Source organism: Pseudopipra pipra, chromosome 7 (assembly GCF_036250125.1).
Source record: "Pseudopipra pipra isolate bDixPip1 chromosome 7, bDixPip1.hap1, whole genome shotgun sequence".
NCBI classification, from domain to species: domain Eukaryota; kingdom Metazoa; phylum Chordata; class Aves; order Passeriformes; family Pipridae; genus Pseudopipra; species Pseudopipra pipra.
In genome coordinates, this window is record NC_087555.1 from 20,645,879 (window position 1) to 20,790,057 (window position 144,179).

Below are 144,179 nucleotides of genomic sequence, written 5' to 3' on the forward strand. Positions count from 1 at the left end.
CGCTACCAGGATGTTGATTTGGGGTTGATGTGTCAGACTATGGTTTTATGCTATGCTTTAGCATAATGCAACACCAAAAGCAGCACTTGGAATCCCCTCCCAGCCCACCACTGATAGATTTGCAAACAGGGCATTGTCCTATGGAGTTGCTTGACCATGGTCCAGGATGAAGAACCCTGCCACAAGAACTAAATCCAAATTCTTGCCCCCACCCCCTGAGTAATATAGGCATTTCAAAGACTTGAAAAGAGATTAAAACCTAATAAAGGCTAAATACAGTTTCTTTGACCAGTCTAGGTCCATATCAACTAAAGAAAGACAAAAACAAGCTACTTGAATCCAGAATGAAATTGAAGCGATGACTTTATGCCTTTTAGCTAAAAGTCAGTGCTGATTGTATCTTCATGTATTGCTAGAGGGGATTACCAGTCTCGCAAATTTATTCATTGCAGTAGGTCTTTCAGGATTTTTTGTTAGCCAGTTCTGCATCTGTGTTAAATCAATATCACAAATGATGTATGCTGTGAGCTACTTAGGAGGGGTTTGGGGGGGGGGGGGAAGAAAAAAAAGGCACCTTATTGCTTTTAGTGCTAATGGTACATTCATTATGCTGAACCATAAATCTGTTTTGCCTGATACTGTTCTTAGGCATCAATAACCCATGGCTTGCAGTTCAAGGTACTACCACTACAATTTCTAGAAATATTCTGCTGGATGACTTATGATTTTATCTCCAGAACTAAGTGCGGTTTGTTTCTTGCCCGTCAGCTCATAAGAGCTAGTTTAGCAAGATGCTGAAAATAATTAAACTCTAAATTCAACATTCTGGGATCATTGACAGATGAAAATTCAACAGTAAAGCCTGCCAGTACTAATTATTTTCAGTTGATAAAGATCATTCATTTACTCAAAATAAATAGACATATTTATCAAATGCTTAATTAACTGCTTTTTCATCTTAACTTTTTTCTTTCCTCTATTTTTGCCATTCTCTTTTAGTATTAATATGCAAAACAGCAGATGTTTTCTTATGAGATAAGTACAAAAATAGTGGCTTGGCACTCTTAGAGGTATAATAGACAACCCTCTAAATCTTACAAAAAAACTGGGAAAGAAATTAAAAGGACTATTGTAGCTAGTTTTATTGTAGAGGAAAAGATGTCAAAGAGAAGTGAAAGACCAGTCCATGAATATTAAGATTACTGTGACCTTGACCTATTCAATGTTCATAGTTCAATTGTAGAAAGATTTTATGCTTACTGGATTATAATTTTTCAGTTATTTTTTAGGATAATGTATATTGCTATATGTCAGGAACTCCATGTGAGTACAAAATCAGTGATACTTATCTGAGGAGTATCCACTGAATTTGAGAGTTCAGTGTTCATCTATCATTGCTGGAATAAGTCATCATTTGGAGGAAAATCAGGGACCTTCTTGCAAATATGTAGAATACTAAATATTGTGAAATACTAAGGAAAGGAGACTTGAAAACACTGACACATCTTAACCATACATCTAAACCATATGATTTCAGATGTTTGGAAATATAAATACTTTTAGAATGCTCTTTAATTCAGTTGCAACTTTGATAAGGTATCATCTAAGAGTAAAAGAATATTTAGAAATATACTTCTGCCTATTTGAATATTGGCATCAATCAGAAGCCAGGAAGTTTAGTCAACTAAGGGAGAAGAATATTCTTCTTTGACTAGTCATCCAGTGATCTTCATTGTGATATGACTGAGTCAAATAATAAAAAAGTATATGTAAACTGAGGTCTTGAGCTGTCAGACAATACTTAAAAATCAAAACGTTTTGCTACTTGTTTCAAAAAGGAGTTATGTGGTATGAATTTATTGGTTTTGCTTACAGAAGTACCATGTGCAGTCTTCAGAGGGAGTAAAGGACTCCTGTATGGAATCCCTCTCCTTCCCCATTTATATGAGTATGTGTTATCAGGTCTGAATACAAGGATTTATTTTTTGAAGACTTTGAGCCACTGTTTACACATTTCAGCATGAATCACTTGTGCAGGTTGTTCAAGAACACAAGGGATAAATTATTTTGAGAAAAGAAAGCAAGGTCAGAAAAGGATGGAAAAAAAACAAAAACCTGCACCTCAAGATATTGTAGTTCTCTCTCCAGTCAGTGATACCAGAACATTTTAATGTTTTAGCAGATCCAAATGGAATTTAGCTTAGTACGAGCTAACCTCAAGTAATGATTTATTTATGTGCAAGGCATCTTAAGAGCAAGGTGTCTAAAAAAAATTGTCCTGTTTACTCAAGGTTGTTGGCAAGAGTAGTGTCTATGAGATACTGCTTCCTTCATTTCACCATGGAATAGAAAAGACCTTATTGAAATAAACTCAGCCAGTAAGGATAATTTAGTGATAAACATTGTAAACTTCTACTGCCAGATTTTCCATAAAAGAAAAATTCGAAAACTTTTTTCATAGGCTTACAGTCTTCCATAAAAAAATGATTGGCATTAACTTCATAACACATGTGTAGGAGAAGAACTCCTCATTAAACCCCCAAATATGCCTATTTTCATCTCCCTCCTTGTGCAAAGGGGTCATCTAGTCCATTCTTCTTTTCCAATCAGCAGCTTTGTTCTACAGTCGTTTGCAAAAAAACACAATTTTTAAAAGACATTTTTTCAAACTGCATTTACTTTTTTTACTTTGACAGAAATCTTTCTATCTGCTGGGGTATCAGAATAATTAATTTGCTAGTTGAGTGTGATATAAACTTGACTTACTTTCTTACCGCTGTCAAGCAGTCAACATTACTACTCGCATTACCAGTGCAGCTGGCTCAGAAATGATCTTTTGCTGAGAGTCCTACACGTCAGCAATTTCTGTATCAATTTGTGTTAAGATAGTCTTGAGTTGCCAGGAGATCAGGCCAAGTTCATGTACAGGAAAAATGCTTATAAGATTTATTGTAAACTGAAAAGCTCTGTGGCTCAATGGAAGAGCAAGGTGGCTAGTACCTAAGAGAAGTAAACAGTTTTTATACTCCAGACAAAAGTTATGGCTCTCAGGTGTATTTTGAACAACAATAGCTTAATGTTTGTAAATTATTACATTGTATTTATGTATCCTCATGACAACAGACTTTGATGAGGCAGTCATTGTTCTGCAATTGGGTATACAGTTTATAGGGAGTATCATAGAAAAGAAGACTGGAAAAGCTTTGAAGGAATATCTAGTTCATCATTTTGCCCAAAGATGGAATCAGCTGCATCAAACTTAGACAAATTTGCCTGAACCGTAACATCAAGCAAACTGTATATTGCCTTTGCAGTGCTGACAGTCAAGTTTGCTAAAATGTCAAGGTGACATTTTCTGCCCAATCTCTGTGTTGGGTTGGTTTACCTGTACTTTACTTATGAATTTTCTCTATTTTTCTATCTGATGCAGTCAACTTTTAGTTACCTATAGGCAGATTGCCCTGGTGATGTATTAACAGTGCCATGGCTGTTGAGGCATCTGAGCTTGCTTTAGGTGAGTTGTTTGGCTGCTTTGCTGTTTGAAGTGCCGTGATCAACAGAATTGCTAAGTTTTTGCAACTTAATTAAACTTTTGTCGTATGCTTTCATAGCCTAATAGAGGTCATGATATTTTCAACTCTTGATTAACCCGGGTCAAGTATGTAAAAAGATTTTTTCTAAAGTAAGTAATCTCATTTAACTCTTGAAACACCAAAGGTAGAGGTTGGTACATATAGATTAGTTTTAATAGGCATTTCTCATTAACAGTCCACACCAATATATGAAAAAAATAAATGCACTGAGGTATTTTTAACGTTATTTTTTGAAGTGGTATAAATAGTGAAGATTGGGGAAAAAAAGTTACTGGTTTCAAATACAGCAATAATTGTTTTAAAAAATCATTCTCAAATTATATTTCCTTTACACTTGTTTTGTTTCTATGTTATACTTAACTTAGGATATGCTAGCTGTGGGTCTTATTAGGTATCTAGCTTTTATATCAAATGCTTCTGATATTTTTCTTTTTTTTTCGCCTTTTTTTTTAAATACTCAAAAAAGCAAAAAGGAAAGCATTTAATAAGGGACAAGGACAATATATATTTCAAAAACTAGTGACAATAAAGCATTTTTTTAACTGATCAAATTTGATAGAAAATTCATTGTATGCTTACCTTTAAAAGAAAACTAATAGTTTAAATGGATTTTGTAAACAAGAAATTGGATTATTTCTATCCCTTTCACATTCACCTTGATTTTCCCATTTAAGATCAGAGCACGAGTCATGTTTACTCAACTAAGTACGTAACTAAGAATAATAGTCCCTGTACCTAACCTGACTCCTGTAAAATCCCGTCAGTGTTCCACCTTGAGACTAAAACTTTTCGTGACCTGTCTTTTAATTTTGCCACAGGATTTTGTGTCCAGTTTCATTTCCTCTTGATTATGCCTGATCAAGCTGTGTCAAACAGAACTAGAAAACTTCACATGCCCCATCTTAGTGAAACCTTTGCCTTCTTTTGTAAGGAGAAACTCTATCAAACTATTCATTCAAGAATAGTTTGTATATGCATTATCAGTATTTAAGGCTCTTTACTTACTATCGAAGTATTAAAATTAAACAAAATATGGAATACAAGTAATATGAAGTAATTTTAATTAATATAAAGTGCTTTTTGTAAACAAAGTCGTGTAGGTTTCTAATAGCTGGCTAAGCCTGCATTCTTGTTTCTCCTGTTGTGCCCTACACAGAGGAAGTGCTGATATGACCCAAACAATAATAAGTTAAGAAATGTACCAATGCTTCTCAAAAAAAAAAAAGGCAAAGAAATATCAGAAATGACTGTAAACATCTTCACAACCAGGAATATATCTTACCCATCATTTTCTTGAAAAATAAAATCTCTGTAATACAAGCACCTTAACCTCTGTAACACCATGTAAAGCAGGTAAAAATTGGTTATTTTCCAGAAACTAACCTTCATGCAGTAAGATTTATTTGAGGAAATGACACTTTCCTTTGGAAATTAATCCCAGATTTTATCTTATACCATTGCTTTTCTTCTACTCACCACAGTAAGTAAGACATAGACAAACGTATGCAGGAGCAGTCTGTCTCTCCTTCCTTGCTTTGCCTTGCTGTTGCTCTCCTATCAGCTGTGGCTGTGCAGTCCTGCAGACACAGTGTGACAGGAACTCTGCTGCCTGGAGAGCAGGTACAGCTGCAGCTTTGGTGCTTGCTGTCTGCCTCACATTTGTAACACCCTCGCTCCTTCCGGTCATTCATTCCAGGGGAGGAATGACACCAGCATTTCTGAGCTGTTCTTGTGTTTTCTCCCAGAACAGTCAGGGAAAGCAGACTTCGTGATCTCCATGCTAACTACCAGCCTGCTTGCTGCCAGTTCTCCCTACTTCTGCCAGTGATGACATTCAGCTTGCTCCTCCACACAGGATACAGCACTGATTCCTCATTATGTAAGGCAGTCTAGGTCAAGTGTAGGAGAGACACTGCTGGCCTGAGCAAGCTAGTGGATTGCTCCCTCAGCTTCATGGGGTCTGGAAGCTGGATCCTGATCTTTGCTACATCATCTTGGGTGAGTGTTTTTGCATGATTTAAATGGTTACTGTGCTGTTTTTCTATGCAGATAGCTGTCAGCCATGCTGTGAACTGCAGAGATAATTTGCTAGGTGAAACCAGCCCTGTCAGCATGATTGAATTAACAGAGTAGAACTTCTTCTAGGCATCTTAGCTTTAAGACACTTTCTAAATAAATAAATCATAAATTGGGTTTGTTTAACAAACATCTTTTCTAACCATAGTGGGATTAGTGTTAATTTGACTGATTAAGCAGTGAATTAAATCCATTTACTTGAAGATGGTGTGGGAAAACATTATTGGATATTGCTATTAGCTCTGAGAGGTTTACTGCAGTTCTTGGCTGTTGCATTGTTTTAGTCTTGCAAATTACAAATATGCTTCTATTATTAAACTAAACAAAATAAACAAAAAGGTATTTAATTTTCTTCTAGTCTATGGTTATTTTCTGAAGTAGCCATTAAATTCAGGATGCTATTTGCTATTTACTGCATGAATTTGTGAATCAAATGCTTCTGAGATATGTAAGGTGAATACTGCAGATAAAATTACATTTAGTGACTGCTCTGCAGAATGCCGGAACAGTGCATGTGAGCTAGATTTGTATGAGAGGGTAGCTTTTTTTCATACACCATGTAGAATTCAAAGACATTTTTTGGATTTAAACCCTTCTGCAAATCAGTCTGTGACAAAGTATAGAACAGGTTTGTCCTTAAACGAATTATACATGGTGGGTATTGCCAGGTGCTGGAATGCCTGATTATACTGGAATGCTGCAGAAAAGGCCCTGGAAAGTAGCAGCATAACACCAATACTGCAGTATCATGTAGGGGATTTCAACAAGGCTAGCTTCCTTGCTAAGGAAAATTACTGCCTAATAAATCTGAAAATACTTTTAATGCATCTGCGAGATTAATTGGAACACTTGTCTTTATGTGCAGTACCTTGGACAGCAACTTTTTTGGTCTGTGGTACTATGACTCTCCTTCATGGGAGTCAGCAATTTGTAAAAATTAAATAACACAAATTTAAGATACATTAATAAATTCAAAAACACAGAGAAACTTAAAAAAAAAAGGGGGAGAGAAACTTTGGACAGCATTGTATTTAACAGCTTACTACCATTTAATTTACTTTCATTTAATATTAACTTAAAAATAGTGGTGTTTGTATTGAATTATGTTAATGAGTGTCAAAACAGAAAATTAAAAATGCAAAATTATTTTCTATTTACAATATAGCATTAATAGAATTTTCATGTCCAATAGGTAACTGCTCGCTTTAAGAGTAAGTACCAGGGTCCCTTCCTTAGGTCAAAATAAGATTGGATATTAATATATGTTTATGTATTAATATCAGATTAAAACTAATTTTGATGGAAAGAATGGAAGCCTTTTAAATGTGTTTTTCCACCCCACAGGAAACTAGCTGTTCTTCACATTGTTCTAGAAATAACTGATAGAATTTAATTTCAGCACTTGTTCTGAAGTGAGATGTTTTATCATTTTCTTATAATCTTCGAAAACTCTCTTTCTCTGGAAAAGAACTGCCAAGCAGTCAATTGGCCTTACCTTACCAGTTACTAATTTACTCTTTTTTTTCAAATGACAGTCATATAAACCTGTGCTGTGATTCAGGAGAAATACTAGGCTGGTGCCTTCATTAATTGCATTGTGAAAGTTAGGTTCAAGAAAATGTAACTGATTTTTGGTATCTCGATAACACCTCTGTTGCAATGCAGTACATTACATTGTATAACATTTTATAGATACCTTTTCATGTTTCAAAATACAAAAGTATGTCTTTCAAACAAATAATAGAATAATATAGAACTTAGAACAAAACTGCTAGGTACCATGCATTATTGTAATGATGTACTTCACATTCTTTGTTTCTTGCTGCATGAAGTGTTCTAAAATAGTTATGCTATTATGTATGAGTACACTGTGTTCCATCCCATCTCAAATGTGGGTGCTTGAGGTATTTTCTTACAGACTCAAGGAGTATTAATAACCTATCTATTCAATTAGAAGAAAAAAAATACTGTCTTTAAGTGTATAGTGATTTTCTGGAAGTGTTATTTTTATTTGTTGCATCATGGTTCACAGCAGGGCATGCACAGTACTTCTGAGCACAGCAAGCTGCAGATACTACAGTAGGATAGAAAGTGTTAGAAAATGGTGTTTCCTATGTGTATTTATATATCCTATATTCTGGTGTATCACTTTGGGTCTGAGAAATTGAATCTGAGCAGTAAAGTATGTTTTGAACCCACTACAATGTAGAATGACCCTTAATGGTCAGTGCCTCCTCCTGCTATTTTTCTGTGATTTAGTGCAATTGTCCAATCCACTACATCATTAGCTTGCTTTCAATGTTCTGTATATTTCCTCAAATCACAGTATGCAGCTTGAGTTTCTGACAAACTTTTCACTTTTCCTCACAGCACTAGAGTTTTCTGTACTGCAAGGGGGTTACTTTGTTCCCTTCATAGTTATGGAAATGACACTAAAACTGAGGAGCGTGGAAGCAATATGAAAGTGTGTGAAATAGGTTATTTTTGAAGAATTTTTCTAGCATAAACAATGCTAGACCAGTTTTTTGTAATCCATAATGTAAAAAGTATAGCAGTATACAGTAGACTGTTATTTTCTATAAAGGTATTTATATCTCAGATTTTATCTGCCTATTTTGAGTAGTTGAGTGATGATAATCATATGCTAAGTTAGTGCTAAATTGGAAGACTACAAAGATCTGTGTTTTAGTTTATCTCATGTAGCATCTGAATGTAAGACTGTAATAGTAAAATTGTCAAGCTTTCCAGGTAGGTTTGGGCTCACAAATGCAGATCTTACCTTGTCCAGAACAGCTAATTTTTATTTGCATCTAGTACACAAAAACATTCGAAATGTGATAAAAATCTATTCCTGTAGAAATGGGCTTTGTCTGTTCTGAAGATATCTGTTTAGAAGCTGGCAGATGGGCTCTGTTCCCTGTGCAGAAAGTTACTATTCTTTTTATTCAGAGGTTTACCTTGCTTTTCCTTGAGACTGGTTGGATGAAGTCTTCTGTTCTGTGTTGCTACAGTTCATCTCATTTTTACAGGTTCTGGTTTTCCATTATTGTGTTTTTCCACCCTTAGCTGCCTGTATAGCACTTCTGTGACTGCAGTACAATTGGTCCACAAGTTTAGAAAGAGAAAATGTCCCCTGGATTATCACGTTTACCTGCTTGTCGATGGAGGAACTTGGTTGGCTCATCCCTTATATATTAGATGAAGTACTCCATTAGCTGTTTTCCACACCCACTGTAATTCATAAAATTCATTCCTAGAACACTAGAAAGAGATACTGTAAAGAATCAAGGGAGATAAATAAAATATATCTCAGACACTACCATTAAATATATATATATTTATTGCTGTTGACACTTTAATAATTGTGTATGTAGAACATACTATTCTGCATTGTTGCTTATGTGGTTTACTGCCGCATATGAACATCTCAGCTTCTAAAGTCAATTTTAAAGGTTTCTCTAGATTGTACACAACTTTCTTTGCACCAAAAATGCTGAAACAGGACAATGACAAAAAGGACTACATTCTCTTTTTTCTCCAGTTGCAGTTCATTATAGGTTCCATTCAGAAAGGGAATTGTGCTGCAGAGGGTCACCAGAGAAGAACTTCCAGATGAATCCTTTCATGTGCTTTAGAAAAACAGTATCTCACAATGCCTGGTGATCACTAAGGCTCTTGAGCAAAAAACTTAGTGGGATGTTCTTCACCAGTGCTCTTAAACATTTACACAGTATTCCTGAGGTAGAGCCAAGAGTAGGACTGGTCAAAATTTATATGAGTGCAAGTGAACCACCAATCTCCATTAATGCAAAGTTACCAGGTCTGCAGAATCTGAAATCTGCAAGATTGCAAGCTCATGGCTGCAATGGAAAGTTTGCCTGGCAACTGTGTCCTTGCTCTGCAGGGCATAGAGGGGTTCTCCTTTGGGCCTGTTGGATGGTTGCTTCAGCCCTTGCCCATTAAGAGGATTTATGCTTGGGCACTCAGGGAGGGAGTTGTCACCACACTTGCAGGAAGAAGTGCTCAAAAATTTCCAAACTAAATGCAATTTAATTTGCCAACTAAATGCTGTTTATTTAGAGACAATAAAAAAAGCAAGTTGGATTTTGGGGAGGGGAGGGAGATGACTCATTAAACAGTGTTTTATTTACTAACTTTCCCTGTATCTTAGAATTGGAGAAATTGTGATTGAGAAACCTTTTTTGTTTTATTCAGCTGTGGTGCAATGTATAAGTTTAAAATATTAAATATATAAGAACTCATGAGATATAGCTCTTTAGCAGTTGGAAAGAAGTTGCTGTTGTGTTAATGAAGTCTTCTCTCTGAAAACCCCCCATATGAGATGACAGTCCGGTTCAAGAAGCCACAAGAGGAGCTTGTTAAGATAACCAGAGACCCTATCCATTTTCTTGACAATATAAGCTGCTGGAGTGAATTTGAGCACCTGGTTATACCACTATGACCAGTGAAATCTGAGACATGAGAAATGCTGCTCAAAAAAAAAAAAGCTTTTGTATTCTGTTTATTATACTTGGAGATTTCTCAAAGTCAGTGGCCATATTAAGCATCCTATGCTGAACCTCTACTGATGCTTATCTTAGTTCATTCGTGCCTGGTTTACTGTTTAATTTTGTGTTCTTTGTTTCATTTCAAAGTGCAGTGTTTTAAAGGAGCTATGGCTGTAACATGTCACACATGCCCAGATTATAGCAGACTGGAGGAACTCATATTAAAACTTCAAGCTGAGAAGCAAGTATTCTACCTTTTATCTGAGTCTGTGTTTATAAACACCAGAAAATGCAGCATTTCCAGAAACATCCTCCATTAACAGACAAATTTCTGTGAATGATCAATTGGCATCAACCATTGTATCTGAACATCCGTTTAGTATTTAAAGTTTTTAGGATGATTCTGAGTCAGGTGTGTTACTAGTGCTACAAGATAATTTCTCACCTGCAAATGCTCTTCATGACCCCAAAGAATTTTGCGAATATATGGAAAAAGGACAAATCATCCTTTAGAATTATTCCTAAGAAAGCATGAAACAGTTGAAGAGTGTGTTACCAGCTGATAATAACAAGGTAATGGTTTAAAGAAAGCTCTTTCTACCTGAAGGTCATAGACTTGAACTGCATTGGGCTAATGGGGACCTGTCTGAGCAGCCTACCAGTAGTGCCATCAGAAAAGCTAAATTCAAAACTGGTGATCATGACAGCAGTGAAAGGTGAAAGCATGGAAAGCCGTTCTAAATCAGACCTCAGGTGTATTCAAAGGAGACAGGTTGCATGATTGTGTCCAGTTTGGTCTTGCCCTTTGTATGTCAGCATTTGAGTACAAGTATTATGGTATATTTTATTATGGTTTATACTATTATGGTGTGTTTTAACTAAATATTTAGTGTCATAAGCTTACTTGCTGTGTCCTTTTAATCACTGCAATATTTGAAGAGAAAATATTTAAAATTTTGTGAGATTAGATTTCATTGTTAGAACAATTGTTCATAGCATTCTGTATTGATAAATGCATGAATATTAGGTGTTATACCGAGAGATTCTAAGTGCTTCTTGTGAAGGGACAAGCATGTCAGGTCACCACTGGGAGGTGGAGAAATTCACATTCACATAGTTTGGATTCAAGGAAAATTTAAGCAGTCAAAATCTCATGATGTAAAAATGTTAGAAAAAATCTGTATCAGAACAAAACTGGAATTGACTCTAAGTCATTAAAGCTGCCTGGGGTCACTGAATCAGAGGCTAATGATAAGTATATTTTATATCATAGATTGTAGCCTTATTGCATGCAGGTATGAATTAGGTTTGTTTTCTTCTATCTTTACATGCAGAAATGCTATTAAGCAATGAAATAAATGCAGTATTACTTTTAACCCTTCCTCTGTGCATCTCTTACCTTCTCAGTCACTGTCCCCTTCCTTCCTTTCTTACCATACTGCACCCACCCCCCTCCAGCATGGTGGACACTGGGGTTTTCAGAAGTGTTTACTCATGGTCATCCCGACTTTTTTGTTTGTGGTTGGTTTGGGGTTTTTTTGCCACAAAACAAAATGAGAAATATATAATGCCATCTGATTTTGCTCAAACTGAGGCTGAGCCAATGCAGATGGAGTTCATTGTGTTAGCAGTTACTGTTACTTAGCAGGCTGAATTTTAAAAAGGAGCATTTTTTTGTCTAGGTTCCAGATTTGGCTGCGCAGCTGCCATCTGAATACAGGGAATGTATAGAGCTGACGTGGCAGTCGTGTACCAGGCGCCGTGATTAGCAGCGCAGTCTGTAATAGATGGACACGTCACGGGACTCGGGCACAGCAACCCTTTTTCTTTTCTTGTGATTGAACCCGTGACTGATGGTGTTGAATCTACCACCAGTACTCAGTGGGGAGGTGTAAAATGAGACAGAGGACAGGTAACATTTAGCTGTGGCGTGCCAGGGGCTGACCTGGAAAGGTGTCTAGTGCTTTTGTAATGGCCGGCACTTACCCAAAGTATTTCCTTTGCACGATTCAGAGACAAGTAATTAACAGAAAAGAAATGAAAATTACTGAAATCTCTAGCTTATTTAACGCTGGATAAAGAAATCTACTTCTCAGTGCAACCCCTGCCCTTTGTTCCTCGCTGAAGGAAAACGAGGTTGCAGATTTTCAGACTCGTTTAAGTCAGAAAATCACCTAAAAACCGATCTTTTACAGCCAGTTCTTTGCTTTTGCCGATAGATGGGGCTGTCCTTTAAGGTGATGGCTTGGTATCTTCCCCCCCCTTTTTTTTTCTTTCTTCACCCTCCTCTCTCTCTCTCTTCACCCTCCTCCCATCCCCCCCCTTTTTTTTTCCTGCAATTTGCTGATTTGTATTAGGTGCCACAGAATGAGCCTTAGAACAGGAAGCCAAGAATGAAACAGAGAGGATACTGCAGAGGTCTTTTTTTTTTCCCCCCTTTCTCGATGAGAATGCAGCACTTCATAAACACTTTGTAATCTTTTGCAACTGAGAATCTGAACAAGTTTATTAGTATTTCAAGCTTTTCATTATGATTATCTCCTGGTGTTTCTTTAATTTTTGTTTTCTTCATGATGCTTTTGAAATTCCCATTTTATCAGGTAAACCAGCAGGATGTGAAATCCTAGACCTTAGTGCATTGATGTGAGCTGTTGACATGGATGCCCCCCCCTTTTTTTTCTTTTCTAAAAAATTTCTGAATGCTTCCTTTATAGTTCTTGTTAAGCATATAATTAAGGAGAAAATAAAATTTTGGTGTTTTTTAAAATTTTTCAAAAGCTACAGTCAGTTCTTTTTGGCATCACAGCATTTTGTTACATTTGTAGGATTTCAGCAGCCTTGTATTTTGGGGTGTTTGCCAGTTTGTTGGGGGGTGATTTTGTTTGAATTATTATTAAATATTTTACCTGAACTGTTTAGAAGGTAAAAGGGTCATGTTATTCCTTCACATGGAAAACACATTAAGGGCTAAAGCAAACATTCCAGGAGTGTACAGTTTTCCTTCCTGTAGAGAAGCTCTGCTTTAAGGCTAAATGCTTCACAGGAATGTTTTACCAAAGGAAGAAAGGCATCCCTCTCCTTTATCTCACTTGCCCTCTGACCTTAGTCTTTCTGATCAGGTACATTGCTAGAAGCTCTTATTTTCATTTACATACCGACCAGAACTGGTTGTAATGCTGTAGATATAACTCGGTTCATAATCTGAACCGTTTTGCTTTTTCAAACAGCACAAGAAATTTGCCAGGTGGACATCAACCTATTTCAGCGTCTTTTCTAAAATGGATTTCTCTGCTGCTTGTCTGAGGTATGTGCTTAAAAGCATCCCACTGAAATAATTTACCTGGGATTGGGCTGTTTGTTCAAGCCACCTATGTTTCATCTTCACTTTGAAAAAGGTGTTGTTACTCATTCAGCAATATTTGAAAATGGATTGGTGTTTTCTATTCCTATTGAAAACCTGTTCAATTGTACTTTTATTGGCTGATGTTAGTGTTGCATGCTTGAAGTGCACCTACTTTTCTATTGTGTTTTTCAGGCTTGACCGAGGTGTTAATATAAAGTATAAAGGAAAAAAGACTGTTCTAAAAATGAATCTGAGATCTAAAGTGAAACAATAACAGGATGATTGCTGTCAAGACTGACACCCTGATAGTTTATTCTGTTGAGCCTGGTTTGTGTGATCTTGAATATTTGCTGAAGTATTTAGGCACAGGAAAGGAAGTTAGAGACAAGCAGCCTCAAACTGATTGTCCTCAGTTTGCCAGAAAGTTTTCATTATTTTAAGGGAAGTATCAAGAGCGAGAAGGGGGGGAGCAACACAGGAAATTAAGGGAATTAAGAGCTTGCATAAAGCATAGTCTAATCAGTACAATTCTAGTGAGATTCTAGGAAAACAACAACAATTTGTATATCATCTTGTACCAGAAATAATAGTCTGGCTATGATGACTTACAGGAAGATTATATAGATAAATGTATATCATGAAATCATGTGTCCTGTCAGCTGTTTGAAACAATACTTTATATTGGGGCAAGGGTAGTTTATTATCAATCACTGAAATCTATGTTAAAATTATTATTATATTAGAACCTAAACTTGCTTTGAAGTTTCAGAAATTGTGAATGTCAACAACTGAGATAACTGGGAAGCTAAAATTAATTACATATTATTTCATTCTTAAAATGAAGGTGGCCTTGAGCTAGAAAATCTTCAGGATGTCTGTGAATATGACTCTTCAATGCACTACCCCAATGCCAAACAGTTTAAAGGACAGCTGGTTGTTGACATAAAGGATGGCATCACTGCTGTTATCCATATTACACTACATCCTTCCAACATGTGAATTCTACTGTTAGAGTTTTGTACATTAATGAGAGAACCCAAAATATTTGAGAGACAAACCCACAAAGCTTAGCACTGAATTTTATCCCTCAAATTATATTTTATAAATCCTTCTCTCTGATTTTTGGCTACCTGAAACTGAAGAACTAAGAACGAAGTTCTCCTGCTTTTGGTTATGAGAAATATTCCGGTAGTAATCAGGAGAAGTGGGTAATTCTTTGCAATTTTTTTTTTTTTTTAAGGGGCAGAAAGCTTGAGCTTATTTGTGTGTGTGCATTTAGAACTGTGATACTCTTCTGGATAAATGTCTTTCCTTTCATCTTATTAAGTTCCTGAACTCCAGTGCCAGCTCACCTGTGGAAAAACTTATTGGCTCTTTTGGGCTAAATATCATTAAGAGAATTGATGATTGTTTTCCAGTAACAGGAACATATTCTACCTTCTTTTTCTCCGTTGATAACGGTTGATATATGTAGGAGGCAGTGGGATTCCACAAGCCAAAATGACTACAGCAGAAGACAAACCAAATTAAAAATTGAACAATAGATATTCCCACTTGTAAACTGAGACAACCAATGTTATGGCGACAGTTTGACATACTAGACAAGGAATACCATGAGGCTTTTTTTAGCATAATATTTTAGAGCACTTAAGAGATCACATTGCTCCAGGAGAAAATAAGTCATGAAGCTGAAATATTCTAAAATGTGAAAAAAGCAACCTTTGAGTAAATTTTAACAATTAAAACCTATGACCGATGTTTCTGACTGAATGTAATTTTGTAGGGAGGTGGGGAATATCATGCAAGGTCTCCATATTTTTTTCCCAAATCTCAGTAGTTCTGGTACATGTTACTTCAATTTTTCTAGTTGTAGGTTTATGCTTTGTAGATTCTTATCCATAAAAACATATAGAAGTTGGATGGAAACAACTGAAAGTTTGGTATGGAGTGACGTAATTAGTTAAATGACAAATGTGAACTTCAAAATCACCTCCCTTTTCATACTAGGGTTAGTCCAACTTCTGTAAAATGTACTGATTTCTTTTTATTCAATATTAGTAATATTCATTGAAAGAATCACTGTGATGTCTTACTGAATACACGGGTGTTCAGTGTTTTTAAGCTTGCTGTCTTTTATTTATTATTGTGTCATCATTTCTGTCTCTTCTGTTTCCATCAGTGTGTGTGGTTCCAGGTCCCTTTTCATGCTCTTATGAAATGCTATTTAGCTTTGGCAAGAATAATTGATTTAAAAAAAAATCAATTGTTAAAAATTAGATTGTTAAAAAAATTGTTAAAAAAATTCTGGGTAGCAACCTTCTTGCCATGTTAAATATCACTTGAAAATCCACCATTCTAATTCAGCCACCATGCTATTTATTGTACTCGTTTATCAGCCTCAGAAACTCTCTCTCTTCTTCTTGTTTCTGCCAGGAAATTCTCCTTACATTGCATTTTCAGAAGGCAAGTATCCAGTGGATCTCTAACCTTCCAGTGCTCTATTTTAAAGTGTTTCCATCCTTCTTTTTATTAATTTCCTCTTTTTTCACAAGGGAAAAAAAGGACATAACCTAGTTTTGGTGTGAGAAACATCCAGCTCAGTTCAAGCTTTCAAGATCTATCCCATTTCATTCCCTCTATTCTGGTAATCAGTACCTTGTAACCATGCAGACCAATCTTCATCTTTCTCTTACTCCTTAAACAGATCCTTTAATTTGGTTCCAGCACTGGCTTTTTTAAATTACTTCATAATACAGTTCAAAACACTGAAGATCATTCTCCTGGTAAAACAAAACAAAACCCAACTAAAACCCAAATCCTGTCAAGGTCAGAATAAATTTAGAAATAAATGAAGAGTGTGTGACTCAATTAGGCTTTATTTAATAGTGGCATTGATCAAAGATGAAAGCACTAAATAGCAACTACAGTATTGTTTAACTGAAGTAATATGTCTGGAGGAAGCTGTCAAATACTTCGTTATTTAAGTGCATTTTAAGCCAGTAACAAGACTGTGTTCTAGATGTACATGCCTGCAATTCTTCCATCCTCTCATCCCTCCCCATACTCCATTTTCTACTTACTCTTTAATGGTGTTTCATTCAGAGCAAGATCTTTCATTTTCTTTAATTATTTAAAGTGTCTAAACTGTTTAAAATTATTGTTGCATTTGTTTGCTAAGAGGAAATTGTGATGAAGGTATTACTGAATGCAGATGATAGGTGCTCCTGTTAGGAATGTCTCAGCAGGGCTCTTTCAGTAGCTTTGCAGGATTCCTGGAGTAGTTCTACACCTGAAAACAGAAGTGAAGTGACTGGTGGATCATTAGGAGCCGAATACTGTTCTAGATGTCCATCTGGGTGGGATAGGAAGTGAAGGCAGAAGAAATGGGCTCACCCAGATGAGATATGGGGGCAAACATTCTGCTAGAGAGGATAGTGAAGAGCTGCAATAGTGTCAGAGGAATCTGTGAAATTTGTCCTGAAGGTCTGTAGGAAGAGGTTAGATGAAACATCTGTTGGGAAATAGGTATGGCAATCTTGCCTTGGGCAGCGAGATGAACTACGTGGCCTCTGATCTTTTTTTTCCAATCCGATTTTTCTCTGAGTCTACAAAAAGAAGTAGATATCTGTTGTGTAACAGACTTTAAAAAAAAAAAGTGTATAAGAAATTATATAGGGTCCAAAATAGACCTAGTAATAGCTATCTTTATTAGGATTGCCTAAAAGTATATAAACATCCCCTGAAAATATTTATCCTATGATATATACACTTTGCAAGACTTCAAATATATCTAGAAAAACCAGAATATAGATCCTGAGAAGTTACTTAATTTCTTAGTGTTTCTCTTAGATGAAATAGTCTTTACTGGTTAATGATAGCGAGTGTGCGAATAAAAGGGGCAGAAAAAGGTTATTTGGCAAATCTGACCAAATTTGCTTATTGTCAGGAGAATACTATACATTTAATTAAAAAGATTTTTAAGTTGATAGTTTTTCTTCTAGAGAACTAGGACACTTCAGAATCTGATTAAAGTGAGTGTACCAGAGCCATTTCAAAGTTTTATTTTCAATGTTTATATTCAGTATTTTTCACAGCTGTAAATCTGATACATTTATTTTCTAAAATGAAACCCTAAATAATGACAAATATACCACCTGGAATGTTCAGTGATGGATAAAGACAGAGAACTATTCAGAGTTCCATACTGGCTACCTTAACAATGCTTAATTGAAAAAAAAGTTATCCAACAATTTAATTTTTTTCCTTAAATATTAACTATGTAATCCAAGTATAATGTAGAAACCTTGCATCTGAGTATTTTTGCCTTCAGTTCAACTTATTTTCTTTTTACTCACACAGGGAGAGATAAATCATAAAGAATGATCCTTTATTATGTTTTCAGGACTTCATATTTTCTCAAAAAAATTTATTGTAAATCAAGTACTGTTAATTAATAAAATGTTTTATCTGAAACAAAAATTTTCACTTCAAGGAAAATAATACATATATTACAATATAATTTTTTCTTACTCATTTTGGCTCAATCTAAAACTGAGACTGGCATTAAGATACCCTGTGTCTGCAGAGGATCTTGTCTTTACCAACGTGGTGGCTGTTTGCACCCTGTCAACAGGCTATGCCTTCTGCTGTGAGCTAACTCTTGAGTCTTGTTCTCAACCTCTTTGGGAAACTACTAACTAAAACGAGTGAAAATTGCACCAAGATCAGCTCTTTTTAGCAAGAGAGGTGATTTTGTCCCTGGATCCAGAAATATTTCTCTCCACTGATTAATGCATTGGCCTCTTAGCTACAGAGCAAACAAAATAAATATTTTTCATATAAATATAGATAATGAAAAATATTTATAGTTAACCTAGGAAGAAATACTAACACTTTATTGATCAGATTTTTTTTAGAATATGGTTTTAGAATTAGCTAAATAAATCCACAAACTAGTATAACATGTTAATCAACTACATACAAAAGACCCTGAGATTAGCTCAGTTGATTGGAGCATGGTGCTGTCACCAAGGTTGTGGGTTCATATGACTGTATGGGCCATTCACTTAAGAGTTGGACTCAATGATCCTTGTGGGTTTCTTACAACTCAGAATATTCTGTAAAAATATTGCAATTTTTGAAATAAAAATTGCAAATGAAACAGCACAATACTGTTCAAAGTGTCCCTTAGGAACATTTTATAGCTGGAAAAAAATAAATTTGAAATCTATAGCTTCATTGTCTTCCATGAAAGCCAATATTATGGAGGGACACATCTTCAGATAGATTGTTTAACGTTAATGCTAATTAGAAAGTGTTAGTTATAGTGTAGAAGATTGTTATTAAATACTTACAAGAAGTGCAAAACCAATTTAGAAAGTATCTTGCTAAATCAGATGCCAGACTGGACTTAATTCACATAAAAAATTGTTTTATTTCTTTTTAATAATCCTGAATGCTTACATGAAAACCAGTTTACATGAATCATTAAAAATACATCACTATGTAGTGGCAGATTAAACTGATTTTGCTTTAACAAGTGATGGTTAAGATATATACATAGGGTCTGAGAAAAGAAAGATATATAGAATATACTAAAAATCTACTGCAAAATAGTATACTCTGTAGCACTGTTTTCTGGGACTGTGGAGCTTTGTAAAACTGTAGTTATTGGCACACCTAGATGAAGAAGGCTTGCCAGATGTTATTTCAAGATGCTGGTGTCTGCTTTTTGATGGGCAAATATAAAATTGCCTGCAACATTTTATAGCAGCAGAATGTACACCCACCTGGGCTACTTATCTGTGAGAAAATTTAGCAGAATTTCTTTATTCTAGCAGAACAGCCAATCTCCAGAGGTGCCTTCCCACTTCAGCCAGTCTATGAGTCTGTAATAGAAAACCACATCCTAGGAGTGCAGGTGAAGGGTGTCACCAGCTTGTTCATCTCTAATAAGGAACAACTAAGCACCAAAAAACGAAAATGAGAAAATAAATTATAAAATATAAATATATATATTAAATATATAAATTATAAACCTATTTCTATTAATATAAATATAAATTAGAAAATGTGGACATGCTAATGTAGATGTAGTGTTGCATCACCAGGTATGAGGAGTGTACCTGGTCTGAAGTCAAAACATTGTCATATTTCATGAGTGAGACATATAGTAGACAGAAGTTTTCAGTTTTATTTATGTGCAATGAGATTAGGGGAAAAAAATCTTAATTACTGTAAGTGTCTTTCAAATAGAATTCTAATTGAAGATTACTTTTATTCAAACAATATTTTAATTTTTTAGTTTTTATTTTGCAATCATTTTTTGAAACTGTTTTCTTGCAACACTAGGAACAGTGGTGCTACCACTTTATTTCACACACAAACTTCAGCTCAACCTAGAAAGAGCCATTGTCTCTTTTGCTTTGCTATCAACCACATCTGCTGAGGGTGTCACTATAATGAGTTTAAAATGAGCAGCGGCTCAGAAGGGCACATACATTCTCTGTTCAGTTTTTTAAAAAATGATCAGTGTTATATGTAATGCCAATCCCATGTATTCTTACAGTTTATGGGAACTCTGGGGCTACAGCCTGGTAAAAAGAAATTCTCATATCTTTTAGACAGTGCATCTGGTAGTTTTGCTGTAGGTTGTGTGCTGTCCAGCTGCTGCACAGGCTGCCTAGGAGTCTGTCCCTGGTGGGCATTGACCTCAGACTTGCTCTCTGCTTTCCCCTCAAGACAGGTTTCTATACATCTGTGAAATCTAAGTTCAGACTATTCCTGAACCAGCACTAAATAATATCTAATGTCTGCACTGGGAGAAACAAAAATGCTTACTGACCAAGAGTAGAGAATGATAAATTATGAGACATGCTAACAAGAGAAAGCAAAGTAGCTGATACAGTACCCCCTCTCTTATGTCTGCATGCCTGATTCCTAGATGATATCTAACACTGAGTTTGGGGGGGGGGGGGAACACCTGGGGAAATATGAATTAATTAATTTTTTTAAGTGCAGGGGAGTAGTAAACATTAAATTTTATTTTGAAAAACTATTTCTTTGTTTCAAAACAAATCAGTTTTCAGGACATTAAGTTCCATTTAACTCTCTTATAGTATTAATAGTGTTTTCTTCCCTTTTTCTTTGACCTCCTTGCACATAATATTTCTCTGTTTGTCTCAGCAGTGGCATTTAGTTCTCAGGGTTATATGCTTTGTAGAATTCTGAAATGCAGGAAATTGGTTGGTTTTGGCAGTAGTTTTTTTTCTCTTGTGATTAAAGTAAGCTTGACTATGATATAAGGCTGAAATTTCATGCAAAAGGTATAAGCTTATGTATATAAGTCTATATTTTGGTGTTAAGGTAAAAAATACGTCTCCAAGCAGTGACAAGAATTTCATATTGATTTTTGTGTGAATTCTTGATTACTTAGCACTTTAGAAAAGGATGGCTTATGCCTTTAGCTGTCTGTTCAGATAAGTTTCAGATAGGAAATACAAGCCATTTGCTCTCTTTCATGTGAGAAAAGATGGTGAAGATGGCTGAATAATGGCTGAGGGTAGTGAAACTGTGATTAGCAGTATACTGAAGACCACAAAGTAAGCAGTTTTCTCCTCTCTTTGGAGGTCTGCAGGTCTGTGTTTGTGTAATGTTTCCAATTCAAGTGGCTTTGCTGAAGCAGTAATTGTTAACAGTTTTAGGGGTTTAAAACAAGATGGATTTCAGGTTTTTTTGAGGCATTCATGTGTCATCCCAGTTAAAATACCATATTGCAGTGTTGTGGACTGTATTTTTACTTCTGAAAATTTCAGGAACTTTATTAAAATCCACCTCGGGCTGAAATTCTGAATGCATTCCTTCATACTACTCCTCTGAAGTACACAGTCTTGAATTTTAACACCTCTTAATATCCAGATTCTTACCTGCTAATTACTCTATTTCAATTTGTGGCCTACATTACAAGTTAGCTTGGTGTGGCATATGGATACTTTTGTATGCCTACAGTAGGCAGGGATTCAGATATGGAATCTAGGACCCCAATCTGTATGTGCTATTCAAATACAGAGAGAAAGGAAATCCCTGCTCCAACCAGGATGCAATCTAGCATAAGGAAAAATGCTTAGATATCACAGAGGGAAAGAAGACCTTTATGGTGATGGAGTTGTTTTGGTAGCTGAGCAGCACAACCACTGAAGTGTTTTAGAAGGTGTCGTGAAAAAGAAAAGGTTAAAAGGAGAATAATGAGGAATCTTTGCAGATATTAGTATCTCCTAAATGGAACTGGAAGTCTTCAAAGGACAGTGTTGATGTAAATTGAAAATTTAAACAACAGAGTTAACATCTAAAAAATGAAATTCAAGATAATGAAGAAAGGCTGCAAAGACCCTCTGAGAGGAAACCAGTCATCTGTTTTCTGAGAACTTATAGAGCAGGATAACATAGCTTAAGCAACTAGTTAGAAATTTATTCTGAGTAAGGGCAGGTCTTGTTAGATAAGAAGAAAGAAACTTGTTTCTTTGTAAGCATGATGGAAAAGAGACCTTAGATATAGGAGAGGTGTTAAAAGTACAATAAGATTTAAATATAGTTTGCCTCCAAAACTTGGACAAGGACATTTGACATATATAATATAAGAGTCAGATTCATTATGACTGCCAGTAGCACAGGCACCACTGACCTCAGCAGCCCTTAGGCTTGGTTGCCTTTCATGTGCCAAACTGCTGTGTTAAGCACTCATACTCTGGGATGAATCACTCCATCTAGAAATTGAAGACATTTACACCAGCAATGGCAGCAGAAGGAAGTCTGAAATAATTAAAACCTAGGTCAATCGAACTACATATAGGATAAACAGGATGTTTCTGAAGGGAGCTTGGAGACTAAAATAGCTACAGCCATCCATTCTGCCTGCTTTCAGCAGGGCCCCTGTGGTTTCGGCAGCTCTGATGCTATTCTGAAAAGATAAACTTCACAGGTGTGTAAACCCATTTACCTGCAATGTGAACATGTCTGGTGTTCAGGGGACAAAACCAAAAGTAACTCAAGAGAGACTTTCCAAGAAAAGCTCAGGTATCTGCAGACCTGGAGATTTGAAAGCAATCTGTTTCCCAGGTCCAGAAGGACTACCTATTAAAGCCAGTATCACCACAAATACGCCAGAAATATGGGCAGGTTCATGTTGCCTCAGAAGCTGCTTATGACAGAATAAAGTTTTGGCTGCACACTCTCAAATATAGTACAGATGTAGCCTGAGAAAAATAGGTAATAAAACAGAATATTAAAATTCCATATTGCTGCTGATAAATCTATGTACTCTTGTTTAAAAACAAATGTCTTAAGATTTGATACTGTAAAATATATTGCAGTTTTTCATTGAGATCCTCTCCTCTTAGGGGACATAGTCACTAAGGGGACAGGCTGTGTAAAGTGCCTAATCACAGTCTTATGCTTTCTCCATCTGTTATGCATCAGGTCATTGTGTTCTCACTGAAAAAATGCCTCTTGCTCTGCATCCTCACCTGGCTTTAACTCTTTTACAGTGGTAACAATTTTGATCTTGACCTTATTTGGTTTTCGAATATTTTAGGTACATTCACCTCTTCCTGCTTGTTGGCTTGCTACAAGCTTCTGTGGTCAACATGCAGTTCACCCAAGAATTCCCTTGTCACTGAGCCAACAGAAAGCCCAACTTCACAACCACGTACCTGAAAACCCAGCCTTGATCCAATCTAGCCCAAAACACTCCCAAAGCACTCACTTCCAGCAAGCCCTGCTGCCTGGAAAGGCTCAAACAGACATGGAGGGAGACAGCCCACTTGCATCTTGCTCCCTAGGACCCACTTACCTAAGGATAATGTTAAGTTCACGTTCTCCATGGGCTTGCCAGAAAGATGAAAAGATTTCATGGAGGAAAAAGTCTGAGCAAAAAAAGTAAGAAGAAAGGAAGGGAGAGCAAGAATTTTCATACCTTTTTTTTGAGGACTTTCCTCAGGCTAAATCCCTGCCCCCTATCCTCAACCTTTCCCACCCTGAGAATTGCTATGTAATTGATTCCAATTACATTAGATTTTGTATGACATTACATATTGTAGTATAAAAAACATTTTATCATCCCACAATTTAAAGTATGAGAAGTATTTTGCACTATAAGTGACAAAAGAAGACTTCCATCATAATGAATTTATAAATACTCTGCAAAAATTTAATTATTAAATGATGGATGATATGTATATTTACATGATTGCAATAGTACTTATATTAATTTATCAATAAAAATATATATCACTCATATTTCTTTTTTAGGCATTAGTCATACAGCATTGAAATATCAATTTCAATTGATATTTCAATTGAAAATTGAAATAGAAACTGCATCTATTTAGCATATGTGAAATTCAGCTCATAAAACTTCAGTCTGTATAAGAAAACTAGAGGGAAGTATTCTTCTGGGTTAATGTGCCTCTATTTTAAGATAAGACAAAAGGATTTTTAGTTGAAATTACATTTTTACCTAGCACAAATCAGAATTCTTCAAGAACTCTTCAAGAATTCTTCATATAACTCAAATATATCAATTAGGTAACAAAACTTACCTGCATGAATGAGGTCAATGATGTGTTCTGAGAACAACTTTAATAGGATCAAGACTTCATCTGTTAGATTACAAACATAAATCTTGATGCAATTTTAAATTGTAGAGAAAACCAAGAATTTTAAGAGTGATAAATATGGAAAACTACATAAACAGGTGTAACAAACCAACTCCTACTCAAAATTGCTAAGCCCTGAAAATTATTCTATATTTATACTTTTCATAAGCTTTTTCCTCAAAAACAAATTAAGGTCTATTTGATATCATTTTCACTTATGATATTAAGTCTCTAATTTGTCCTTGACTCACAGTGAATGTGACACGAACATTTTTAAGCTTTTTAACTGTGCATGTTTCCCTCAGACTTAAATGTCCTTTGATTCCTTAGAGCCATGACCCTACAAATTGCATTGATCTTTTCTCTGACAGTGTTCACTGTTGACATACTTACTTTTTATAAGTGGATATTCCCATCTTTATGTAGTGCTCTTACTTTCATTGTTGTACCCCCACTCAAGTGCATTGAAAAACGGTTTTAAAAAATGGAGTTTCCTGCTTTGGCTTCTCCCTGTAAGCTTGTTTATACAAATGCACCTGAGCTGTATATATAATGCCTGCAGAAACATTATTCAGCTCTCAGAGTCTGGTGGAAAATGGTGCCTTGTCTTCAGATGCATTGATCAGACAAGAAGCATGACATGCTGAGGAATGCCTCTCCTCCTTTTTCTCATCTGGGTGTGTTGTAAATCAATACCTGACTCTGGGAGGTTGAGTGGCTGAAGCTTTCTCTCATCTAGCAGGGCTAGAACTAGCTTTCACACTGGTCTGCTAGTACTAAACAGTTATGGAACAACAACAATGACTAATCTTATAATTTAAGATACTGCCCTTGACACCTGATGCCAAAATACCAGAAGGCATTAAAACTCACTATTATAAACTAAAAATTACTATTTAGAAACAGCATTCCAAAACACTTTAGTCTCTAATACATTAAAAATGACAATTTAGAACGGCAATAAATAGTTTCAATCACAAATGCAAGAGTACTTTCAGTCAATGAAAAGACAAAAGTATGGGTTTGAACCATACTTTAATCCCCAATCCCAAATCCTATAAAATGGGCAAACTCTTATGTTTTGATCAGAAAAGCTGAGATCAAAAGAAATGTGATTTGCTGTTAGTCAGATCTGACATTGTTTGCTGTCGTCTTTACTGTACCATGTTGATTCTCCTATTTGAGCTTTCATCTTACAGGTGGAGCCACATGAACAGAGTCACATGATACATACCTAGTAATCTATGAGTTTCAATTTAAGATAGAATGAAAGGTAGAAAACTTTAAAATTATTAAATATTTTATTACTTCATTAGCCTCATTAATATAGTTTGTGTATATTTGATGCGTGATATTTATAAGAACTACAGATCTCAAACCTCTTTCCTTTTTTCATATTTCTGTACCTAGATTTGAGAATAATTTCTTTGCAAAATCATCACTAAATGTGCACTACAATTCTATGTTTAACCACATAGCTCAGTACTATATTTGATAAAGTAAATGTTGCTTGCTTTTTAGCAGATTATCTGATCTTCAGGGTGGTAACAGAAAGTGGCTCAGAATTTGAATGACTGAATGTTTTTCTGCAAAATTTGTTATTGTTTATGCTATTTTTAAGTATATATCAATCTTTCAGAAATTTCTGATTAATGGTTTTCCATTTTTAAATAACACATAGTAGCTGGTGTTAATGTCCAAGTTTTACATTTTTTCTGTTTTCTCAGTACACTTCATAGCATTAAGTTCATCAGTTTTCAAATGTTCTGGGCTGCTAAACATTTAAAGTCCCTGCACATAACATATTCTTATTTATTTTAAGAAGCACATTTCTCTAATTGTTCTTCTTGACCAGTCATAGAATTAAAAAAAACTCCCAAAGTCCCAATATCACCAGATTTCATAATCTATAATATTATTGCTCTTGGCTTTTGACTGGATTATTTATTATATCTTTACATTCCCATCAAAAATCAACTTAACATCCTGAACATTTATTGTAAGGTTAGAATAGAAAATATTAAATGACTGGAAAGTCACCAGCACCTCAAAAGGAAAAAAAACGTGAAATCTTTACTTTTAAATGAAAGTCAGTGTGGCTAACAATCTTCACTCAGTGGCTTTCAAAACACTGCTTCTGTGGAAATACTAATTCCTAGGCTCTACCTTTCTTTGCAAATGCAGAACTTTTTTCCGATAAGGCATTGCTCAAAGGGTGGGGCAGAGACAGCAGGTCCTGTTGCTGCAACTTGTAGTTAACCATTTAATAGCGAGAACCATTTAGGAATGGTTTCTAGAAATTTTCAAGATTGTTTTCCTCTCTATGCAACTGAAAATACTGAGAGCCATGTAGGAGTTTTTAGATCTCAAAACAACCCAAATATCTAATATTCGATAGAGGAAATGAACTATGCAACTGTACTACCTCTAGGGCACAAGGTGTCAGGGCTTGAGCACTGTCATGTCTCAAGACCATGTCATGTATAGACATGCCTGGACATAAAACTGAAACACGGTGGCCTCATGAGTGTCCACTGAACAAGAATTTTGGAAAATTACATTGGACTGTCATTGTTAATTCAAAATTTTGTTGAAAATCAGTTTAAACTTAATCAGGAAATAGGTGAGAGTTGCTTACATGTTTATTTTTGACCAGGTCTGTGTTTTGGAAGTTTCTTTACAGTAGTGATGTGACTTTTTTTAAAGATATATGTATATATAAAATAGTTTTTAAAGTTAAATGTGTATCTGCAAGAAGAGATGCTAGTTATGCTACTGTAAAGAGAAATTGTTAATCTCCTGGTAATAAGCCATTTCTCACATATTGTTAGGAAATTATTAAGTTCAAAGCAGCATACTAAGAAATAGAAGAATCCTCTTACTGTTGGTAAAAATGGTTGCTCATTTTTGTGTTCAGAATCACAAAACTGCTGAGGGCCATGTGGAGAGAGCTGCAGATGAGTTCCTATCCTTAGGATCAGGAGTGGCCAGTGAACAAGGATACATTGCCTTGCCCACATAAACAGCAATACAAATGCCATGTTAGATGAAATTAACATACAGCGTACAAATTACTCTGAAAAACACTTGTCACATGTAGCCCATGTATTTGTTACATGTCGTAACACCTAAGATAGGCTGAGGGCTGCAGAAGGGGCTGATGACCACAGGAGCATTTCCAAAGTCATGCAGTGGCAGTAGTGCTTCCTAGGCTGTGGAGCTGGTTTGTGGTTTGAACATCTCCCATTCCTTGTGCACTTGCTCCTTTCGAAGACAGTCTGTGAGATGAATCCCTCACTTTGGGTGCTGCACTGCAGTGACTTAGCATATGATACCCTCCTTCTAAAACAGAGCAGTGAAGCTGTTACTGCCTCCTCTCTGCACGGTGCACAAGCATGTGCTGAGGCATGCCTTGAGTGTACAGTGACTTAAAAGCAAGGGGATAAAGTTTCAAAAGTTCTACCTTTCATATGTGTCTGAATTTCCTGTGCAGTATAAAAAGGTATTTACAAGTTTCTACAGTTTGGGGGGAGGTTACCACTTCATAGCAGCCCCATCACTGTGCACGCAAACGGGAAATTCTTTTGGTTTACTTAATTACAGTTGATTTTTTTTCCCCATTATCTTGTATGTTAGACATGTTCCTGATGTTCCTGCATCTGCTTTCATTGATTCAGGGGAATCTCAAGAGTGAAATCAGTGCTTGCTGTTCTATCTGTTTAGAAAAAAACTCCACAGAAACAAGCATAAGTAAAACTGTTCAAAAGTAAATACTTTTGTCATTGTGTCTTTCAGGCTTCTGGCCTTTCCACTGACCACATGAGATAGCAAGTACCTGAATGCTATTAATGGGGTTAGGCAACCCACAAAACTAATAATTTGAGTATGGTGACATCTTTGGTTTTCTTAGCTCTGCAAATTTGGCATCATCACAGGGTATGGTGCAATCTGTTTTCCATCAGCTTTTATTTTTTCTTTCCCAAGTGTGGTAATAGGCCAAGACCAGAACTTAAATCTTGTCTTAAATTCAATTTTACCTTAATGTAAAATGAATCAGTAGCATTATGTAATGTACACTGCATAGCCTACATGGCCTTGTTTATTGTTTTAACTGAAAAGAGGTGCTATTATGCTTGCTAAGGCAAATGGAAACAGATGTTTTGGAAACAGATATTTAAGAAAATTAATCTTGAGTTTGTAATGTAGAATGTCAGTAGAAGGGGTCAGTGCTCTACTCAAAGGAAAGAAAGCAGAAAGATTGCTGCTCTGTACTGCAGTCATTTGCTGCACAAGATACACTGCAGGAACAGGGTAAGCATGGAATTCATTCAGCTTGGTAGCAGTCCAGTAGTTCTACGCTATTAAATATATTTGCTTAGATGGAGTAGTAATGCAGCTGCATTGTGACTTGTCCCATTAAAATATTTTTTTCCTTTCTATGGAACTGCATAAATAATTTGGGGTTTTTTTTCAGTTTTCTAAAATAGAAATGACTTGCTTGAAGTTAATAGAATTAAACTAGCAAAGCAGTAAGCAGAAGCAAGCTTTTTTTTTTAACCTAAAGCAAAGCCTATTGCCTATGTTTTGACTTAGAGAGACATTAGTTAAATTTAAAAATGTAATGAGAATAACAATTTCAACAATGCATACATATATGTAACTATTAGAGATGGATAATATACTGTGTCTGCATCATGTGGCTTTCTGATTTCCTCTAAACAAGACACAAGGACAGAACTGAGAATCTAGGTGTTAAATCTAGGGGAAAAAAGCTTGCAGTGGACAACAGTTCCCCATACAGATAGCTCACAGGGCGTATTCTGGTTTTACCAACATGGGGGTTTTGCTTGGCTAGTTATCTTATTTGGGGCAGGCTGGCTTATTTTATTTTGTTTTATTTTCAAAACTGAGGCTTGTATTTTCTTCCTAAATTAAAGAAATTAATAATGAGTGAAAACTAGAACTAAACCCTGTTTTCCCATAGGTAGTGCTAATTTTTTTCTTGTCAGCTATGAATATGTCTCTAGTGACTTTCAACTGCCTTTTCTCAAGTGAATTTACTAGATGTAATAGAGAAATAGCTCTAGGAGCAGGGATCAGAAACCATGACTGCCTTTCCAAATGAAAGATTACCATTAAGTTGCCAAGTTCATGTTTTCTTACAGGCTTCTATCCCACTAATCTTGATTTCATTCCTGCATAGTGATGGCAGAGAACTGCAAAGAGAGATCAGATCGTCTGTTGCCTGTGGCCATGTACGAGTTTTGCTGACTGATGGAAAATGTGGCTTTGAAATCCCTGGAGCTGATGAGGGAGTTTAGCAGAAATACGTAATGAAATGTAAGCTAAGCAATTGTACAACAGTGTGGATATCATAGACATGAGCTGCATTTCCTACCCCTGTCTGTTCTGTTTTCTGGCTGTTGGGTAGCCTAGGCTGAGCACTAAACTGCGTTCCTAAATCACATAGCTATCCCCTGGCTATTTGCAACTCTGTGGCAAACTAAATAGTCAACCTCTCCCTCATCACTTCCCTTCTGTGACTCTTTCATTGCACCAATAACCTTGTTGTATGTCATGTTAAGTAATGGAAATACCCAGCTGCAAAGCATAGATTTTCACTTGAGCTGGTACATACTATTTGATTACTTCCAATATTTCAGATAATTTATTTATGGCTCAGTGCATATCTATGTACCCTATTCTGATGTCTGCAGTATTATTGTACCTACCCTTTATTTAAAATTAATACGCGTTAAATGAATACAGTTAGCCAAGTCCAAGTAATCTAATGCAAGCAAGTCCTTGTGCCCAGATCTGCATTTTCCATGCTGAGAGGAAATATCAAGAAGATGGTAAAAAAAAATATGGGAGAATCCTACTGAAATTCTAGTAATACGCATGTTTCCCTTATAAAGCGGTCCATTACATTTAATTTTATATAGGAGCTACAGAGAGTCATAAAAAGTTGTATAGTCCCAGTATTCTACACTGATTTCTGCCCTTCTGCCAAATGGATATCCTTTGGATATCCTACTTACCTTTGCTACCTGCAGTAGCCCTAAAATAGAGACAAACAGGCCAGACTCTGGCTTGGGAATCCTGCTTAGCTAAGGCCACAGATATAAAACTGCAGTGGTTTCCCATACTTTCCTTCCTCTCCTCTCAGAAGTCCACACTTTGAGGAAGCTAATTTATATTTATTCTTTATGTTGAAGACAAGAATCATAATGACTAGTTGATAATGAAAAGTAATGAGAAATTGTTCCAATAAACAATGCAAAATGTTATAACACAGAGATCTGGACTCTGTGAGTTTACATGTAGATTCACTAATTTATCTTTGTTTTGTAGCAGCTAAATTTTATTTCATGGGTGTTGTACCAGGAGATCAAACATTGAAGCATGTTGCAGTTATAGATTTAAACATATAGAGAATATAAAGAAGTTCACTTGCCAGAGTTTAGGTGTTTGCAGTCCTGTAGTTCTACATGTGTGCTAAGGTTCTCCTGACCAAACTCTCCATAAACTCACATCACTATTTGTTATGAAGGCATGAAGAACATGTAAATTACCAGTAAACTAGATGTTTACCAGGTTAGGAAATTATCTTCTTGTTCAAGCTTGTCTCTTTTTCAGAGAGTTATATATCATTTAGTTGACTTCTTCAAGGGGAAGTGTGTAACTGATTTGGAAGCATTGTTTGACAAGGCACCATCTCTTCATCTATTTGCTAATATGTTCCTCTACTTTGCCTATAAAAATCATTTAGGTGAAATCTAAATAGAAGACTATAAAAATTTGCAGATGCTCTGTGGATATTTGATAGTTTAAGTTATTTTTGACATATGTATAGATCTGAAATTACGCAAGGCATACAGTAGTCCACATCCATCAGGGAAGTGCTGAACCAACTGTATGTATATTGTCCAGATGGTCTGTGTGTGCATAGCTAATCCAGTGTAGTTCTGGGTACTTTGGGCTTAATATGCATGGGCAGATCAACTGTGCTTTGTGCAATTACACAGATGCAGCTGAACAACTTGTGGCTTATTCTGCTTGTGGTCTACAGATGGTTCGATCCATGCACACTGAGTGCACTAAGTGTGCTCTGCAGTTATCTGGCTTACAGCAATGTATACTACAAAGTAGGTATGAATATACTTTGCTTGGGAAATATCAGAAGAAACACAATGATTCTATTCTCAAATATTCTGAGTATCTTATTTTCCAAAATTTGAAATGTTTTACCTACTGATAAACTGCTCATAAGAAAGTGGCTCAGACTTGGAAATGTAGAAGGAAAAAAAAAAATCTCTTTCCCTCAAGGAGAGTAGGAAAGAACTTAATAAGATATCTGTATTTTGTGTATTCTTATATTCTTTTTTTTGTAGAATTACTAGTGTAAATAAAAAAAATCCATTTGAATCATGTAAGCAATCTGTAGTTATTCAATTAATATTTAATAAATCACTTGGTAGAAATCAGAAGGATATAATTTGATTATTTTGTCAGGTATCAAGTTTTATCCATCCCCGTAACAGATAAGTGAGAATAAATTCATTGACTATAGTAAAGGAAATACAAAACCTATTAGTGATATGACAGATTAAAGTGCTTTGGGACTGACTATAGTGAAATCTGTATGTATTTAGTATTGACTTTTAAATTTATAGAAGATTTCTATTTGCAATTCTAAATACTTAAAATCATGGAAATGCATGAAGAAATGGAAAATGTATCTATATGTATCTATAGTATCATCCTCTATTCTGCTAAGAGGATAAAAAGTAGGTAATCTTCATAAAGCCTCCCGAAACATTTTAAGTACAGCCTACTTAGATTTAGTTACATCTAAAGGTGTAGCTACTTAGCTCTGTGTGCATTTGACAGACCTGTGAACATTCTAGGATGAATTATAGAAAAACAATATAGAATTCCTTTCTATAGAAAAAAATACATGTATTATTAGAAAAGCCCACAGCATTTGCCATTTTTAAACTCAGTGTGTAAGCACAGGAGCTGAATCAAATGTTTTTGCAATATAACTAATGGCTATGAACGAGCTTGTTTCTGTGCATCTGCGGGCAAATCCTGCGGGTTTACCTCCTTATCCTGCATCCCAGGTGCGGACACTCTCTGAACTAAAAGGTGATCCTGACACAGCACCCTATGGTTTCAGAGCTCTTCTCTGCTGACTGCTCACATTTCCTTCCTCCTCAACACATGAGATTGCCCTTGCTACTGTCAAGCACCTCCTTCCCACTGTGCCAGGACTCCTTTGGCTTGCTGTGCCCTCACTGGCCACTGTGGCAGGGAACACTGAGTGCTGTGTACAGTGATGGTTTTGCACAGTGAATGAAATTTTCAAAGGAAAAATGGCAAAGGGGAAAGCCACCCTCCTGGGTCTCACTAGGAGAAGGAGGAGAGAGAAAGGCAGACATGTCTGTGTAGACTCATTTGCTGATATCCATGGGGATTGGAGAAGAGGAAGAGGAAGAGAAAAAGAGAAAGAGAGAAGGAGAAAGAGAGAAGGTCTTAGTCCCTTTCTTTGCCCAAGAAGCTAAGTAGAAAGGAGAGCCTGACTGTCTCTTCTCTCTTAAGTCTCTGAAGCCCACAGAACAAGTAGTATCCACCTACAGCTGTGTCTTCTGTAATATCTGAATAACAGCTTAACATGAGATATGTTTTCTAAATTCTGGTGCCACTTACGGGGATCAGTTTGGGATCGGAAAGTTCAGTGATGTGGCAGGTAGTTTTTTCTCCTTCTTTCCCAGTATCCACAAGGTGTGATTGAATAGTAAGAAACTCACACTCCGAGTGTTCAGTAGTTAAGTGACTGAAGTTTCAATTCCTTGAAGTAACTAAAACCAGGAAATAGGGAGCTGAGGACTGTCTGGAGGATGCTGTCTATGTAGAGGAAGGCAAGATCTTAAATCCTTTTTGGTTGAGATACATTTTCTTGTATCCTTTCACCCCCTAATGGAGACAGAACAGGATCATTCCTTTTCCCTTAGAAAGAAGGGAAGGCTGTACAGAACGGGGTTTGGCTTGAGTCTGTACTCTGCATGAGTGAATACTTTGTGTTTTGATAAGGGATTAGCTCTCTTTAATTTTTTTTACAGTGAGAAATTTGTCACCTTGATTCTTTAGAAGTCATTTCTCTGTTTTGGGGTAATGATCATATACATCTGTGTGAAATATAGGGGAGTTTAACTTTCTTGAGAAATCAAGAAAATTGAGTTTGTAGAGCCCATAAGCACTTTGACCCCTCTTTCTTGTGTTATCCACTGTAATCCGTTACTCAGGACATACATGTCATTAAGATATTTGTGCTCACCCTGGCATTAATGATCTACAGAATTTGGCGTTTATTGCCTAAGATAATTGGGTGACCTTCTCTTTAATTTCCCAGCTATGTTTTTCTTTTTTTCTGCCTTTGTCATCTAATTTCCTATTCTCCTTTTTGACTTTTCCTAAGTTTAACCCTATCTGCATTTGCTTCTCATCCCACTCCTTTCCCAGTAATCTGTTCTTCCACCTATGTTTTAGTTTTCTTTATTTTCATCTCTGCATTTTTATACCGCTAATCTTCCAGTCTTCCTATTTTTTCCTTTTTGCATTTTTCATTTTCTCCCCTAATTCTTTCTGCATTCATTTACAGTCTACTCTTGAGCCATTTATTTTCCACAATTTCTGGGGTTGTTTGTCACCTTTTAATTTATTTTAATATATTTTCCCTCAACCATCTCTTGTATTCTTTCTCATTCCATATATCTAGCTTATTTCAATGGCTACTGACCTGCATTGATTTTTGAGTCTCCTGAGAGGCTGAATGATCATTTCATAAGGAGCCCTGCAATGAGTGGAGACTGCATATTTCTCTTTACATTCAGGCATGAGGGATATATACACCATTGTGAGCCCACATATACATTTCCTCTATATGTCTGATGTCATCAGAAATCTATTCAGCAGCATGAAAGATGCCAGATCAGTAGTCTTAACAGGATTTCTTTTTTTTTTTTTCCTCCCCCAACAGGTTTATTTTCTCAGTTGCAATATATAAATAAGTATGTATATTAAAATACGTCCAGAATTTTCCAGTTACAGCTATTGAATAAAGACCCAGGTACATAGTAACAGCTAATTGGAAATAAAAAAAACTGCTCTTCTTCTTTTGTAGAATAACTACCCATACAAAAACTTACTTGGAACCACTATTTTAATATTTCATAATACACAGGCTTGGTTTTCATTTGTTTAATAGAAATTCTGATTCTACAGTGCTTGTTTTTTTATGAACTCACTGAAAATTTCTGTGTTACCTCTGAGGAACTGTGCTATTTATAGCTACCAATGTAATCCCGCTTGAGTCCAGTGGAGTATAAGGTGGCCATAATATAACTAAGAGTTATGAGGAAAGAATGTATTTATTTATTCCTAAGTATCATGCTTTTGCTTATTTGGAGTAAAAGGCTATTATAATCCCGGAGTTGAGAAATTTTTGCTGTTTCAATAACTAGCATAAGAATCAAAGTGCCTCTTACAAAGGTCAAATCACCAACTAAGCTTCTTACTTTATCTTTCTTTACATAATTTCGATATTGTGTATTTTAACATTTCAACGTAGCATAAACAAAAGCATTTAAAAATAAATGTTATATCTTTCTTACTTGATGATTTCAACACGTTTGTTTGATTTTATTTTCTGCTTTCTTTTAGTATTTTCCTATGCAGAAGAATAAATGTTAATTAAAATGTGCAGGATGAAAAGATGGAGCAGTCAGTGCTTGTACCACCAGGACCAGACAGCTTCCAATACTTCACTAGAGAGTCTCTTGCAGCTATTGAACAACGCATTGCTGCAGAGAAAGCTAAGAATCCTAAACAAGATCGTAAAGACGATGATGAAAATGGGCCAAAACCAAACAGTGATTTGGAGGCAGGAAAAACACTCCCGTTTATATACGGCGACATACCTCCAGGAATGGTGTCTGAGCCCTTGGAAGACATGGACCCATACTACATCAACAAAAAAGTGAGTCTAATATCAATCCTGTTCATATGCCAGTGTTTGGAGTGCTTTATCATGTTCATTTCATTTTCATGAAGCAGATCGTGTAGTTACTTCAGTAATTAACACAGTTAATTTGCAGCCAGAATCCATCCACCTTAATGATTACTAATTTTTCACCCTTTTCTTTTAATTTACATCAAAATTTATTCCTTTGATACAACTGAATTTATATAAAAGGAACATTTATATCAAAGCTGAAACATAGCGTGTGGTCTTTGATTATAAGCAATATGTAATACCTGTGGAGCACATGTATACCTAACATGTATATATTTTGCAAACTTTACAAACATGAATATACATTGGAACTGAGTACACTAGCATTCTGTAGGGTTCTTCAAGTTTAAAACTGACAGCATGAACCAATTCATAGAACATTTTGTTCACAGAAATCTGCTCTGATAGCATATTCCTAAGCAATTTATGAAATCAATAGAGAAACAAACGGATAAGCAGAAAATATAATAAAAAGAGTGTAAAATTATTTTAAAGTTTCTAGTGGAGCTGGCCTTGGACAGGCCTGGAATCCTTTCAGGATGATTCTGTTGTACAACCCATATGCAGCAGAAAAAGTTCATGTTTTATAACAATAGCTAGATCAGGTGATACTTGATTTATTGGATTCTGTGATTATAAAAACTCTATCAATATCAAGATAGGAGTTATTTTGACTTTAACAAACTACTGTGTTCTAGGTGTCTCAGCTAGCTAAATTTCATGTGATTTATGAGTCCTGTTTTGACAAGAGAGAAAATACTATATGAAAGAACAGTATTTTTATCTGTATTATTTGATGCCTCTGAAAGAGCCTTTATCTGCCATTCACAGCATATGAAGATTTATCTTGAAATCACAGTTCTACTTTTACAAAGATAAAAGATGTGTTTCTATAAAAGCAGGCTTTGTAGAGTTCTGTACTAATTGTGTCTGTTTATGATACAATATCTGATATAGTTTTATCCCCACCTGCCCACAGCTCATCCTGGACCTTTATAGCCAAATCAGTCTTGTGGCTCTTACAGTGAAAACGGATACAATAGGTATGACTATGATAGATATGCTTCTAGAGCCCTTAGGAATGGAAGACCCTTCCAATCCCTTCACAAATGGAGCTGAAAACTTACCATATCAGCCAGATCTGATGATAAATTTGCAAGAAATGGTGACAAACCAGCTGAACATATTGAATCAAGTTTCTGTACTATTTAAATGGAAGAATCTTTTTATTTGCACACTAAATAACTTTTATGGGCCAGTCACATACCCTCTGGGATTCTCTTCTTTCTGCTGAAGTCCACACATGCTCTCTGTGCAAATGCTTTAATCTTCTAGAGGACAGAAATAGAAACAGCTCTGTCAGTCTAAGACAAGACAAAAATTTCTCACATGCTGCAATTCTCTCTGTTTTTTCTTCCTTCAGTAAGAAGAAAATGGACTTTCCTAACAGAAATTCAACAATCTGTTTCAATTTTACATCACTACTTTAACTTTAAAATATCAAATTTCTAGATTTTCTTATCTAGCTGTATGTGAATTCTGAAAATACTTTTATCTTGTTTCACTTGTATTTTGAAAGTATTGGCAGCAGTTGATGCTCCTGCAAGTCTCAGAAGGAGAAATACTTTGAGAAAAGCCTGAAGCAGAAATAAGCATCTCCAGGAAGTTGCATAGGACTCTTAACACTCTTTAACATTTAACATTCAGCTTCTTGTTTACTCCTCTCTGAATTCCATCTTGTAAAGCCAAGTCCATCAGCACACACTCTTCTGATGTAACAGTCCGATAACCACTGCACAATCATTAGAGATTTTATGTTTCTGCCTGGAGAAACATCTATCTAAAATATCATGGATCTAATGAAAAACACCAAAATGAAGGAAAATATTTATTTGCAAGAAAGGATAGGACAAGTATTATCAGATACCACTGTTGCTTCAGACCCCTCTTGAGATCTCTGCGTAAACTAAAGCTGTTTTTATCGACAGAAACTGCATCAGTTTAACTTCCAAACTTTCAAATAGGGAATAGAAATGGTTGCCCACAGCACTGATCAGATGACACTAATGAACATCGTCATGGGTTTTATTTGGGAAACCTGTATAGAGTTTTTAGGAATATCTTTTTTATTACAAATTAGGGTCATGAATGAAATCACCCATCATTTGCCTCATATGCAAGTATTGCATCCCACTTCCTGGTGTTTTGGGTTTTTTTTCCTATTTTGGTCAAGGAAAGGTTGGTCGAGCTCACTGTATTTTTGCATGCACTGAATACTGAAAGATCATCTAGAGTGTTTTACATTTCATCTTTGGGACTCCTTTTTCTAAGCAAAAGATTTGTGTGTGCCATGATTTGATACAGTTGAATACAAAAAAGGACAGGAATAAATAAATGTGTTGAACTGATTTGAGAGCCCTAATTTATGCCTAAGGTAGCCCTGAGATGAAAAGTTAAAATGTGAAAACCTGTTAAGAGAAAAAAAAGCAAATAGTTATACTGGATTTATGTTTTTATAACTGTGCTTCTATGCAAAATCTACCACCAAAGAGGACATACTCATGCTCAATATTAATCTGAAGTTGAAGGGAAAAGGAAAAAATTAACAACTGTTTGACAACAGAATAGCCCATTAGAGCAGTTTTACACACCTGACAGTATTTTTGATTTACACTGTATCACAGATAGGCCAAATGCCAGCAACAGTACCCTTGAAACATAATTATTTTATTATAATAGAATACAATACTGTTCTCATATCCTTCTGATTTCATTATAATGAAATGCTGCTGACTGTGGTGGCCAATACTGCTGGTCTTTAGAACTGTGAAGTTTAACATCCTAAAGGGTTGCATCACCTTTTTTTTTTTTTTAAATCCATAATTGCTTAAATTGAATTGGAACTTTGTTCATTTTTTGTGTTCTGCTTCTGTGCAAGTGCAAATCAGTGTGTTCCCAGTATAATAGTGACTGCCTGTTCATGCTCAAGCTGACATCACAAAGGATCAACGATGTTCACATCACTGTCTACAGAAAAAAGATCAGCTGGAACCCCCTAAGATCCTGACCTGTGGGCATGAATCAAAATCTGGTCCACTTAGTTTCATACTTTGAGGGCTGGCTCTTTTCCCCTAAACCTTGCTGCTGCGTTAAAGAGGAAGGAGAGAATAGGTGGAACTAAGGGGGTAAAACTTCACTTTCCTCTTGCTATAATAGAGATTTAGCATTGTTCACTGCCACTCCATGCCCTACCTCTTGCCAGAAGGATGTAGAATGATGTCTATCAGATAAGATGCCTCTTTTTGTCCTGGCATTTGGTAATATCAGGTAATATCTGATCAGATCACTAACTCCTGGCTTTCACAGACTTGTCTTGGGTTGTGAAAAAACCAAAAAGATTCCATAAAATTGCTTCACTTAACTTTATAACAGCAGTAAAGTTGATTTTAGAAATTTTCATGGTTGCAAGTGGTAGAATTTTAAGTGAAAAATTCTAACAAAGCAAACAGTTAGGACGTGCTAGAAAACATGGTTTCAAAAGATAACCACAAACCCAAGAAATGGCAACTTCCCATATGCCATGACTATCTTGTTCTAGCTGCCATTGGAGTTTTTCCAGAGAAACTGAGGACCCAGCTCAACAATGTCACCTCCAGTCTTTCAAAAGGTCCTGTGAGCTTCTAGATGGTGTTTATTTAACTGTAGGAAGTGGCAATGCAATGGGGTAGCAGCCAGCCTGCTAAATGTAGCCTTCCAGAAACTATGTGTAAAGCTAACTAGGAGGAAGGAGAACAGAAATAAGGTTTTGGGAACTCTTTGTCCCAAGAGGTTCTTGGAGACCATATCTTTGTTCAGTGTTGACTATTATTCTCTCTTAGCTACATCTTCTCGAAACACTACTCCTCCTCCTTTGCCCTTCCCAAAATGCAGTTTCTGGCTTTCTTTCAAATATGGCAGAAGTTAAAGAACTGGGTTTTAGGCTACAAATACAAAAGCAGCAAATCAGGGACTTCTCTTCAGGGAATTCTTTGAATTTATATTCACACTCTAATACTTCAAGTGTGAGCCAGTTTTGCGCCTTTATAAAAATGAATTAAGCACTTTGTAAAACATAAGCCCTAAAAAGTATATGTAATCCTTCATATAGGAGGAGCATTACTCTTACAATTCACGTAGAATTTTTTTAGCTTTTCTCAATGTATGTCTACTTTGTCCTGACAGCTTTGGGTATAATATTTCATGTTCATCCACACTGCCTACACATTAGCTTGAATCTGGGTTGGGAGTAGAGTGAGATATAGCAGGCATACCCGGGAGGTAAGCTTACACAGGGATTGGATATCAGCTCTTATTTGTATTTTTTAATGAAAATTCTTCTTCAGAGATAAGATACAATTTTAGTTCATGTCTAAGGCTAGAAGTCAGAGGACCAATAAAGTAATTCTGAAGGCTCGAGTTAGAAAGATGCTTTGAGTGAAAAGTTAAAATGGAGTTAGGGAATTTATGTCTTATTGGTTCTTCTTATGCAGGGCAGCAGAAAGTAGAACAGCTAAAATAGCAGCAGCTTCCAACTGAAACTGGAGCTGTGCCAGCATGCTGTTATTTTCCATAAGGCATGTTAGAAAATAGATGTATGTTTAATATGCTTGTGTTCAAAGATTTTTAAAAAAATGTAGGTTGACTAGATGTAGGTGGTGTAGTCTAAGATACAGAGTTAGTAGGGAGTGTGATTTTTTAATGCATTTTGTCAAGTACCTCATAGCTAACTACAAAAGCAAAGAGCAGGAGTTGGAGGCTTCTGAGATGAGTCATGGGGACTGGGGACAGACCTGGGAGGGGAAACTCACCTTCCCCCTCGGGGTGTGAGGCTTTAAAACATTGTGCCAAAAAATCATTCATCTGCTTGGTTGCTTCAGTAGTTGAAATGAAAGCTTTGTTTAAGGTCAGGTCATCTGCAGGTTGTTGTTACCTGTAAGCTGTAACTGGAAGTGTAATTTGGAAACATTAGCTCAGGCTGACCTCAGCTTCATATGCGGTTTCTCCATTTCTGTGCAGAAGCAGAGAAAACAAATGCATATCTTATGCTATTCCTACACAGCTTGAGTTTGGACTCAAGACAGTGTAAAGTCTGACTGGTAATGTCCCTTACTCGTAAGGGGTTTGGTCTGTATGGGAGGGTGTGCTGTGTAGAGCTGTGACAGAGACACAGCTCGGGGAAGAAGTCAGCAAGTGAGTTGGGACTGGAACAACTTTTCCTCAGGGTTTAATCCTTGCTTCTCCTCTGCCTTCAGTGCTTGTCATCTGTAACAGACTGGTCAAGGAAACCCTCAACTGTGCATCTCTCTCCACCTCCTGTGGGCTCCTAAAGATTTCTATCTGTACTTCGTGGGTCATACATAATGAGCTTTCCAAATCTCACCAAACTGAAGAATTGTCCTTCTTGAACATCCTTGGCATATTTTCTCTGTCTTCCAGCCTTCACAGAAATAATCTTATAGTTCACTTGCTTACAGTCTAGAAATGATGCTTGATGTCCTGGACACCAGATAAGACCAACATACCCTTTCCCACACGTCCACTTGCATGCTAGTTTATAGCACATTTTGTCAGCAACATAATGAAAATCAAAGAGGATTTTTCATAGCTTATTTGCAAAATGTACAACTCTGACAAAAAAAAAGGCAATTTTAGACATTTCTATTTAATTTCATTTGAATTTAGGTTATAATCCTTGCATCATCCCTTCCACTGGATGCAGGTTTCTTCTGAGTTACTGAGCCTTCTGCAGTGTTTTCGTTCTTTTCGGATTGATCTTGCCGTTGGAGAGCACTTTAGTGACACAAAGAAACCTGACAGTCCACATTTCCTGTGCTGTAGTGTTAATGCTGTTGCAGCCATGATGGCCTGCAGTGGAAGCAAAGCAATGTTACTGCTATTTCCCTCTCTCCATAGCACAAAGACCAAGAAACAGACTAGAACAAAAAGTATGAACAAGTATATAGTCTATTAAATCAGTTTCTAGAAGGACTTCTAGTTAGTAAGACTAATATATCATTAATATCCACGTGAGGTTTCCCTGCTTATGGTATTTCAAATAGGAAGAGAGAACTTTCTGTGGGAAAACATGAATAAGATTATAATTTTGGTTCATAATTTCTGCATCTTTGTTTACAAGAAACACATGTAAATGTATCATATTACTAGACCGAGGTGTTTAATGAAGTATAAAAACATTAATGAATTAATTATATTTTCATATGTCAGGTATATCAGGTAAGTACTGGAAATAATTTTTATTTTAAAAATTAGTCATGGGTTTTGTGTATTAACTGTTCAAAAATTTACAATTTTGGTGATTGGTCACTTGGAGCATCTACAGTGAATAAACACTTATAAAATGTCTTTTCTTTCTCTTTTTCAGACCTTTATAGTATTGAATAAAGGGAAGGCAATCTTCCGATTCAGTGCCACCTCTGCCCTGTACATTTTAACTCCCTTCAATCCTCTTAGAAAAATAGCTATTAAAATTTTGGTACATTCATATCCTTTTTTAGTGGTTGTTCAAAATGTTACACAATGAAATTAAGAAAACGCATAACTACTTCATCATATATAAATGTTTTTGTAAGCTGTCATTTTTATTTTACAGTGGAAGACTTATGGTAAGGTTTTATAAATATGAGAAAATATGTATGTATTTTATAAATGCATTGATTTTTAAATCAAACTATTTTCTTGAATTTCAATTCTTCTGCTGCAGAAATCTGTATAAGGATTTAAGAACCCATCTTGATTAATTTTTCAGGAAAACTTTTTCAGATTTATCTTAAGATTGAATTATATTTTTTTGCATCCCAATTTGGTGGGTTTTTTTGCACTTTGAAGCCTATTTATAAATAGTAACATCTTTTAAAAAAATGCAGTTTGTGCTCATGAATTCCAGAAGAGTTCTGAGTTTTGCAAGCAGTTAGGCAGATATGCAGCTGTTTAGGATCAGCCAGGTCAGGGTATGTTTATACTGCCTTTTTGGATTCCTTGTGGGGCCATCCTCAGGATCAGTTTGATCTGTGTTCCTGAAAGCCTGGCTCATGCATGCTGATTCTCACATTCCCAAACCTGCCCAGTTGCACCATAAGCTTCTGCCAAATTTAATAGATTGCCAGAAAGCATAGGCAGCATTCCCGCAGGCGGTTTGCAAAGCATCTGTACATGCAGATGGTGGACAGATTGGGGGCCATAACTGATGGGATGGTGTGCAAGGTAAAGCTTTAGACTGACATGTGGGATTGCTGCCTGATGATCATAACAGGTTGATGGGAATTTCTAGTGGGTGAGATTTTGGTGCACTTGTTTTTTTTGCAAAACCTCAGGACTGGGAAATGTAGTTACCAAATTAAAATTTCAGTGTGACAGTAAGACTTTTAACATTGAACAAGTTGTCAAGGCAGAAGCCTTATTATTAGAGATTGCTGGCAGAATTTTCTAGGTGTTTGGAAAAAGTAAGAAACAAGGCTGATGGTTGCTGACTCAGAATACCTTTTCCTCTGAGCTCCTGGGAAGTTAAAGCAGTGAGAGAAGAGGAAGGTATCTGGAAAGGAGTCAGGGAGCATTTGGGGACAGTAGCTAAGGGACCTGACAGAGTTGTACAGACACAGTGGTGGTGATGGTGAGAAAGCATGTCCAAATACTGTCAGATTGCAGCCTCTAATGAATGCTCATCCATTCACATGACAGACTGATTTACAGTACCTTCTAACCCTGCTTCTGGGCTAGTTGTGAGTAGTGCTTTTCACTGGCATACTGGTTACTGAGTTTGGTCTTGGTTTTAACTTTCTCTTAATTGTGTTCAAAGAGTGTCCAGCTGGTCTCGAGGGCAGTAAGAACAAAAAAAAAAAATTAATAGATAATATGCAATTTCAGTATTTTTCCTTCTATCTATTAACTGATTGTGTGATTGTGCAATTTAGCTCTACTATTGGAGGAGGCTTCCTTTCACCATATGGACTGATTTCTTTTTTGCAACCAGCCAAGTATTGGAGAAGCTATTTTTCTCTTAGATATAGACATAGGATTTTTTTAAAATCTTAAACATAAGAATAAATGTGTAGATTCTGTTACTTTCTTATTCTTTCTTTTTTTTTTAAATTATTATTCATTATTGTACAAACACTGATATGAAAGAATTTTAATTAAGAACCATGTAATATGTTCCATACTGTAGTTTAATTTCAGCTGTTTATACAAGGTTAGCCACCTATACAAAAAGATTAGGGGGTAAAATTGATTACTGTTTTTAATAACCTTCTGACTTTTATCTATAAACTCTCTACTGCCTTCACATTTTCTGGTAGGTGTTGGCATTTTGGCCTTTGTAATAGAAATGTGCCTTTCAGGGTGAAAGATGAGTGTTGAGCACAAAGAAACTGGCACATCAGTTGGAAAATCTTCATCTCTATGTCCTCCAAATTCTCTGAACCTCTGTATAGGGCACTCTGATCACATGTGGCCAGATATGTGGGCAGATGTTGTTCTCCCTGCAAAGAGAGAGTGTGTCTCTTCCCAGTGCTCACAGATGTTCCCTACGAATATTCTTCCTCACTGCTGGTACCAGTTGTAATACTGGATACAGGAACTGGTAACAGCATGAATTTCTCTCTGCTGACTCACCTCCTGGTATTCTTCCCTTTTTTGTTTTTGCCTTTTGTCTGCCTAACTCAAGGTAGAGCATGGAAACTAAGGGGGCAACACAAGAGTGATGGGAAATGGCCAGACTTTGGCAATTAATAGGAAAGAATGACAAGATGAGAATAGGTGGAGTGTTGAGCAGACAAAAAAAGGGAGGTGGCAGTGGCTGGAGCTGCAGAGTGTTAAGGAAAATTAGAAAGGAATAGGAAGATGCTCTACAGAAAGCATGTAAGTACCCCTGTGCAAGTCTTTGGAAGCTGAAACTACAGTATTCCTCAGTGTGACCTCACTACTTGCAGTTATCTGTGAAACCAATTGGCAGTGTTTGTTTTTTTACCAATCTTCATCTTCCACCAGTCCCACAGACTACAAGAGACTTCAACTGCTCCTCTAATTGATTAGCTTGAGGCTGTATGATGCCTCTAACCCTACTGCTTGCCTCTTTGGGAAGAGCATGAAAAAGACAGTTCGTTTCCATGAAGAAGTCATCATAAATCAGAATTATTTACCTATGTGAAATAGTAAATTAAGGGAACATTGAGCTTGTAAATCAGTCACTCAAAATGTGGGAGAAGGTGGAAGAGATGCACAGACACTGAATGTGTCAGTTGTGTTTGAGATTCCCATAAGGGAAAGCATGATCAGCATTTATATTTCAAAGTATGTTAGCCCTTACTGGGCAGCTGTTCTGTTTGAGAGTGAACAGCACTTTGGCCCTGCAGCTCAGAGAGTGAGCAATGTACAAGGACCTACCTGTGGCCTTTGTTATGAATGATAATACAGTACTTACTTGAAAGCACATAACACACTGCACAGGGATAAAACCTCAGCTCTTCTAAGAGGACATTGTACTTTAGCTCTTTTATGACAAGACAGAAGCTGCAGCCAGGCATCTCCAAGTTGGATTCCAAAATGGATTCTCTTTATTTAAAGGAATTTCCCAATCATATTAAGACAGACTCTTTAGAGCTGTCTGTGGACTGTGATGAAAAGCATTGTAAGGCATTCCAATAATTTATTCTAAGGCATCAAACAATTTTTACTGTACAAAGCTTGTATGACAGCATGATCTTCAAAAACTAGTTAAGTCACTTACTGGAATAGATAAAAATATTCACTGCTGGGTCAGGTATTTAGACAAAGGTCACACACCTGTCTATGGGAATCAGACAGCTAAATCCTTCCCTGTGATTTGACTGTTTATTTGAAAAGGTATGCTCAAGTTTGAATTTTTCAGTAGCTGTAAGCAACGATCTTAATGATCACACCAATCTTCTGACAAGTTTAGACCATGATGTTACTTCTCCTATTCCTCCTTCACCTAGAATAAAGGGTTGGGTTTTTGGTCTGAGTTTGGTAGTGGTAATAGTGGTTGGTTGGTTTGGGTTTTGTTTCATTTTAGTTTTGTCCATGGTATAAAAATATACCCCAAACAACAACATGCTATCTACTTGATTTTAAAAAAATAAAAATAATTACGTCCTGGTCTCTCAGATTCAAATTTAGCTGTGATTAGCTTTCTTCAGTTTAAACTAGCTTCTTTTTCAGTTATGCTGATGCAGCTATTTTTAAGAAACACCTCAGTTAGAGAGATGACTAGAGAAAAAATAAGAATTAAGCATTTGGTATAAATGTGTAGCAGAGATTTTTTGCTGCCATCATGTGGCCATTTTGAGTCATGTTTTCATCTGGTTTGGTTACTTCAGTATTTCCTAATGTTTGAATAATTGAGTTTATTGTCACAAAAAGGGAAGGATTGTAATGTCTGTAGAGCCAGTGATCTGGTAAACCGAGAACATTGCGTTAATGTAATGAAGCCCCAGTGAACTGTCTGAGCTCCCTAGCACCAGCCCCTCTGAGTCTGGGGTTCATAGTTCCAAAACACCTAAATGCTCCTTGCTGAAACTTCAAATGGAAATTAATTTTCACCAGTTTTAATCTCCGCCAGTTTCAAATTACAGCATTGGTAGAACTAGAGGCTGCCTTTGCCACTAACCCATGTTTTGAGAGAGCCCAAAAGTGATATTGGAAAATTATTCACCTTAATCTGAGAGCTCTCTGTGGATTTCTGTTTCACTGACTGAAGCACATACTGCTAAGCTAGTGTTAGGGAAACATGGAATGTGGTCACTTCAACAATTAAAAACTATTCTGTGTTTTGTTCTGTTTTTGACAGCCTGGCTGTGCTGGGTGCTGGAGTGGCACTGACTCAGCTCAACTCTGACCCAGGGTAAAGAGGAGAAATGTTTTTTACCTTGCATACGCTCTTGAGTTTAGTACCAAACCTATAGAACTGAAAGACAAACACTTATTCAGTCATGCCAGGTACATAAGGCAAACTGTATTCTTCTACAAGGTGTTTCAGTTTTGGCTTTTGCTCAACTGGTGTTGCCTCCCAGGGTATGAGAGCCATTTCCTTCACCTTTCAGTAGCAGCTGAAAACAAAACATGAGGACACCAACAAATCAACATCAGAGCATCAACAAATCAAGACTAACAGTAAAGTTTAACGTGCTAAACTGAAAACTACGAGATTAAGCAAAATGTATGTCAATGTTTATGAAAGTCTAAAAGATTTGTGTAAATGGCAATATTTTACTGTATGTAAGACATATGATTGATGTGATATTGTGTGAATTACTGTTGTGTTTTCCTTAACTATATCTACATTATTCAGCATGCTTATCATGTGCACTATTTTGACCAACTGCGTATTTATGACCATGAGTAACCCTCCAGACTGGACAAAGAATGTAGAGTAAGTTGCATATTATTTAAATATAACTTTGGCTGTTCCTCTAGAAGTCAGCATGCCAATAACTGCAGTGTAAGATGTGCTTGCAGGAACTATTCTGAGGCACTACTACTCTTCCTTTCTAAACTATGTAGAAATGTTGAATAATTATTTAAATTCTGGTAGAACAATAGGGTGGCAAAAATCAAAGTTGTTTACAGATAGTGTTCTCCTGAGATTCCACTAGTTTTCTCTCTTCATGATTTAGCACCTACCCAATGTTTTTATCCTTCCCTTACACCACTGCATTAGTAGCAGAACCATGGGCACCTATATGTACATGTTAGTTAAGAACAGCATATAAGTAAAAGTATTACTAAAGTGAGAATTCAGTGCGTGCTTGTGTTCTTCCCTCTTTTGAGTCAATACTAGATGTTTTAGATGTTAATGATTCAGACAGTATCCAGTAACTTATGCCCACAGCTTACACAGTTAACAGTAATGTTAGTGTTGCATATTTTTAAACTGAATGCCACTAAAAGATTTTTAATATGTTATCTATTTTATGGATTTGTTTATTTTGATTTTTGTACAAGACCAGCACTGCTGTACTTCGACAACAGGTCACAACTAATGCATGTAAATACACAAGTATCTATCATGAACACAATGCATTTTAGAAGAAATTGCTTATTTACCTTGTTTCTTCTACAGTTTTGAAATAAAAAACTCTTTTGTTTGATCGTCATGTTTCTGCCAGAATATCAATGTAAAATGTTGTTACTTATTTTGATTAAATTTTTCCTATATTTTTCAGGTATACGTTCACTGGAATTTACACATTTGAGTCACTAATAAAAATCATTGCAAGGGGCTTTTGCTTAGAAGATTTTACTTTTCTTCGAGATCCATGGAACTGGCTTGATTTCACTGTCATTACCTTTGCGTAAGTTTTTGTTTTTTGCTTTTTCTTTGGAAGTGAAGGGCATAAAGGGCATGAAATTAGTATCAATACATATCAATTTTGTTAAATGGAAAATCTTGTATGAATTTACTGTTGTCTAAACCAATTTTTACATTCTAAAATGCGTATTTTGATGTAAACATAAATACTGCAGAAGCCATTAGTACAGCTAGTATTAGAGAGGCTAATTTCATGTCCTGCTTTTTTTTTTTCCGGAGCAGAAAAGGAGCTTCCCTTTGACTTCATTCTCCAAACTTACCAATCTAGTCTAGATAAATTTTAGGCTTTCAAAGTAAAATCAGTACAGTTCACTTCAGAGACATTTAATTTAGCTGAAGGCTCTGAAAGTGTATTAATGCAAGGCAAACTGCAGTGAAAGGTAAACCTCTGACTGTTGCTATTTAAGTTTTTTGCTAAAAACGCCAAAGCGGTCTTGATGAAAGACCCAAGTAAGTAGCATAAACTTTGCCTAAATTCTGAATAACTGTGATTTAATCCTACAGGTATGTAACAGAATTTGTAAACCTAGGCAATCTTTCAGCTCTTCGAACTTTCAGAGTATTGAGAGCTTTGAAAACTATTTCTGTAATTCCAGGTAAGAAGTAACTGGTGTAAGGTGTTAGGCCCCTTGTACCTCCCAACTGTTCCTTTTTATCCTGTCATTGTGTTTGTGTGTGAACTCCCCTATTACAGATATGTGACAGAGTTTGTGGACCTGGGCAATGTCTCAGCGTTGAGAACATTCAGAGTTCTCCGAGCTTTGAAAACAATATCAGTCATTCCAGGTGAGAGAGAGGTTAAACACTGAGGCTGATTTTAATTCATTGAAATGAAATTCATATTTTTTTAAACATCTTATTTCTTTCCACCAAAAAAAAGAAGGAATCAGACGATATCAGAATTCACTGAAATCTCTGATTCTTTGCTTTTTAACATGAGCACTTTCCTTTTGAAATCAGCCTTTGAGTTTAACAGATTCTTGCATGAGACATTGCAGTACACAGTGTGTGTGGTTTGCATCGTATGACGTCAAGCTTTCTTCTCCACATTCAACGAATATCAGTATCCCTGAAGTTTTCTTACCCATGTGTATCCTACCTACATGATGTTATGTGGTATCTGTTGTGAATATTTGTGTGTAAAAAAATAGAACTGTCTGAAATGTTGACTTAGTAAGAAGATGAAGGAATAAGATAATAAAGAATAGCATGGGCATTGCATGGGGGATTTATTATCTTAAAAATCTACAATTTTCCAAACCATTTCCAGTTTTATAGCATTATATTTTAATCTCATTTATTGTTGAACAGGCTTTTTACTACTGTCTTCTAAATCTAGTATGTTATAAAACTGATAGTAGCAAAGGTTTGGAGCAAGAGGTATTGACAAATGAAAAGTAAGAAGACTTTTATGTGAGATTCATGTACAGCATGAAAAAAGAATAGTTGCTTGTTTTATCATTAAAACAAGTGTTTTGAAATATATGCAACTCATTCCATTCACGGTTTCAAATGAACATAAATGTCAGCTATTTATTCATTTTCACAAATGAAAAAGCTCTTCACAAAAATGTTGTTTCACAGACATTACAATCATTTATTTGGGCTTATGCATGAAATCTGTGACTTTAGTGGGGAACACTGTCATTTTTATGCTTTGAAAAAGTTTCCAACATCAGAATAAAAATTCCTTTCCATTTGCAGGCTTGAAGACTATTGTGGGAGCCCTAATTCAGTCTGTGAAGAAGCTCTCGGATGTGATGATCCTGACTGTGTTTTGTCTGAGTGTATTTGCACTGATAGGGCTACAGTTGTTCATGGGCAACTTGAGGAATAAATGCCTGCAGTGGCCTCCAGAAAACTTTACTTTGGAAACAAATATAACTTCCCAGCTTAACAGCACCATAGGTGAAAATGGTACATTGGTTAATTCAACAGTGACTCCATTTGACTGGAAGGGGTACATTGAAGATGAAAGTAAGTATTGTCTGCAGAATTGTCACTGTTTGTGGCTGACCCAGTTCTTAGAAGTAAGGAGAGGAGGGGATAATACACTTAGTTAAGACAGAGCAGAAGGGTTCTCTCTCTCTCATAGATCTGCTCCAAAGGCCTGTGTGGAAGAGGGAACACGGAACATGGTCTCACTACTTGATATATGTCTTTTTCTCAGCTCCATCTGCCAAATTCACATCTTACCTGAGACAGAAAGGAGTTCAAAGGAGTCTTAAAATTACTTAATAGTCTTAAACATTTTCCTTTCCGATTCTCCAAAGCAAGATCAGCAGTAGCATGCTGTGTCATTTCTGACAGATATCAGAGACTTCTGACATAAAGTGAGAAGTCCAGTGATGAAGTCCTCAGTATTTTCATCATCCATCCATTCTTATCCTTCACTGTCATTGTTATTAGAAAGGGAATTTTTTTAACTCTAACAGTTTTTCCTGCTAAAATTTTTGCTTAAAATTTATTTGCAACAAAATCATCAAAACCAAATTATTCCCTCCTATTAATCACAGTCTCTGAAGTATTTAGAGACTATTCTTATGTTTCCATGCTGTATTATCTCCTCTTTCAGTCTTCTTTTATTTCAAACAACCCAGATCATGAACTGTTTTCTCCTCCAGTGTATTTTCTAGATGTTGATCTCTCATCTGGATTCTTTCTTGTTCATAAATATCCTTTTTAAAGTACAGTATCCACATTAGGCATTTCTCCTCCACATAAGGAATACTAAGCAGAGAATAAGGATGATGTGGTAGCATAGTGGCTTATACTTCTGTTTCATATATCCTATATAGCTTGCTGTTGTTTGGAACTGTAGCATTGTTCAGCTTGTTGTCTACCTGCTCCCGAATCTTTTACAGATTTCTACCTCATTGAGTTTTCACTTTGTGTTTGCACAGTTCATTGTTCCTACCTGAACAGCACCTTATTTTTTCAGCCCATCTCTCCAACTGTCCTGGACCTTTTAAATTGTAATTGTTTCCTCAAACTCACCACCATCCTTATCAGATCAGTATAATTTGTAAATTTGTTAAGCATTCTTCAATAATCTAGATTAGTTAAAACCTTAAATAGCATCAATCTTAGACAAATGCCTTTAGAAGTTGTTTTGATGCATCTTTCCACTTTGATAATTTCCCAAAGTATGATTTTCCAAACAGTTTTGCTGATACAGAGCAGTCTGACAAACTGAGAGTAGATAAAGAAATGCATTTCAGTAGTTAAATGTGAGAGGGCACACCTAAGCTCCCTATCCTACATGTGAATGCTGCACAGTTCTGTTGAGACAGGTTTGCATGCATAGAGACTGTAGTGATGGCATACATAATCTCTAACAGTGAAAGTTACTTTTGGTGTAAATTAAGAACTAAAGGGGGGAGAGGGATAGAAAAGGGAAGAGGAAAGGCAGAACTGACCACAGTGACCAGCTGCAAAAGAAGTGGTGGGATACCCTGTTAAGTCTTCTCCCTTGGGTATCCTTTTTAGTGCAGCAGTGATCACTCTACAATACTTTTCCCATAGCAACTGTAAGGTTTTCATTAGCATCTCCTCAAATTCCCTACAGCTCTCTCCTTCTTACTGTGCTATTAGCACTAATTGGAATGCACTTTGATCAGAGTGGGTGCTGCATGTCTGCTTGGTTTTTAAGCTCGTACATGCATGTTATTAGGTCACCTAATGGAAACCAAAAGCTGTAAGCAAGGAGTAGGAAAAAGGGGGAGAAAGGGGTGAACCTCAGACCAGGGACAGTTGCTTCCTGCTGCAGCAATAGTGTGTTTGCAAGTGTGATGTCACAAGAATAGTTACATGAAACACAGCATGAGAACATAGGAAAAATAGTGCCACAGGGGCTCTGGAAAACTATTCCACAGCAGCTTATGTGTAAGGCTGCAGAGCAAGAGAGGCAGGATATAGAATGCAGTTGGAAAGCCCTTAATAATAGAGAGGCTGAGGCACCGAAGGCGCTGTGGAACAGCCAGGACTGACAAATTAAGGCTGAAACTCTGCAGCCAAAAAGATAAATAATATCCTGTTCACATAAATAAATTATTGACTGGGAAGGCAGAATTACCCCTGTATTTAGCACTACTGCATTTGCTACTGGAATACTATATAAAGTTCAATTTAGATAGAATGTTGAAAAAATGGAGTATGTTCAGAAAAGAGCAGAATGATTAAAGGGTTGGGAAATATTCTTTATACCAAGATAGACCAGGAGCTCAGCCTACTTAGCATATCAAAGAGAAGGTTTAAGGGGTGATTTGATCACAGTTGAAAAAAAAACCTCATGGGGAACAGAAATTTCATTCTAGACATATCTTTGATCTAGCAGGCAAAGATATAACAGGTTCAATAGCTACAAGTCAAAGCCAGACAAATTTTGAAGAGAAGACAGCTTCTAACTGTGATCACACAGCTGAGCAATGACTATGATGAATTTCCAGCTGAATTTCTTAAATCAGATTTTTTGTGAAACTTAATTTACTTGAACATGTGAATTCATGGAGATCCCATGCCATGGGGTATAATGAAGTCTACGCAAAGTGTCCTAGTGAAGACCTAGACTTCAAGCCCTAACTTTATTTCCTCACTTTTTAATGCAGAATGTATAAACTCAGATTCTGATTTTATTTGATTTAAAAAAGACCTGAAGCTCCCTGAAAACAAAGCTGAATTGAATTAGTTACAGACAGTACTTTATTGAATGGCTACGTGAGCCTTCGGTAGATTCACACAGGATTTCATATTTATTATGAAATTTATAATTAAATTATGAGTCTTATTATAAAGTTATTAAGCTTGTCCTTGCTTACCAGCAATTTCAAAGAGAAAAATTATCTTCTTATGGCTTCCTGCTCTCTTTTTGCAGTTGGGCAGACAGGATACAGAAACCAGCTGCATCACAGGGCAGCAGGCGGCTTACCTGCAGCTCGGAGCAGTGCAATGGCACTGTATTTTGTAGGAATTAGAGGAGTATTTATGCTATTAGTTGTGTATACTGTGTAAAGAAGGCAGGTAAGCCCTAATTTTGCCACTGAGCTCATTTTTTGGAGATGCCATTTAGAGGGTCTTTATGTAAGCATTCCTGTCAATAATGAGTCAAGCACTCTTTTTTTTTTCCCCCCTATTTTTCTTTTTCAAAGATAGGAAATCTGAAAAACTTAGTTCTGGATAAGCTGAAGTTTATCTTGGCAAGCTTTCCATAAACATTTTTTTTTCTGGGGAAAAGAAATCTCACAATCTGTTTTGTGAAATAACAATTATTCTGTCATTTTCCTATGCCTACCCAAACAACTATAAATCCTCTTGAAGTAAAGTGCTCACCTACAAGGGATTTTTTCCCATTTCCCAATCAATTTAAAGGGAGCCAAACATACACCTTTTATATAGTGAGAGATTTTTCACATTACTTTGTTAAAACACAATTCAAAATTTTGCACCTAGTTTGGGATACATGCTAATGCTGCTCAGCTTGTGTGTTATAAGAACTTTGCTATCATGATAATACTGTAAACACTTGTCCTGGTTGTATCAGTGTACTCAGAGAAAGCCTGTATGTTTTCTGTGGAGCTGGCAAGTACAGCATGCCCACAGAGCACATCTTGTCTGAAGCACAGAACTTGAATGCAGACCCTGTTGTAGCAGTTCAGCTTGGCTGGTACAGTACTGATCATGACTGACTGCTCCATGTAAACTATATCAAAGCAGGTTTGCGTTCTTTCCATCAGCTGTTATGTTCCAGCATGTTTTAATCATGATTAGCTGACATAATGCAGAGTAAGATTTGCTTCCTAAGGGTCAGTTGTGGGCAGCATCCTGTCAGCTTACTGTTTACAGCTGTGTTTCAGCACAGGGCAGCTTTGCAATGCACACCAGCCCAGAGGGACAGCAGCTGCACACAGGGCTGTGCACTTCACACAGCACAGGAGATTGTTCTCTGTAAGATGCATCTATATCATCAGACACTGAAAATGAGTCCTTCACAGAGTGTCAGAACAAGGTCTACATGCAGTTTAAAGCACAATTTTTCCAAATTGTGATTTTTTTTCACAATATGGAGGGATGCAGCTGGCCCGGGTACTGTGTCGCTCTTGCAACAGATCAATGTGCTGAGCCAGCAGCTTGTGACACCTCCTCAGACTCAGAATTCATTAATGTCTATAGTAACCTGGCTTGGGCAGCTCAGTAAGCACAGCCAGAGTCAAGCTTAATCTCAGCTGTGCTGGTAGCATTTCAAATGAGATCATTTTAAGGGAATCCGACAGGACAGTCCAATGGAAAAGAAATCCTTTGTGGGCTTTAAATCTTCTCAGGAAGCAAAAAAGGTACCAACTTAATTCTGAAGCTGCTGTGCTTCAGAAGTTTTTGAGCTGACAAGGTGCTCAAAGGAGCATCACCATGTCCCTGCCCTGTACTTACAGACAGCCTGAGGCAATGTTTTCTGTCTCCATCAGAAATAGGATACTGGGCAATGTGGTCTGACCCTGTATAAATTTCATCCTTAAGCCTGTGACCACGTGGGACATCGTTACTACAGGAGGAAGCCCCTCCTGTGATAAATCTTCCAAAAATCAAGAGTTTAGCAACTGTAGGCATGTGCTTTGAGGGGAAAAACACTTCTCAAGCATGATTTAGTTCAGTGATCAGATGGAAGGGCGAATCTACATCCAGAAGCATTTGACAGAATTTTTAGGACATTTTGGCATTTTAACGGTAAGTGCTGTGAGTGATAGCACTTACTGAAATTCATAATATCATTTACTCTAAAGTTGTGGTCCTGCTGAAAAAAATAACGCTGCTTGTTTAAAATTGCATCTGAAATCACCTTAACACTTTTAGGGTGTTAATTAAAATTCAAAGAATTTTAAGATGACTTTTATATTTGGAATTCTAATTTTTTGAACATTCTTTTCTAAACAGGTCATTTTTATTTTCTGGAAGGCCAAAACGATGCTCTGCTTTGTGGAAATAGTTCTGATGCTGGGTAAGACCAAATTTCATCATCTTATTGCACTGGGTACAAATTAGATTCACGTTCTGTAGCTGTGCAGTGAAAGAGGGGCTATATTTTGAGTGATCACTTCCTTTCACATAAGAAATACTAGGATTTTATACTGTACGTAGCACAGTGGATTGGTTAGATGAACTTGCAGTGAATGAATGAGTATTTTTGTATTAGTGTAGTTCCTGCCTAGTTGAAAAGTAACAGGAACAGCAATGGGAAAATGCATGTTATTTTTCAGTTCCGGTTGCATATATGAATGCATCAACATCCAGATAATAATATTAAAATTACTAAATAGGTAATGTCCAGTTTGTCTTTGTAGGCAGTGCCCAGAAGGATATACATGCGTGAAAGCTGGTAGAAACCCCAATTATGGGTACACAAGTTTTGACACCTTCAGCTGGGCTTTCTTGTCACTATTTCGCTTGATGACTCAAGACTTCTGGGAAAACCTTTATCAATTGGTGAGAAACTGTTAATTAAAAATAGACTAAATATGATTGCATCAATAATGCAAGAGAGCTAGAGTAAATTTTCTTATCTTAATTTTAACAATATGAAAAACAGTACTTCTGTTAACCTGTTCTTGCTTATAAATGTATTATTATTTCCAGACACTGCGTGCTGCTGGGAAGACATACATGATATTTTTTGTTCTGGTGATTTTTCTGGGCTCTTTCTATCTGATCAACTTGATCCTGGCTGTGGTTGCCATGGCCTATGAAGAACAGAATCAAGCAACCTTGGAAGAAGCAGAGCAGAAAGAGGCAGAATTTCAGCAGATGCTGGAGCAACTAAAGAAGCAACAAGAAGCAGCTCAGGTATAATTTATGGTGTAGTAATGCAGAAGTGTATGTTTACTAGAGATATTCACCATCTGCTTTCTGAATTTGGAGATGTAAAACACACTGTTGTTCTTTCAGCAACAGATCTAGCTCACAGGTTTTCTATTCTGCACTGAAGACATTGTATTGAGAATGATTCAGCCATCAAGAAGAAATATTCAAGACTAGATATATATTATCCACTATGTTTTTCTAGTCCAGTGTCATTAATACAGTTTATTAGACTTCTGCATTTAAAATCTACCCAGGAAGAGTGGAAGAAGGTTATGACCAACACATATCTTAAGTCAATTGAGTAATAATAATTAGAAAAAAAAAAACTAGGGAGAGTATATCCTGTAGAAAGTGTTACGATCCAGGACATTTGGATATTTGGATTAAAAATTATGTACAAGTAAATTTAAAAAAACCCACCTATGTTATGGTTTGCTCGGTGACGTAAATTCTTTCTGCATCATGGCAGACAGCAGCAGTGGCAGCAGCAGCAGTAACAGCATCTGCAGAGTCCAGGGAGCCTAGTGCTGGAGGAGAAGCAGGAGGGCTCTCGGAAAGTTCCTCAGACGCATCAAAACTGAGCTCAAAGAGTGCAAAGGAGAGGAGAAATAGAAGGAAAAAAAGAAAACAGAAAGAACAGTCTGGAGGAGAGGAAAAAGATGAGGATGAATTTCACAAGTCTGAGTCAGAAGACAGCATCAGAAGGAAAGGTTTCCGATTGTCTATTGAAGGCAATAGACTGACATATGAAAAGAAGTATTCTTCTCCACATCAGGTATTGCATACAATTATTTTTAGTAAAACCATACATTCAAATCATCATAGACTGTTGCAAAACTACTTTAGTCTTCCTGGTACTGTTGCCTAAACAAAGGAAGCACTGAGATTTTTACTAAGCTTTATTAGTATTGCTAGTTCTTGAGAGCAAGTGCTCTAGCTGCCTGGTAAAAAAACCCCAGAATTATATGTAATCTATTATCCCTATTCTTCTAGTAGGATTATTTAAAAATCATATCAAAATATTCTCTGATTGATTCTATGGGGGTTTTTTTAGCATGATTATATATTACCTAGACTTACTAAAATGCCACAGTATATTTCCATTATGATAGATGTATATTTTCCTCCTGCTTCAATGGTGTTTGAACCAGTATTTGTTCACTATGGACAAGATGCTGGATACATGAAAGAATGTGAATGTATAGATTTCCCTTGGTGGGCATTATGTAACTAATCTGTTCAGCAACTCTAGCTGAGAAAGGAGTGCTCAACACTGGTTTTGTCCAAAGAACCCATGAACAGTGATATTTCTGTCTGCAAAATATATATATAATGAAATACATAAAAAAATTTCACAGCAGCATTTAATTTCTGGGTAAAATGGTTACTCTCATTTAAGAAAAAAAGAAAACCTATGCTAACCTAACAACAGCGATAAGTTTGAGGATTTCAGCTAATAATCACATATTTTGTTTGCCTACAGTCTTTGCTGAGCATTCGCGGCTCCCTGTTCTCCCCAAGGCGCAACAGCAGAACAAGTCTTTTCAGCTTCCGAGGTCGAGCAAAGGATGTAGGATCAGAAAATGACTTTGCTGATGATGAGCACAGCACTTTTGAAGACAACGATAGCAGAAGAGACTCTCTCTTTGTGCCGCGCAGACACGGTGAACGGCGCAACAGTAACATTAGTCAGGCCAGTAGGTCATCCAGGATGCTGGCAGTGTTTCCAGTGAATGGGAAGATGCACAGCACTGTGGATTGCAATGGGGTGGTTTCCCTGGTTGGTGGACCATCTGTTCCTACATCGCCCGTTGGACAGCTTCTGCCAGAGGTGATAATAGATAAGCCAGCTACTGATGACAATGTAAGAAAGTTTTAAATAGCTCAGGCATGGTGGCCTTTTCTTACTGCACCAGCCAGTGTTTTCTACAGAATGGAACCCTTGGCAATGCTCCCTGGTTGGTCAAGCTGTGAATGCTCCTGCATCTTGTAAAATCTTTAGTAGATTAAACAGCTTAGATAGGTTTGCAACCCAAGCATCTACTCACAAAGATTCTCATAACTAACAAATGCAATTCGCAGTTTCCAAGTAATAAAATATTAACTTACACGTTCATAAAAATGCTATGCTTGACTGTATTACTCTGCCACACTTTCCTTTAGCTAATCTAAAGGTCCATCTAGCAATCATAGTTGGCATACAATTGAAATTATTATAGAAATGTTATATAACTGCAATCAATATGATACTGCTATTACCATTATCAAAATTAGCATTATGAGTTAATTTTGATAACATTCTTCCTTATCAGCCTGGTTAAAAATGTAAGGAAGTTGTCAATTCTTTATTATCATTTATTTCTCATTCCTATATATTTTCCATCTGTATCTGGTGGAGTTCTGTACTATAGATAACAAATAGTTCATTGGAAGATCACAGTTCAATACACACTTCCAAAAATACAATTGTCTGTGCGAATATATGTGCAGCACATATTGCTGCCATTCTCTTACTGTATACAAGGTAAGAGAAGAAGTCTAAAAAAAATTTCTTGCTTAGTTCAAATTTGTCCACTCACATTGCTAAAAAATAGTAGCATGAGGAAGCATGAGGAAGTCAGACTTTTCTTACTTACTACAGTTTGCTTAGGGGAAAAGACTGTTATGTTACAAACCCCTGAATATTCTGTCAGCAGGAGCAAGGAAAAAATATTACAGTTTGCAAAATTTTTTGCAATATTTTGAACTCAATGCTTTTCCATTTCTTTTAATGGTTTTTCGTATTTTGAAGGAAAGAAATGCAAAAGTGAATAAAGTCTCTCTCAATCCTGAACAGTAGATAACTATGGCCTAATGCCTTTTTAAAATTACTTAAAAGATACTAAAAAGTAATAAAAGTCCGACATAATAAAAAATGAAGTGCACGAAGCACGTACCCAAACTAAGATATTAATAACAGGGTTATATAGTATTTGCTTAACTTATTGTTTCTTCAAGATGGTCTCACCTACTATTGTTCTCTGTACAGGGCACCACGACAGAAACAGAAATGAGGAAGAGAATATCAGGTTCTTTTCATGTTTCTATGGACTTCCTGGAAGATCCAGCTTTAAGGGAAAGAGCCATGAGTATTGCTAGCATCCTCACAAACACTGTGGAAGGTGTGTGCTATGCATAGCTTAATATTTAACATCCCATGGATTTCTGAAAATTTGAGTTGAAACCTAAAAACTGATTTAAAATAGCTTAAGTAACAGATATCATCCCAGAAACTGGGCCATATTTATTAGCAAACTCAAAGGTCTTTATTTATTAAGGTTATTACATTAGTAAGCATTAAAGTTATTACATACGTAAGCATTTATATCTCATAATTTTGCCACCATCTAACTCATGTAGATGGTCATAACTGAGTGGATGCTTGTGCATAAGAATTAAAATATATTATTGGACAAAAAAAGGCAACTGAACATTTTTCAAACATATGCAACTATTGTTAAAATATATATGTATTTTAGCAGCTACATTTATTCAGTTACTCTTTAAAGAAGTGCTATTCTAGGTGATCAAAATGGTTTTTTCTTGAACTAGGAATGAAAATTTTTACCTAAATTTTACAAATTTCAAAATAAAAATATTTACATACCAGAACAGTAGATGGAAGAAACAGGCTTAGAGTAATCAAGGAAAAATTAAATACATAATACAGATCGATGCATAAATTGATGCTGATTGGCAGAGTGATAAGCTTTGAACATAGTAAATATATTTGATAGCAATTTTTAAATACTTTCTTGAAAAGCCCTGTAGGAAGGAGGCTTATGGGAAGTTAATCAGCACCAGTACAGATTGACAACTTGACTAGTAAAATTCATATAGGGTTGAGAGTGTTAGAGCAATCACAATTTAAAAATTACCTTTTTAAACTTTCTTTTGCCACAGAACTTGAAGAATCAAGACAGAAATGCCCACCATGTTGGTATAAATTTGCAAATATTTTCTTGATCTGGGACTGCAGTCCGCACTGGCTAAAAGTAAAACATATTGTCAACTTAGTGGTAATGGACCCATTTGTTGACCTGGCTATTACAATTTGCATTGTTTTAAATACACTCTTTATGGCCATGGAACATTATCCAATGACCGACGAATTCAATAATGTACTTTCAGTTGGAAATCTGGTAAGTCTGTTGGGTTTTTATGTCATAATTTGTAAGGAAATATATCTGAAAAAAAACTGAAAGAAGAAGTTTTAACAGCTGGGGGGGTTAAGTCTTTATAAAGTAGAATTATTGAATATTTATTAATCTCCAGATATGAGTATCAGAACATTTTTTGAAATTTTACCACCAACCCTGATTCATGTAGCTTAGGATACTGTAAAATCAATATATTGCAGTGTTCTGCAAAATCAAATAAAAAATTTAAAAATTGGCTCCAATGCTGCATTAAGTGAAGTCCATCTTAAAGAGAAGTTGATTTGTGTAACTACTAAACCAGGAAATGCATTGGTTCAATGAAAAAAGCACTATCTAAATAAATGTAGTGTAAATTTCCCAATCAATACAATACAAATCTTTAAATTATGAATGTGTTTTTAATTGCTGTTTCCTGAGCAAAAGTTTACAATAGCTAAAATGTCAATTTAAAAGCATTTGTAGAGTTTTCTTCTGTAAACAACTTTTTACGTGAATAAGGGATTGTTTTCTTTATAGGCTTTATGTGAAAAATATTCCGCAGTACTTTTTCCTCTTATATTTTTTTATTGTTTTTATCATCAGATAATTAGTAAGATATTTTTCCTCATGTTGTCATCTATATTTTCTCCCTTCTACATCAAAAAGATAAATTATTAAAGATTTCAGGAGTTAACTTCTTGTAGCTCTCATGCTTTTGAACTGACAGGTTTGATCACATAGAAGTATCTGCAGCTGCAGTCCTACTTTATTTCTTATTTTAAGAATTGATTTCTTATAGTGGGATTTTTAATAATCCTTGTTTTGTAATGAGGAAAAAATAGATCATGTAAATAACTACAGGACTTAGGAGGGAGAATTAATAGATAATTGTATAGCTGATTTTCATATACTTAAAGAAAATTCCATATAAATCTTATTGTACATCTGACTACAAAGGGCATGTGAGAGAACCTGGCTATAAGCACCATGCTCTTCCAGTTTTGGGCTTCCTGACATAAACCCCTCCTGCAATACAGAGGCTCTCGAGGGTTGCATGAAACTCCTTGAGAACCTTCCTTTCCTGATTGTTAAGAACCTTAGTCAGCGTTTCAAACTGTATTTATCATTCCTATGTCTTCCTCAGGGATTCCAGTCCTGTAGCTTAAAAATTTGTGACCTTTCCCTCTCTAGTGTCTGTATATAGAATGTATTTAAAGACTGTAACAAAATCTATCTTGAGTATTGGTGTTCCTAGGCAGAGCAAGTCAGACTCCTCTTTCCCATCTCCTGATTATCCCAGTTAGGTTATTCTCTTTAGCTGTCCCATTTTCTGTTCAGCTTGCCAGAAAACAGGTTATTGAAACCAAAAAAAGAAAGCATTTCAGAGCAGGGCTGGGGCAGTCTTTAACTGTGGCTTTAGTACATTCCTCTCCTACAGGAAACTCTCTCGAGACTTCTCTCAAAGCTACTCAGGGTCATTACCTTGGTGGCTCTTAAATACGATTCCTACTTCATTCAGCATAGGATCCCATGATGAGAAGCCATTACCAGCAATACCCTGTTTAAAATGCATTCTTAAATGCTCTTCCATTCCTGACATCAAAGCAATTGAGCCAACAAGCTTCACTGAACTTACCGGCAACAGCCAAGTGGAAGTTACTCAGCTTCAGCAAATTGTTGTATCTCAGTATATTATAATGTATCTCAGTGTCTCTATCAACTGAGATAGATTATAATGTACCATTTATTCATCTGGTATAAACAATCATAGCTCTGTTGAACTGAATGGCAGATTATACCAGCAAAGCTGCCCCTCTGGAGTCTCAGATTTGACCTCATTTGTAATTCGTATACCAAGAAAGATGTTATACTGTGTAATTTCTTGGAAAGCATTCTGGTTTAAATTCTGAAAATCAAATTTGGAGTATTGTTTGTACAGTACATGAGAAAGTCCATATCCTGATAGAGTTGAAATTGGATTATAAATGCTGTAAAAAAGAAGTTTATGTAATTTGAATAGTATAAAATTTAATTAATTGAAAAATGACTTGGTTTGTATGGTACTTGCTAAGGGAAGGTGGGCATAATAAATCAGTAAACATAACTATTTTTAAGTATCAGTTCTGGATAAGACATTGCAGATATGTATCTTGAATGAAAAACCTAGACAACAACTAAATCTGTAGTAGTATATTTCACAATGAAATAACAAACTGCACTTTGAACACAGGTCTTCACTGGAATCTTCACAGCAGAAATGTTTCTCAAGATAATTGCAATGGATCCTTACTATTATTTCCAGGAAGGCTGGAATATTTTTGATGGTTTTATTGTAACCCTTAGCTTGGTCGAGCTTGGTCTTGCAGATGTGGAAGGACTATCAGTTCTTCGATCATTCAGACTGGTAAATATGCATCAATTGCACTGATTTTTCAACGGGGCTTCATTAAAATGATTTGATTTTTGCCTTGAAAGTTTTCTTGATGTTTCCCATGATACTGATCCTGATGTCTCTTTCACTAGTGCAAATCCTTCTTAATTGTGGTATCTTATTGTCTTCAGTGGGAATTTATAGAGATACAGACAGACAGCAGTGGGTGCCCTGGGCCTATTTTCAATGTATCTATTGTACATACACAATTTAAACATCCTGCTATGCAGAAATAAATTGACTCTTTAGATATATTGTGCTCTGACTGGCATTACAGGAATAGACATGCTCTACAAATACCAGTTGAAAAATGGCCCAGATGATTTTAACAGATGTATCCTAGATTTTAAGTTTCATTTAGTATGACAAGTAGCATCTTTGGACTTCGATAAAAACTATGCTTTGAGGGTATCAAACCTCAGCTTTACAAATTTTTCTCAAGGGAACCTTCCATCTGCATGCTTTTAGACGATTCCATCTGAACAGTCATACTCAGGGCATATTTTGCAGTAATATCCTTCCACAAATTAATTTTAAAATACCTTTGTGTCTTTCTGATTGTCCTAACAATATTTTTCTTTTCTTCCAGTTACGAGTTTTCAAATTGGCAAAATCTTGGCCAACTCTAAATATGTTGATAAAAATTATCGGTAATTCTGTGGGAGCTCTGGGCAATCTGACCCTGGTGCTGGCCATCATTGTGTTCATTTTCGCTGTGGTTGGGATGCAGCTCTTTGGGAAAAACTACAAGGAATGTGTCTGCAAAATTGCAAGTGACTGTGTCCTTCCACGCTGGCACATGCAAGATTTTTTCCACTCTTTTTTGATTGTATTCCGAGTGCTGTGTGGAGAATGGATAGAAACGATGTGGGACTGCATGGAGGTTGCTGGCCAAGCCATGTGCCTTACTGTCTTCATGATGGTCATGGTGATTGGAAACCTGGTGGTATGTAATCAAAGCGTTAGCAAAAAATTATTTGGCAATAGAGAGGTCTCAGTCCTGAAGTAAACTAGGTGCCCTGGCGCTACTTCAAAGAAGCACTTAAGCAGGTGGTTTCAAGCAATGCCTAAAGTCAAGCTTAAGAGCTTTTTTGGATAGAGAACAAAATATTCTGCAATATCAAAATCCTGAGAATGTTAGAGTGAACACTCAAAAATGTGACTAATTTGTCTTTTGGCTCTTTGTAAATATTTTGTGCCACAAATAATTTTAGATTTTCCACTCTTTATAGCCTGTTCGCTGTGGATTCTTTTATTATTTATCCCATATGATTAGTCACCTAAATATCCAATTTCTACTGTGTGATGGAATAGATTAAACTTTTTAATGATGTTGAATAGCAAATCTGATCTCTTCATTTTTAGATTATAAGACTTGGCACCAAAATATTTATTTACTATGGGGATTTAAAGACACATTTATAGATATTAGTCAGTTGTAGGAATATTTTTTGAATGATGAGCAGGACCTAAGCTAAATTAAATAAGCTTGGATTTTTGTGGAGAAGAGAAAAAATTTTGAGGGTGCTTTTTTGTTTATGGTGAATTATTGGGATCTCAGTCTTTGAAGTCACTAATATGACATTTTTAATAAAATAAATGTTATTTGTTGGGATAAAGCCTAGAACATCCTTTTTTTTTATTTTCTTTTTTTTTTATCTTTCTGCAGGTATTGAACCTATTTTTGGCCTTGCTCTTGAGTTCATTTAGTGCGGACAACCTTGCTGTGACAGATGATGATAATGAAATGAATAATCTCCAAATTGCTGTAGCAAGAATGCAGAAAGGCATAGATTATGTGAAAAGAAAAGCACGTGAATTCATCCAAAAAGCTTTTGTTAAAAAACAAAAAGCTTTAGATGAAATCAAGCCACTTGAAGATCTGAACAACAAAAATAGCTGTATTTCTAACCATACAACTGTGGAACTGAGCAAGGATCATGATTATATTAAAGATGCAAATGGAACCACCAGTGGTATAGGCACAGGCAGCAGTGTGGAAAAATACATAATTGATGAAAGTGATTACATGTCATTCATAAACAACCCAAGCCTCACTGTGACAGTGCCCATTGCTGTGGGTGAATCCGACTTTGAAAATCTGAACACAGAGGAGTTTAGTAGTGAATCAGATCTTGAAGAAAGCAAAGAGGTATTTAGATATTTTATGCGTTTCTCTCTAATCTTTTGAGGGTTTTTGTTTTGAGGGAGAAGGAAGGGGGTTTGTTTGTTTGTTGACAGTTGTTTTGTTTTGTTTTTATAAGCCAGTGTATTCAGTTCTTGATCATTTGTTATTTTTACACTTCTTTGTAGATGGGTGTAAATGAATGTATAAAGGAGGGTTTACTTCTTGATGAACAAAAGTGTGAGAAAGGGTTAAAAAATATAACCTCTAAGAGAGGATAAGAGGCCAGGCAGTGGGAGACCAAACTAATCCATAAAAACTGTTTATGGTCCATATGATAGTTGCAATAACTAGTAGAAGGCAGTGCCTTAGCTACAATGTTATTCTACCAGAAACTTTGCCTCCTGTAACAAGGGTCCAATGAGGAGTGTCATACATCTCTCGACCACTTAAAAAATACCCCTCTATGGGATTTTATTTCTGAGCATATAGTTTATGTATGTCCTTTAGACACAGGAATTCTTTTAGGTTTTAAAATTGGCAGCTCTTCTAGACCTAGATTCCCATACAAAGAAGTCTTAACCATAAACTTTTCCATATACTTCAAATTTACTTGTTAAAACTGAAAAATATCAACAGATGAAAATATCTAATGTTTCTAAAGCAATGCCAAAGCAGGCTATAGATCTAAGCCTTTTTTGGAATTGTAAATTTAAAAAACATATTGAGGCTAATACCTGTTCCATTATGTGACTTTTTGTCTGTGGCTATTTTAACACAATAATTTAAATTGATTCAATAACAAAATTTACAAAACTACAACCTCAGTGACGTACTTTGTTGATATTTTAGTCAAATTATAAAATTACCTTTCCAGACACTTGACAATATTAATTTTCTGACTTAAGGAACTTTAACCTTGAACTAGCTAGTTTCCATTCTGGTAGCAGTGCAGTTTCTTTATAGGATAACTCATCTTCCCTCCTTCCTCCCACTGTTGTATTACTAGCAGTACTTCAGATACCTAATTTTAGGGTAGCTGAATTCTTTACCACTGCCCCTTCGGTGTGCATAAGTCATAAGTTTTGTTCTCAACAAAAACCTAATGTTAAGCTAAGTGCAATCTTCAGATCCTCCCCCAAGAAAGGAGACCTGTACAAAACAGCCTCTTCCCCCAGCAAGCTATTTCAGAGACAGTGTTGTTCCCATTTTCAGTTAGTATCTGAAGCATTAATAATTCTTTTCCTGTTAACTATAACCAAAACCTCTATAATTTGGCTTTGACTCACACTTCTGAACTGTTGTTACAAGAGAGGTTCTAAAAATTTATTTGAGCACACTATGAACTTGCCCCAGCATAAAGAATTTCAAAATAAAACATTTAAGCAAAGATTCTTTGGAGGAAAACATCTAAGTAGTTAATCATCTACTCTCCCCACAACTACCTTAATGCTGGTCAGTCCAGTCTTCCAAACCATCATAGAACAGGCAGTCAAACAGAGTGACACAAGCTGGTTTATGACTGACCAATGGAGAATTGATTCCTTTTAGAAATAGATTCAGTTTAGAAAAACTTTATGTTGATGTGCTGCTACATATAGGAACAGGGCTATCTTTTATCCCATTGAAAAAGTACTATGACACTTCTGACTTACTACTAACCCTGCTTTAGTAAGAGTTTAGTTGTTACTTACCTCTGAAGTATGGCCTTCTCTGCTTTTTTTCCCTCATTCCTCTGAGCTCCCATCTCATTTATGTAGTTATTTTTAGACTCTTACCTGATTATCTGTAGATGTTACAGATTCCTGTATAATTACTTAAGCTTCATTATTTCTGTGTAGGTCAAGACATCATTACCACTTTTGGCTTGTTGTGCTCATAAATCTTTGCAGGTTCAGCATCATCACCCATATTTTTCAGTTTAAAACATAATTTTGTTTAAAGTCTTATCTATCAGTGATACACCTTCTATTTAATAGATCCATACAATGCAGAAGGAAAACCAAAGACTGTACAAATTTCACAGATATTTATCAGCAATTTACTTATGTTGAATTCTAGAACATTCAAAAATATTGCCCAATTATTTACTTATTCCAGAATCAAATAATATTTGCCTTAAAATTATTTACCGTGCATTTGTGGTGCTTCTTTCCTTTACAGAAGTTAAATTCATCTAGTTCATCTGAAGGTAGCACAGTTGATATTGGACTTCCTGCAGAAGAACAACCAGAAGCTGAACCTGAAGAAGCCCAGGAGCCAGAAGCCTGCTTCACAGAAGGTATTTGAAACAAAAATACTAATAATACTTATTAATAGAATAATAGAAAAATTTTCTATTTAAATTAAGTATTAAGATTTATGGATCACATTACTCGTTTGTTAATGTTTAAACTTTGATTATTAGCAGTAGTACTTTTAGTCCATAATATATCACATGGATACTGAGACTGCAATTATACTATATATCAGATAAACCATTAAGAAAACATTTCATCAGAAATGTATCACTATTTTTAAAATATAAAAAATACATTATTGAAAGTTTTATTTTAGTATGAGTTACTGTACTTGGAGTTTAGTTATAGTCTTATAGATAATAATACTATTTTTAAAATGTTCTTCATAGATATCTGTCAAAGTGCTTTATAAAGTATACATGACTGATACAGCTGTTGAGTGATAAATAAAAACTGCACCTAGATGGTCTTGTGCAAAACACTAAATGAACCTTCTACAAATTGACAAAAAAAGAAGGAAGAGCCTTGTGTGCCACCTGGGGCAAGAACAGTCTCATCTGGTAGACTCTTTCACCTTTCACTTTTCCTCCTTTCTTCCTTCTATTGGCCCATAGTTCAGTAAAACCAGAATCTGGTAATAAATGTTTTTCCAATGACATTTCCTTTTGAGAAACCTTATGGATGTGTGCATGTGAAGAAGGTGGGGAAAGAAATATGTTTAAAACAGCAATGTAAGGATACAAATACCATTTCTGGTGTCTGTAAGCAACAGTTAGATTTAGATATTGGAGAATAAATGCTACAGTCATGTTGGGTTAATTCTGGACATGATAACAAATCATTCTTTAGAAATTTGCACTGAACTTGCAAGAAGTATTACTGTAACAGTCTAGACTTTGCAAGGAAAATACCGTTATTGTTAACTAGTATTTTTCTACATAAAAGAAAGAAGAAACAAAAGTCAGGAGGAAATCATAAAAGCTTAAATAAATTGGGGGCCTAAGTTTGAGAAGTTAGCTGGTACAGAAAAGCCCAGAACTCAGCTGAGAGGCTTAGATTTTTTTTCATGAAATGAATGCAACGTTGTCTGAATTGAGCATCCTGAACAAAAGAGGGTACAATTTAATATCACTTGCCCACATCTTACTACATAAACCTATATGACATTTGGATGAGAAGGTCATCTAGCTGAAAATCTATTGGGTTTTTACTAAAAAGCACAGCTTCTGTAAAATAGCATTGTATAATGCATAACCAAAACAAAAATCTCTTCTTTTTTTTCTCTCTCATCACATACACTGTTCTAAAGGCTGTGTAAGAAGGTTCAAGTGCTGTCAAGTAAGTATAGAAGAAGGGAGAGGAAAGCAGTGGTGGAACCTTAGAAAAACCTGCTTCAGGATTGTCGAACACAACTGGTTTGAGACTTTCATTGTCTTTATGATTCTCCTCAGCAGTGGAGCTCTGGTAAGTAAAATATGAACAGAATGTCTCAATGTTATCAGAAAACTCCTTAAAAGTTGGGTCTTCAAACATTGTTCTAGCTTTACACAGTTCCATGTCTTCAAATGACAGGACTAAATTTTAGTCAGGCCTTTGAAAAAATGGCAAAAAAGTCTCTTCTCAACAATATGTAGAAAAAAAGAATGGGTGTAAGTGATTAGAGAAAGCCTAAGTTCATTGCTGAAGGTGACCATGCTATACCTGAGGCAGAGAGACAAACCACATGTGAAGAAGAGAACATTTTTAACTTTGTTATTAGAATTTCCTCTCTTGTTTCACTGGTGTTTACCGGTGTAACTCAGGGAAAAGAACTGTCACTGTTGAAGAGTTTGGAACTAAACTGTAATGGCATAAACAGTTCACCATAGCTTGCAAGAGCCAGGGCTAGCTTATGCAGTCTTATGAATGTTATGTGCTAGAACAGAAAGAAAGATCAAGACTGTGTATTTTTAATGATTCCTTTCTAAGACTAAGAATATATTACTTAGGCTTGCAATTCAGCTTCTACTGACTCATGTAGACTAGAGGGACATCTGTAAGAACATGAATTTGCTTTAACAAATATGTAAGAAAAAGAAGCCAACCATAATATCAGTCTGTAACAATAAATGAAACAAAACATACCAATAATATGTGATTTCAAAAATAAAAATAATGAAAAAGAATAAAGAATTTGGAGATGGATTGTGAAATATAGGTGAGCCTGGATATATACTGAGGTAACGTTTCTTAGGCAAACTACTTGCTCTGAGATAATGTAGAGTATATCCAGCATCTACCCTGATAGATGCAATTACCCTTTGTCAAGTTACTGAAGTTCCTACATAATAAAAATATTGTGTTGCAAAAGTGTATTATAAGCTCTTTTGACCATTCCTAACACTTTAAAATACTGTTGATGGTTAGCAGTTTATGATTATACCTACCCTAGTTCCAGTTATATCTCTAAGAATTATTCTGATTTTGTTTGGTTTAATATCAAGGCATCCATCAAAAAAACAACTCTTACTCAACACCACATGACACCTTCCCTGTCATTTAAAGCCATCTGAATAACAAAAAATTCAAGTCTACACGACTGAATTTTGGTTCATGTAACCAAGTGGAGAAAATCTTCACTGACAAGAATTTAAATGAGAGAAAAGTATTAGAAAGAGATCTGGTAAAGGTGAATTTCTGTCACTATATTTAGAGGAAGTTTGAGATGAGATCCCATGGTTTTGGCACCTCATGCTTGTGAACATAAGGTGTGTCATCCACAAAACCTTTATTTTGTGAAAAGTGTTTGCAGACCATGGATTAGCCCAAGTCTCTGGAGATGTGAGATCCAGCTTTCCCTTCAAATTCTTTTGTGATAGTGAAAAAGTTTCTTTGGATCTGCCAGAACTATATCCCAATGTTCACCCCAAGGCTGTGCTCCAGACAAATCTCACTGTCACCACAGCCAGGAAATCTGGCAGACACAGAGAGACTGCAAACTGCCTCCAAACCCCTACCCCAGGGGTGCTTGGGGAGCCAACATGCTTCCAGCTGCCAGGAGCACTGCTGGCTCAGCCTTTGGCACACTCTCACCTATACAAAGGAAATTATATCTGTCGACTTCCCAGTTCTGTGAGATAAAGTTTTTAGTGAACCCGTATGACTGTCAGGTACCCCAGTGCCTGATCTAAGTATCCAGAATTACTGGTACACAGTTATTAGCTTTATTGATATACAAACACTAATCATTTGAACTGACAGATGTAAGGTGATTCAGAAGCAGGCTGAGTAAAAATAAATGTTAGTACCAATAAATATCCAAATCTTTCCAAGCTGTCATATCATTCCAGTTCTTTCAATCTGATGAAATCAGTCATTCTGCATAAGAAATAATAGTGTAACTGAAATTTGAAAGAAATTAAAGGAAAAATATTTTAGAGACAGAAAAAACTTATGAAAATCAGAAGCTATTTGTTTTTTCAAATGCCTAAAAATGAGAACACAAAAAGTATAAATAACATTGCACAGAGCTCAGAAATTTTATGTATCTCATAAAATGTGAATAAACAGTAAAGCAGGTATTTGATTTAAATAATTTCTTTTAAGAAAGGAAGAAGTTATTCTGTGATTTATAACTTAAAATTTTCAAACAGCAACAGTACATAAAAACAAAAGGTCAATTGACTTGTCATTTTCCTGAAAATTTTAATAACTATGGCCCTGGATTTTGAAATTGGATCTACCTACATACAAACCAAATGATCTGAGTAGAATTCAGTTCAGGCACAAGACTTTGCAGAATCAATGCTATTTTTCAGTACAGAAAATGATCTGAGAAGAATAATTCACCATTAGCAATAAATAAATAAATAAAAATCCCTGCCCAGTGGAGTGGTTGCTGTGTAATATCTGCTTCTTCCTCCTGTGAGCTGGAAATATAGTTCCATAGGAGGAAACAGGTATATACTGAGGTTAGCAGAAAAAGAAGCATTGGATAGAAGTGACAAATCCATGCCTTTTCTTGAAGATTGTTTCCTTTTTTTGTTGCCTTTTTTTGGTTTGCTTTGTTGCAACCAGTAACAAAAAATAACATATCTTTGAATGTTTATACTCACAGGCTTTTGAAGACATATATATTGAACAACGTAAAACTATCAAGACCATGCTGGAATATGCTGACAAGGTCTTCACTTACATCTTCATACTGGAAATGCTGCTGAAGTGGGTGGCCTATGGCTACCAAACATACTTTACTAATGCCTGGTGCTGGCTGGACTTCCTGATTGTTGATGTATGTAGTGTTTTTCCTAGGCGATACTTTTATATTTATCTGATTATTTTTAAATTTACTCTCTTTGCAACCATAATATCTATTAGTGCCAACTAGTTTACTTTTCACTTTAAAAAGTAAGGTAACTAGAAAAGCCATACTTCTGTCTTTCACTTTATACTTGCAGCACTGCCTTGCTATACCACAGAGTTAGGAAAGACTGGAAGTTCTCCTGCTAACAGAAGGACCTCACCTGGTAGCCCCACAAGCAGTTAAAGGGTTTATCCCAGCACTGCTGTTTAAAGAGGCCATGCTGTCCTCCATTCTGGCCTCGTCTGCTCATTCCACCTTCAGACCCACCATCCCTCCTGCTGTGGTCTAAGTTGAATGCAGCATTTAGATGGATGTCTGGTCCACCAGACATCCTACACACATCCGAATCAAAACTCCTCTGGCAAGAAAACAAACATCATGTCTCCAAATTTCAACATATGGATAAATTATGGTTTTACAAGGAAAGCAAGATATATCTTTAGCATTGGTAGTGTGGCTTACTTAGTATTAAAGTCCAGTAAATATTACTGAACTTGCAGTTTTCACAGCCATGTTTCAAATTAGGCTCAATAATCTTTGCTGCAAGGGTTGTCTGGTAGTTCTAACTCTACTGTGCTGTGCCATGCTCCCATTTCATGAAATGGGAGAGAACTTTTCTTAGAAAGAGACACTGAATAGGTAAAAAGGGAACTTTATAAGCATTTATTATGCCAAAGAATTGCCAAAAGTTTCTGATTGTGTTCCCAGCATACATGGGCTAATCAGAGCAATTAGTTTTCTTCAGCTTTGTTTTGTGATGGGTGCCTACAACCTTTTTAATATGTGTACATTATGGTTTAAGTATATCTAGGATTCAACCCCACATATAGAGCTACAGGTAGCTATGTTCATACAAAGAAAGACCCACTCTTGGGTTCTCTAGTATTGAAATTCTTCTCAAAATGGCACCTACAACAAAAAAGCTTGAAGAAGCATGCAAGCAGAAGCAGCTGTTCCTTTTCTAAACTAATTTTCTCTAATATTTGACCTTATTTAAATCATAATATTGCAAACGGACATCTTGTGATGTGAAAATTTGAATACATATTGTGAAGGTATAGTATGTATTCAAGTGTCTCAGTAAGCTCATGATCAAATCTTGGATTTACACATCTTTTACAAACATATTTGCTTTAATTTTGCTTCAGATCACAGCAGCTTGAAAGGTTTTAGTAGTATGAGGAATATGCTGGAGAAAGAAATTCAGATTTTGTCAGAACCTAGATTTGTGGGTTGCTAGAGCTCAGGATTGACAAGTACAGAAAAGCTAAAGATTTCACATATAATGCTTGGTCTTAAATATGGTTCATAAAAAGCACTGTTGTAGAGTTCTCTTTACGTGATATATTTTTTCTTATAATGAAAGAGTACATGAGAATATTATGCTATTTTTGGCCCAATAAATAGTTAAGGAATTAGAACAGCATAATGCAGGAACATTTAGGGGAAATGGGAAACAAACAGAAGGTAATATTTTGGACAGGAGCCATAGCAAATGTGGACAATGTGGTATTTTGCACTGAGGTAACGTAGGGACATGGAATATTTAAAGGCTTGTCGAATTCTGCCACCTATGGAACTGTTCTTATAAGGTCTTAGAAACAACATATTCCAGGTTAATGTTAAGCTTGTAAAGCACATAAATTCAGCAGTAAGGCAAAAGGATTAATCAGTGTAACTGATTATAGAAAAATTAATCCTTTCTACCGATTTCCAGAGGAGCAATATTGCTCTGTGATCCATCTGTTAGTTCAACCCAATCTTCAATCACTTTCCTTTCAGTTGTGGGCAACCAAATGGACATCATCAACCATAATTATTGATCCCAACAGAACTGTAAAAAAAAGAAAATGGAAGAGCAATACATAAATTGGTAAAAAGGAGAGATTAATTTAATTTGCTTTTTGTTGTTTTAAATGCCCACAAATCACTAGCAAAATATGAAATCAGAAGTATTAGTGTTTCCAGATATTAGTTATCTTATGCTATTTTTTTTATTTACTTCTTCTTCTTTCATATTACTTTTTTCTTCTTTTTTTTTTCATTTGAAAGACTCCCTATTCCTGAAGAAAGTGGTCCAAAGTTAGAATCTTCTAAAGAAGTGTATATCTCACATCTATGGTACGTAAGGTAGTATGTACAATATAATAATTTTTACTTTCCTGTTTTCATATAGGTCTCTTTGGTTAGCTTAACAGCAAATGCATTGGGTTACTCTGAACTTGGTGCCATTAAGTCCCTTAGGACACTAAGAGCTTTGAGACCTCTAAGAGCTTTGTCACGATTTGAAGGCATGAGGGTAAGACAACATGAAAGAATCTGAAACTATGCATGCATAGAAGGAGTACATGCATGCAGAATCAGGAATGAAAAGTCCATGCAGAAAGGCTGCACTATCTTTTTATCGCATATCTTTTACTAACAGATAAGCAAAAAGCTTCATCAATTCACCTAAATCCATATGCAGTGTCACATAGAAATTACATTCATTAAGGTTACTTTACTTTCTAGCCAATCTCAGGAGTTTTTCATATAAGTCTTTGAAATTACCGACTATGAACTCACTTAACAGACTCTTAATAATGAAAAAAAGTAACAAAACTATATTAATTTTTTACTGATAAACATATTACAATTTTGATACAAGAATCTAATTTAGCATCCATTGAAGATATTGTCTGTCAAAATTTGAATGTTTTAAATTTTTCTTTATATATGATAAATCCCCTTTAGTCTAACCCCAATGAATTTTACTAGATGGTATTACAGATAAATTCATACCCACTAGTGGTTTAAATCTATTTCTGAGTTTGGCTGACTTAAAAAAACAAATCAAGTTATTTGATTGCTCTATGAAATTATTCTCTTTGTAAGGTAAATGCTTTTTTTTTTTCTATTTCAACTAATCTCTATTCAATATTCAATACAATGTATATAAGGTCATTTCTTACTACTCTGAGTAATTTAGAGGCCCTGCTTACTATTCATCTCACTTAAGAAGGCATTTTAACTTATTTTTTCATTTGTTTATACCTTCTGTTCCTTAAAGCCACTGAATACAAACTAACTCTATATGCATGTCAATGAAATATGTTTTAAGAAAATGCTTTTTCCTGCTTCTTGGAAACATAAGAGGAAACAATACAATAATGAATTTCTAGTCAATTATAAACCAGTGGAATAGGTTGGAATATACTGTCTTCAGAAAGAAAGCTAAGCTTAACGACTGAAGCTTCAAATTCTTTTCCTTGAATTGTATTCAGTAGACTACCTATCTCTACTTCAGAATGCAGCAGAAAATACATCACTAACCAGTGATTACTAGATTAATAAATTTCAACTTCATACAGCAAATTGACTTCTAACAGTTTTCTCCTTATTTGAAACTCATGAATTCAGCAGGGTAAGAGCTGGTCAAGTGTTACAGAATTTACCACTATTTGATTTAGCCATTTTCTCTTTGTCTCTCTTTGTACATACTGTTCATGAACATTCAGAAAAATGTATGTGGTTTTGTGCAGAGAAATGTCATGAAACTGCTGTCAGGTTTACTTTTTTAATAACGTTCTGGTCAGCTGCAGGAGGACTGGGAGACCAGTATAGACATTACATAGGAAGAAAAAAAAAAAAAGCAGCTCTAAAAATTATATTGGAAAAAAAGGTCATTTCTAGAAAGAAAATATCAAAATTGATTGCCAAATGTTTTATTCAATTTTTCTGTATTCTTACGTGATTGCCTTAGTAAAGTTTCCTCTTAAAAATTTAGGATATTCATGCTCAAAGAAAAGTACCTGTTATTAGAAATCTATTTACTGCTTTCTCTTATGTCTCGCTGAATAACTATGAAATTATGCCAGAAGCCCAATCATATGATAGAATTTCAACTACAGAACATGAATAATTCATGAGCAATTTACTGTGCAGGAATCACAGACAAGCTTGGAAAAGCAAAAAGGTTTCAGCTCTGTCCTCCAATATTAATGACAGTCAATGAAGTGCCTGATTCCAGTCACTTAGCAAATTTGGCTGGCCAATTATATAGGCCTTATATTTACTATTAGTTATATAAACTTCTGAAAATGTTTTTTTCCAAAGTTCTTGGGAAGTATTCATAACAGCTCACTGACAGTTGTTGGCATACCTTATGAATGACTCACGAACAGTAAAAAGATTCAAATAATAAATAATTGACCAGCTCATGGTTAGACTATAATCAGATTGCAGTCTTCTCAGAAACTGAGTTCATTGCATAAGAATTCATAAAAAGATTTTTTTTCTGCCCGCAGAAAGTAAAAATAAATCATCCCTCTTTGCTTTCTTATATTGCTCATACCTATGCGGAACTGTGATAAAACAAGCTGAATTTTTATTCAGCATGTATTTAAATTTTAATGTTTACTCCATGTTCAGAACTGTGCAAATTTTGCCTTGAAAATATAAAATATCTTAAGTGTTCCACATAAGTCCGTGTATATAAAAAGATCTGCATTATTTTGTAAAACAATCTGCCAAGTTCTCAACTACTTTAAATCAATCAATGTTTTTCTTATATAAGTTTATCCTTCTAGTGAATTGGAAGAACACAGCATTTTACACAGTCAGTAAATACTGATGACTATTCTGTTATCCCAAAATATGAAATATAATTCATATTTTAAGTTACATTCTTAGAAGTCTACAGCTATGCTCTGTAGTTACAACTTAACTTTATAATTTTATAAATTTTATAATTATACTTAAACTTAATTTTATAATTATGCTTCATAAATGGGATAAATTCTCTTTCCAAAGTGAATATATGAATATCTTGCACCAAAAAAGGGTACAAGTAATCCATAGCCTGTGCTTGCCTTTAGCACAGAAGTGAATTTTGCCATATTAAAGTCATTTAGCATATCTGTAGTATACTGAAGCCTAAAATATTTTAATACTTTCTATAGTGAATCTCAAAACGAACTCCATCCAGATGCTGGAAGGCAAAGTAAAGAATTGCTTTAATTTAATTTAAATTTCTGTCATAGGGTTTATATTCTCATCTCAATTAGTGTATGTATTAAGCAGAAGTAGCTGCAAACTGAGATTTGAATATACCCATCGCTTTTTGTTTAGCTTCCTAGTACTTGCAATATAATGCTTTTGCGCTAGTCCTGATTTGGTATGCTACCTGTAAATGTAGAATACTGAGTATACATTGCTTTGCTGAGTTAGAGAATTAAGTGACAATAAAGCATGCATTTATGTCTACTTTCACAAAATAAAGCATGTCATGCCGTGCTTGATTTATTTATTAGAGAAATAGTAGAAGGCAGCAAACAATCTGAAATCCACTTGCACTTTCAGTTTTGCATGCCTTATGCGTATTTCTGGCTGATGGCTTTAAACATTTACTGTATTTCAAATTTCCAGTCCAATTTCATAACTTGTAAAACTAAATTAGAGTATTTGATGTCTTAAATATCCTGTAAAATTCAATGGCTATTCCTTAGATTTCCTTACAAGGAAAGTTATAACGAGTCATTTTCAAGAGTACTCAAACTTTCATTAGTAGAAAAGAAACATTTCTCATATAGTTGAGTTATAAAACATATCATCAAGTGTCTGTCATTACAGATTCACAACTAATAATAGGCTATATATTTCTATTTCATATAGGATAACCTTTCAGCTTGGATGGGGTGGACCCCTGGTTCCTCCCCTTATCTGTATTATGGGTACAGTATTTCCCCTTTTCTACCCTTAATGAGTACAGTCTGACTAAATCACATTGTATATTTTAGGGCTAGAAGGAGAGACAATCATATTTGAGAATCCCAGTACCAGCAAAATAATACAATATTCACCCTACACTCCTCCTAAATCACTTTAAATCTTTGGAAATAATGCTCTGAAATTTTTTATGTTACAGAAACAACATGAAAACTTTTGAGCAAATCAGTATTGTTATTTAGAGTTTCTGGAGTTCTTTTTGCAGGAGAAGGTACCTAAGCTATTTTAATATATTTAGTTGCTTTTTTAACTGAGATAAAAATTGGCTTTCTTTAAAAATTTGAATCTGGCTATTCTATTGTTTTGGAAAGATCCATGCTTTACTCTGTTACTCAATTTATAGCTATATATATTAAAAAATATCCTGTAGAAAGTTTTGCACATTACTGTTAATACATTAAGCCCACACCAAAACACTGTGATCTGAATAGTCACAACTATAGATATTTATATAATTGCAGCATACATTTTTGCATAATTTTAAAACCCCTATATGTTCCATTAAGTAAATCACTCCAAGTGTATACAGACAACATGAAACAACATATAACATATATAATCCTTTCTTGGAATCTGAAGTTAGTACCCTTTGGCCTGTGTTGGAAACTAGTTTCTATAATCTTGATAAAATGCCAGTAACAGTATTATCTTCCTTAGGGTTTAGAAATGTCCTGCAGGAGACATGTTGGTGATGTAAAAATTCTACATTCATTATAATAATTAGAAAAATCCACTTCTTAGAACTACAGCCCTTGCAAGCACCAGCTGAAGAGGGTATCATTAGTGCAGGAGTTTTTACAGCTTCAGTGTAAATGATATATCAGCATAAACTGTGTTCAGTGTAAATTTATCATCCTGTCTCACAGTTAAGGATTATGTATTCACTCTCAAGAAAGTGTATTTGCTATTTTCTGCAAGTTTCTCTTAAAAAGAGAGGAATATATTTTGTTGATCTAAAGATTTTGAACTTTCAGGGATTTTTTGAGGACTGTGATCTTATTCATTACCTTTGAGTTTTAAGGAGTCTATGAGACGTGTTATGTCTCCTGAAAGACAAAGCTTTACAAACTTTGGTGTCAGAAGACTCTGTGTATAGATGTTCATAAATCATGCAGGAAATATCCTAGTTTTTTTTTATTATAATTCTACAATTAGAAGAGGACTATTGAAGTATAGTATATAATTGAAACTGATATGATTTTTTTTCCAGATTTGCGTTTGTTGTATCTTAAAGAAAATCCTTACTTTTAGAATCAAAATTTAATGAAATTTGAATGGGAAACATAATATAGTTTGCATTTTAATTGGGAATGTTACAGGGCATGTAAAGGTCAATAACATTTCATTAATGCAACAGGAATGGCAAAAAGTTGGGGTGTTTTCACTGCATTCTGTGAAATACAAAGATACTGTTCCCACATCAAGTAATTACTCTGTTTTTATGCTCACGTTTCTTTACGATATTTACCAGGTCTTCTCAGACAAAGGGAGTCGTGATTTATTGCTTGGCAGATAATTATTGTACTTTATCATACAGTATGTTAAATTATGTCTTTTCTTCTGTGTTTTCTTCAGAAGTACTTTGTAGTACACTTGATTTCTGGTGAAAAACAGAATCAGGCTGCTCCAGAACCTCCAGTCTTTTGTTAAATCCAAAAGCATAGCTTGCTTTTAATAGTTTGTTATGTGAATAACAAGTGCTTGTGTTGCCACTTTAACCAAGTTGTATTTTCTTATAAAAGCAACAGAACTGCAGAATCATCTAGTTGAAACTATCTGCTAACAGTGGTAGCATTCCAAAATATAAACTCACCACCCAATAGCATGAAATTTCTCCAGCACAAAGTGTTATAAAAATAATTTGTGCATTAAATGCTTGAGGAAGTATTTTCCTTTCTTTGAAGATAAAATTCACAGCATTCTTCAGTCAGGTGCACTTGTACAGTCCCAAGAACAAAATACAGTAATTGGCTTCTTAAGGGAGTGATTTTCTTTTTCTCTGAGATTTTTTGTCTCTTACTTCATCTTTATTTGTTCATTACTGTTCAGATTAAGATTTACTTGTAACTCCTTCTCAGGTCTCTTTGGTTCTTTCCATATGCCTGCCTTTGCATACTCTCAGTTAAATACAACTTTTTCTTTACAATCACTGCTTTAAATTGTAGTTTTCAAATAATCTTCCCTGGGTATTCCCATGTAGTTTTCAAATAATCTTCCCTATGTATTCCCAATGTAATCTTTATTTTACTAAAAAAATGAAGACTCGGTCATAAATAATTCTTTTCAATTGATTCATATGAGATGCTTCTCATGCCAGTTCTAACAGTGACCAAATGCATTCATTTTTTATTTCAGGATATTATCTTTTGTGCATTTTTTTTAAATTAATTTAAAGAATAGTATAGTCCCACTATCATAATTTACTTCTATAAACTTTCAATTTACTAATTTTTAGTGATCGTGACTTAAGGTTAAACATTAATTTGCTAGAATAAGATTATAGTTTTATTTTTCAATTTCCTTATAACTCTGCTAAACATTTTTCCAAATGTTATTTAATTCTGGCCTTACATAATAATAGATGATGTAGTTAAGGATAAATTATATATATGTACATAGCATTAAGGCAATGTGTAGCAAAGGTGGCAACTAGTTCTTTTACTATGCACTTCTTAAAGGCAAAGCCACAAAATTATTCTAATTTTGGTTGGAAGATAGATAAAAGAAAAAGCCAGACTCTTCTTAGATGTGCCCAGTGGTAACAAGACAACAGACATAAGTTGGGTTATGGGAAATTCTTATTTCATATAAGGGGTTCTAGGGAAGTTTGTGGTTTTATGTTTTTAATTTGGAGGGGTGGGGGCATTTCATTTTCATTTTTGTGGGGGTTTTTTTGTTTAGGTTGGGAATTTTCTTTTTGCAGTGCTGCAAACACTGGAACAATTGAATATAATTAGTGGATTATAGATCACACATTCATACCAACACGGTGTACTACCCTGGATTCTGTTTGTGGGACAAAGTTATGAAAGTTAGTTTCTTGCAAGAAATCCATCAGGATAAAATAAAGAGGAGTAATTAATTGAAATGAGAAGGTTTGAATAACTTGGATTAATCTACATTTTTAGATTCCTAGAATCTAAAAATTCTTCTAGTTCCTCCCTAGAATCATTAATCTAGGGAGGAATTATCATGTCTTTCTCTCACAGATATATTTAATTCTCATCCTCTGTTGTCTCTACAGCCAATTCATAGCTGATCAAGCATATGCAGCATGCTTCTTCCCAGTGTACCCATTCCAAGCTACTCAATGAGAAAATATGTAGTTTAGAGGTAAAAGAATTATTACAATCTCTCTCAGTTCCTTTGCTATCTTTCCTCCTTCCCATTCTGTCATCATCTGCTAGACTGCATTGTCCCATAGATTTTATTACCTGTTATACACATTGACAAAACAGGATAAATTTTCTTTATTGTCTATGAATAAAAGTTCCCATCTACATTACTGCTGTGGCAATGCACATATACTTTATCGCTTCAACATAAGGAACTTTTAATGCTTATATAGCCATACATGGCATCCCTCTTCCATCAAACTCCATGTATACACTCAGATGAGACAGGGTATCTCATGTGGGAATATTTTCCTGGAATTGCATCTTCAGTTATCTTCCTTCATGGGCACCTCCAAACCTCACACTAAGCAACTGTGGGAGAGATCCCAGAGCCTCTGCTGAGGATCAGTCTTAATCCTGTGCACTGGGCAGTGTTTGTATTCAGTCTGCTGGCCCACAGGTCCAGTACCTCCCTTGCTTTTGTGACAGAAACATTTTCAACTGATGTAGCTACTCTTAAATTAAGCCTCATAACTATTTCCTCCAATCCCACCGACTCTCTGCTGTGTTATGATTTGTAGAAGTGGCTCCTCTAACTTCAGAGAAAGGCAGTTTCCATCATCATTTCAGTCCCAGGGAGAACAGGAAGCCATTATTACAGCATCATTACCCATAGCGGTTATCTTTTTGATTCAGGGATGGGCTTTCTTCATGCTCTGCCTCAGATGCTCCTTTGATCCCCTGACTGGGAAAGTCAGTGTATTCTTTACATCTCTCTTGCTTCAGCTGTTCCACCGTTTGAGAGAATACACCTCTCTGTTACTTGATACCCACTTAGTCAAATCAGTGTGGTTTCAGCATCTTCTAGCCTTCCTTGTGTGTTGTCTTCCAAGTCCTTCACTATGAGAACATGCTGAACTCAGATCATGTATGTCACCTGCGCCTCCATTCCTGTCCACTCACGGCTCACCTCCTGCTCATTCCAGCAATCTTACCTATGTGATGCACTAAGAATCTAAACCAATGTCTACTTGCTCACTTCTTCAACTTTCAGTGCAAATGGTCTCTCTGGCAGCTCTTTGGGAACTTTTCCTGTTTAATCATAAAATTATGAAGGTGACAACTTCCAAAGTGGAGGCAACTTTTCATTTTAAGTGGGAAGAATGTTCCGGACACAATCCTATAATCTCTTCCATGCCAAAGATGGTAACTTCCTCTTCATTTACACCAGGAACACAGTTTGGAACTTCTTCACAGAGTCTGCGACCGTTATGGGGAAAGTGGATAAGCAGATTTTTCATGGTTTCTTTACAGATTTCGGGAGGCCCTGATTACTCAGCTCCAAGGTAGAAATTCCTAGAAAGTCTGGGCTGCTGAGGTGCCGGGATCTATGGAAAATATTTTGCTGTGGGAACTATTTTGCTGTGGGAACATTTATATCTCACTATTCAGCTATGTCTCCCACAGCAAGGCTGAATCTAGTAAAGTTTCCTAATATTCTACTCATACAGCAGGGACAAGCTGGTGTTTTGCACAATCCTCATTCTATACATATGAACAGGTCTGATAGAAAAACTGATTTTTTTTCTAGTTTTTATTGTTTTCTTTGGAGAGTTGTCCAAAAAAAGATATAAACAGCATTAAAAAAGAACAACTGGACTACTACTTTGTCTTGACATAAAGTCATATCAGCCAGAAGATAGGACAGACAATTAGTGTTGCAGTAATTCTTTTATCTTATGTATAAATCTGATGTTGGAAGATAAATATTATGAAAATGTAAGCATGAAAAATTGTGTTTATATATGAAATACTGCTTTGTTCTAGAGGAAACATGACAGTTTTTTATTCCTGGATGAATATGAACGGAAATGAAAAATAGTCTAGAGATCCTTTGTCTTTGTAGGTATCAGGTGTTGCTTCTCACTTGCTCTTATTGCTGTTCCACCTACCTGAAGCTATAGGAAGGTGAACAAGCAGAATCAACTTGGGCTTTTGCAGCTTACTCACTGGAGTCAGCCTGACCAACAACATCCCAGCCTTGAGGAAATACATAGGTAATCTACAAAACCAAACAAACAATTATGCAAACATCTTTTTCCAATTTACTGGCATTATATTCTGTATGAAGAAATAACAGAAAATAAGCCCAAGAGAACAGACCTTTTAAAATAAAAAATACATTTTGAATCACATATATCTGATCTAGACTTAAGGAACAAGCCAAAATAAGAGCTGTAGTTGCCAATATTTTCTTTTAATTTTCTACAGACTTTTTCCAACAAGATGAGAATGACAATTTTCATTTCCTAAATTAACTCATTAAGAAATGCTAATTGATCTCTTTTCTGCATTCAGTTCACTTTTCAATCGGTTCTCCCTTTCTTCTTTCCATTTGCTGTAACTTATGTGTGTAGGTGTTGTCTGTGTATGTACGGGTGCTATCTTGGATATATATTATGTAAGTTAACGTCGTGGTTATCTTGACATATCTCAGGTAATTCCCAAAGCAAATACCAAAAAAAAAATAAATCAGAAAAATGCTGTTAAAGCAATTACCTTCAACTGTATGTGTTGAAGAAATTAAAGACTTCTTCCTAAGGTGGACTTTACAGTCAGCCGAGCATCTGACCAGAGTGTAAAAATGCAGCTTTACATTATAAATATGATAGAGGAAAGGCTCAACACTGGTGGGGAGAAAAACGTCAAACAAAACCAAGATGCAAACGGGAAACAACTTCTATAAGTTTTAATTTTCTTTTCTTCTTTTCTTAAAAAACCTTCCAGGGGGACTGGATAGCTCAAGGGGTTGGTAATAGGATACAGAGCCTTTCATCTCTAGGTCACCAGTTCGCATCCAGGCCAGGTCAGTAGTGACCAAAAATTGTTACCATGTGATGGGTTTTCAGTGACCTATATGAAATAAATTGTTGGAAGCATTGTTGGAACATTTGCTAGAACCTGTTCTCTTTTTATCCAAGAAGATGTGGCTGATCTTTTCATAGTCTCAGTGGTGAGACTGCATTACCCGTTCATCTAAAGATGCAAGACACACTGATGGCATTTTGTAGAACTCTTTCTTTCTACAACTATTATCAATTCATAGTTGTTGTAACAATTACTGTAGCTGTTAGTGTTCTGCTGCGTGTTCTGGATCTGTGCTGTGGTCCAATGGATCTCAGGGTTGTTATAAAAGTAATTGCTACAGGCACTCAATTCATGCAAAACCATTCTTCGTGGGAGCACAGGTAACCATAATTTGTTTAAGTTGCAGAACTAAATCCCCATCTTTCTTTCTTGATATCTTTATTTTCAGGTTTTCCCAAGATTAAACAGAGGAATTCAATCAGTGTAACACATCCGGAACATTTTTATGAGTGGAAAAAAAATGATAAGACAAAAACTAGCTGGCTTAGAATTTCAAAGCAGCAATAACATAATACAGTGTCATAGACCAGGTCATACTTGGAATAAATTCCAGAATTTCTAATTCCATCTCTAATTTTTATGTTGTTCTCAGTTCCTTCAAGCAAAGTATCAACAGATTTATGTTCAGAATATTACTGGGACCTTTTTAGCCTTTTTAAACACTTCTCAAAATGGCTAGCTTATGCATACATTACCTAGATACTTCACATTTTCTAAGAAATCTCAAGAAGCAAGAATGCTTCTTTTAAAGCTCTCATTAAAAATAGAAGCTACAAAAAAAAAAGCTAAATTTAAAAAAAAATCATGGTTTTATAAAAGATAAGGATTATTCTCAGTTACAGAAAGGTCCCATTTCTACTGTCTTGCAGCGGAGGAGACCCTTCTAAATAAGGAGAAAATATGCCCTGAAAATAACATTTCTACCTCAGATCTCTAAACAGGTCCTAATTCCTGGCCATAACATTTGGGAGGAGGAGGGTGTGCTGAGTGACGAATAACACAACCACAATATTCCTCTTCCAAAGGCCTTCAAGAGGCTGTGAAATACAGGTAGTAAGACTGAGCAGTTCTGAGCTTCCTCAGAACTATTTTGGTAGTGGGAAGAATGCATCTATATTGCAGGGAACAAAGATGGTCTAAGACAACTTAATACTCTCCAAGTATCCATGCCAATCTTTTCCTGCCCCACTGCAGGACTTGGATTACTGAGAATCAGAGCCCTACTGTATGTTTTATTTTACATTCATACAAGGTTCCAAAAGTTTACACAGGAAAAAGAAATTAAAACAAAATATAACTTTTAAATGAGAATCCGGTATTGGATACTTAAGGATAAATAACTGCTCATCATAAAACTTTTGGTAGCTCTGACAGACACATGTGATTAATGACTGAATATATCAGAACAATACACTTTTTATTGACATAAGGTTTATTGACATCTTGCCTGCAAGTGACTGAGAAGGCAACTGGCCAAAAGTAATTTAATGCAAAATCAAAAGCTCTAAATATGTCCTTCTTTAGATAAATGAAGGGTATTGCTGACTTACACTTAATACATGAAACAATATGACTGGAGCTTGAAATAAATTATGTTGATTCAAGTAGACACGTATTGCAAAACTGTCTTGCTTTTCTATACAAAGAAATTAATCTTTGTTATAATCTTGCATGGAACAATAAGGCAATAAAGATATGTATTTAATTTGTGCATAATCCTTTTAATGTAGAGCTTAGTTTCTAGATTCATGGCATTTGTGTTTTCAGCTTAAATTTCAAAGCTATGTTGATCAAATCTACAGGTTACTATTTTTTTTAGACATTTTAAGCTATAATTTGATGCATTTTTAGAATTTTGTTATGTCTATATTTTCATTCAACACGTTTTTTTCTTTTTTATCTAGAATACATCAATGTTAGGCTTCATCTTATTACCACCGGGTCTTCTCTTCTGTTTTTCTATTAATGATTTTCATTTTCTCACTTATTTTCCTTTCATTACATGTACTAATATTAATAACTTAAAAGAACAGTGCAATGCTACAGTTATTAATGTCCTGCTTTAAAATTTATATTATTAGTTTCTGAACAAGGATTTATTAAGCATTGGTGAAACAGTATACAAAACTTATTGCTGTAAATATGCTTATACTCTTTTCTCTCTCCCCCTGTATTTGTGTACTAGGTGGTTGTGAATGCCCTTTTAGGAGCAATTCCATCCATCATGAACGTGCTTCTCGTTTGTCTTATATTCTGGCTAATTTTCAGCATCATGGGAGTAAATCTGTTTGCTGGGAAGTTCTACTACTGTGTTAACACCACAACTGATGAAAGGTTTGAAGTCGACCAAATCAACAATTTTAGTCAGTGCGAGGAACTCATAAAAAACAATCAAAGTGCCCGATGGAAAAACGTGAAAGTAAACTTTGATAATGTAGGATTTGGGTATCTTTCTTTACTTCAAGTAGTAAGTGATCACTCTTTATATACCTTTTACTGTTTATATGTAATAGTGAAAAGCAATTCTAGCAACAAAGACAGAAAACATTTACCTGATTATTTTTATCTGTGACTTAGTAATACCACTGCACTGGTAATTGATTAATCTTTTCATCATAAGCAGCAAGTAGAGCCTATAGGATGAATAAAGAATTTTTAGGACATCTAAAGAAACAAGTGCTGTTCTTCCCTTTTATAGCTCCCTTAGTCCTCCATCCCCTTCCAACTTTTAAAGTTTCTAGAAGTACCTAGGAATGGTATTCAGCTACCTGAATATTTTTAAGTTTTCCTGTTGCTGAAAAACAAACATCTCCATTGGTGTGATTAAGTCACAGAGAAGAATTCCAGGTAGTAAACCTCATCTGTCATGTAGCTACCACAAGTGCAGACTTAGGTGATCTAAGAAGCAATTTCTCTTTCAGGAGAGAAATAAGAAAAGAAAAATATCACTGAATACCATAATCTATGAAATATTTTCCCTGATATTTCTGTGCATAAGCACCTAGTGGGGTTTATTTAGCAAAAATCAGGGGAAGAAGGAAGAAAATACATGCAGAAAGATACTATAAGATTAGGCATTTACTATCAAAAATTGTGTCCACACAATACAATCTGTCTTTGTATTTTGAAGTAGTTAACAGGCTGACCCAGCTTTAATCAAGAAAATTCTGAACTCTAGCATATGTTGTGTGTCTTCAGCAACCTCTACGGTTTTTTTTAGGTTGCTGTCTAATTCTGTAGCATCTTAGGTTTCATTTTTTTAGCTTTGAAATAAGTTTCTAGCTTTTATGCTGGCATGTGAAATCTCAATAGTACAAATCATTAACATGATGAAGTTGTATCAACATGGTCCTGCACAAAGTCTAAAACAGTAGTTCTGAGCAGTGTGAACTGCCTCTCCCAGATAACATATCATCTTACCTGTGTGACTGATAACTCTGACAATTTAAATAATCATTTCATTATGATTATTTACTTTACTGTCACATCAGGAAAGAGTGGAGACCGACCAACAGTATTAAAGAAATAAACTACTGAATACAACCTGGTTTTGATAACAAAATTTTATTGTAATAGAAAGAGTTTAAATTCTTATTTTCTTTGCCTTATTTATGAAATCCACTGACCCAGAGGGCAGAATGTTTTATTACACATGTTCAGGATAAACAAGACATCAACAAAACTCAAAAATGATGATGGGGTTTTTTTGTGTGTAAGTAGAATGTCCATGTATTGCTAAAATGCCTGTAAAAGCATGAAAGGGTTTTTTTGTTTGACATACCAGAAAAAAAAGGGGCACTTCTCTCATTGCACAAAACAGACACTTGGCCCTGCATCTTTTAAGGTTTGGTAAGTAAGCCACCAGTAATAACTTTGGAGTTATGGAATGATAAGAGCCCTAGGGCAAAGAAAGAAAAATATCAGCTTGATTTTCAATTAATGTATTATAATGTGCAGAATCTATATTTTTCTCCTTCAAAACACAATTCATAAATGTTTGAGATTCTTACATTGCTTTCTCAATCAAAGAAGACAGTTATAAGGTGATTTTCTATTTGATGTATAAAGTACTTTGAACGAGACTCTAGAACAGGGCTCCAAAGCCATCACGCCCAAAAGAAACATGAAAATTGAATAGATATGTCATTGTCCTTGATTTACCTACCCTTCCTAAACACCTTGCAGCAATAGTAATGATGATTAAATACTAAGGTATTACTCAAATAGAGGTATACATTACTATGTCAGAAAGAAAGATAAAGCTATTGAAGCTTTAGTATTTGGCCTAAAATAAGATACTGAGCCTGAAAAATCTGATTATAAAATCATGTTTGCAAATGGATTATTGTTTGTGAACCTAATGTGAACATTAATGGCCTTTTTAAAACATCCTAATGATTAGTTGAAAAGTCTACTGAAGTCATTTGGTTCTCCACCTTAACTTCTGGCATAGACTGCTGTTAGGTTGTGATGGACCTGAGAAAATAAACCCATAGAGGTCAACGTCATTTTTCTGATGACAATCTCCGTGATAAGTATCAATGCACGAGTTACTGATACAGGTCCCTATTTTCAGGAGTCTACAAACTAACTACAGAAAGCTTCCTCTTATTCCCCAGTATTTCCATTCTCCATTCTGCCCTCGGACTCACGCCTTTTGCATCAGTTAAACAATGTAAATCTCTTCAGCTTTTCTGTGTTACAGGAACCATAACATTAGTGTTACTTTCTGTGTCACTATCTTGAGTGAATACTACTGGAAGTAGTACCATTTTCATGACAAAAAGTGGAAATGAAACCAAGTCAAAAGAACTCCAAAACACCAAACCTGGACACTGAGGACTTTACTATTGTGGGAAAGACATAAATAAGTCCTCTGAAAAACTTTTTTTTTAATATTTCTTATAGTATGTGGGTCTGTTCATCCCAGAAATCTCTTCTTTTTTGTACAAGTTATATAGAAAAGAAACATAGGTATTTCACACAGAAGCATTCAAAAATTGTGGGGTAATTTCAGAAAGAAGTATCCTGGGCTCAAAAAATAGAAATGTGTCATAGTAGCATTTTAAGCAAAAATTACCCTCTGATAAGCTCTTTCTTGAGTTTACTTGGTAGTGCTGGCAAATGAATTTCTGGAATGAAGGACCGAAGAAAATGACATAACCTAATTTTTGGTTGGGGTTTGGTTTTTGTCTTTTTTCTTTTGGGAGACAGGTGTGTGTGGAAAATCTTTAGTATTACAGCAATGTTACAATTCTTACTGCCCAAAAATACAGGCTGACCATATATGTCATTGATAAAACCAAGTTTTATAGACTTTGTTGATCAGACTATTTTCCAGAATTCTTACAGAATCTGAAGTATAAGTACTTATGCCATCAGCACATAAGTACACATTCTCTCTGTAAGATTTTTTTCTTCAATGATGCAGCATAGATCATGTTGGTTTGTGTGGATCTTCAAGCTTTTTTTCATTTCTTAGTCTGAACTTGCTTGAGTATTTCTCTATCCCTAAAAAGAAGCATCAAAGCAGAGACAGATATACTGGAGAAATTCCTTTCACAATTGGCATGCATCAAAGAGTGAAGAGGAAGAGGTTGGTGTACACAGAGATGTGGCATCTGCCTTGATAATTTTATGGCCTTATGCCTTTTAACTTGAACTTAGTGTTTGGATTCTTTGGTAAGTAAATCTCACAGAGGCCTGCTTTTATCCTGCTAGTAAGCATATACCCTGCTTGCCAGGATAAAATGTGGCAAACCAGTGGGTCTCAAAGCACAATATTATATTATACTCCTGTTACTAATATCAATAAGAAAATACATCTTGTGAAGTGCAGGGTAAAAAAATCAGAAGTTGAATTCTAGGGCTAGTAGTTTAGGATACCTTCAAAGTTCCAGTAGGTCAGTGTTTTAAAAGCAAGATGCTATTGTATCTCCAAAAAGGAATCTTCCTGGTGTTTATTTCTGGTAAAGAAATTGAGTAGTGAAACTCCAGCATGACTTACAACTTCATTAAAAATTATTTATCAGGGGAAAAAAAAGTCTGTGTACTTTTACCAATATTTAAGGAGAAGAGGGATTGTTGTTCTGTTGTTTTTTCTAACTACATTTGAATCAGCATTTGAATATGTGTCATTGAAATTTCCTTGGGGGAAAAAAATTTGGAACAGATGCTGATTTCAGTTATACTGCTGTAATCTCTGAAATCAATTAATTACTCCTGATTTAGTGTCACTGAAAATATACAATATATTTTATATGGTAATATGCAAAAAGGAAACTAATAATTTGATCTCCTGTCATTTTCTGTGTTATTTTCTATTCCGTATGCACAAATATTCAAATGATATCTTATTTTTCATAAAGAAAACCTATTGCAGATAAATATAAGCAGGCCTACACATCTACAGTAGAAATAACGCTATCACAAAATGTGATGCCTTGACTTTCTTTCTTAATTTCTTCAATAATTGTAAAATCTTACAGTTTTGTGAAAGCCATTGTGGAAAACGCAAGATAGTAATGTGTTATATTTCTATTTTTCCATGCCCACACTCTTTTCAAGTTTCCTTTTTAACAACAACAATAATAATAATACAGATCAGTTCTTCAGTTTTCTAGCACTAGCTGAAAGGTCCTGTCTGTTTATAGTGCAGTACTTTACTGATCATGGTGATGCTTAATATTTAAAAATTAGTCTGCTTTTTTTCATTCACTCTAGTCTAGGTTACACTAATAAATTTACAAAAACCCAGTAATAACTCCATTTTGCCTGGAGGATGATATACAATGATCATCATGTGTCTGAATCTGAGGCAACAGCACACACTTTGGAGAAGTGCCACTCCATCATCTTTTTGCTATAAAAGTATGCTAGTTATTTGCATTTAGAGTTTCAGGCTGAAGTGCTGATTTCAAGTTATCACATTCCAAAAAAATGCAAATAGTGTACCAAGACAGAAACAAAAGTAGCACTGTAAGACATGAAGTAATCATCCTGTCCTATTTAGACCTCGTTAGATGAAATACCGAGTCCCGTTTTGGTTGTCATTTCAAGAGATGAACTAGTGTAAGAGAGCTCAGAGGAGAATAATGAGAATGATCAGAGGTCTGGAAAACAAGATCTGTGTGGAAAGATTGAAGGAAGAGTGATCACTGTCTAAAGAAGAAAAGCAGCAACAATCAGTTTGCAATAAGTAAAAGATGCTGCATGAAGGTGATTATTACTGTTCTCCAGATATGTAATGACTATGACAAGTGACAGTCTTAAAAGGCAACAGAAAGATGTAAGTATTAAGAAACAATAAAAGCAAGTGCCGGAATAAATATTTTTTTATAAGGTTGTGGAGTGTTCACCATTAAAAGCCTTTGAGAACAAGTTAAACATATATTAGTAATTACATAAATAAAGCTGATCTACTTCTCCTAATCCCTTGCAGTCCAAGTATTCCAAAAGGACTTCTTCAGCTGAGACTTCTACTTTTTCAGATTTATTGTTGATTTATTGATACTACACTTTGATTTCACCATTGCCTGAACTTCATATTTTCTGTGTTGACCCCAAGATGTGAAAGTTGTTATATACTGGATTTGTTTCTAAGGATAATCATGCTCTTTTCAGTATTCCACTCTTTCAAAAGTGTGTAAGGGACCTCTTTTCCTATAAGAGAATAATTTCTTCTTGTTTTAAGTTCACTTCAGGATGAGGCCAAACTGCTGCATAAGCAAAGGCTTTTTGAAACTTTCACTAGAAATTAAACCTCAAGATGATGGTGATACAGCAATAACCATGGATGAAGAGTGTTCCACTCCTGATTCCATTCTGCAACTGGTCTCTATGGCAAGAAATATGAAGGAACCAATGATCTGCAGCCTTGTTTAGCAAAATTATAATGAGGATTGAATGACAGAGAACAGCCTACTTCTTTCCTTTATTTTGAGCACGACTGGATTAAAAAATTAGTGATTTCTATTTGGAGATGTTGTCTAAAAAGATAATTGCTACAACAGAGAAAACTACTTTCTGTTTGAACTCTCCGATTAAGCGATCTACACTTCACCGTCAAATATAAAAATTTACAGATTTTGGGCAGAGGAAATAGCTATAAAATTTCACTAAATGCTGTCATCTATGAGGCATATTAAGTATTCAATGCACATAAAACACTTGTGAAAATAGAAGTATTAAATCAAGTATAATCTTTCAAAGTATAGAAAAATCTAAATTCTGGTTGATAGGAAAATACCTCTTTTGAGCTGATCAAATTTTTGGTTCCCTTTCATTGCCACCTTTTGACTTGAGAGGGAGGAATTACATATCAGTCTGCATTGAGGGCAACTCAGTTACATAAGGCTACTTCTCAGCCTTTGCAGTTGACATGATTTGATGAACTAAAATGATACTGCCTTCCATGATTTTTGATAATTAATTAGAAATAAGAAATAAATTGATTACGCTTACTGATTAAAATTTTCATATAGAGACAAACTAGTGGGATACACAGCAGTATATCCGATAAGCAGCTCTGTAGAAAGCCAAGAGACAAAATTCTTAGAAATCTAATGTTATGCTAATTATTCCTGGTGCTGTAGTGAGTTGCTGGAAATTATTAAATGAGTTGTCTTCAAGCTCTATGCTTAAACAGGTGTGTACTGTTTACAGGCTACATTTAAAGGCTGGATGGATATTATGTACGCAGCTATTGACTCAAGAGATGTAAGTACTGCAAATATTTCAGATTACCTTTTTTCTTGAGGTCTGTCTATCAACAAGTGTTTTACATAAGCATTTAATATCCATACAACAGAATGAAAAAAGAAATTAATTAGTGTGAGATTCTGTGGTAAAAAAATATGGAATACTGAATGCAAACTGCCAGATGCTCTCAGCTATAGATGGAATGGACAAAATATGTTGATAAATGTGATAGGAGTATTCTCCAAACACAAAATATTGGAGACATTTTGCACAAGGTTGCCACTAGTTCAGTTGACGTTTTCACATGAAATCTTAGGAATGGTGTTTCCCTTTTTTTTTCCTTAGGTATTACAGCAACCCAAGTATGAAGACAACCTGTACATGTATTTGTATTTTGTTATCTTTATTATTTTTGGGTCTTTTTTCACCCTGAACTTGTTCATTGGTGTCATTATTGATAACTTCAATCAACAGAAAAAGAAGATAAGTATTGTTTCATTTCCCTTCTAAAGATATTCTAAAATATTGCATTTTTGCAGGTGCATGATATATGGAAAGTACACCCATGGTTTGTTCAAAATGGAAAAAGCTGAAGTATATTAGGACGTAAAATCATACCTCTAGTAGGCATTAACATCACAAGATTTTTCACTGTAGTGAATGGGACAGTTGTTGTCAATGTCCAGTTTAGTCTTCCTCAAGTCACCTGCTTTTCCATGCCTGACCTTCATGAAATCACCTTGCATGATCAAACCACTGACTTAGGTCTCTACATCAAAGCACTCATCATTTCTTGAATTTTCTTTCTTCTTGATTTGTAGCTATTCTATCAGCACACAAACAACTAACTAGCTGGTCATGAAACATAAAGCATTATTTCATCACACAACTTCAGGTGCTATTTTAATGGTCACTACAGATGCTGTTTTAATGAACTCAAGTATTCAAGTTCTACTTTGTGGCACTGAAAAATCTTAACCACTTGTAGCAGGAGTGGTTTCGAACTATCTCAGGGCCTTTTTTTTTTGTTTCACAGTGCAGATGTAGAAAATCTCACTGGTATAGATGGTCTGAGTATAAATGCTCATCTTTAAAATTATTTTCTGTAAATAAATAAAGCAAAGAAAGCTAAAGGACGAAAGCAGCTACGAATTACTAGTTTACTTTTACTTTACTGGGCTGCATCACTTTCTTTGGGTTTATATTAACAACGAGAGATGCTAAGTAAGATTTTTGGAAGCTGTACATGGTAGAGACCTAGAGGTATATGGTTAGGGAGCCTGTCCAGCTTAGAGTCCATGCAATCCCATGTCTTCAAGCTTCCCATGCACTCATCCACAAAGGGCTGTATCCAATCCCATGCATGCATTGACATTCCTGGAATTAGATGTCTGCAAGTATCTTTTATCAATGAAAAATTTTCTTCATGAGGTATGGGAAGTCTGATAGGTTTTCATTCAAACTGTCCCTAAGAGGAGGTTACTATGGATTTTGCCTAGGTTGCCATGAATGACCCATAATTCTCTCTTTATTGTTACGGTCAAACACCAAAGGCCTGTTCAGGCTTTTGCTAAACTGAACTTCATTGAACATGGAAGCTAATCAAGATAAAAGACTTAAAAGAGAACATTTTGCTCTTAACAGTATCAAGAGTGCTTCAATCTTTAGCTAAGTTTCTCCAAAGTCTGATAATCCATCTTCTCAAAAACCTTGAAGACTTTGAGTCCCAATGCTAATATTATGATTGCTAGAGATACCTAAAGCACTAACACAGTCATGTACTGAAAACCTGACTTTGTCTGCTTCCTTTGTTTCACTGAAATTGCAGAAGTGACAGTACTGAGCAGTTCAGACTATTTGAGCTTCTTTTACTTCTACTACTTACTGTATCTCTTCCTATAAACGAGGTACTGAAAATGATTTCTTGGAGGTCAAGGAAAATAACTGTAGAGAAATGTTGCATTGCTTTTTGCTTTTGTGAGATGCAGTACTGGATGCCCAGACAACTTCTAGACTAAATGTTTACTTTGGACAGACAGCTGCATTTGCCAGCTAAGATATTTTTCCCAATTCAGTATTCTTGATTTTCATTAAATCAGTCAATCAATCAATCAATCGTATTTTTCTAAGAGTTTTTTTCAGCACTGCATATGAATGTGATTATAACCAGTTTTGATTTCATGTTTTTACTTTGGAGGTCAAGACATATTTATGACAGAAGAGCAGAAGAAATACTACAATGCAATGAAAAAGCTGGGATCCAAAAAACCACAAAAACCTATACCAAGACCAGGGGTAAAATTATTTATACACATCAGACCAATAGCTATTTACAAAGAGTTTTTACTGATACAGAGAGAGCAGAAATATGCCCAGGTGAAAATTACCATTGATTGTGTATTAGTCAGCAGAAATGGTAAATAAAAACAGAAAAAAAATATTTTTCCCTGACAACCATTTTATGTATGAATATGCAACTGAGGAGGCTGAACTAAGCCATTGTATTTGAGTATTCAAGACCACTAGTCTTAAGTACCACTAGACCACATTTTTATTGTAGTCTCATAGGCCTCACTGCATGTGGTTTTCTACCTTATTGTAACAGGAAAAGAAAAAAATTACAGTTTGTATTGAATGTTTCTTTTTTACTTTCCTCCTCAGAATAAATTCCAAGGCATGGTCTTTGATTTTGTGACACAGCAAGTATTTGACATCAGCATCATGATTCTTATTTGTCTTAATATGGTTACCATGATGGTAGAAACTGATGACCAGAGTAAAGAAATGGAAAATATTTTATACTGGATAAACCTGGTGTTCATTGTCCTTTTCACTGGAGAATGTGTCCTGAAATTAATTTCACTTCGCCATTACTACTTCACTATAGGCTGGAACATTTTTGATTTTGTGGTTGTCATTCTCTCAATAGTAGGTAAGTTTTGTTTATTAAAGTAAAAAGAAGGTGAAATGAATAAGAGGTGAACTTTTACTTGAATAGAGCTTATATGGTTTAGCTTTTGCCTTTGCAAGATTTATCAACCAAGGCATTCAACTTCTCATTTTATCTCATACTTTAGCTAAACCAACCATCAAAACTGTTACAATCATTCAACATATATTGCACCTGCAACTATTAAGTATAACTTCTATAACAGAAACTATTCAAGTGGGATCTACAGAATATCTTGGATTGCTACACAGAACCAACAATTTTAAAACTATTTTTCTAAATTTCTATTGTGATATGGAAATTAAGTGATAATGTGTCTCGGTTTTCTTCTTTTCTTTTTTAGGAATGTTTTTAGCTGAGATGATTGAGAAGTACTTTGTGTCCCCCACACTATTCAGAGTCATCCGACTTGCCAGAATCGGTCGAATCCTGCGCCTCATTAAAGGCGCCAAGGGAATCCGCACTCTGCTTTTTGCTTTGATGATGTCTCTTCCTGCTCTGTTCAACATTGGTCTGCTGCTCTTCCTGGTCATGTTCATCTATGCCATATTTGGCATGTCCAACTTTGCCTATGTTAAGAGGGAAGCTGGAATCGATGACATGTTCAACTTTGAAACGTTTGGCAACAGCATGATCTGCCTGTTTCAGATCACCACGTCTGCTGGCTGGGACGGTTTGCTCGCCCCAATTCTGAACAGTGGGGAGCCCGACTGTGACCCTAACAAGGCTCATCCTGGGAGCTCTGTGAAAGGTGACTGCGGCAACCCTTCTGTTGGGATTTTCTTCTTTGTCAGCTACATTATCATCTCCTTTCTGGTAGTGGTGAACATGTACATTGCTGTGATTTTGGAGAACTTTGGTGTTGCTACTGAGGAAAGCGCTGAACCCTTGAGCGAGGACGACTTTGAGATGTTCTATGAGGTTTGGGAGAAGTTTGATCCTGATGCAACACAATTCATGGAATTTGAGAAACTGTCTGATTTTGCAGCAGCACTTGAGCCTCCTCTTCATTTACCCAAACCAAACAAAGTCCAGCTCATTGCAATGGATCTGCCGATGGTGAGTGGTGACAGAATTCACTGCCTTGACATCCTGTTTGCTTTCACAAAGCGTGTTTTGGGGGAAAGTGGAGAGATGGATGCCCTCAGAATACAGATGGAAGATCGATTTATGGCATCCAATCCTTCAAAAGCTTCCTATGAACCAATTACGACTACATTAAAACGAAAACAGGAGGAAGTATCTGCTGTTATCATCCAGCGTGCTTTCAGACGTTACCTTTTAAAACGAACAGTAAAACAAGCTTCCTTTATCTATAATAAAAACAAAACCGAAGGAGGGGCTGGTCAGGGTATGAAAGATGAAATCCTTATTGACAAGTTAAATGAAAACTCATTTACAGAGAAAACTGATATAACTGCATCAACAGCAGTTTGTCCACCTTCTTATGATCGTGTAATGAGGCCAGTCAAAGAAAAGCATGAAAAGGAAGATAAAGATGGTCAGAAATAAAAGCAAATCACAAACAAAATCATATATGTGCAAAATAGTTCATAGCCTGTAAGGATCACGTGTTTGTGTCAACAGGACTCCTGAAGGAGGTCTATGCCAAACTGACAATTTTTACAAATATACTGTACATTAAAGGTCAGTGCCTATTAAAAGACAGTGACCCCTTGTCAGTGACTGTGACTGTGATAAGAGGAAACAACCTTGACAGGAGGTTACTGTTCTCACTACCAGCTGACACTGCTGAAGAGGAGAGAAAAAATGGCTACACAGACTGTAGGGACCAGTTAAAGGGGTGCAAAACCAAGTATTTGTGTGTTTAGCATAAAACAATATGGTAACTGTATCCACTGTTTGCATTTCAACTGCCACATACTTCATATTTTTACAAAATCTGTGTTGGTGGATTCATCTTCTTTTTATTCATATGTTGTTTATTATATGTGACTATTTTTGTAAATGGGGCTTCTGTTTGGGAAGGGGATTAAGTACACCTTTACAGGTACAAGGGCCAGGTGTTCTATTATATGACTAATATACACAAAGAAATTATTTGCATGAAGGCATGCTGCACTTATAGATCATGCATGAAAATAACATAAAGTCACAAAGAAAAACAGGTTTTTTTAGTACAGTGTTTCTGGAAAGGAATAACAGATTTTGAGGTGCTTAATTAATGTATTCATGTTGTATCATGTCCAAACAAGTCTTGGTATGCCTGTAAAGTCCCCTACAACTCACAAGAATAGTAGAGATGGTTTATTTTTTGCACAAACCATTAAGTTTCAAGCGGTGCAAACTTCTTTCTAGGTCTGGAGTCACAGATTTTGTCTTTGTCAAATGTCTTTCTGCATACAAATACTAAATGAATCTGCCTCAGCCCTCCAAATTGATCAAAAGGAGCCCTTTATAAAGTTGTTCTGCTTTATCCTGCAGTATTGTTTAGCCATCTTCAGCTCTCAGTAAGGTTGATGTTGTTGTACACGTTAATGAAAAGCCCTCTGCTATGTAAATAGTAATTTTTAACCTGTGGTGCATGTTTGAGCAAACAGATAATGACTTTAGCACATTTATTGCATCAAATATGTACCACAATAAGTGTAGTGTGCAAGCGTTCAACAGGAAAAATTACGTATTATCTACCATTATAGATAGTTTGGATGCAATCAATGCATGTTTATATTGCCTATGCTGCTGTTCCTTTGACTGTCCAGGATCCTTAAACATTGAAAGCCATACATCAGAGCTAAGTGAAATAAACTACTCAACAAGACCTCATTCCTCCATACCATTAAGCAATATTTTGCAGCTATTTAGGAGCTTATTTGTTTTACATTTCTGAATTTTCAGTGAAGAGCATATACTGTATATCCAAACTGTACAGACATGTTGAAAATTACTAAACCTGTTGAAAATAATGTTAGGATTTTATAAGCAAATATAAATACTGTAAAAATCATTTTATTTTATTTTTCAGCATTATGTACATAAAACAAGAACTGAATTTTATCTTCAGGTTAATGTCACACCATTTTTGTTACTTTCTGTCCATAGCACTTTTTCACAGAAGAACTCCAGAGAACAAGATACAACTACATGAATGGATAGCTGTAGGTTCTTATTTTTTACAATATTTGCCAACATGTCACTACTTTCTGCAAAGTACGTTCATAATTTGCTTCAAAAAATCTAAGTTTTTTTGCAGTTGGGAAATGGTCTAAAGTTCAAATTGAATGTCTAAGCAGTGCCTGCATCATAAGTTTTCAGATACAACCTTTCTTTCACAGAATCCTTAATCTTTTCTCATAGTTACTCACAGATTTAATTTTTTATTCATGCTGCACTAGAACAGCTCTAAATGTTATCTAGGGTCCACAATATTTTTTCACAAAGAGAAAGTAGCAAAATTGTATAATCCAACACATCAGGACATTTTATGTTTCTTACACAGGAAAATTAAATATAGATTACTTTTATTAAAATTATTGACTAACTCTGTATTAGTGAACTGCATGCAGGAAAATGCTACTATTACCCTAACTGATGCTAAAAAACATTATTAATGCGTCAAAATAATAAAGATTACATTTTTTATTGTATGTTCCTTTTCTCTTTATTATCTGACATTAATATAAAAAGATATGCTTCTAAAACCACAGAATGAGACAGTACTGAAAACCTTTACAGCCATACTGTTCTTTCACTAGCAAATCCTTAGGACTTGCTCGTTAGTCACCAACTAGGAATTTCTACTTCAGTGTATGTTAGACAGTGAGCATGATGATTCTGCATGTATCAATAGTTCTGCCCTGAGTGACCTCATGACTTCATGCAGCAGCCCCATGCAGTGGGGTACCACAGCTGTGCTGACTGTGTCCCACGAGGCTCAGAGCATTTAAAGAAATGAGAACTGAGCATTCATGAGTTTACAAAGACAAAATGAGTATTAAAAATAGTATTGGATACATGACATTCCCCAACTTGGATTAAGGACCCGTTTATTCTTGATGGCTACAGTTCACAAACAGGCTAAAGAGCATCTTGCACTCAAGTGCATTTCTGAAAAAGGTGAAACAGAGTTGGGATGAATAACCACTGGTCTTTTCCTCAGGAATTTTAAGAATCTGTCTCAAAGCACGATGTTCCTAGAAGCAATCATTTGTGGATACTGATATGGAAAAATGCAAATGCTGCTGGAAATTGAGCCTTCTGGTTGTTCTTTATCAATCACTTCAGTGAATTTCTGAAAATATTAATTTTAATGTTTACATAATTTTATATTGCATTTCCCTACAATTTACAATGAAAACACTCAGAGGTGAATAGTGAACTTAGTATAAAACCAGATTAGGAGCAATTGCAGTCTGTAAGCTTGCTCAGTGGCTATTGCAGAAATAAAATTTCATAGCATCTTCCCTGAAATTCATCAAAAGTCATTTGAGAGTGGGAAATGTTTCTCCTTCAAATTGTTCGTAAATGCATTATGAAAGAAAAAGGTCTAAGACTTCGATAGAAAAGCCTAAGTATCAAAGTGAAAAGATAAGTATTTTCAGATTAATATGTAGACAAAATATGTCTTTAAAGTTTACCTTTAAAACTATGTAAAAACCCCCTTGTTTCTCATGCCACTTTTAGGTTTTAAGTGTTACAGAAGCCAAAATGTTGCTTCAGAACAAGTCAAACGTAACTTAAACAGAAAATTCAGAGGATTGTCTTGGCCAACAAGAAAACCCAAATATGTTTACACGGTGCTGCTTTGTCTCCTTCCTGATGCTGGGATAAGAAGTGTGTGATGGAGGAGTCACACGTGGGGTGGACTTGCTTGGAAAGCTCACTCTGAGCGCTCTCTGCCGGAAGGTCAATCAGCTTCTCGTATAGATTCAGTGCAGGATGGGCTCTGCCCTTGTTCTGGGTGGCATTCCTGACGGCTTTCCTGTTGGACGGAAGGCGTACCCGTTCCAAAGGAACGCTGTTCAGCAATTTTTGTTCCTAGTGTCTAGAAATTATGGCTGAGGACGCTTTCACCTCCAGAGGAAAATCTGAATTTTGCTAGTCTTTGCACCTCTGTAATTCTCCAGGAGGAACGAAAGGGGGATGAGGTAAAAGCGACCTTTCTATATCGGATTTTATCCTATTGCTGTTTTATTTCTAAGAGAAGTGTCACGTAATTCGAAGTGCTCAGGGTTGAGTCACATTATGAAATCTATGGAGGGTGGGCCACTTAGTCGTATGCTCAGCCAAGAAGCAAGAAAACAAACAAATTCCCGAAGCTCCCCCTCGGCATTCCGGCTGTGACTCCTCCCGAGGGACAGCCGGCGGCACCGCCCACCCGCCGACAGGGGGCGCAATAGCCGCATTCCGCCGCCTCCACAAGTTTTCCTTCCCGTGCCTCTCCCGCCCCCTTCCCGTCCGGGCCAATGGCAGAGCGCTGCCCCCGCCCTTCCGCAGCCCCCCCGCCCTGCCGCTGGGTAGCAACCATGGACGCCGAGGTGCAGCAGGTGGGCGCCGCCGCCGTCCCGCCCCGCCCAAGGGGAAGGAGCGGCTGCGAACGAGGGATGGAGCGGGGAGGGCCCGGTGGAGCCGGGGCAGGAGGGCGAGCGGCTGGGCCGGGCCGGGCCGGGGCGGGGCGGGACGGTCGGCGCGGGGCGGGACGGTCGGCGCGGTGTCCCCGGGGCCGTCCCGGGTGAAGCGATCGCACGAGTGATCCGCGGCCGCTCCCCCCGCAGGCGCTGCTCAATTACTACTGCCAGGAGGGGCAATTCCAGCACGTCCGGGCCGCGGCGGACGAGGCGCTGGGGCGGCTGGGCAGCGACCCCGTGCTGCTCTTCTACCGGGCCTACGGCGCGCTTAGGGCAGGTAATGCTGCTCGTCCTCGCCTCACGGAACTCAGTCTTCAGTCAACTGCGCAGGGAAAAGCAACATTACGGAGTCTGTTTTCCGTGTTGAGGAAGTCACCAATGTATCGTGATCTGTCACCGCTCCTTTCCAGTTTGAATGAAAGTGATCTAGATCACGTAGTGCCAAAGTGAAAAATACGGAGTATTTTTCTTTTTAATGGTTACGTGAACATGGCTCAGGTAAATGGATTCCCTGAAGGGAATTTGAGCTCTACCCAAACGCACAGAACGTTCGATAACAAAGTCATTCCCATGTCCCAGCTAATAGCTCTTCCCTTCAAAGCAGCTGTGTCTAATTCTGTTGTATTCTCTGCCTTGGGGGAGCTGATAGCTAATACCTATTGGGGTAATTTTTGTGTACATTAAACTGTTCTAATGTGTTTATTTAGCTATATTTGTTTTTCAAGGATGTCGCAGAATATAAACAAATAACCCAAAGTGGCAGATGGCTGTAGCAGGGGTCTAGGAAGGTTTGTTGATTTTGAGGTAGTGTATCTGTTCCCAAACTCCCAGATGTTTTTTATTTGTGTTACAATCATATAATTTTTGAAGATATTGTCTATCTTGTTGATGTTCAAAATATTCACATGAGCAGGGCAAAAATCATGGCTCTATAAAGAAATGAGAACAAAAAGAGCTACTCAATGCCCCATATAAAGTAAATAATAAATATGATATTCATCTTTATGGCAGTTGGCAGAACTAGCACATAACTCCTTTCAAGTTCTCTGCATTGAGGTGCTATTTTCTTTCTTGTGTCTGTTTGAAAGACTTGCACAGAGAAGTGAAAATGGATGTGTGAATAATGAACAAAGGCATGGAATTAAAAATAGAGAGGAAAATTTAAGTCAGATCGATGTTTGATGTTGATATTCTTTATCTTGAGAAGCTTTATACCTTATTCTGCAATTGTTTTCACTAGGTGATGTCCAAGAGGGTATTCGACAGTTGGAGTCTCTTAAAAACAAACAGGAGGTGTCACTTTGTACAGTAATGGCTCTGATTTATGCTCATAAAAAGAGCCCTAATCCAGGTATGCTCACTAAAACATGCTGCTTCATGTTTTAAACAGCTCTGTATGAAGGCCTGAGAGTTGTAGGCTAATTCTGCCTAATTTAAAAAGGTATACTCCAGCTTTGTTTCTGACATAGGATTTTTTACTGAATTGAATGACACAAGATGGTAAACAAAAACCAAACCACAAAACTCTGAAGAGTAAGAGTGAACGTTAAAATAAAACACACACACACACAAGTCTGACTTATCCGCCATGATGAACAAATCTTTGAGGGAAAAAATATTGAATCAAGTTTCTTGTGATTCTTGTTCATTCATGTCTGACACTGGTACTTTTAAGCAGAACTGCAATTTAAGAAATCTTTAAAGCCATGCCATTTTTATCTGTCATGTTTCCCTGACCATACAAATCGAGAAAAAGAATTCTGTGAACCTTGGTATTCCTTTCTTCAGTCTGAAAACTGGGACTTTGTCTTCCCATGAGCCGTGTTGATGGGAACCCTCTTCTGCCTTTTCCATCTGTAACTGATAAATATTTTTAGTTGGGAGGGATTGCCTGTGTGTTTATCAATGTACAATAAAGAAAACAGTATTTGCTTTGGAAGATCTTGGCTTATGTGCTGCTCTTTTGTAATATTTTGAGAGGCTATCAACAAGAGCTCTGAACAAAACCTTTTCAGATCGAGACACTATTCTAGAGTTGGATGCAAAATTGAAGGAGCAACGTAAAACAGCAGGACAGAAGGCTCTCTACTATGCTGGCTTGTTTTTGTGGCATCTTGGTCGTGAGGACAAAGCCCGGGAATATGTTGATAGAATGATCAAAATTTCTGGTGGTGGTAAAGAGGTAACTGTTTTCTTCATATGTAAAATATTCATAGGGCCATGTGTACTGTGAAGCTTGACTTATTCCATTAATGCTGTTTGAAGGTTAACTATTTTCTGTTCTAGTACTTTCTTAATTAATGTCATAAATTCTTCTGACACAGCTGAGTAAATTCCCATGATAATTTTTTTCTCCACCAAGTATTTGTTTTCACTTAGTAAATAATAAATAATGGCTTAATAAATGGAAAAAAAAAATCGCTTAATAAATGGAAAGAAATACCCGCTTAAGCTTGATACTGAGCATCATAATTCCTAGCAAAAAAATAAGCGTGATAGTCTCACTAGAGGGAGACATCTGTTTTGAATCTGAAGACTCTAAAATACCCAGAGGATTGGGGATTTAAATTTTCAGCAGTTGTTAAAGGGTACGTTTGCCTAGGGTTCTACTGTTGCTTGTTTTTAGAAATCTCTCTAAGTGTTATATGTAACAATGTCTTTTGCATTTATATACAGACATCAAAATTCACTAGAATCTTTAATCTCTAAAGAGGTTTGTGAAAACTTACTATGTTTTTTCTTTTTAAGGAGGTATCAGCTTTAGCTCAGGCAGAGAAACACAAAAAATTGGGGAGTTTTTGTAGTCCAACATCTTTGAGGGAGAGCTGTCAGAACTGAATGTGTAACTGTTCTCTTAGGACACTAGTATTAAACACAAATGCTGTTTGTGAGTTGTCCCACTGTGTGGGACATTGCTCAATTTGTAATTTATAGTTTTATAGTTGATATAATATTACATGGGCTAGAAATCTGCAACTATTCTAAACATTAATTTCTGACATTACATTATGAATTAAGTAATGGCTTAGCTTTTCACTGATTATTAATTACAACTGGTAGTTATTTTAAATTACCGACTAATTTATACTAATTAAGAAATAATTTATAATGAAGAAATAATTAAGGACACCACAAAGCATTTATATGTTAATTTCTAAGAAAACTAAGGACAGGTCAGTTTGGTGAAATAGCAGTATTTATGACTGCTTATTGAAGTCATAGTAGTTGGTTTTAGTTCTTAAAAATTTGGGAATGTTGCTTAGTAGGAAATATTTCCAGCTGAAGTATTTAATAATATTTGAAATAGGTAATTTATTTTTTTATAGACACCTGCATATAGATGAATAAGTACATTAATATTTAAATATATAGAAAAAATAGTTTTCCTTTTTTTTTACTTTTAGTTATGCTTATCTATTTTTCTAGTTTGACAATACAGAGTTATATGTACTTCAGATTTTTTTAGAGGTTGTTTAGGATGCTTAAACTTGGTGAAATATGATTTGCTTAGTATATACAGTTTGTTTTGATAAGATACTCTGTGTGCTCCTTGTATAGAAGTACGATACCTGCCTTTCTTTAAAAAAATGCTTCAGTATATGAAGTTCAGACAGTTTGTGTTGCATAACAAAATCATGACCCTGATTATTAGCAGTTACAAAATATGTCTCTTCTGCTAACCTTTGAGTTTTAAATACAAGACTCATTTCTTTAAGATACCAAAGAGCTAGTGATATTTTATATTTTAAATTTTTGTTTTGATGGCAGTTATACTTTGGTTAAATAATTCAGCAATTCAAAATAGATTTGATTCGCTTAAGCTATGGTTAATGTCTGGAACACATAAGAGAAATAAAATTCATAATTACAAGTAATAATTTCTTCAATGAAAAGCCACATTTCACCTTTAAAAGTTCTATTTTTTAATTTTTTTTAATAATACTGTTGAAGATTTGGGAAATGTCAGATTTTTTACCTTCATACACAAGTTTTTCTTATTAATCAGAAAGTAGAAGAAAAACCCCAAGTTTCTCACTTTTTTTCAGCACCCATATGTTTCTCTGTGTCTTATATAAGCAAAATCTTAAGTAAACATTGTGCAGAAACGTTTGCGGAAAATATTCTGTCTGTGATCACTTCTGTGAGGTTTTGCTCTGTCTGCTGAGCATGTTAGACTAGTTCAGTGCCACTGGTGTTTTTTTAATCCTATAAGTAAATACACTATTTGTTTAATTTAACGCTGGAATGAATTACTAATGTTTTAGATTATGCTGTAAACTGGTTATAATTATATATATTCTAAGTAATTTACATAGATACTCTTAAACCCTGGTTTATATTTAAGTCACTTCTGCTTATTGTATCTAGTATAATTTTTTTACTGCCTATTTAATGAAGAATTCCAATTTATGTTTTGTTTACAGGGGTTAATTTTGAAAGCATGGCTTGATCTCACCTGTGGGAAGGAAACTCATATTAAAAAAGCTGTGAAATACTTTGATGAAGCACTGCAGGAGGGCAATGATGTTTTTGCACTGCTTGGTAAAGTAAGTTTACTTCACAATTTTAACTCTTCCTGAATGTCATATTAGTTTTGTAGAGTGATTGGAGAGATTCTGAGAAGAGTTGTCTGTAGTGAGCTTGTCCAAGATATAGAAATATAGCTCAGATCATGTAGGTACTTCAGGGTGTGTTAGACACCAATGTAAAAAAGAAAGGTATAGATTAAATACAGTCAGTCTATATGTATATTGAGGTTATGAATTTACTATGTACACAAGAAAACCTTTCTATTCATGTATTTGTATGTACAAAATGAGGTTTCAAATCACCTGAAAATGTAAAAATATGTTTGATCTCTTCCTTTTTGCATGGGACACCTATGCACGTTACAGAATTGCTGTTAGCCATGGCAAAAAAGTAGTAGTTAAACACTGTAGTGTGATCTTTTGTGAACACTGGTTTTTTTTAGTTGTCATTAGTCTGTTACAAGGATTTATTTTGATTATATTTCCTTAAAGGAGTGGTATGAATTGTCTTCTTTACATGTTTTTCTGTTTCAGAGCATATTGGTTTGTTTATATCATAGACATTGTTACTCATTGACTTAATGTTTGTTCTGTATTCTAAAGCTAAAGGCACAAAGAAATTGTTCAATGAATATTAAAAGGATAAAGTTCAGGAGAGCGTCCACAATGGTATCTAGTCAAGTGTGTGTTTGGCTGCATGTGGACCACTGAATTAGATTAACAGTATATGTGAAATTTAGTTACTGCAATTAGGTTTTAGACAGACAGCTATCTTTCTAGGGCTTAAGAGATTAACTCTCAGAAACTACTGTGTTTGAACCATTTCTGTCTTAAAAAGATGAAATAAAATGGCACAAATGGAACATGGTAAGTAAATTTAAAGCATCAAAACAAACCAGGGTTGAAGTCCTGATTTCTACTTGAATTAATTTAAAACTGTGATACTTGACATGAAGTAGTTTTGTATTTAGAGCACTCTGCAAATCACTTTACAGTTTAAAAATTGTTAATTCTGGCAACAACAGTTCCTTGCTGAGTGTGGGTTTTTGCAAGGTATGTGCCTCAGGGCTTGAAAAGATATTTTATTAGTGGGTTGTGTTAAATATCCTAAAATTGTGAGACACTATACAAAGTTGTTTGAAAACTAATAAAACAATTTTATGCTTCAGCTACATCTGTCTTTTACTTGCTTGCAGCTGACTAGTAAGTTGTGAATGCTGCAATGAGCTTTATTACAGAGTGCTCACCCCACATGCACCAGCCTTTACATATCATCTTTTGCTATTGGATTGGTGCAGTATGTCTAGTTCTGGTAGATATTGAGGTAAAGCTATTATGTAAGGAAAGAGTTTTCTCTCACTAGCTCTTTTTCCTGGTTTCTGTATGAAAGAATCTTCTCACCTGTGTGAGTGTACAGGTTGTTGATATGGCTTCCCTTCCTTCCATTAGGCACAGTATTTTGAGGTGCGACAGAATTACTCAGGAGCTCTGGAAATTGTGAACCAGATAATTGCAAACTTCCCGAACTTCATTCCTGCTTTCATAAAGAAAATGAAGCTACAACTAGCCTTGCAGGACTGGGAGCAGACGGTTGAAACAGCGCACAGGTTGAGTATGAAGTAGCACGCCACCAAATTGTTTTTTTCCCATGTTTACACTCTAAGGACTCTTAGAAACAAAAGTGGATAGGTTTCCATTCATTTTTAATGAATCTGAATTAGTTAAATCAGTTTTTTAAAAATAAATGTCAAGTAAATTAGGTTTTATTAGAACCCAGCCTTCCAATTCTGTGAGGATACTACATCAATACGTGAATCCATTTGGGATGGAAGAGGGCCTTTCTTTAGACAGGCGTGGAGTAAGAGCTGTGCTTTCAGTTGAGAGCCATGATGAAAATGACTACACAATACAAGTTATCTGTTCTCATTTTAGGATAAGATAGATGATTGAGCAAAGGTTTTGTTTTGGTTTCTTCACGTTCACTTTTTGTTTGGCTTTAGACTATTGCAGAAAGATGCCCTCAATTTAGAAGCCATAAGAATGGAAGCCCTGCATTATCTGTGCAGGGAAGGAAATATAACTGAGGTGAGTCTTCTTATTAGCAGAATGTTGAGCACAACACAGCTTTTGTAGGGACTAGATGCCACATGCACTGTTGTCTTTATGTCTTCTCCTCATATACTTTTGTCTGGTCCTGTGCTACACTTCTTATCTGCAGAAGGATTATATTCACCTATTCTGACTTGAATGGCTGCTCTAGCTTATTCTTGAGGTGTTTTCTGGATGCCAAGGAAAAGAAAATTTTTAACCCCATCTTTCCAGAAAACAGGTATCAAGTCAAACAGAAGTCTCCACTAGACAGTTAATTGAATCATGTTGATTTGAATCAAAGCAAGCTTTTTTTTGTTTAAATGCTCTTTTGATAAGTTCATAAGTTATTGCAAGTCTTCCATTATTTTTAAGTATTTTATGAATTGAAATAAAGGAAATAATGAGGTCTTGTAGTGATAGATTTTTGGAAGCAGGTCACAGTTAGTTATCAACAGTCTGTGATGTTAGACTGTATACCCTGTGTTTTGTTCACCGTATTTTGACAATTACTGTTTGTTTATTTCAGCTCTAAGAATTCTACGTAGCTTCCTTCTACTTGCAAGATCCTTTTTCTTTTTTTGCACAGGGCCATATGCATGTATTTTGTACATACTGTGCTTGTGCCATTTTTCTGGAAATTTTAAAATACATGGTCTAAATTGTAACCAAAAAAACATTCCATTTTTTTCTCATTATGCAAAAATACTGGTATAATTTACATGGAGATTTAGCAAAAAAAGTGTTTTCAGTGTGTTGTAGGAGTTTTCAAGTTCTAGAAGAAAAGGTATTTTAGGTTGTTTAACATATTTTTAGTTATTTGAAGAACTCAGTCATTTGTCTATTTATAATCAAATTTAAGTTTTACTTAAGCACAGTCATGGGAAATTTGGAGAAACAGTAAGAATTGATGACTCCAGTGAATCTGTCCAGGAAGGAAACTTGCTGGACATGGTAGAGTGTAAACTAAAGATTCTGGAGTAAAATGTCACATGTAACTAAGAGCCAAGTCTAGGAAAAAATTTAAAGGCCTGATTAGATTTAAACATGTTTCAGGTGCCTACATCTAAAATCATATTAAAAAATTCTGTGTACCTGATTATTGTAAGCCCAGAAAATCTCCTTAGGTGTTTTGAGAAACTGATGTTAAAAGTCTGAGTGTCTGGAAGTGCTTTGTTTTTGAGCATGTGTGTCCGTATCACACTGAAGCCCAAACAGGATTCATAGATCAGATTCTTTGAACTGTCTTGCTTTAAGGAACTCTTCTTTTATATCAGACTTAGCTCAAGTCTTTAATCTTTTTTTAGAGCATGGCTAGAAGACACGTAATCTGCGTTATTGTTACTTTACTACTCCAGAGTATTTTCTTAGGAATTCTAAAGTCTTAACTCCTAGCCCTGAAAACCTCTGAATTTATATTTCAAGATATTATTCCATGGTAAAAATGTGAGTAGTTTTTAGTGAAAATTCTTCAGTTGTCCTAATCTGTTAATTCTTTCTATTACTTATTTATATTTCTTTTCTCTCCAAGGCTTCGGCAAGACTGGGAGACCTAATTAAAGCACTGGATAGGTTAGAACCACATAATTCTCAGCTCTTCTGTAAAATGGCTATAGCTTTCAGTAGAACAGTGAGTATGTTATTGTATGCAACTATCTATATATCCTGGTTTTTTTTTTATTTTCTGGTAGGCAGATGTTAAATGTCTTCTAAAAAGTAGAAGATTGCAGACAAATGAAATAGATTAACTCATGTAGCCTTTGGTAACCACATTCAGTATGAATTACAATACCGAAGCCATCTCATTCTAAAAATGGTTTTACTGCCTGCTTTTAAATTAGAAACAGGTTTGCAATGAAAATATTCAGATGTCTACCAGTGATGTTCTTTATGTAGGAAAATGACAAGGTTAATCCCATAGCCTTGAAATGGAAGGTTTCTTTACTCTTTGTATTTATCAGAAATGCTGTTAAGGAAGCATTCAAAGCAACTATCAACTATTCTTTGTTGTATAGCATTGTATATATATGTTTGAATCCATCCCACTTTAAGGTAACTATTTTCATAGAATTAGTACAGATTATATTATTTTTGTACGAGATGATGTTGTCTCAACTGCTGCAGTATGTTCGGTGTGTTTTTCTAATTGAATTTGAAAACTAAGAAAAGCTTAAGGTTTAAAGATTGTTTTTGCCATTAGTGTGGCCGGAACCAGCTCATCCTTCAACATACAAAAACCTTAGTTGAAAGAGCATTTGATTTGGAATCTGACAATGCAGAATTTGCTACTGAACTTGGCTACCAAATGATTTTACAAGAGAAAGTGAAGGAAGCTTTAAAATGGTACAAGACTGCTATGACACTTGATGAAACAAGTGTTTCTGCACTAACTGGTAAGGTCTTATACTTTATTTTACTGAAATGCTTTTTTGATCAAGTTTTCCTGCTACTGCTGCTAGGAAAATCTATAACTGTTAGAACAGCACTGGACTGTACTTCCAGATTCATGTTGTGCTGTCTTCCCAGTAGCAGCAGTTTCTCCTCACTGGATATGTCTTTTGGTCTTACTTTTTAAAAAGTGGATCTTTTCTAACAGAACTCTCAAAGTAATGGTAGGAACAGACATGTGTCTGTATTTTATTTATTTTTTTATTTTATTTCTGTAGTGCCTAGAAAGTGGAGAACTCTTAGGCACTACAAAAATTAAAAAGTCAAGGGCAGTTGATAGAATAAGCTGTCCATATCTACATTTGTGTCCAAATTAGATTGAAAAACATAGTCAAAACATCATACTTTAGATGCATGTTACATGAAAAAAAACCCCCACTTTTTATAAAGTCCCATTGCTATCAAGAAAATGGAAGATAAAATATGTCATATTTGCTTGGCAGGTTTTCCCCTGTATTTTTTTCCCCTTGACTATGCCATTGCCTTAAACAGTATGAAAAATTTAGATGGTAGGAGTGGTTTATGTGTGGTTTTATTTTGATTTCCTTCTTGTACTGGTTCTGAATTTAGAAGCTAAACGTTGTGGTTCTTCTGCTTAGTCTAGAACCAGTTGAAGATTTACTATTTCAAACTGCTTTGTAGCATTGCATATATTAATGTATCAATCATGTATCATCTCCTCTAGGTTTTTCTAGGTATGTAAAATTTGCATTATCATAAGTCTTGATCCATTCTTTCTCATGTCACCACTTTTCATTATGAAGAGGTTGAGGAGAGAAAAAGTTAATTCTGGCATACAAAGCATATGCTTGACTAGGAAGATGAATTGGCAATAAAGTCTTTAAATATGTTACAGGAATCATTCGTTGTCAGTTAATACAAGGACAATTGGAAGACGCAGAGCAGCAGTTGGAGTTTCTTAATGAAATTCAACAGTCTATTGGGAAATCTGGGGTAGGAGAGATCTTTCTTCATTAAAATACTTTGATTACAATCTGAGCTGTGGTCTACTAGCTATTACATGTTCTGTATTTCAGTAACTCGTGCAGAGCATTCCTAATGGAGTACTGTTAAATCTAAGTTTCAGTTTTTCTCCCTATCTGAGCAATGTGTTCCCTAACTTTGCAATGCAAGTCTGTTTGCTTGCAGAGCAAAGCCATCACTGCTTTCCAACAATGCTTTATCTCTGAAGATAAGTTTGAAATGTCAGGGAGATATTAATTATTTTCAGTATTTTGTGCTCAGACAAATTTAGAGGGTCTTGCACAAATTAAAGGAATGAGTCGATATCATAATCATCAGTGTCCTTTACAGTGAATATACTAAATGTCTTACAGTATTCCAAAATATAAAGAAGAAATGGCTAACATTAATAATTATTTAGTATTTTATGAGTAACAGATGAATGTATCTGGAATATGGAGAATGTTTGGGGGTTTTGTGTTTTTTTTTCCTGTAGGAATTATCTTTCTTGCGTGCAGTCCTAGCTATGAAAAAACATAAGAGACAAGAAGAAGTTATTGCCTTATTGAATGATGTTCTGGATACTCACTTTTCATCTTTGCATGGATTTCCTCTTGGTGTGGAATATTTTGAAAAACTAAACCCTGATTTCTTGCTAGAAATTATGAGAGAATACCTTAATTTTTGCCCAGCACAGGTAAGCAGCTGTAGATCTGTCTGAAAATGGGAATTATTTCATTTTGAGACCAGTTAATCAGGAAGCAAAAATATAGGAAATTTTTCCTCTTAAAATGTGAATTTATTTGAAGTAAGAGTGTGTTTTAAGATATTATACCACTATTTAATCAAAGTAATGATAAAAATACATCTCTTGTGATGTGAGCAAATTGCAGTAATAACAGCTGAGGAAACTTGGGATATTTATTTAATGCACTCTGTGTGTATATTTATACTTTCTTAGTATCTCTTAAGAAACTCTAACAATACAGTGAATAGAGGTATCTCATTGTGAAACTACGGTGTTCACACTGAACCCTATTCATGAAATATTTTTGCTGGCTTAGGATATCTTTTCAATATACATATGTTCTTTCTTCATTTCTGTTCATTTTTTGTGTTGGTAATAATCAGTGGAATATCGCCTTTTTGTATTACTTAGGTGGTTAATTTTCTGACTGAATTTTGTGCTAGTTTTGGGAACGTAGAACCTAATAAATTGAATGAGGACCTGACATCTTTAAAGCAGAAGAAACACATTTAAAATTTCTTTAAATAGTAACTTCCTTAAATGGATTATTCTTCTGAAATAGCTGGGAGCTGACTTTTGTCGTTCTGTCATTACTGGATTTCTAGCCTAATTATAGAACCTTTCCATAAATTTGTTTATGTAGAGTTTTAAAATCTTAACAGGCAAACAAGTAGCTTTCCATTGTTATCATCCTACCATCTGTAATAAAATTATAATATTTGAAAGTCTAAAACATCAGTATGATATTTGTTTTTTTTTTACTCCTAGCCTGCAAGTCCTGGTCAGTCTCCTTCACCACTTCTCAAGCACTGTGCTTCTGTTCTTGAAACTGTTGTGAAAACTGTGCCTGGTCTTCAACAAGCTGTCTTTTTAATTGCAAAAGTGAAGTACTTGTCAGGTAATAGTTATATGAGTGGTTAGTTATCCACCTCTTTAGTTTATTAAAGATAAAAAAATAATTTCACACATTTAAATCATAATGAATATTTTCCTTTCACTTCAGAACACTGTGTTACAGCTAAGTGAAGAATATTTGCATTTGCCTTTTTTGTAATTTATATGAAGTATCTTAATTGTAGAGACACATAAATACAGTATTTTTTTATCTATTTCTTCCCAAAAAGTTCACTTTTTGGATGACTTACAGATGGAACAATGGGAAAATATCGTTCCTTTGACCTGCTTTTGATTTCACATCATAACCACATAATGCTTTGTATATGAGTTTAATCATTAAATGCTGACATTTATTTAAAAAAAAAATCGGTAAATAATAAATGTTTTGTATTTAACCTCTGCATTTCATGTCAACTGTTTTTTGCTTTTCCTTTTTTAACTTTCTAGGGGATATTGAAGCAGCCTATAGTAATCTACGTTACTGTCTGGAAAGGAATCCTTCTTATGCAGACGCACACTTACTGATGGCCCAGGTGTATTTGGCTCAAAACAATACTAAACTATGTTCTCAGTCCTTGGAACTTTGTCTAAGTTACAATTTTGAGGTGAGTTGAACAAAAGAAAAAAACCATTTTATTCAATCAGTCATCTGAATTGTATGGTTTTGGATCTAATAATTTTCAACTGAACTTTTTATGACTTCCACTACAAATTTAATATCTAAATGTTGATATGAACGTGGTATCTGAATATTTATCAAAGAAACGACCATAAAGACAAAGCTAATACCGTATTACAACATGCTGAAATTGCTTGAAATACAAAAGAAAGAAATGGCAGCTTTTCCTGAAATCTGTACTTAAATATTAAAAATATATAAACAGAATTTGTCATTTCAGACTAACCTTGCAACAGTCTTTAGAAGCCAACATAGAAGAACTTGAAGAGTCATCCAATATTGTTTCCTGACTTTTTGCACAGATGTACAATTGCTAATGAAAATATGCACAGATACATGAGGGGATCGGAAGGGATCTGTAGTTACCTCTTGACAATTCCTGATGCTTTAAGCACTCTAAGTATTAAAAGACTAGCCATGTGCTATACTGTCTTCCATAAATGTCACATCTTTGTGCATTTTTTTCTGTCCCCTTAGGAGCAAATTTTGTAAATTGAGCACTGTATTAAAAAACATTACTGTTTTGCAGTGGTCCTCACCAGTTTTATTTCATGGGCTAATACGTTGCAGTGTGGGATTTTTGATTTGTTTACATCAGTGGAATTTTATGTAGGATTAACATAGAGTTGAAAACACTTTACACACCACCCATTAAGTCAGAGTTGTGCCAAGTCTCTTGAGACTCCTTAGCTGAAAAGTGACAAACTACCATTTCCTCACAAATATGTTCTCATCTTAGTTTCTTCCTCCAAATGATATAAGAAACCTGAAGACTAATACCTAGTTGGGAGACACTGAGGTGCTTACCACTTCATACACAGTTATATTTCCCTTGCAGATACTTTCTTTTCATGTGAAGTATGTTTTATGAAGGTGGAGAAGTGGCAGGCAGGACTTGTGCTAAATAATGATTGTATAATTCTTTTAATTAATAGCCTGATAAACAGCAGTGTGGGAGATACTTGGAATCCCTTAAAATTCAGTCTAATTTAAAGTAAAACTGCAGGGAATGTTTTTCTATCCCAAAGTCTCATCATATAATAGTTTTTCTTTTTTAATTGAAGACTTACTCGATTGCTAGTTTGCATACTCTGAACATTCTTTTCAGAAGTAAATTACTGAAATAGAAATTGTATATATTTGGAGAAAAAAAGGAATGAAAGCCAATCTTTAAAAAAAAGTCTTGCGAGGGGTTTGAATATTATATATAAAGTAAAATTTGGAAACTCTTTATCTTATATTTTTTGTAGGTGAGAGAACATCCCATTTATCACTTAATTAAGGCCCAAACCCAGAAGAAGATGGGAGAATTGTCAGAAGCTGTTAAAACCTTACAGATGGCAAAGAACTTGCCTGGAATGAGAAAACCTATCGCTTCCTCAAGAACAAAAGGAAAAAGTATTGAAATTGATGCAAGTGATCGTGTGTCTGTATTCCTAGAGTTGGTAGAAGCTCATCGTTTGAATGGAGAACCGGTGAGATGGCAAACTTGTTGAGTTGTAAAACACACCTGAAAACAGCTTCCTCTTCCCATTGACAGAAGAGTCTATTCTCATTAGGTCAGAATAGAACACCATCACTTCTTTTACCAAGAGGACTTACTTGCTTAGTAAAATTTTTAGCATGTGAATATCTGACTAGAGAACTTGTACCTTAAATTGTACAGAGGAGAAAAAAACCCACCTGCTTCCAGGTGCTCAATTTTAAGCCTACAAAAACCCTTTAATGTTCATTTGCTGGGATATAGATTTCCTGTTTTGTGATCAGAATGCTATTAGCAATATTTTTGGATCATATCCAAAAATGTAGCAGCATTGTTACTATCAGCAGTATCTGGATGAACAGTAGGACACTACATATGTTTAAGAATATAAGAGAAGCCATACAGTCATGTAGTCAGGAGGTCATCCTGCTCAAAGCAGGACCTGTTAGAGCAAAGTGCTAAAGACATCATCTAGTTGAAGTTTGAGCATGATTTGTATATATGCAACACAAATGTTCTTTTCTCTGGTAGTTCATATCACATAAACTTTATTTACAAAATAGAGAGGAAAAAACACTATAGCAAATCAAATGGATACTATGGCTTGGGTTTTCTGTGTTTTTTTGGTTGGTTTGTGTAATGCCCTAAATACTCACCGGCTTATGATATCTTTATTTTTGACTGTTCAATAATGGGAAATAAATTAATTCTATTGTTTTTATTGTTTGTAGCATGAAGCTGCTATAGTACTCCAAGATGCCATTAATGAGTTTTCTGGAACTCCTGAGGAACTAAGAGTTGTGATTGCAAATGCAGATCTGGCAATTGCTCAAGGAGATGTTGAACATGCCTTGACTATGCTCCGAAATATTACACCTGAACAGCCTTACTTTGTACAAGCTAAAGAAAAAATGGCAGATATTTATCTTCAGTATAGGAAAAATAAGAAGTTATATGCTGCCTGCTACAGGTAAAAGTTTGTGGTGTGTATATATAGTTTCCTAGATGTTTAATGATAGCATGGTGGGCTCGTTTTTTCTCTCTACTACAATAAATCAGAATTATGTAGTGACATGAATTCATTTGACTAAGTGTGGTAACATTTAAAGGGTAATTGGAATTCTTACTTTAAAAGATCATTCAGATTTTTTTTGCTTTATTTTCAGAAATAAAAACTAAAATCTGCAGAGGATAAAATTGTTGTGCCCTTCTGTTGTTTAGATTCCAGTACTAACATGTTAAATATTGAGCAAGGTTTTGTCTTCTGTTTCCAGTGACCTAGTAGAAAAACTGCCAAGTGCTCATACTTTTCTTCTTCTTGGTGATGCATACATGAATATTCAAGCGGTAAGTGCTTGCAAGAGATGAATGAAGTTGGAGTGTTCGTTGACTTTGTCTAATTGAAACAGTGTGGCATGCTGACTCGATTTGTAATTGGCAAACAGAAACTGCTTTAGGATGTAAAGCAAACAAACAAATTATTAGCTACAATGTAACTTTAAATTCAAAGCAAAACTACTAAAAATGCATTTTTTCTAGAATCTGACCAGGTGAAAGTCAAGGAGGGAATTTTATCTAGAAGGACGCTGACTTAACAATTATCTAGAGTGAGAGCTAAATTAAAATCTGAAAGGAGCTGAAGATGTGTAGAATTGTTCTGAAGTTTAAATGATTCTAGGTTATATAGTTCTCATGCTGATGGTTTTTATTTAAAAGTTTTAAATTATATAGTTCCTATACATTTTTTTACATCCTTTGCTTTCTTGGTGAACTGGAAAATGTTCCTTGGTATTTGTAGAAGACAATGTAGTCAAGTAGACCTAGGAATTTGAAGGATACAGGTGTATATTCATATGTTAAAAGAATAGATTGAGGTAGGACAAGCAACTGATAATTTAGATTACTAATTTGGGGATCTATAAGTGATTAGTGGTTGTTTATTTATTAGTGCTTGTGTATAATTTTCTCCTTAATGAAGAATTATCACACAAAGTAGAATTTGTTTGATCTGCTATAACATGGCTAGAGGAGAGGAATGGATGATCATCCCACAGTAACACATTTGCCTCTTTGTTAACTAGTGACAAATAGTAGTAATAAAATTTCAGTGGAAAAAGAATGAGGTTAATTCAAACTCATTTGTTGCTAAGTTCTCTCTGTATTTTGTTTTAGCATGGAAATGTTAATTTACATGGGCTTTATACTTACTGCAATTTTGTAGTGACCATTCTCTCAGAAGTATTGTACCTTATAAATCAGCAGTACTTGGCAGTCACTCCTGGAGTTGTTACAAGATTTTGTTTTCTTCATATACTTTTTATCTTAATCCTTGACTTACGTGTGTTTATATTTTACTGTTGAAGCCTGATGAAGCCATAGAAGTGTATGAACAGGCCTTGAAGAAAAATCCAAAGGATCCATGTCTAGCAAGTAAAATTGGAAAAGCCCTAATCAAAACACATAACTACTCAAAGGTATTCCATAAGTACTGTATTAGGTTAGTTGGGTGCTGTGTCCGTTATTGTCAACATGTGGGCTTTGCCTGACAGGTTGGGTAGAAGAAATACTCTACTTCACAGTGCTAAACCAGACATTTTATCCTGAAAGTAAGTATGTAGATCCCCTTCACATCATCTTGCCAAAGGCAAAGTTGGTGGACCCACACATTGGTGGATTCAAATCCGTTCAGTTGTAGTTCAGGTGACTTGCAGTTTCTCTGGGTTTGGGCCTGCACTCAAAACCATTGACCCAGTTTTGCTACATCTCCGAGCATTAACACTGAGTAGGATGGTAGTAATAGAAGCTTTAGCTTCTTGTTGTAGGAAAAACAGAAAAAAAAGTTTGGGGAAAACTTGCAGAAGCAAATGATTTTATTTGGGGAACCTCAAGCTACTAGAGAGTGCATTCAAAGTGTGCTTTGTGTTTTCAGTGTTATCATTTTCACTTGCTTCTGTTTAGGTCAATATGGGGAAAATATTTGTCCTTTGTACACACTGAAACAGAACTTTATAACTCCAGTCTAACTGGAATTTACAACTTCAGCAGCTAATGAAAATGCAGTTTAATTGGCAGTGATCCTGTCTAAGATAGAATGTGATAACGTGGTTAACTATGTAAATGCATGCTGATCAAAATGTGGGCTCTAGTTATTCTATTTGTCTTTAATTTGGCATTACATTTTTGGAAGCCTTGACATTGCAACTAAATAGCACTTTTAATATGATATTTATTAGAAATTACTTGGCTACAAGAGAAATAAAGAAAGTAAAGGAAATTCTTAAGCAACACATCATTAAATACCAAAATAACAAGATTGTTGTCTTTAAGGTTTGTCTTTAAATTATACGCAGATTTTTGCGTCTTCCTTTTAGGCAATCAGTTACTATGAGGCTGCACTGAGAAGCGGTGAACAGAATTTCCTTGGCTATGATTTGGCTGAGCTTTTAATGAAACTGAAGCAGTATGAAAAGGCAGAAAAAGTACTTCAGCAAGCTTTGGATCATGAGCCTGGTAGGACTGTTATTAATTCACAGCAAAACGTACAATTTCTACTGTTATTTGTGTTTTCTGCATGATTCTAAGGAGTAAAAGAGTTCCATGCAAACTTCTTTTTGAACTGTTCAACACAGGAGACTATTATGTGTCAAGCACTCTAAACTTCACTTACATTTAAATATGTTTTGCCAGGACTTTTAAACTTCGAATATCTGTGATAAATGAAGTCAGTAATGCAATATCAGAGCTCCACACATGCAAGGTTCTTTCTCTTCTGCACTAACAAATGTTCTGATTCTGAATTGATCAAGTATAGATGAGTCAATCCTGCTGTTAGGGAATGGTTGTTTAGGTGGTAAATACTACCCAGTATCCTGTAGAGCAAAGAGATTGAGCTGGTTGAAGATGTCATTCAGGATCTTCCTTTTACATGTTAGGAATATGAACTTAAAAGCTTAAACTTCTGGATTTTTTTCCCCTTGTTTTTGTTAAAAGGCAATTAAGTTTTAAGCTGTTTAGTTGAGCTATAGCCTTAATTAACGAAATCTTTTTGCAGTGGTTTAATTACATTTGTTAACCTTTGAGGCTATCTGAATACGAAAACAGTATTATCAAGTCTTATTACTAGTCCATTCTGTAAGTTTTTCTTATGTCACTATTTTCCGGGTTTTTTCATGCTTTGCAAGGGAGTGTTGGTTTTCTGTCTTGTTTACTTCTTACTGAAAAAATTCTCCAATTTAATGTTGTATTCCTGTCTTAGTTAAGCCTTTGAGGATCTGGCTAATTTAATAATCATGTTCAAGACAGCTTGATTTTCTAGAGTGGAAAGATAATTAGCAGTAACTACAGTTTGCTCCATGTACTTTAAAATCTTTTCTTCCATCTGAAAATGAAGGGAAAAGTACATAAGCCAATACCCTTTTTGTACGTCTTTTGATATACGCAAATTCTCTATGTGAAAAATGTTTATCTTGGCTGATTGGGAAAATTATTTAACAGTTTAATGTTTTATTTTTTTTTAGAAATGCTAAAATATCCTTAGTTTGCAAAAGAAAAATGAATTACAGGAAATGTACTGGAGGGAATGATCTTACATGGTTGTCTCCATGGTCTAATCTCTGATTTAGAATAGCATGTCACAATTACAGCACCTTGAAGACCAATTTGCTAATAGAGTATAGCTCTACGTACTTATTTTTTAATTTTAATAGAGGCAAAACATAGATTTCCATGGCTTTTTTATTTTAATGTGAAACTGTGCTCAAGATACCATTTTGACAAGAGATTAAAATGAATATAAACCAGGGAGAACTTGTATTCTTCAAATACTAATTTATGTGTATACACTTTAACTATTATTCAAAAGTAACCTGTTGCTTTTTAAGTAGATACTGAAATATTTAGTTAAAATAACTTTGTATTCATGCTTGATTCAGACTCTAGCAAAAGAAATGTAGTTTGAGGTCTGACTAGAAATTTCATCAGTCATACTTTTTGCGTGTACAGTAACACATTGAATCGATTTGGACATTTTTCATTAACTTTGAAGAGGATTTAGACAAGAAATGTCAGGAATGGCTTTATTTCCTGTCCATTTAAATCAAAATATTTTCTCTCCTATTTCTGAGAATGCAAATAGACTAGAGAGTCTCAATTTTTTTGTATTCCTTTTGCATCTTTCAATATCTTTGGCCTTAAATTTCACTTTGTAGTATGTAATGTTTTCTCTGCTCACTACCAGCATACTCTGCCCGCTGTCAAAACACTGCCTCAAATCACAATCCTAAGTAGCTAAGATGGAGCTGTGAGTTTTTCATGTAAGCTCTTGCCTGGAGTATGTGGAGAGCTTCATCTTTCTTTGACTTTACCAGGATCAGTTCTTGCAAGAATAATGTTTTTTTAATGTGATTGTTGCAGTTAATGAATTGTCTTCACTGATGGAAGATGTACATTACCAGGTGCTTCTGGCAAAAATTTACAGCAAAATGGAGAAGATTGACAGAGCTATTGCTTCACTACAACAGGTAAAAGACAGACAAGAAATACCTATAAAAGCTTGCAATGTCCTCATGTTTATCCTTGGTTTCACTTTTATCCCAGATTCAAACCATAATGTTCCTGTGAATGTGGGAATGTGTATATGCCAGGGATAAAGCACCGGTGACTGGTGCAAAATTTGAAATACATAAGGGGCTAGAAAATCTAAGCTTTTTACAAGCAGTATTACCTGAATTTTAAATCAGAATGCAAGCTTTTACTGGAAGCCTGCAGTTGTACTATGCCTTCATTTGTGTGTGGAGCATAGTTTTAGCAGAGCAGGTGAAAATGAAATTGGCCGTGGGGACAGGGATGTTACGTATCTTTAGCTCAGCATTGAACACCATTCATAGAGCAATCTGGAACAGCTTTCATTGGCTACTTGTCATTTTGTTGTACTACTGTTTATTTTAAATAGCAGTAATAAGATCTGTTCGTTCTGGAGTTGAATATTACCACTCAGATGAAGGCTAGAAAGGACAAAGTTGGAAGCTAGAGATTTAATCCCTTAGAAGACACTTTCTCGACACAAAGGTTGAGCAAGAGGTTGGGTCAGTAGATTCTATTCCATTATACCTCCACTCTGTGAAAGTGAAGGTAACAGAGATGGGAAGCCTTGGTAGCATCTTCTGACCAGCAAGAAAAGTAAAGTGTGTAGATTGGTTAGAAATGTAATTGTATGTAAGAGTTAAAAACCTACCGATACTGGTATCTAATCTGTTGTTAAATTCTTACTTCTTTTTTCCTTATAGTGTACCATTTTCTTTCGCAAGTTGACTTTTTTCAACCCAGTTCTCCTTTAGTAAAATTCCCCCTGGAGCAATCTCCTTCTCTTATCTTTTCTTTACTTTCTTAGTTCTTCCAGGTTTCTCACTATATCACACTTCAAAAAACTTTGTCTCTCTCCTTTTGTTTTTGTTGGTTTTGTTACTACCCTCAAAACTGTCCTTCCTAGTACCCATTCACTTTGAAATATTTCCCTGTTGCTTTTCTTTCTGATGCCACATTTATTTACACAAAATCGCTCCTCTATTTTGATCATTTCAGCTGGACTAATTGCTCAGTCATATTACTGTCTCTTAAGCAGGTTTATTCACTTGGTTTTAGAAGTTCTCCCCAGATTTTGCTTTGTGTTTTAGTTCTCCTTCCGTGCTAGGCAAAATGGTAGGGGTGTATGAAGCAGCAAAATAGTGCTTCCTTCTCTTAAAAAAAATTAAGAACACTACTTTAAAGTAGATAATATAAAATTAATTCCTTTTAAAATTTTTGACTGCTCACTGCTCTCCTCACACTAGGCTCGGGAATTACAAGCCAGAGTGCTTAAACAGGCTCAAGTACAACAGCTGGATGCAGTTCCTGCACAGAAGCAGTTAGCAGCTGAAATTTGTGCTGAGATTGCAAAACATTCTACAGCCCAGCGAAACTATGAAAAAGCAATTAAATTTTACAAAGAAGCCCTTGTTCACTGTGAAACCAATAACAAGGTCAGTTCTCCCTCTGACTATTTTGCATTGTTTTTCCATTCAGTTTTTAGATCTCGCAATACATTTTTCCAATTATTCACAGAGTAGAAGTATATTTGCAATTATTTCTGCTTCTTGATATACATAGAGCCTTGAACTTTCTACCCTTCATTGCTTATCATGATAAAATAGTTGTATGTACTAGTAATTTCTGTCTCTTACCCAAATTCCTGACTCAAGTGTTGGTCTGCGAGCACTCGGAGGTGTCCGTTAGGTCATACAGTGGGTCTGTCTTCAGGTACCAGTTTAGTGCGTGTAAGGTATGGTAATAATGGAGATTATTTCAGTCTTTCTTGTTACCTGTCCTCTGGAATGAACTCCCAGTGATTTTGGTCAGTTCAGACAATTTCTGTCTTTTCTGTGTCTGCTTTAGCAGTTTTAGACTTTTATCTAGACTTGGTAGGATTTTGATTTTAGTCACAAAATGTTGCTGTTGTTGAGCAGGGATTTTTACACTGCTTCTCCTCTGCACTGTCTCTTTCCCACAAGTTGATAAATACAGGTAAATTTGAGCTTATTTTTATCCTCCTCTTCCTTCTATTCCTTTCACAGCCTTGGACTTTGGAGATGAGAGGTAGAAGCAGAAGTCTAAGAAATCTGTAATTATAATGAGTGTCAACTCATTATACCCACTCCAAGTGGAGTTTTTTAGCTTAAAAATAAACAAATATAATTTTTATTAATTTTCCATTATTTTCTATCATAATTATGTTATATATTTAGTTGTATGTGAAGACTTCTTATTTTACTGCTTCTTATTGAAGCTGTCACATTCACCAGCTGCTAAATTATCAGCATATCACCTAGTTTTAATACTTGAACTCATGTGTTGTGGTCTTAAGAATCTAGGTCCTTCCTAAAGATACGACTTCAGCATATTTGAGACAGGCTTTCCTCAAGGCATCTTGTAAGAATGATGATGGAGAAGATAAATAAATTAGGACAGGAATAAAAACATCCTTAAAATAGTGACTTCCCTATTCTACCGTTAAGAGCAAGGGGACTGCCTGTCATAGTACAGGTACAGCTATGGCTTTTGTTATCAGTATCAAAGCCTTAATCTTTTACCAGCATGGCATTTCCCTTCAATTCTTGATAAAATCATGCTATTGAGAGATTCTCATTGTTACAAGATGTGCTGTGCTGCTGACATTTGTACTGAGTATCTCTTAGATGCCCTTACTGAAGACTTTTGTTTCAATCCTTCTTCGCTAGCAACACAGAATACAATGACATCTTAGAAAATACAGGTCTGAATTTATGATTAATTACTTGTTGCCTACTTAGAGTACTGAAAGCAAAATACTTTGTTACCCACAATTAGTATAAAGGAGTTATCTCAATTTATTTTTACGGTTTCAGTAGATTTGAACTTGTTTGCGCCCCTTCATTTTTAAAAAACATTGCTAGTACAAGATTGGAATTGAATTCTTTTAGATTACAAAATATAATTTTGAGCTCTTAAACATTCCCCTGTTTCTTGGTGTCTTCAGAGTTTACTTTCCTTAAAATTATATATGGAAATAACGGACATTCCTTTGAAGCTATTTGTACCTTGTTTCATCAGAACAAAACGTCCTGTATTTTAGCCAAAGTAACCCAAAATACATTTGAAATATTGCATTAAACAAATTATTCCGGTAAATGTGAAGAGATTGCTGTCCATGTCTTAAGGGGTTTGTGTTGTGTTGTTTTGTTTTACATAGTTAAATCTGGTAGGTAGTACCCTACCTTTGCTTCACTGACCAGGTAAGAGGCAAAGCAGTGTACAGATGCAAACTTGAAGTGGATCACAGATTGCATCAAGCGCATCATTTCATAGAATCGTTGTTTGTGTTGGAAATGAAAATTTAGAGACCACTTCCAGTCAGTAGAATGTAGTACAGAAGTTCAGCTGAACTGGCTTTTTTCTCTGACCTACTCAAGGCAGGAAGAGTTCTTGACAACAAGGCTGGTTTTTTGTATTCCACTGCGCTGTGCACATAAGAACAGTGGCTTAAAAAAAGCTGTCATAATTAAAGTTCTTACATGCACGTGTTCTCTGTATCATTTCAATGCTTACTCTCCTGCCTTTCTGTTTCAGAATTACGTGGTATGTGTTTGAAAACATAAACAACAGGAAGTAAGAAGAAAACAGTTGTTAAAAACTATGCAGGTAGCCTGCATATCCTGAACAGGATGTTCAAAACACTATTCTGATTCAGGAGTGCCTTTCACAAGTGTAACTAGAGAGAGAATTATGATACAATTATAAATGCCTCTTTTTTGGAAACAAAACACATTTAAAATTAAACAGGAGTGAAATTGCTTACTGTTTGTCTGATCCTAATTTTACTTTGTGATCAGTTTACCTTCTGTTTGCTTCAATGAAAGCTTGATTAAATATGTGGTACCTTGTGTTATAAACTTTCCTGTGGCATTTTATTCAGGATAGTCTATGATGGGACTTCAGCTTTAAGAATGCTTGCTTATGTACATTTCAGTTTGTTAATGTTTGCTCTTTCAGTTTGTTAATGTTTGCTCTATGATTGCTTCTCAGAAATGGATCCACACAGAGTCTTAATGTGGTAGGTTTGGAAATGCAAATAAGAAAACTGTTTGTTGCTTGTACTCCAGAACTAATTGGTGAATGTTAATGAGCTTTTGTTTCTTTCAATGAACTTAAAACTACTTGCACTTAAATTTTTTTCCAAGACCATTATTAGTACCAAAATACTGTAGCCTTCAGAGCAATACTATCTAAGCAGCTCTGTTTTCGATGTACCTCCAGAATATCCCTTGGAAAAAGAAAAGATTTTTCTGTTATAAAGGTGAGGGAAAGAAAATGAATTAAACTAATTGACGAAGAACCCACAGGCAACAATAGAGAAGGCTCTGTCTTTAGGAGAGATACAGTTTTTCCCTGCAGCTCTACAATACCAGGTTGATACTCATAGAACTGAACCAACTTTCTTCATCTTTGAATTACATATGGTTAAATATTTTAATACACAGGCAATGTTGGAACTTGCGCGTTTGTATCTTGCACAAGATGATATTGATGCCTGTCAATATCAGTGTTCCTTACTGCTGAAGAATGACCAAGATAATGAAGCAGCAACGATGGTATGTGCTATTATACTAATCCTGAATCATGTTTTTGAAGTTTGCGTGCCTGTAATATGCTGTATTCATAAATTACTACTTTTAAGAAAGCCTAGAGCTTGTTATTTCAAAACATATGTGAAAAATCTATTACAACTAAATGTTTTTCTGTTTATGCTGGATGATGTTTCAGTATGAAGTTTCTACCAATCATAGCGTTTGCTCTATCTCAATACAAAATGTGTCTTTAAAAGTAGAGGAAAAAGTAGTAGTAGTAAGATTGGCTAAAGTATGGCTAAATGCATGTTCTATTAGCTGTTGACTAATGGTCAGGGAGGGGCCTCTGGTGGTCTAGTGGTTAGAGTGCCTGACTCTCACCACTGCGACCCGGGTTCGATTCCCGGCCCCCTGGGCAGGTGGAGCTCGTCAGCCTTGGTAGGCAATCCACCTAAGAGAAGGTCACTCTAAACAAACCTACATCCTGGGGACCTCACTGCCACTGTCCTAGCTTTGCTCGGCCCCGGCAGATGAACCTCAGGACTAAAGGGTGGGCTCAGTTCAGCGCACGCTGTGTCTCACCTAAAAAATCCACTGCGCAGGCTGGAAGGGTTAATGACCTTTCCCAAAAATCTTCGCTCGCGAAGACTGGCCATTATTATAATGGTCAGGGAAGAAGCTATTTTTCCAGTGCAGTAATATTAAAAAAAGTATTTTAAAAAAGTTCCAAAAGAAAAGAACTATGTTCTTTAGGTCGTTTTACAGCCTCATCCAACCTTAGTTAATCATACTCCTGCTTAACAAGTTTTAATCCTAGCTGCAAGTTTTCTGTCCAGGGCTTGTATACTTCTTGGCTTAAAAGACATCTCAATAGACTGAGCAACTTTTGATTCAACAGATTAGGAGCAAAATTATTTTAAGATAGGAATAATTCATTTTCTTATAGCAGTCTAACATTTGAAATTTATCTTAGTATGGTGCATGAACAGGAGTAATAGCACTCTTAATATATGCTATTAAATCTACTCTATATTAGCTTCCTATCAGTGGAGAGAAGCAGAAATAAAATAATTTGTTTTACTTGCACTGCTGAAGTAGGCTGCCATCTTATTTTGTCCCCCTAACTTTGCTTTTCTATATGCTTAATCTGCATTTTTGGGAAATAAAATTAGGAGTGAAACTATGCAAGGGAAAACAGACATATTTAAAAGCTACAGCAGATTGCTTAATTACTTTTAATTTCCACCTTCCATGAAAAATTGAGATATAAGCCTGTGCCTATTTGTTATTACTCTGTGCGTGTGTACGTAGTGTTTGTTTTCTAAAGAGTAATGAAAAGTCCAATTCAGTTTACTTCTTGTGCAGTTCCTGCAGCACTTTAAAACTATAGTTTTAGCTCCTCACTTCACGTAACCGGAGTTCATTACTTATAATTTTTGTTTTATATTTATATTTTCACAATTTATAATATCTTGTTTTCTCAAAATCGTTCAATATTGTAGATGATGGCTGATCTCATGTTCAGGAAACAAGATTATGAACAAGCGGTTTTTCATTTCCAACAGCTCCTAGAGCGCAAGCCAGGTGAGTATTTAGCAGTAATATTTTTAATTCTTTTGATATATAGTTCTAACAAGAGAGAGAAATAAATATCTAAAATATCTAAATATCTAAAAAAGTTTTTGCTTGATTGAAAGGATAGGTGTTAATTATAATGTAGTGAATACTAGAGCCAAAGACCATTAGTGTATATCAAATTATAAAGATATTGTAGGGGAATGTGAGAAAATTATTCGTCATAGATAAAGCGATTTACTTTGCTGCAATGTAATGTGCATAGTTTACCTTAAGCCAAATACAGCTGGGGTGTTATTTAATTGTTAACCATAAAGCACTTTCTTTTGTGTTTAAGATATTAAGCGCATGAGTACAAAGGTAGCATTTTATTTCAAGACTATTAAAGGAAACGTTTCTTGGAGAGGAATAAGTTTCTTTTTAGCAATTTTCAAATTGTGACCAGAGAGAAAGCTACTAAAAATATTTTAAAATTGTACTATAATCAATGTAAAGCTTTCTAGTGGACTTTGAAAGAAGTCATGAGAGTGCAAAAAATGTTTTTGTTTCTTTTGTCCGTGGTTACTATGTAATATGCCTTATGTATTAAATCATATTTTATTTCCGTATGTGAAAAAATTAAGGCAGGCTCTTCATTTCTTAAGCTATTCATACAGCAAATAACTATAATTACAGTGTCCTAATTATTTGTATATTTAGATAACTATGCAACCCTCTCACGATTAATTGATCTGTTAAGAAGAGCTGGAAAACTAGAAGAAGTCCCAAGATTTCTTTTAATGGCTGAAAAACATTCTTCCAGAACAAAACTTGAACCAGGATTTCACTACTGCAAAGGACTGTATCTTTGGTACTTGCAATTATAATTAAGATAAGGTTTATTTGATTATGTTGTATGTATTTAAATTATCTTTCTTGTCATACATTGTAATTCAGAGGTGCTATGTTGATTACTTAAGGTGCTAGGTTTTGAGGAAAGGTCTCAGTTTCTCTGAATATCTCGGGATATTCTTCCTGGTTCAATAATGTAATACTACTTATCTTCACATTTTAGAATTTTGAAGACTATTTTTAGTTTGCAAAAACAAGTTCCTTGCAATAGTACGTGTGCTGTTCAAACTTTGCGTTATCAGTGTAAGTGGTTTGTCTGTTTTTAAATACTTCGGTTTCTTCTTGGGATTTGGAACAGCAAATTTTACTTGGCCAGGTTTAACTATTTTAATTCTTGGTGTAGGTATATAGGGGAACCAAATGATGCACTCCGGCATTTTAATAAAGCTCGAAAGGACAGTGACTGGGGACAGAATGCAGTCTACAACATGATTGAAATTTGTTTGAACCCAGATAATGAAACGGTGGGCGGAGAAGTCTTTGAAAATCTGGATGCTGACACAGGGTAGGTGAATGAAATGAATAATGCTTGGGTTCTTCTGTCATCCCTTTCCTCTGCTGCCCCTTGATAATGTACTTGATTTAAACTGTTAGAACATTGAGATCATCTAATGCTATGATTATTTTATGTTATTGTGAGAGACCATTCTATTCTGTAATAATTGAGTCTCAAGTACAAAATGTAGAAGATTTTCTCTGGAATCCTGGTCACTTGCAGTTTACAAACAGCTTGTTGGGTTAGAACTGCTTTTATTACACAAGAGAATCAGTGTAGAATGCCTATGTACCATTGTGTAAAAAATGGCACGCCTTTAGTATAGAGTCAGTTCTAACTTGTAATTAATTTGTTGTATATTAAAAAAATAAGCTTTTATGAACACTTTCTTTCTGGTAATAGTAATTCAACAGAGAAACAGGAGTCTGTGCAGTTGGCTGTAAGAACAGCAGGAAACCTGCTGAAGGAGCTCAAGCCTCAAACCATTCAGGGTCACATTCAACTGCGAATCATGGAAAATTATTGTCTCATGGCAACCAAACAAAAGTCAAATGTTGAACAAGCGCTGAACACTTTCACTGAAATAGTCCTGGATGAGGTTAGTAACCTGTCTCATTTCCTCAGTCTTCCCTTTCATACTTACTACATTTTCTAAACTAGTCTCACAGTTTACAGTCAGCAGTAGGAGTATGTGTTAGTGCTATTCGTTCTAAGGATTTTTTTTTCCTATTAAAGAATATTTTATATAAAATTTGAAAAAAAAAATTCTGAAATAGCAATATATTTTAGAAGTTTTCAGTTGAATTGCAAATTTAGAACACAACTAAATGCTAATATTGCCAGTTTCTGAAACGTGAATAGGCTATTTGGTTGCTGGGTTTGTTTTTTAATTCCCAGGCTTGCCAGCAGCAGGTCTGATGATAAAGGCTATACAGTGCTTCATGCCAATTGGACAGAATTTAGACTCCAGGACAAGATTATCCATCACCTTAAAATTCATCCTTATAATGGAAATTTTCAATATTTTATAGCTACTTGTAGTCATTAGTTTTAGGATTAATAATGGATGTTCCTGTTACCAGCAGCTTTCGACAGATTTTATTTAAGCAGGTGTAGAGACATTTAGTGCATCAGAATGCCACAAAATACTTCAGTTACTACTACCTATTAACTATGTGCTAAACTGTACTGTGTCTGAGCTGAATATACTGATGCTGCTCTTATGTGTAAGGCGGTTTTAAGAATCACAAAGGTGTCTCTCTGCCTCCAGTACTGGCTTCTCAGTCCTGCTCAGGATTGGTCTGAGGTCCTGTGAATATGGAATGTTTTTCACATTGTGACAGTTCCAGCAAGGAAGAACGCTCCAGTTTATTTAGTCATTTCCTTCCGGAGTTGCATAAAATTTATAACTTTAATCTCTTCAGACTTCTAAGGTTATTGCTCCATGCTAGTGTGGCTGTTGAAGGAGAAGGGGGATGAGCTTATCGTTAAGTGGAAGAGAAGGGATTTTGGTGGGGTCATTTTTTTTTTTAACACACTAAGACAGACGTATTTACAGCACAACCCTACGAAGAGGTGTAGAGGCAAAATGCCAGTAGTGAGCCAAGAACACTGAGAGGGAGAAAGAAGCTTTTAAGCTAGCTGCTGATAGAACTACTCTCTGCATTTAGGAGCCAGTTTCAGGATGTGAGCCCCATTCTCATCCTTTACTAATAAAGGTGGGATGTTAAAAATTACACTTGCTCTTGGACTTCTTTTACTGCTTGCTTTTGATGCTCTTGCATAGAATGGTGGCTTTTAAGAATCCTCTTTATTTATACACAGCTTTTGGATGCATACAGTTTAGACTTAAATTTTTGGGAGCTGTACACCTAATTATAGGAATCAGTGTCCTTATTTGACAGGCACTTCTAAAAGTGGAAAATACCACTTGTATTGTAACCTCAAGTGAGTTCAGTTTCTATCTGAAGTATTTATTTTTATATAAAAAGGATAGCTCTTAGTGGTGTCAGACTTTTTTTCTTATGAGATGAAATACCTGTGGATGTTTTCAGCATTTTCTTAGCCTGGTGTTTATTATAATTAGTCTTACAGAAATAATTATAGCACTAAGTGGAAAACATGTTTGTAAGATTAGATGTTCTATATTTATTTCCTGAGATTTAGCTTTTAGTTTAGTTTTCAGATACGTGGTAAAAGTCTTTCTTTAAAAAAAAAAATAAATGTTGAAAGCAAAATAAACCAGCACCAAGCAGTCACTATACTTATTACTGCAGAAGGATCATATACCAGCACTTTTGGGAATGGCCACGGCCTACATGATCTTGAAACAGACTCCACGAGCCAGAAATCAGTTAAAACGGATTTCCAAAATGAACTGGAATCTCATTGATGCAGAGGAGTTTGAAAAGAGTTGGCTTCTGCTTGCAGATATATATATTCAATCTGCAAAATATGATATGGCAGGTGAATTATTAAAACGGTGCCTTCGTCATAACAGGGTAAGTGAATGCACATTGAAAGTAACCTTCTATTTGAACTAATCTAAATGTTTAGTTTTTCTCTGAAACAGAATTTGGAAATGTATGTCTTTGTTCAATTGCCTGGTATTTCACTTAATAAGGACAAATAGACCAAAACAAGGCAGGAAACCAGCAACTTCACACTGGAGGGTAGTAAACAAATCTGTTAATGCTGCTTAGTCTTTTTTGTAGTAACTTATGCAGGTTTTAGCTGTGCGGACACTGAAAGCTCGAGGTGTTATGGAATGTCAGAAATGCATTTTACTGAGTCTCACAAAACTGATGAAGAAAGGTGTAGACATATAACTTCTGGAGACTTGCTCCATTTATTGAGATCTAATCTTCATCTCTTATGTTTTTAAACATTAATGTTCATAAGCCTGCTACAGTCTAGGAGTATTTTTTTAATGCTAGTATTAATCCTCTTCTGTGGCGATACTGTCTGGTAGATTGTCTGGAGACAGTTTACCTCAGGGTTTCTGAGCCGGCAAACTGCACATCACCCTACTTTGACTATGGGAACAAACATAGATCTTAGTTCTTGTGCTTATTTTTCATTTTGTCCCTTTTTGCTGATCATGATTTTCTATCTATACGCTTCACTTTCCTTCATGTGAGGCAGTTCAATAGACTGATCTTCCATAGATCCTGTGCTGCACATTGAGGATACTGTTTATAGAGCACAGCTTTGGTTTAGAAAAAGACCTGATGCTGTATATTTCTTTTTTTATTAATTATTTTAATAATGAGCCTTACTTTCTATACAGTCATCTTTCTGAAACTGCCTTCAGAGACAGATGTTTTTTGAACTCTTTTTATTTCTAAACATAAAATTAAGAGGCAGATACAACAGTTCTCTTAGTATAATGGTACCGTGTACTTCTGCAGAGATGCCTCTTAAAATAGGATGTACTCAGTTTGATTTTTACAAAAAATGAGTTTAAATTTAGTTAAAAATTCTGTCTTAAGGTCAGTTACACACTTGTCCAGATGACCAAGGCAAGTTGCAAAATGCATATAGCTGGAGAATAAACACAAGTCATATCTCCCAAAATAAGACATATCTTGAAACAGATGGTCTGTTGAGCAGGTATATACCACAAAGAACACTTTGTTGCAGAAATTCCCATGCATAAAAGCATAGCCCACCAAGTAATTTGTTTTCTTCTAAAATGTTTGAGACCCATGAGGGACTTGGATAAACAGGCTCTGCTTGCAGCAGGGAGGAGGGCGAATCTGAAGTGTATCTCTGGTTCCTTGCAAAACAGGGTCGTGACTTTTCTCCTGCTTGCATGCAAAGCTACAGAGCAGGAATTGCATTATACACATAGATGTTGAATATTTTAGATCTTAAAGTATCTTGTCAATTCACAAGACAATATATTGTATGGTATTCTCCATTTTGGAGGACTTAATTAGATTGAGAAAACACTTAATTGTAATTCACTAGTTTTTAGCATTATTTTTAAGAGTCAGAATTGAATTTTATTTTATATATATATGTACACACACACACAATTTAAGTAAATACGTTGAGTGAAAGTTTCATAAAAGCCTAGTGTCTTTTAATATCGATTTGATGTGGTTTTAAAAGACTTAGGATTGGTTAGTAAGATCCCAGTGAGCAGACTGTTTCTGTGAAATTGAGGTTTCTTTACTGATTACTCTTGATTTTGAACTTTTTGTTTTGTTTATCACAAAGGAAAGAGGTAGTATATTTTTATCTTCAACTTCCAGGTATTCCCATATTGATGCCAGTATGCTGTGATTTGAAAGTTTTTTATCGGTAGATTTCGGAAGCCCAATTGGCAATAGTGAAGTTAAAAAGGGAATGTAATTTATATATCAGCAATTTTTTGTGCTGCATATGTAAAAAAGGTCCATAGTGCAATTTATTTTTCTCTTGAAAATATTTGACCTATTGGCAGCATAATATAAACTATTCATGGTAAGGGCATGCAGTAGTTAGGGTTTTTGTAAATTTTTTTCCTTCTTCATGTACTAAAATTAAGATTTCTATATAAATTACTGTATCTTTCATACTAACCTTTATTATGGAGTTAACGTAAGTGAGGCTAGTATTTTCAACTACTGCTTAATAGTTTATTGGAACTTCTTTTTCAGATGCTTGTGACTTGCTACTTGGAGTTATAAAAAATGAAATACTTAATGATTGATTTTTCTCTTCAGGTTATTTGTGTCTGTTTTTAAGCTTTAAGTGGGAAATTATAATGTAAAACTGTTTTCAAAAATAAAACTATGAAAATACCTTTTTAAGAAAAAAATTAAAAAACAATATTTGTGGAAGGTACAGCACCTTCCAGATAGACTTGAAATGCAGCTGCTGTAGAGTTATTAACTGAGAGAGGTATCTATTTTTGAAGGAGTAATTCCAGTGGCCTCTGTGAGGAACTCTGTACTTGACCCAGAGTAATGCAGAATTCCATATAACTCATTTGTATTACAGATATTTTAAATCAAGACTGTCATGTCATCAAAGTTAGGACAAGTACCACTTGTACTTTCCAGTTGTACAGATTTGAAGTATTTTAGCAATTAAGCTGTTGGTATTATTGTATATAAGCTTACCTAAGTAAAATCTTGAGTGAATATATATGTTTTGCAGTCATGCTGCAAGGCTTATGAATACATGGGATATATAATGGAAAAGGAACAAGCATATAAGGATGCAGCAATAAATTATGAGATGGCCTGGAAATATGGAAACCAAACAAACCCAACAGTAGGTATGTGTATATATATAACCTGTAAGTATGATTTTGGGTACTACAGTAGGAATGAAACAACTAGCCCATACTGGAAAGACTGCTTTTAATTTTCCATAGAAATAGAGTATCACTGCTTTTCCTCACATAAAAGCCACAAATTTTAAAAGGTGTACTGAACAGTCACTTGGAAAGCTTCTATGGCAAGAGGTAGTAGCTTTATGATACTTCAGAAGATTCTGCTTTCTGTTTTAGTACAAGGTTTGATCTGAAACAGTTTTAGTTTGCTATTTGTGAACAACTTCTCTATAAGGACAGCATTAATTTTTTAATAATGTATTTATAGTAATCTATTATGTACTGTCTATATCAGAGAATCTTTTATAAGGCATAATACATATGTGATGGTGGCAGGTCATTGATTTGATTATTTCATTTTGATAATCAGACAGATTATCTGTTTATATGGATCAGATTTTATATACATGAGTAAGGATTTAAAAAATAAATAATTTTAAATGTCTTTAAATATATCTGTTTTAAAAAGGATGGCCAGCTGAAAACTTGGGACATCAGTCAAGTTCCAGTTTGTATGGTACATTGAAGTTTGCACTAAACTGCCACATATTTAGACTGTTTAAATGTAGGAAGCCTTTATGAAATGGATACATAGGATAAAATACCCTTTTCTTACTCAACACCTGTAGTCTGTCCATGGGTCCCAAGGCAGGTGGTTGACACAAATTCTGTTCCAGATTTTGGACTATGTTTATTGTCCCTCAGAAATGCATACTACTTCCAGTCTTTAATCTGTGGTCCTTTTTTGTGCCCTTATTTTTACTAGATGTTTCTGTAGACTGAGCCGTGAATGTCTAGGCTAAAACATTGCAGTTCTTGATCAAATAAAACATATTAGAACAAAGTTGTCATTTCTTGAGTACTTACTTGCTAGTGAGGATAAGTTCATAAATGAAAGATCTAAAATTTCAGATTTTGGAAATTGCATGCTTATAATGTGATTTTTTTTTTTTTTTCCTTAGGCCTGGTCTTTGTCCAGGCTGATAAACTTGAGCTTTACCTCTTAGTTGAAAGTATCAGCCCGGCAGGTTGCTATGCAACTGAGCTACTCCATGTGACTTTTTATATCAGTGGTCTGCTGACAGTGGAACAGAATAGCATTTTACGTCCCTAGTTTGTTACCCTGATTCTTTTTCCTTTTGTCCTTTAGTAACGGAATTACCTTTACAGAGGGACAGTGTATTGTAGGTCACAGTGAGAAACTCTGTGGGGTACCGCAGTAATTGAGAGGACAACCATTATGTTATTCTCTGTAGTAGCACATGCTCTCCAGAATAATGACTCCTTTTGATTCAGACAGAGCTATCAGTGTGTAAAGGACTTTTATTTACTACTTGAAGTGACTTTCAGTAGAAATTTTGATCACTAGCAGGCTTATATGAGAGAACGCTAGAAAACAAACATACTAACTTTAGAAACATGTGATGACCAAAATGAATTCAAATGTGATGTTTTTGTTACTCTATACAGAAACTGAAACTGTTGCCTTCCTCTGCCCCTGCTCCTCTCTCTCCCCACCTTTATTTACAGGATACAAGCTGGCTTTCAATTACCTTAAAGGGAAGAGATATGTTGATGCAATCCATGTTTGTCATAAGGTAGAATTTGCATATGTACTTAATAGTCTGTCTTCTCTAGCAACATTCTTTTATATAGTGATCTTTAGTTTTTTGTTCAGTTTAAATTTCTAAAACACATAGCTTAATGTCAAAAAGGTACCCTGTTTAATAAATTGTATTAAATTAAATATCCTCTACATAATCTGCTCTATCCTGAGCAACATGGCCACCAGATAGATGAGATACAAGTGGACTGGCTGTCATATATGAAAGGATATTCAAATGGCACCACGTTCTTTTGGCCACGTGGTTGCAACTTGGTCAATCCCTACAGAAGTATAGCTCAAGCAGTTTAGTCAAAGGTTGGCATCAGAAGACACTGTTGGAAAGTAACTTAAGTATTTGCCTTTGTATGGTCCAAACATAAGTAGAGCAGATTCAGAGTAAGAGGAAGGGCTACTATTAAAGAAGTAGAGTGAACATTATGAATGAATAATTATTTGTATTAATAATAAAATAAATCACATTTGTTCTTCTTGGGGAAATCAAGATAACTAGAAAGGACAAATTGAATGGAAGGATAAGAAAGAAGAGGGAATTGAAAGGAAGAAGATGAAGTAGATATAGTAAGAAAGAGCCTAAAGGGAGTGAAAACATAAAGGCAGAGAAAGTATGTGAAATGATATGTGAAAACATATAATTGCAGAGAGTGTATATTTAAAACCTCAGAAATGTCTCCAGAGGTCCCTGTTCTGATATGTTTCAAGCCACTCAGAGGCTTAAGCCTTTGACCCATGTCTTTTGCGCCAAGGTGACAGGACAGTGGAAATGGAAGCGAGGTGACTCTGATAGACCTGGGTTTGACCTTTGTATGTGGTGGTCTCTAGCCACAATGAAATATTGGTGCATTCTAAAACTGGTCATGTTGTTATTTTAGTTTCGGAATGTATAAGCTCAATGATGAGAGTTATTACCAAATAGAGAGTTCTTTCCTTTTAGACACAGAACTTTTGAGGATTTTTGTCTTTTGACAGGTCCTTGGAGCACATCCAAACTATCCAAAGATCAGAAAGGAAATACTTGACAAGGCCCGTGCATCACTAAGAACCTGAATGAGTTTTTTTATGACTCATGGACTTTTGTTTAATCAGACTTCGGAAGCTATGAAATTCTGCAGTGACAGAGACCGTATCAGCACAAAAGTATTGTGAATAGGATGAATTTAATTATATTAGAGAGATCTGGATTACTTTCAGGAGAAGTCTGAAAGAAATTGTGGTTTTTTTCTCGTTTAGGAAAGAATTCTATTCCTATGTGTGTTATGTAAAGTGACATCATAAAAGAGTGTTGTCAGCATTATAAAATTGTTTTAAAGCATATATCTCAGTATTTTGTTTTGTTTATTTGAAATAGCATTCAAAATAACAACCTGTCTTATCTAGGGGAGATACATTGTTAAGATGGTGGATTTCAGTTTGTGTAAACCATTACTCGATAATTACAGTGTAATCTTTATTCTACAGTGTATTTCTAAGTTATGGGGGCATTTTTTCTACATATAATAAAGTCATGCTTTATTTCTTTTTGATCTTGAAAAAACAGATATGTGCATTATTCTCTGTGAAATTTACATTTTTAATGAAAATGTAATAGTTAAAATTAAAATCCTATGTAAATATTCAGTAAAGACTTTTATAGATCATGCAAGTCTCACATTTACTTTCTGCTTACATTGTCTGTTACCCACCTGTCAGATTTCTATGAAAAGAAATGTCCTTAATTTGCAGTGCTTAGTCTTTCAGCATTGTATGTGTAGGCAATAAAGTCATATGTGCAGAAATTAGCACTTAATTTGTTTAATCCATATAAAACACCTTTTTAGAGAAATAATTTTTATTAGAGGGGATTATGATCTTGTCTCACATACAGAATATACCTGTGTATCTTTAAGGGAGCAATATCATGTCATGAATGAGAGGAAAGAGAAGGATCACATTGTTTTCACGATGCAGAATTTTTGAAAAAAATAATGCCTAACAAAACCCACTGTTGTACTGCTGTATTTGGTTTTCAAACAGCACTTGTTGTATGTATCTTACTAGAAAAGTAATGTCTTGGCATGAAAAGGGAATTCTTAATGCTAGTGATTAAGTTGTTTTATTTTATAAGCAATTTCATTTTCCTCCTCAGCTGATTTTAGCTTCTCCTCTTGACATTGTGTAAAGTCACTTTCAGTGGTTTCTTTTTATGACAACTGAATGATAAGGCTGCAAAAGGCAGCCTGTTTACAATCAATCTAATCTTGCTTATCAGTACCTGGATGCTGTATCTTGAGTAACTTTATAGCCTTGTTTCCTGAATACATGGATATGCATCACTTAAACAGTGTTTGCTGGTGTTTGCAGTTTGTTTACTGTATTCCAGTAACTTTTGAGCTCTTGGTCAGCTAAACTAAAATTAATATATGTGTTTCAGGACTATGACACTTCCACAAGATTTGTGTGAATATTAGAATTGAGAAAAGACTCAAATAAGTGTCCTCTCCTTCCCTACGGAACCTTGAGACTTAGGGTGTAGCCTGTCCTGTTTGAGCACTGGCAGTCCCTGGGTACATGACTGTACCAGGCACAGTACAAGCTCCCTGGTTTTTTGCCTGTAAGTTTTGCAGTATAATAGAACTCAGAGGACAAAGATTTAGTATAGTAGGGAAAAACTGACGGTATTGGAGTGGAAGGAGGAACATGAAAGGACCTAGAAAATGCTAAGGTTGGGGGGAACTCTAAGGGAGCTGGGCTGTGGGAGTCACTGTGCTATGAATTCTTAAACTATGCTCTTTTGCTTTTTTTTTCCCACTGTTAAAAGAATAAGTACATAGACCTTACTGAGGCAGTTTCTAGTAAAACAGCATTTCTTTGTACACAGCCTTATTCATGCAGGATCAATGTGTTGTTGCTTCCTGGATAGCATAGGAATAACATTTAGCTGAATTTTAGAATAAAAATAGATGTGTTTACATTAATAATTGCAAGATGTTTTCAAAAAAGGCAAGACATCTGCATCTACGTTTTTCTCATAAGATGGACATTAGCCCTTCATAAGATGGGTGTGACAGATTAAGTCATCATAGTGATAAGATACAGAAATTAGTTGATAGAAATTGGACTGAGACTTTAAGCTTTCTGTTCCTAACTTCTGGTGAAGAGTTTTATGCATAAACCTGCATGCAGGTAAAAGATTTCTGAATCCCCATTAGCCCTCTTGAGCATATATAGGCACTGGTGTCTTTATAGATGAGGTCTTTAAAAGAAAAGTGTATATGACACACATCTCTGGATTTCAATTTAAAAAAAAAGGTGGCTCCAAGTAGTCCTTCAGAGAAAATCTTGCTTTAATATAGTAATCTCAGAAGAAGTAAATGTCCTTTCCATATCCCTTTTAGTTTGCGTAAGCCAATTTAAGTTTTCTTGTGCTTACAATTTATTTTTTTTTACTTTGTCTGCAGAAGGAGTGGCTTTGTGCATTTTCTCTTTACTCCAACTAATTGAAAGTGTTAATTCAGTTTCTTATTTTAAAAAATGCATGTTCTGGTAGTTTGATGGGGTTTTTTAGCCCTTTTCTTAATAAGTGGGTTTGAATGGAAGAGACTTCTGGGATGGAGGGGAGTCAGTAATGCTGATTTCAAAGCACTGCACTCTTTAGTGTGATGTTGCTTAGCAACCCATCTTCCAGTTTTGCCTTTGATGAATAAAAGAGGAGAGTGAAGCTGTGGTTTCTATTGATTCATTCACTGAAACTGAAAATCTAAGCATCTTGTAGCTATGGCAACATAAGCCATAGGTGTCTCTTCCTCTTCTCTCTTGCCTCCCTTTTACCTGCAGGTACACAATGCCTAGAATATATTCTAGAGGGCATGTAAAAATTGTTGATAACTGTTCTAAGTAATAATTTTTTTTTAATTTGCTACTGCTTTTTTCACATTTGTACCAATACTAGAAGATGGTCTAGGAAGTACCATTAGGGAAAATAATTAGTATGAGTAGCTAAAAATAACTAGTAAGACTCTTAAACAAAACTAGAGTAAAAGGAATGTGAAAGTTTTTTCCTGTTTTTGGACTAGGTTTGTCTACTGTGAATGTTCTCAATTGTAGTGTAGCTACAGTAATTTTTAGAAAGGCTGTAGACTTTCTAAAATCAGGCAGCTCTGGTTTAGTAAACTAAACATCTTGTTATTCATTAGGTGAGTAGTTTATTTATAAACACAATACTTTAAACAGAGTTTATAACGTTAGAGAATTTGCTGAAAATTTTCTGAACTAATTATCTTTGAAATTGGTCCAGGAGACATTTCAGGGAAGTCCCAATAGTGGGAGTGGATTCTGGCTCTTCAGAAGCTGATGACAGAGAGAGCTCATTAGTGTGTTTCACGTACAATGCTGAACAGGGAGAAAATAAGAAATCAAGAAAGTATTTCATTAGCAAGTACTTCTCCATCACCTTGTGATTATGCCACTTTTCAAAGATCACAACAGTGATTTCGTGATCTGGCTTTATTTGCTCAGTGGTTTTACCTCTTGCTTCATCTTGCAATGAAATCAGAACCCTTTGTTGTTTGAAACACTGATCTGCCTTAGAATGTTGAGAATTGGACCATTATGGCAAAAATCACATGCTTTTATCTCTGCTATATGTTGTTGCTAATTATGTGACATGGTGCTTGCTAGAAGAGGAGCTAAGTGAACAGTCTAAGTCTTGTTCCGAAGTTATTTTTTTGTTGTTCTTGATGTTTGGTTGGAATTGGGTTTTTTTAAGGAGTCAGTATGCCTGTTAATGCAGGTTTTATTCTGGAAAACAGGAGCTTTTTAAATGTTCACATTAGAAATTTGCCTTACTTTAATTTTGTGCTATGAAAGTTGAATGTTGGCTGTGCATGTCTCAGGTGATGTAGCTACAGTTCAGGCCTCAACTTTCAAAGGCATAAGGGAGGATTTTAACATGCTAGGAATACCAGAACATATTAATTGTGATAAATGCTGGTCTAAATCTTTTATTAAGAGTTCCTGGGCAATATTAATTAATTTGTAAAAAAACTGGTATCAACATTTTTGTTACTGCTGTAGAATCAGTATAACTACTGCCAACTGCCCACATAGTTGCTGAGCTCTTTGTTACCTGCAGTTCAGCAGTGAGAGAATGAAGCTTTAAAGTGCTGGGCTGGGACAGTGATTTGAGAATAGGAAGAAGTGGAAACTCTACACTCCATTAAGGGAGTGCAAATAGTACTTTATTTTTTTTTTTTCTCCCGTAAATTAAACCATGCTACAAAAGCGAAGAGATTTTGCATCTGTCTCTCTGGGAAACCGCATTGTGAAGAGAGGGAGCTCAGTGTGATATCCCTTCTCCGATCTGTGATCTCACCTCTGAGGGATTTTGTGTTGTTTCCCAGCAACCTGAGCTGGGGAGTGCTTGGTCAACCACGTCCTGCGCCACATCGCACTTCGATGGCTGAAGCAGGACCCGCAGCCCCCGCCGTGACGCTCGAACTGCGCTCCGCGGTTCGGACGGTGACGCGCGCACCGCTGCGGGGCGCGTTGTGTCACTGTGCCAAAAGCGCCGCGTCCCGGGGGAGCGGGAGGAGAACAGGGAGGAGGGAAGGGGCTTTTCCCGGGTGCCCCCCGCGCTCACACCCCTCACGCCGCCCCCTCCCCGCCGGCGGCGCCTCGCGCACCTGGCGCCAGGTGAGGGCGGGGCGCGGGCGCGCGGGGCGCAGGCGCGGGCCGCTCGCGCGCACCTGGCGGGCGCGGGGCGGAAGCCGCAGAGCCCGCCCGGCTCCGGCCTCCCGGGACTCCCGGTGTTCCCGGTGCCCGCGGCCGCTCGCGCGGCAGCGCCTTCGCTTTCCTCCCGCCGGACGAGGTGAGTGGGGCACTTGCAGGAGCCCCCGCGCGGCTCCACTCCCCCTTGGCCTCGCCGCAGGCTGTGGCCGGCGGAGGGGCAGCGCCCGGTGCCGCTTCTCCTCCGTTCGCCGCCTCCCGTGCGGGCGCGGGGCTCGGCGGGAGGGCGGGAGCCGTGACGTGAGGGAGCCCTCCCGGGGTGGGAGCGGTCCTGGGGCGGGCGCGGGGCTGGGGCTGCCCCGGGGGTCCCCTCAGGCGCCGCTCCGCGCGCTCCCCACGCGCAGTGCCCTCAGAGCCCCCCGAGGCCGCAGCGCCGGGGCCCTTCCCTGGAACGGCACAGCCCAGCCCTGCGAGCCTTGCCCGGGGCCGGGACAGCCCGGCTAGCCCCGCACCGGGCCAGCGGGGAGTGGGCGAGGAGCCCAGGCTGCCGCCTGGGCAAACGGGGCTCCGGGAAGCGCCGGCCGGATGCACCGAAGGTATTGACCGAGGGAGGTGTCTCCTGCCACGTACGGATCCCGCCCAAGGGTTTGCCCACAGTACCGCATTCATTCCATAGCAGCAGGGTGGTAGTTCCATTGTGTACATTGCCAGCTAGTTCTGGGATAGTTCATCCTACACGAAGTGCTTTTGAGAAGTTACCACATTGTCTCTTTTCCCCGGCGGTTTGTTAGTGTTCTACACAGCCGTGACAATACTTAGGGAATGTTTTCTGGGGTCTGGAGAACTGACAGGGGAAGCGTATTTTAACATTAATAACCTTAGTGTCCTGGATTTTTTTTTTTTAACTTTGTGTGAAATATTCTTGTACAAAAAAGAATTTACGGATGAACTTTTTTGTTGGTTAAATAAAAAATCTTACTGGAAATATGAATGTTATATACGCACCTCAGTAGTATTTTATATGTTAGTCTTCTGTAACAAAACGAACTCTTTTGTTTAAAAAACTACAAATTACATTGATCTACTCAGGATTGACTAAAGCCGGTGTTACGCTGCTGAGCTGACAGAGTTAAAGGCTGAGACAAAACAGCCAACTTTACGGGGTTTGGTTTCCTTTTTTAGCTAGGTTTGCTCAGTGGTCTGGTCAGTTTGGCATCTGCTACTGTCATCTAAAGGCTTCTCAATAACAGAGCAAAGTAAAAATTAAGTTGGTCACAGAGAGCCTGAATTACTATTTTTGTTGTGCTGTGGGAAGGAGCAGAAGACCAGTTTTCCTCGTAATTGCTATTGCCACTTAACTTTGGCCCTTTTTGGGGGCTGGGTAGTACCAGAGGCAGCCCGGATATCTTGACCTCTGTTAAAATAGGAACAAGATATAATTGCCCTCTCTGTGACATTCCCCCAAAGTCTGTGGTTCTAGGTGACATGCCATGTTGCTTTGAAATTGGTTTTTTTGCTTTGCATAAGTTTGCTACCTGGTTGATCTGTTCCAAGAGCTGTAGCTAGTGCAGGCTTTCCTCTTTCTTTCGAATCAATGTTGAGAATCGCACTCATGATACGAACTGCTGCTCAGTTGCCTGCCACCACTGATGAGTTTCTCATCCCAATCTGCTCATTGCTGTGCTTGTCTTTACAAGATTTGAAAGTGGCTCAAGTTTCTAGACCATGAAGTGCTAGGTTTTGTCCACTCATGTAAAGCCTGAATTTATTCACTTGCTGTTACCATTGTCTGATTTTTCCTAATACTCACTGATATGTGCCATAGGAAATAGTTCTGCTTACAAACAGAGAAATCATATCACAGAACTACTGACTTCACAATTCCATAGTCAAATGGTTAACTTGAGGGGACTAAGGTTATTCAGCAGTGAAATGTAGCTGGAAAATAAACATTGAAGTGGGAAGAGGAGGAAAGCAAAGACACTTTTGGAAGATTCTGACAAAGATTAGTTTAGCAGTCACTGACCCAGTAAATCTCCCATGAGGAGACTCTCACTTATCACTTCGACAAGAGTGACTATGACCAGTCAGAAAACTGTGATTTCAAGACCTGCACTTGATACACAGATGCTTTTGTTATCTTAGAAGCATTACTACAATCAGTAAAACAAACAAAGTTCCCTTGGTTATGATCCAGACATTATCTTCTGGTGCTTAAATGATAATCAAACACTAATCCTTCTGAGTTAAAACAGCACTTTACAGCTGCTATCATGCTCACTTGTCATCATGGCATTTTTAGGGACAGTCTAAAATTGTTTTAACAGAGGCCCAAACCAATCTAACCAAGAAAAAAGGCAAGATACAGAGTTGAGTGAAATTTAAATTTCAGATAAGTGCATGCCATTTATATATCCTAGGTCTTTACATCATGTATAGTCCCAGGTATGTAAAAATAAGACAAATAATATACGGTTACTGTATATTTTTAATATGCAATTGGTTGTCACAGGGAACTGTCTAACTCTGCCTATCACATACAATGCTTGGCTGTAGAAAACCAGTACTAGTGCTCATTTTGAAAGAGCATGTGATAGTTTGAAGCACTTCCATTAGAATATATGGAGTGTTTGGTGATGATTTGTTTGGGTTTTTTTCCCAAATTATTTTTTGATCTCAAAAAAACTGCAGCAAGTTGTTTCAGTGCTCCTGTTGTTCAGAATTTCTTCAGCCTTCTGTGTGATCATCCATTTACAGCTTCTCATTTCTGTGTAATAATCAGTGAGGCAGATTGCATCCAGCATTTGCTAGAATCATTTGTGTCCTCAATGTTTCTAAAACAAAGGCTCAGGAACTGAATACATTCAGTATTCCTCTTACAACTTTTTTTCAGGAGGAGAACCACATTTCCAGTGGCTGAGCTTCAAAGAATGTACCCCGAGGAACAGCACCTGGCGTTTGTGAATCTCTGTTTCTTTAAGGTATGTGTACCCTATCTAGGAGTGTGTTCTTAGTGAAACAGATAAGCAGTTCTCTTTTGTTGCAATTGTGGAGATAGAAGCTAGTTGGCTGATTCTGTTTCTCTTTATGTGAAGCTATAGTCTTTCACTTTAGTACAACTCATTTTATTATTTGTTCCTTTATTTCAGTCAAGGGCTAATATGCTTGTAAACAGTAGCATAGTTTGTGGGACTGAAGCAACTTTTTTAATTTTCCCTGATTTCTGAAGTGCTTCTGAATGGTTTTGATTGTATGAAGAGCCTTCATATTCCATATTAAGGTAAACCTGTATGAAAAGTTCACTCTAAATTGGATGTTTCTTAATCTGTCCCAAAAGGTGCATGTATGAATGTATGTTCCTCTAGGTTGTACTTCTAGGAAGTGGGAACAGTTTTGTTCAGTGATTTATTTATTTTTTTGCTGGTAGAAAAACCCTACAATTTCCATGGTGCTAGAAGAAGAATATTTAATTTACCAAACTGATTATTTCAGTAACTAATATTTTAGTAATATCTACATTGATATTCATGCAAAAAAACCTGTCTGGAATTTTAGATTCAGAAATACCAGTGGTGAAAGTAGGACTTCTTACAGGTAAAGTATCTTGAAGTATCTTTGTCAGACTTTTGCTAATTTGGAGAGAACAGTTGATCATAAGTGTCAAGTCTTGTTTTTCCAAAAGAATTTTCTCAGTGTTTCTATTCACACACCCACCTTCTTATTAAAGGGACATCAGGGTTTGATGAAGGGTTTGTATACTTTGATAACAAAAATAGACAAGCTGGAATAGAATAATTAGATTAAGTTGAAGCCAAGTCATGTAGTTAAATAGTTTTGATTAGAATAGTTCTAAAGCATTTTTCCTATTTTTCCCTTTTTAAGTCTTTTAAGTCTTTTTTTTTAATTGCTTTTAGTATTTTTTACTTAGTTTTTTTTTAATTTTTTTTTAATTAAAAAAATAAAGCAGCATTGTCAGGAAACATTTGAAACTTGTTTAACATTCAGATAAAAAAAAAGTAGATTTTAAAATAGTTTTATTAAAAAACTGCAGTCAAGTGTATTGTTGATAGTAACCTCAATAAATTTTGCCTCACTGGCATGGTCTGAAAGAATTTCTGCTGATTTGGTTTATATTGACACTTTCATTTTTTTATACAAAAAAATGATTGTCTATAGTGTTGTTCAGACCAAGCTAACAAAAAATCAGAGTTGTCTGCGTATTGGCTACAGTAGGGAGGCTTTCTTCTAAGTAAGAGATTTTGCAGACAGTCTGACATCAGAGTTAGTGGGTGGCATAATGTAACATAGACTGCATTGAATTCACACACTACCCATGTGATGTGGTTTGAAGTAGTGTGGCAGCTGCTTTTTGGCACTTTTAGAAGACTTCTTTAGTATGTATTAGTTTTCTGGTTATTTTCTTCTTAAAAAAAAAAAACTTCTAGTGTTTAGGGCTAGTTATTTCAAAGTGCTGTAAGAATCCAGACTGCTATTAGTGAAAATAACACTAATGAATAGAAGATTAAACACT

The 144,179-nt window shown here is 35.8% G+C and overlaps 3 protein-coding genes across 10 annotated transcripts in view; all 3 read left to right on the forward strand.

Moving 5' to 3' along the window:
- Positions 1-5,294: 5,294 nt before the first annotated feature.
- LOC135417207 (sodium channel protein type 1 subunit alpha-like) lies at positions 5,295-98,082 on the forward strand. Of its 3 annotated transcripts, none has more exons than XM_064660990.1 (27): positions 5,295-5,591; positions 34,898-35,213; positions 41,671-41,789; positions 46,603-46,692; positions 47,486-47,614; positions 48,326-48,417; positions 49,336-49,608; positions 54,556-54,619; positions 54,963-55,104; positions 55,255-55,461; positions 55,949-56,254; positions 56,963-57,310; positions 58,508-58,640; positions 59,422-59,660; positions 61,888-62,061; positions 62,678-63,034; positions 63,758-64,240; positions 66,377-66,494; positions 67,763-67,917; positions 70,550-70,723; positions 72,972-73,094; positions 85,010-85,291; positions 91,489-91,542; positions 91,870-92,007; positions 93,715-93,819; positions 94,186-94,456; positions 94,818-98,082. In XM_064660990.1, exons 2-27 carry the CDS (start codon positions 34,950-34,952, stop codon positions 95,984-95,986), a joined length of 6,009 nt encoding a protein of 2,002 aa, XP_064517060.1. In that variant the 5' UTR covers positions 5,295-5,591; positions 34,898-34,949; the 3' UTR covers positions 95,987-98,082. The 3 variants fall into 3 exon arrangements, with proteins under 3 accessions (XP_064517060.1, XP_064517059.1, XP_064517061.1); XM_064660989.1 differs by lacking the exon at positions 48,326-48,417 and adding an exon at positions 48,136-48,227 and having other exon boundaries at positions 5,335-5,591; positions 56,963-57,343; XM_064660991.1 differs by lacking the exons at positions 5,295-5,591; positions 34,898-35,213; positions 41,671-41,789; positions 46,603-46,692 and adding an exon at positions 48,136-48,227 and having other exon boundaries at positions 47,598-47,614; positions 56,963-57,343.
- A 1,775-nt stretch (positions 98,083-99,857) lies between these two features.
- TTC21B (tetratricopeptide repeat domain 21B) lies at positions 99,858-135,582 on the forward strand. 2 transcript variants are annotated; one of them, XM_064660992.1, is made up of 29 exons: positions 99,859-99,981; positions 100,210-100,339; positions 101,303-101,413; positions 102,078-102,244; positions 104,487-104,609; positions 106,041-106,198; positions 106,592-106,676; positions 108,211-108,309; positions 108,880-109,072; positions 109,984-110,081; positions 110,587-110,787; positions 111,607-111,736; positions 112,183-112,340; positions 113,665-113,889; positions 114,629-114,867; positions 115,172-115,244; positions 116,261-116,371; positions 117,269-117,407; positions 119,310-119,416; positions 120,725-120,913; positions 123,947-124,057; positions 125,536-125,617; positions 126,308-126,458; positions 126,843-127,004; positions 127,398-127,593; positions 129,272-129,496; positions 132,144-132,264; positions 133,852-133,919; positions 134,915-135,582. In XM_064660992.1, the coding sequence occupies exons 1-29, from the start codon at positions 99,901-99,903 to the stop codon at positions 134,990-134,992; spliced, it is 4,011 nt and encodes a 1,336-aa protein (XP_064517062.1). In that variant the 5' UTR covers positions 99,859-99,900; the 3' UTR covers positions 134,993-135,582. The 2 variants fall into 2 exon arrangements, with proteins under 2 accessions (XP_064517063.1, XP_064517062.1); XM_064660993.1 differs by lacking the exons at positions 129,272-129,496; positions 132,144-132,264; positions 133,852-133,919; positions 134,915-135,582 and adding an exon at positions 128,554-129,252 and having other exon boundaries at positions 99,858-99,981.
- Positions 135,583-139,374: 3,792 nt separating this feature from the next.
- GALNT3 (polypeptide N-acetylgalactosaminyltransferase 3) overlaps positions 139,375-144,179 on the forward strand; it is a 20,202-nt gene continuing 15,397 nt past the window's right edge. For 2 of the 5 annotated variants that reach the window (XM_064661002.1, XM_064661007.1), the window contains exons 1-2: positions 139,662-139,790; positions 142,542-142,629. The gene's annotated coding sequence lies outside the window, so the exon portion shown is untranslated. Of the gene's footprint in view, positions 139,616-139,661; positions 139,791-140,107; positions 140,245-142,541; positions 142,630-142,797; positions 142,929-144,179 lie in introns of those variants that run through there. The other 3 variants (XM_064661006.1, XM_064661003.1, XM_064661005.1) reach the window with 3 other exon arrangements.

Excerpts from the sequence above, each read along its gene's own strand:
- LOC135417207 (XM_064660989.1), top strand. The coding sequence starts at position 34,950 with ATGGAGCAGTCAGTGCTTGTACCACCAGGACCAGACAGCTTCCAATAC. Across the intron at positions 47,615-48,135 it reads TTCACTGTCATTACCTTTGC|GTATGTAACAGAATTTGTAA; the intron begins GTAAGTTTTTGT and ends TTAATCCTACAG. Across the intron at positions 93,820-94,185 it reads AACCTATACCAAGACCAGGG|AATAAATTCCAAGGCATGGT; the intron begins GTAAAATTATTT and ends TTTCCTCCTCAG.
- TTC21B (XM_064660992.1), top strand. The coding sequence starts at position 99,901 with ATGGCAGAGCGCTGCCCCCGCCCTTCCGCAGCCCCCCCGCCCTGCCGC. Across the intron at positions 108,310-108,879 it reads CTATAGCTTTCAGTAGAACA|TGTGGCCGGAACCAGCTCAT; the intron begins GTGAGTATGTTA and ends TTTTGCCATTAG. Across the intron at positions 116,372-117,268 it reads AAACACATAACTACTCAAAG|GCAATCAGTTACTATGAGGC; the intron begins GTATTCCATAAG and ends TCTTCCTTTTAG.